The sequence below is a fragment of the Lacerta agilis genome, chromosome 16 (assembly GCF_009819535.1).
Source record: "Lacerta agilis isolate rLacAgi1 chromosome 16, rLacAgi1.pri, whole genome shotgun sequence".
Classification (NCBI taxonomy): Eukaryota; Metazoa; Chordata; class Lepidosauria; order Squamata; family Lacertidae; genus Lacerta; species Lacerta agilis.
The window spans coordinates 20,323,139-20,464,060 of record NC_046327.1 but is presented as its reverse complement, the minus strand read 5'-3'; the positions used below and the strand labels follow the sequence as shown (position 1 = coordinate 20,464,060).

Here is a 140,922-nt window from a genome sequence, read left to right as displayed (position 1 = left end):
TACTTACTGGCACGACTTTCTCCCATGTGCTCTGTGCAGCAACAACTGCAGAGAGGTTTGTTTTCCGTTCCTCTTCATAATCATCTTGTGAGTTGCGTATGAGGTCCCGGTACACAGCTAAACAGTCGTCATAACGTTCCAATCTGTACAACTGGAAGGGAAAATCTGGATTAGCAGCTCAACAGACTAGAAAACAGTCAAAACTAGGTCTGCAAAATAAAATAGCAACCATAATATCTCAGTAATGTTTATACTATACCTGTAATCCAGGCAGGTATAGGATGGGATTCAACTAAGTTGCTGCATGCACAGAATGTAGTCGGGTCGCAAAAACCCTTCTCTTCTCCCTTGCGTCCCCCTAAATCTTCATTGGAGTGTTGGGGAACCCTCATAACAAGTTTAGGGGGCACACAGGGGAAGTCCCATTGTGTGAGTGGGCCTTGTTCTGCACATGCATATCCCACTTTACACTACAATGAAATCCACCCCCAGTTCTTCTTTTTTGAAAAAAAAACTTTTTTGAAAAAGAATAACCACAAACATGCATAGCGTTATGGAAGAAACACTGAACAAAGACCAAGCCCCATCCATGGTGTCCATGTCACTAAGCAACAACTTTCTTCAAGCAGAAAGAGTGAATGTATAATAGTTACCAAGGTCATAAATTCCAAACTGTCACCTCTGATTGTTGAGAAAATCAATGCCAAAAGTTCTAGGCTGAAGAGCAACAACATAGCATGTACCTATAGACCCAGAGTTGTCATGGGAAATACACTGTTCCTCCAATGCATTTTGTCCATCATAAAATATCCCTCTTGATAATTCCCAGAACACTGAGAGGCACTTCACAATTGCTGGAATAAGTTTCCATGCTAAGCCCAGGCAATTCTAGTTTCTACAAGATGTTTCTCTAAAGCATTTTATCACCCCTTAATCCCCAACCAGGAAGATATTGAAAAACAAGTAGAAGTTCAAAAAAAAATTCTTGGCTTTATTATTATTATTATTATTATTATTATTATTATTATTATTATTATTATGTCCAATAGGTTTATACATATGCAGAATGCCCTCATAAATGAAAAAATATTATCACTTGCTTATATTGACATTTCCAGCATTAAAACCTGCTGGTTTTAAAGATCAGTGATCTTTAGGTGAAGTGAAATACCAGTGAAGTATCATATTAAATTCTGGTCTCATAATGTTGTGCGCAATGAAAAATATGTGACTAAGCTGCATTTTCCATTTTGAAATGTCCTCATTTCATAGCACCATCCAAGATGACAAGAAAGATGGCAAAAAGTAAGGACAGGTCTGCTTAATTAACAAGAACTATTATAATCAGTCTTCATTATTCAACACATTATTGGTAGACTGTCAGCATCCATTGCTGCAGGACTATACTGTGGCTGACCCATTTAGGGGATTGCTAACCTGCTTAAAATAGCACACATTTAGATTGAGACAACTCCACCACCACAGCATCTGAAGCCTTATATCCAGTTATTAAAAACAGTAAGAGTTTGCAAAGCAGTAGTTACCACTTGTCCATACAGCTCCTTTAGCTTGTCTGTCTGCTGACTGGCTCCTTGAATGGTCTTCAGAGCATTTTCAATCCTATTCAGCCTGTATTCACAGTAAGCCTTCTCAAATGCTATCAAATCACTGTAACATATAAGCCAGAAGTGGGATGTGATTTCTCATTATCAACTCTTCAAAAAGAAGTTGTGTTTGCTAAGACTCATTACTGAAGAGTGAATCCTATATACACTGACATTATATTGAACCAAACAACACAAGAAAAGGGAACTAATACTTTAGAAATCATAAAGACATATTTTTGGACATGTGTTAAGTTTGTAATTATGTAAACTATTACATAATCACAATATTAATTTTGATTTGCTTAACACGACAAAGAACTGTGTCTGTATTTTGTGCAATGAACACACATTCCTTTTGCACACCGCACTGAATGGGTCTGCTTTTGAAAGTGCTGGCTTACTGACTGATACAATCCTTGTTGGATTGATATTTTTCTTGATATCCCATAAACTGCTTTTATATTAACACTATATTAACATCCTTGCATTGCAGGAGATTAGACCAGAGGGCCCTCAGGTTCCCTTCCAACACTACAATTCTATGATTCCATGACTTGTCTTGTAGCTTCTTTTCCCACAATGCAACTAGGAAACCTTTTTTGATACATACAGACACACAGGACTGAGGTCAGCAATTATGCAGCTGCATGCTGGGACATATTACTGTGCTGCAAAAGAACTTCTAGTGTACCAAGAAATTCATTCAACAATAAAACGCTCTAGTGCACCTAAAGCACGCATTCACACTGGAGGCTGCCTGTTGCATCTCTGCATGGTCTTGCCTCCTCCCAATTAGCTTTCATTGGCGGCAGCCAATTCTGTTGTCTCTCTGTATGGGTGTGATATGTTTACTCTAATATAGAGACTCACCAGTGTTACCCACCTTTAGCAGAGGCTGCAACATGAATTTATTGGGGAATTACCGGCCTTCCAATTACCGGTAGGAAGAATACTCATTACAGTAATGCACACAGAAACCTAACTGGATAACTCCTGTAACATCCGGGAATTTTTACTACCCCACACTCAAAATGTAAACTTTTTTAGCCTACAGGAGAATTAATTTGACTAAGAAGAAAGAAGATTTTCTTGAAACTGTATTTTTCTTTATTTTGTAAATGCTTCCGTTTGCATGTTTTGAAAAACTGACAGAACTCTTGCACCTTCTAAAAGCCATGTTGTTTGATAAGCAGCTAATATTCAACACTCACCTTGTTAATACTTTGGTATGGGTGTTAATCACACTGAGGGCTTCCTTAAAACTTCCGTTTTGGATAAGGCATACCACTTTGCAGTGAAGAGCAGTTGCATCATCCTTGCTTATCTGCAGTACTAGGAAAAGCAAAGGCAATGAATTAAACAATGATAACCCAGGCACTGTTATTTATATCTTGAAAACAACCAGTTTAGATTATCACAGCACTTTTCCAACTGTGGTCCAGGGAACCAAATAATACCAGTCGGAAGCTTATTAAAGGCTCCTTAGTGAGAAGTTTGGTGGGCAAACTTATTATATTCTTCCTTCCTCCTTCCTTGGGAGGTTTTTAAGCAGAGCGTGGATGACCATCTGTCATGGATGCTTTAGCTGAGATTCCTGCCCTGCGGGGGGTTGGAATAGATGACCCTTGGGCTCCTTTACAACTCTACAAGTCTATGATACAACGGTAGAAAGACAGATTGCTAGGGAAGATCATCAGTGAGAGGGCAATGTGAAGCTGCAGGAGGGAATGCTTTGCTGCAAGCCTAAACACACATTCTAGGCATTAAGTCCCACTGAACATAGCAGGACTTATTTCAAAGTGATATGACAGTTTCATAGATTAGCATCCTAACTCAATTCAATATGGCAATTCAATTCTTTAACTTACAGATGCATAACTGCACAACCCACTTCCTATTTACATGCATGGCAGGTTTTTCCCTAGCACATCCCCTGTACAACCATGTAACAATTCAGCAAGCAAAACTTTCCCAAGCATGCAAGTACTGTACAGTGACATGAATGACCACATCATGTATTTCTGCCTGTCACACAACTGTTAAAGCCACAGAGGACTTCAAGGAATAAGTGGCTGCAATCCTAACCTCAATTACCTGGGAGTACGTCCACTGAATTGAACTGCACTGTTACTAATACTCAAGTTACAGCATGCTTTGAAATATTAAAAACACTTCACCTGCATTACTTCACTGCGGTCTTTAGAAGCACCCTATAAACCAGGCCGATATTGTCATTAACCATTTTTAATGTCTGACGTTTCCTTTTGTTTTTAAGATGTGATGGAAGCCGCCCAGAGTGGTTGGGGAAACCCAGCCAGATGGAAGCGGTAAAAGTAATAAAATCATCATCATCATCATCATCATCATCATTCCCATACTGAATCGGGCGACAGTGCTAAAGTTGAAAGACTAGGGGCTTGCCTGGCGCCACCCACGAAAAAAAAGTGAACCAAGCCTTGTCACTCTTGAAGATCCAAACGAGAAGAGAGACATTCTTAAGGCAGCGTCAGCACGAAAGGAGCACGGGAGCACCGCCTGCCGCTGGGTCACAGCTGAGTGTTTCTGGAGTGGCTAAGCGAATGAGCCACCCCTCACCCACGAGCAACTTTGCAAATCTGAGGCAAGCCGTTCTTCCTGCTCTGCAGGGTTGTTGTGAAGGTTCCAGCGAAGCTAATGCACACCAAGCGCTTGGGAACGTGTTTCGAAGCTACCTCCCGCGCAAAGGGATGGGGGTTAACTAAAAAAAAGTTGCAGGCTGCCCGCCACCGCCACCGCGTCTCCCAGAAGGGGCGCCCCAGAGCGCCCACCCTGCAGAGAGAAGGATAAAGGAAGCGACGCCAGGCGCAAATCACCGCCACTCGCCCTGTGCAACTTCCGTCGCCTTCCACTCACTTTTATTGACCGACTTGAGGGCGCGCCCGAAGTCGCCGTTTTGGCCGCAGCGGTTCACTTCGCTCCACAGCGAGGCCACCGAGGCAGCCCCGGCCGAGCCGGCACCACTTCCGCCACCCGCGCCCGCCGCCATCTTGGCAGAGGGAGAGAAGCAACGGAGGGCGGGGGTGCAGGATAGGCCAGGGAAAGTAAGCGCCGACAATGGCCTTCCGACCCGGAAGTGCATCCACGTAGCACTCTAAGCCTTCGTCGTGTACAAAAAAAAAGCGCGCCTCTCTAGGATAACTGCGAGCCTAATGCGCATGCGTCTCCAGGGCCCACGCGCTCGGGCCTCCCAAGCAGGTGTGCAGCGAAGCCGCATGTGCAAGTTGCTGAGACTGGTTTGGCTTAGAATCAGAGTTGGCAGGTGTCCCGAGGGTCATCTAGTCCAACCCGCTGCGGTGTGCGCGTTGTGGCGATACCCACTTATTCCCTACTCGTTTCCTGACACCTAAATCTGGGAGCCTCTCTAGACATAGGCAGAATTCCTTTACCTCAAGAGGTGTTGCTCAAACTTGGGTTTTCAGCAGTTGTTGAACTACAACCCTGAGCACTGGTCCTGCTAGCTAGGGATGATTGGAGTTGTTGTCCAACAACAGCTGGAGACCTAAGTTCATACCCTCCAACATTTCTCCGATGAAAATAGGGATATCCTATTCAATTATTATTATTAATTTTATTATACCCTGCCCATCTGAGTGGGTTGCCCCAGCCATTCTGGGCAGGTTCCAACATATATAAAAACATACTAAAACATTACACATTTTCTATTAAAAAACTTCGCTATACAGGGCTGCTTTCAGATTGCTCTGGGGTCAGACAACTCCATAACCTCTGATTAAAATAGGGATGTCCTAAGGAAATCAAATCAGAAACCGGGGTGGCCTTTGTAAATCCGGGACTGCCCCTGGGACACTTGGATGGTCTGTAAAGTATGAGAAACACTGTGAACGGTCAAGAAAACTCCAGCCTCATCCCCATTTCCTCTCTCAAACTGAAACTTTAAAGCTGGGCTAATCTTGGCCCTAAACTGCTGCATTTTTCCCTTGGTCCACATGCTTCTTTTGTTGTTATAGCAATAAGCAAGAAAGGCAAAGATCCTTTCACCTGCGGCATTACTGCCCTCCAATCTAGTTTTTCCTTTAATGCTCCACAGCCTCCCAACTATCTGCAGATAAGTAATTCGCTGTCTTGTGAATTTCTGGTGAAAAACACAGGAGGGGTCCCCAATGGCAGGTAACGAAGATACCAAGTCACAGGAACTCAAGTTTAACAAAAATAAAAGTGGCATCAATGTAAATCATTTTCACCCCTTTTCTATGAATGGAGAATCTTTTTCCTGTAGTTTCGGTTTACATAGTGACACAAGCTTGTATACATTCAGTGACCTTGGCTTGTATTATTTTTAGCTTATTGTATTATCTGTAGTTCATTATACTATTTTGTATACATTTACATCAATATCACTTTTGCTTTTGCTAATCTGGGTTCCTGCAACGTGTGAATTTGTGGAGGAGACAGAATTTGGAGTGAATTTTTATTTTTTAGATGGGGAGTACACACAGCTCTGTCTGTATGCTCAGCTGATGGCACAAGACTTAAAGAGAGCAAAGCCATAGATCTATTTGACTGTCTGAGCCAATTTCATCAGACCAACTAACGTCTATATATCAGGACTAGATAATTGGCTAGCTGCTCTCCAAGCAAGAAAAACTACTTCACACATTATAGTGAAGCTGGTTTTCTATCCTGTTATTAAGAGAAGATGCTCATTAAAAAGCCAAAACATTCTGGTATTTAATTTTTTTATTGTTTTCTCATCAAAATTTCTTTGTAGAAGGATGGCAATGCTGCTCAGTGCATATTACATGAAGAAAGACATACCTCTCAAATGTCTAACCTGATAACAGGAGACAGCACTATGTCTAAAAATAAGCAAGATCACCACCACAATGCTGTCCACACAATTAATACACAGAAAATACACTACTATTAAATATAATAGAGTTGGCGCCCAACTGAAGAGTAGCCAGTAATTTCACAAAGAAAAGTAACAGTACAACAGGTGAGAAGAGAACTCATTTGCTATAATACATGATTGGAAGGATCACTAAATGAGTTATCTATTTGACAGCTACAACTGTTCCACTGTCAATGTAAAGAGTTTCCAAAGGAATTTCAGGGATTTGAGAGCATAAATATCTGTGTCATGCAGAAGTCTTGCTTCAACATCCTTGAAAGACCTGGAAAAATGTTCAGACATTGAAAACTTGGATTTAAATAACTGGGCACAAGTACTTCACAATCACTTTGTACATGTCCCTCTTAAAAAAAAATGCTATTGAAGTTACAATAGGGATGTAACCGTCAAGATCACCCTCAGACTTAGTTTTGAATTTTAAGTCAGTATCACATAATTTTTAAGAAACAGAACCCATTCATCACCTATGCTTCTGTAGACTGATGCCCTGATAACTACAATCTGTCCATCAACTCCTTTGTTTTATGATGCCAGCACATGAAGGAGAACATGATGCAGCTTCCCTTCCATGGACAGAGTTCTCTCAGAAGAAGGATGCAGCAAAGAGCTTCCATTCAACTCTCTTACTTGCAATGGGGGACCCATACATACTCACTGCCTCGATCTCTATCCAGATGCCCCTCACCCTCCCAAGACCCTGGGGAGGTGAGTGATGCCTAGATGGGTGTGCAGGGGCTCACTGTGGAGCATGCATGTCTATGAACCAGTCAGGGAAAAGAAGAAAGCTCCACTGAGTTGTGCCAGCAGAAAGCTGTATTAAGAGGGGAATGTGTGCAGGTGCCTATATCACTTGGCTAGACTTGGCTAGTTTGCATGACTGCACAGTGTGAGAGCATAGACAGAGACATCTGAGTATCTTACTAACGAGTCACCAGCAAAGCACCACTCCAAAAGAATTGGGTCTACAAAATACGGTTATTTATGGTTAATGGAAAAGACAATTAAGAGGTATGCAACAAATATAAATATTGTATGGTACGTGTAATATACTCTAACAGAACTACAATTATGATTAACATTTATTAATGCATAAACTGGAACATTGACAGGACCACTATAAAACCTTCGTAGTCAAAGATCTGCAAGGTAGCCAAGCTTTGACTGTATATCAATACAATAATTGATCTGTCAGGTAAGTTATTACCTGCAGTGAAAAGTTTCAATCCACATTTGAAAAGCCTTTTATACCATGTATAAAATAAATTAAAAAGGGAAGCAGAAATTCTCCTTTTATACTTTGCAAACATAGTGGGTGCAATCCACTGAGTAGTTCTTCTGTACATGTCATGGTGACAATGAAAGTGAGCTGAACAAGAGCACTGCCATTCATTTCTATGTGGCCTGTGCAGGAGATCTTCTGGCTGAGTTGTGCCCATAATCAGTAGTTCCATGGGTCTTCCTTTTACCTCCCCTTTGGTAAAACATATAAAGAGTTGACTTCATAGATTTTCAAAGTGTATAATACATATAAACAGAAAGATTTCAAAATGGGATTTTTTAAAAGTGGATTTTAAATGTCAGACGTCTTCCACTTCCCATTGAGAAATTAGGTTCCCCCCTCCTCATTTGGAGTGTCAACAATAAAAACTTGCAAAATATTTGTACAATGAGCAGAAACTTCCAAAATAATTAAAAAAATTCCCCTTATTAAAAGCTATCCCCATACCATTGGCATTATCACATTTTCAGCTGTCTATGGAAACAAGCAACCCATTAATCAGTTGCTAAGTGCTTCTCCCTTCAGCTCTTTACACTTCACTTCCAAAATCCCATAACCATGTACACATTTGCTAATAAACAGCACATGCCAGCTATATCTAAGCACTTTCTATTTATTTCAAAAGGGGGTGAGTGTTGAGCACATGCTTCACTCCTACTGAGTTCAATAGGACATGTGAACAATCCTATGCACACTTGCTTGGGAGTAAGCCCTATTGAACTCAGTGGGACTTACTTCAAAAAATACCTGTGCATGATAGGGCTTCAGAAACACTTCCATATGACTGGACTGTGTCCTACGTTTGTTGCCAGTTTGGTTACACGATTGTACATTGTAGCTTAAAAATAATTCATGGTCAAAAGATCAATTTTATATTTAAACGCACTTATGTTCTTCAAAAAAAAAAAAAACAAGGGAAAAAACAGATTTAAACATCACATTTAAGCATTCTGATCCCCACATTAAAGTAAAGCATTAAACTAAAACAGCATCAACAATTAATAACATTTAAATCAAGCAAGACGTTAGAAGTTGAATGTGAAAGGAGAGGAAAAGTGACTACAGAGTATCCTACACCTAGAGTCCCTCTGTGGAAAGAGTACATTCGCTTTATTGCCTGTTCTTGCTGTTGGATGGATGGCCACTGAATGACACAAGATGCCGATAGTTCTCTTTCCAACTCTTTTCACCACTGTTGCCAACTGAAGTCGTCATTGCTGCCAAATACCAAGAAAAACCCTAGGATGGTAGCAAAGATGACTGTGTTTCCTGTGAGGACAAGCGCACAGGCTCCCCAACGAATCTATGGTCGAAGGGGAAAGGAGTGTTACATGGCATATACAAAGAAGCAAACAAACACATACACATTATGCTCGCTATTGAGTTTCAACCAACGTAATTGCTCTGTGAATGGAGCAACTCTTTCCTTTCACAGAGTGATTACATTGGATGCAAGCCACTCATTACATTTATAATATTTGCTTATATGTGGAACCCATAGCTCCTAGGAGCTCAGAGGGTTCCCAGGTGGCCTCCCAAATAGATCCTGTTTAGGGCCAAATCCTATTTGTTTCAACAGTTTTATGTGCCTGATACCATAATCTGGGCTATATATCTGCCAGATGCGCTGACAAATAATCTAGAGTCCTGCCTACAAGCTTTATAAACTACCCAACATCGTTTTACCTGTTCTATGCTTCTCACTTTTTAAACAAACAGAACACCACAGTGAAACACATGCTCAAAAGGAGGAATTACTAACCAGTAGTGCTCTGGCAAACACAATTGGGAGCCCAAATGCTGAGACAACAATGCCCGTCGTAAGAAATATGGCAAGTTCCTTGCAGGCATTACTTGTAGCATCTGTGTCTTCGGCGACTCTTCTTGCTATGCAGTATGGAATTGGAGAAAGGGTGTAGAAGAACAGGACAAAGAGAGGCCAATATTCGCTAGAAGAAAAGAAAGCAAATAACATTTTACAGGTATTCTTCCTCTTGTCCTCAAGAGTATCTTTAGATAAAGTCTGCCTTTACAATACACAACAACACACAATAATACAGCCACACCCAATATATAAGCAATGTAATAATTCACAATAAAGCAAATAAAAGTCATGTGCAAAGATAGCTGGGGAAAATACAAGCCCAACAAAATATCTAACCCAAGGCTTGGTGCCCTTTGGGATAGGAGGGAACATTTTTTAGGGCCAGCTGAGGTACACGGTAAGAAAGCTTAGGCACTACCGATTTACATCAGCCCATGTGAGTTTGATGCTCAGACCTAATATGACAGTTTCTGAAATAATCTCTTAACATTGGTATCTCTACCTTAAGGAGAACCAATTTATTAAGCATAAAATCAACTATTCAACCGTAGTAACAAAATTGATGCATTGAAGAGAGTGGGATAGAAAGTCATACGATTTGTTTCAATTTATAGTTTAGCTGTTACCCAAAGCTATATTGTAGAGCAGATTGAAGCTGTGAAGTCACTCTGTTTATTGCTTTAGGACTCTTTAGAAGAATAAACTTTTTGGATTATAACCTGACAGGCTTTCTATCTCCAAGTCTATACATGATTCCGAGATAAGTCAATGTGGTGCTCTTCAGATATTGTTGGACTCCCAACTCCCATAACTTCCAGCCAGTACAGCAAAAAGGCAGAAATGATGGGATAGTCCAGCAGCGCCTAGAGGTCAAATTGGCTACCCCTGAAATATCCAGTATGGATTATAATGAGCAGAGCACCTTTGTAGCTGCAAATTACAATTAGAATTTCAACACATAGCTAGGAAGGGTCTATGCTCAGTTGGCAGACGTTGGGAAGGGCTATGGCAAAAAACCTGGTTTCATTCTCTGGCATCGCCAGACAGGTCTGGAAGATAGTCTGAAACGCTAAAGAGTCTGCAGTTAATGCTGATGTTACTGAATTAACAGACTAATTGTCTGATTTAACATAATACCATAGCTTGCTTCTTTTTCTGACTCAAAAGTATCAACAAAGGGGTGCTAGTGATTTGCCAGAATTGGTGTTGGTTTTGTTTGCTTATTTAAACCCAATAGCTACGAAGTAAGATAAGAGAGTTAGAAATTAAAAGGAAACTAATATAACAGCAAACAAGAATATGCTTTTGAAAATGCATTACTTGTACTGCGGAAGGGCACAACCAAGCATCAGGAACATTAGTCCAACAGCTCCCCCAAAGGACAGGCTAATCAAAGCTGTAAAGACAGACATAAAACTGTATCAGTCCTCCAAAATATTTGATCAGTTTTTCCCCTCTACTAACAAGAACTATCGCAGAAGGGAGACCAGAGTACTGCTTCTATTTGTCTCAACAGCCTTCTCATTCAGTCACTTTGAATATACCATACAATAACAAAGATGCAACCTCAGCTTGGGGGAAAAATAAGAGGGGGGAAATACAAAATAGTGTAAATGGCCCCCTTTCCAAAAATTACATCTATATAAGCTGTGAACTGCTTTGACAACTTCTGGCAGAATGTTCTTTATGAAAATAATACAAGTAATGCATTATGTGAGATGAAAAACAGTTATATTTACACTTTATAAACTTGATGCTGATAATTGGGGATCTCATGACTGTTCTGTTGTATTTAAGTACTGCTGGTGAGAACCCAATTTTATGCTGGGTTGCTGCTGATTTTATGGAAAGGATGGACATCAGTAAATAAATTACTAAATGAAATTGACTTAACTGTTAAGACTGCAAAAGTGTTAGCATTTACAGGTGAAACTCGAAAAATTAGAATATTGTGGAAAAGTCCATTTATGTAAGCAATTGTTTTCATTAGCTACTGGAGTTTAATATATGAGATAGACTCATGACATGCAAAGCGAGATATGTCAAGCCTTTGCTTGTTATAATTGTGATGACTATGGCATACAGCTGATGAAAATCCCAAAGTTGAAATTGTTAATTTGGGGTTCTCAACAGCTGTAAGCCATAATCATCACAATTATAACAAATAAAGGCTTGACATTTCTTGCTTTGCATGTCATGAGTCTATCTCATATATTAGTTTCACCTTTTAAGTTGAATTACTGAAAGAAATGAACCTTTCCACGATATTCTAATTTTTCGAGTTTCACCTGTATATAGCCTTTTCTGACTGTCCATAGCACTTCACAAAAATTACACCCGTCATTCGTATATCTTTGTAAGGTAGATGAATATTATTTTCTCCATATTTCAGACTGGGACTGACGCGGAGACAAAGTAGCTTACCTAGGTATACCCAGCAAGTTCATGGCAAAAGCAAAATCCTATATACTTACATAAGATTTAAGTCTCATTATTGAACTCAAAAAGGCTTACTTTTGTGTTAATTTATATACCGGTAAGTTTGTGTATTAAGGTATCATCACTTCCCTGCTGTCTGCCCCAGTATCAGTGACCAAATCAGTGACAGTTCTCATAAAGCCACTCCACTTTCTTTTATTCTTGCTTGCAATGTACCAAATCTCCTTCCTATTTACAAAACATAGCCCAGCCTCCCTCCAAGTATGTATGTATATTGCTATTTAAAGGTGTAAGATTAACATTGTAAACCACTTCCATAGCTGTCAACCTTTCCCTTTTTTGCAGGAAATTCCCTTATTATAGCATTGGGAAACAGCAGGGAGGGTTGGCAGCTATGCACTGCAAGATGAGAGACAAATAAGCATGTGTCAAATAGACAGTTATTTAAATGCACAGGAGCCTCATCTTCCTCCTTTGCATCTGGTAACTTTTACTGTAGACTCAATAGGTTGCAAGATCAAGTTTACTGGAATGGATTCAGTGCTTCTCAAACTTGGACCCCCAGCTGTTGTTGTATGCAGCTCCTATGATCCCTAGCTATCACTCCTAGCTAGCAGGTCTGGGATGATGGGAGTTGTAGCCCAACCACAGCTATGGGTCCAAGTCTGAGAAACATTGGTAAACCTATGCGTGTTTCTTAATCAGCAAATTCTTCCAAGCTAAATGGTGCTGAATTCCAGAAGAAGCTGCATAGTCTAATACAACAAGACCATCAAAAAGTCATTTCACAGCTCAGACTCACAAATTCATTGTGGCAGGATCTTTTGTGGAAGAGATCAGGTTCATAGTTTATGCCACAATAAATGTGCAGCTGCTATCTTACACACACTTATTTGGCAGCCCCTGTTTTGCATTGCCTTGAAAGGCACAGAATCACAATGTTTCTTGCATTTTAAGGTACCGCAAAGCTTGGCTGACAAAGTTTAGCCATGCCCATTCCCACGAGTGTGCATCGGGTTGTGGCCCAAAGGTTTGCAGAGCCCAAGATTTCATTTTGCATGACAATGGGGATACATTCGGAGACCTGACAAGAAGGGCAGCAATAATAATAATAATTTTGTGTTTTTTATATTGCATTTTTATGTTGTTAACCTTATTGAGATCTACGCATGAGAAGGACAGTATCCAAATTTAATAATTAACAGTAACATTAAGTTGTCACCCCTTCCCTGTTCTGCCCCAGTACCTGGCTCTGGGGGAAGTGGGGGGAATACTATCTCTGCACAGGCTCTGGAGCTGCATCTCCTACACCCGCTAACTGGAAAAGTTAAAACTCCTAAGAGACGGGCCTTGCTTCCGGCAACAACACTGGGATCGCCTTGTGACCCGGCCCATGCCTAGGGATGTCGGAAACGGACGTGAGGGGTGGGGAGCGTCAAACCCACACAGGCCTCGAAATGTGGGTCCAGGTATTGTGGGGAGCAGAGAAAGAGACAACGAGACACTGTCTCCGTTTGCGCGCTTTTCTAGCCAAGCGGCACATCCTCACAGTCGGGGAAGGCGCACGTTGCCATGGAAACAACGCAGTCCCTCTACCCACCCCCGCCAGAAGACGTCACCGCCAGGGCAGAGAGGCGACGTCCTTTCCCGGGCCCAGCGGCCTGGCACGGAAAACCCCCCGCCCGCCTTTAGCTTGCTCCCAGGCCCTTTCCATGCCACCCCCCGGAACCGCCACAGCGGCGCTACCTTTGATGCCGGCCATGATGCTGCTGTTATTGTCGCGCACGAGCCGCTCCCAGCCAACCACAAAGCGGGAGGAAGACGGCCAGACAAAACCCGGAAGTGAGCGCTCTTTAAGACGAGAGGAGGACTTCGGGCGGGCAGGAGCCGGATGGCACCGTAGACTTAAATGAAAATAAAAAGGGGTAGATGGTAACGCAGGGCGCAACTTCCAGGTTCTGTAGAGCGTTTCGCCTGCTCCTTCCTCCAGGGCGGAAGTAAGACACGTCTATAGGAAACAGGGATTTTAGCGCAAGATGCGATCGGACGGCACCTTGGCTTATCCAACGAAAGCCAGAATGAAAGAGAGAAGGGGAAGGGACTTTTCATTGCAAATCTAAACCAGCTTCAGTTCTGTCTCCTTCTTAAAATATTAACGGAAGACAGTCACTCTCTCCCAAATACAGCCCCATCCACCTTGTAATATAGAGATAAGACAATTGAAGTAGCAGCGTTAATTTTCACGTAAAATAAGAACTGAGCTGGAAACAGCGTGAACTCCTGTCTTTGCAGCTGCCTTTTGTTGTTGGTGGTGTTTGGAGGGGGGATCTTTCTGCCCAATAATACCTACTACACTTTAATATGTAGGCAGCTTTCACTTCTTTCCTGGGGTATTTTTTTTTTTTAATGGCTTCGGCCATGAACCAGGAAGTCGGTCCCCCCGCCGACAATGAAATATGTTACCCGCCTGCTTATATTCTTATTTCTTTGATTGAATGTATTTGGAGGTGGGCAACTCTTGAACCTCATGGGAATTTCTGTTCTCTCATGTATGATTTAGTTGAGATTCCTGCATTGCAAGGGGTTGGACTAGATGACCCTCGGGAACCCTACCAACTCTACAACTTTATGATTGGAAAGGTAGAGATGATACGGAGGGATCTCATAAGAGCAGGGAATGATGCAATCCTGCTGCCGAGACACCAAAAGGGAATGGAAATCCTGCATCCTTTTGTCCTGCCTCCTTTTTATACTGTTTTCCTCCAACCTCATTACTTCACTTCATCACCATTCAGTTGGTCTGTTACCGTAAAAATAAATTCATTCATTCATCACCATTCAACATGCTCATAGGCTGGTTCTTCTTACTAGTGTGGTAGAGTTTAAGCAGCTTTCTGTGAGACCAAGTTAAAGCTGTATAACACTTAACTTAGTAATTTCATAGCTGTGTGTGCAATGGGGTTGCAACAAGATGCAAATGATAAAATCATTTAAATTGTACCATTGTGTTGTAAGAGAAAATCTGCCCTTATTCCCTTATGGGGTACACAAGAGCCCTTGCAAAGTCCTCTGCAGGTTCTCCATTGGTAGGAGTAAAAAACAGAGGCCAACCAGAGAAAACTGAGAAGCAAAGCAGCTAGTAAGCTTGATCTTTATTGAAGCTGTTGCAACAACGGTGTTTTCAGGGAAAAAGACCCAGAACAAAGCAAGCATGCTCTTATAAAGACATTTCAAAATCCCTCCTGGAGTCTAGCCCACCCCCAGAAACATCAATCACGGAAGAGGTGTAACCCAAGCTCATCACCCAGATGCATCACACCTACACCACACAAAAAGACGCTATCTGATGTCTCTTCTCAGTAGCCTGGCCATTCCTTTGAGATGGTAATCTTCTTTAATTCCTGGAACAATTAAATCCCTCACCCCTCCTTCCTTGCAGAAACCCATTTGGTAAACATTTGGTCATTTTGAGAGTCAAAATGGTGTGAGACCTGTCTGCCTCAGACATGTGGCCTGTTTGCTTGGAAAATTAATAACAATTATAATATATATATAAAAGAATTGTAGGTTCTTATAACAAGTGCATGAGCCTGTTTTTGGAAACCACACCATGATTCAATGAAAATCATCAACCCACCAAGTCCAGAAGGCATACAGAGATTCCCTGACCTAGGACATTCGCAACAGTTCTCAACAAATATGTGTGTATAATTATTGTGGGGTTTTTTAAGGTGGCGTGTATGCTCTATAAAGCAATTGGAAGGCATAGTGTGTTGTAAATCAGTACAGATTAATTAATACAATTGAATATGTGGGAGTGGGGAATAAAAGGTCAAATATCCATGGCACTGGAAAAATCATTTTGTTGCAATTACTTAATATAAAGCAGCCAACACCTTTTTACTATAATGTCAAGTAAATGTCGAAGGGAGATGGCGGTGCTCTGGTCTAAACCACTGAGCTTCTTGGGCTTGCTGATCAGAAGGTCAGCGGTTCAAAGCCGTGTGACGGGGTGACAGTCCCAGCTCCTGCCAACCTAGCAGTTTAAAAGCACACCAGTGCAAGTAGATAAATAGGTACCGCTGTGGTGGGAAAGTAAACGGTGTTAACGTGCGCCCTGGTTTCCATCACAGTGTCCCATTCCGCCAGAAGCAGTTTAGTCATGCTGGCCACATGATACAGAAAGCTGTATGTGGACAAACAGTCGGTCTGGAGGAAGGTGAGTGCCACATCCCATAGTTGCCTTTGACGGGACTTAACAGTCCAGGGGTCCTTGACCTTGACCTTTTACTATAATGTCACTACCTATAGATCAAGCTGCTGTTAAAAGGTCACGTCAGGCTCTTTTTTAAAAAAAAAACCTCCACTGTTCCTAACCTTAACTGAATCATACAGTGCATTGCACAGCTGGGTAATATATTGCATCATATATGTCTGTTGTGCTTCCTTCATGGATTTGTGCAAGTACTGTATAGCCCTGCCTGCCTACAACCACATTGTGCTGAATGTCTGTAAGGTGCCACAAGACTCCAGCTTGCTTTCCACCAAACAACCTGGACTATTACTGGGGAGCTTTTCCCGTGTCCAGTCCCGTGTTCCTCAAACTTGGGTCGCCGGCTGTCGATGAACTACAACACCCATCACCCGTCACAATTGGTCCAGCTAGAAAGGGATCGTGGGAGTTGTAGTCCAACAACAGTTGGGGACCCAAGTTTGATCCCTGTGGCATTATTAATCGCCTAAGCGGCCTTTGTTTATTGACACTGACTCACCGGAAGAGACGGTACATTGGTTCCCGACTGCTGCTTGCTTTGCCCCGCCTCCCATAGCAAGCATCGCCAATGAAAGGAGAGGAGCTTCTCCAGCCAGCGAATAGGATTGCCGGGCGACGGGTGGTGGTGGGCGGGCGGAATGACCAATCATCCCATTGCCTTGTCATCCAGTCGCGAAAGGCGGGCGACAAAATCCCGCCCCCCTCCAACTGCGACGCGATTAAAACACCGTTGCGCCGCTATCGAGAAGGTTCGATCCTTGAAAAAGGCAGCAGCGGCGAGCCGGCGAGGGAACCAATCAGAGACGTCGAGATCACCGACGCCACAGCCGCTGAGAGAAGACTCGTCGGCGGACGCGCCGCGATGGCGGTGCCGCTGAGGCTGCCGCTGCTCCTGCCGCTGTTGGTGGTGCTGACGGGGACCGGGCTGGTGTGGGGCTGGGCCCAGCAGGGTAAGGCAAGGCCGGAGCCGCGGGCGTGTGGGGAAGTGGGAAGGAGTGTTGTCGCTTCCCTGTCACCGGCGGCCACAGTATCCTGTCAGAGGCTTCTGTTGTCAGTCTTGACAGGGAAATGGGGCCTCCAGGTTCAGGAGCAGTTTAACTCGGAAACGCCTTCGGTGCGGGAGGGCGGCTCTCCCGGCGCCCTGCTAGCTTGGGAGGTTCCGGGTTTTGACGTTCGTGGGTGGCAGGCAGAAGCGGGACCGGCCACGCCAAAAGGTGTCTCTTCTTGGCACGTCGGGGCGTCCAAAGGTGACAGCCCTTTCCGCCCAAGCGGGCATTTGTAAGCTTTTCGAATTTGATGCCTGAGCTTGGTCGTTTCCCACTTGCCTCCACATCCCCTTTTCCCCCCTGTGACAGGTGGTGGGTGTGGTTGTAAGCCTGAGGCATGGGCTGTGTTGCTTTTGTTGACAAATGCATTGAATTTCAGAGGGCTGAGACCAGGTGCCCTTTTAAAATGTGTTGGAGTAGGGGGTTATTGGGTTGTTCGCGGTTTTTTATTTTTATTATGTATTTTATCTTTTTATATCACAATTTTGTCTTGTGAAACATCTGAGTCCTGTAGGTATGGGGGCAGTATACAAATTTAGTAGTAGTAGTAGTAGTAAATGGCCCAGAGCCCCTTCCAGCTCAACAGTACTATGATTCCATGAATTAATAAATTAATTCATTAGGCTCCGAGGCAGTTTGTCTCTGAATAATGACTGGGGTTTTGTGGGTGTGGGTGGGGTAGGGAAATAAACAGGAGAGCAGTTGCCTTTTTGTAAGAGTTCCAGAATCATCTGACTGGTCGCTAAGTGAATATCTGGTGTGATCCAACAAGTGTCTTTTCCTATTCTCAGTAACTGTGGTGACAACATGGAAACCTTCCTATTCAGCAGCAGTATCTCCGCATACTAATCACTAGTCAGACCAGGGGAAAGCTGTAGCTTTCAAAGGCATCTTATGAATAAGGTAGTGGGCTAATTGGGCCTCAGTGTGAATTTCATGGACTTTGGAATTCAGATCCAATGTGCTGCAGTTTGGTGGGCTTTATTTGCATGTATCTTGGTCAATGCTCGGTAAGTATTAATCAGAGGATGTCAAAGAATCCAGTACAGTGCCAATATAGCCAGTCTAATTTTAACACAGTCCAATCTGGTTCCAATGTAATTCAATGTGATATCAATACAACCAATCTAATTCTCAATGTATTTTTGTAACTCACACATTCTTCCAGATAAAATTTTGTTGCGAGAAATCCAAGCCCTGACACTCTACCCAGGCAAGTTTACAAATTATCGACGGACATCTCCAGTTCCCCAGTTGCACTGTACTGGAGGCTCAGCTGGATGTGCAGCTTACACCCCTGAGGTTGTCCAGTGTTACAACAAAGGCTGGGATGGCTACGATGTACAGGTATAGTTACTTGGGAATCTGTATAAATTAATTAATCCTGGTGTTGGGGTGAGAAAATGCTGTATGTTCCCTTGATAAGGCATACAAAGGAATGTTCCCTTGATAAGGCACACATAAGGCAAAATGGCCAGGACTTAGGGTGATGAGCCATTGATGCTTCCATTTCCAGCCAGATGTAGGAGGTAAAAAACAAAAAGCTAGATTGAGAGAAGCTAACTCCTCTACAAAGTGGGTCCATATTTATTTCAAGTGTTCTGGTGCTATTAAAGGGTACTTCTGTTTGACAGTCTTCCCCAAGCCACTTTGTGAATCCTGTTAAGTGGGTAAAGACAAGCTTCCCTCATTTATGGGACTTTGAAAATACCAGTTTTTAGAAAAACTGAACTGTAATAAAAATTCCCCAAACAAGATTGTTGACCAACCTGCTTCCTCAGCCACAATAATGAATTAGTGGAATATTTTGAAGTCTTCAACAACAAGTAGACTGACGATTCTGATCTGAATGTTAGATGAGTAAACTCCATAAGGATAATTCTTTATTACGTTGCATTCTTTAAAATAATTAGATTTTTAATCCTGGAAGATTGAACTCTTTAGGCTAAAAATACAGTATTTATGGCATATAATAAAGTCAAGTACTGTTTTTGTTTTATTTTTTGTAATCGGACAATGCGTTGTGCCAAGTCATTAGGAAATAGAGAAGTACTGTAGTTCCTTACCAAGGGGATGTGACTTCTAAAGGGCATATTAATTTCTGGCTTAATTATTCTTTATCTCAGACAGGGAAGAAGCTGGCACAGAATGTATGAGATGCATGCTACTTCACTCTGAACAAAAGTTTTGACACTCCCTCTGCCAACTTTTGTTTAAAACTTTAAACAGTAAAAATAATAAAAATGACATGCTGTTTAAATCTTTTGAGGATACATGCATCCTATTAAATTTAAAAATCCCTATGGATATACAAAAAGTATCATATATGCAGTCAAACAGTTGGTGTTGACTGCTACAGAACTGAGAATACATGTTTAAAGTCTTATTACAAGGAATGCGGTCCAAATTTATTAATTGTTTAGTGTTACTTTCTTGTGAAATTCCTTTTGAGAACTTGCTCCTAATCTGCAGGAAACAGAAATGCTGTGTGTGTTACACTATTTTAAAATAACATTACAGTATTGGTGAGATCCACGGTCATGTGAGCGGAAGTCCTCATATGACAGGACTTCTTATTCTCTCCCTGTATGCTCAGTCAGATCTGCTCCATATGGTCATCTAGCGTACATTTAAGGGTCAGGTAGGGGGATTCCACTGATATCTAGTCCACTTGTGGACAGACACAATTTGGTATCTGTAGTTTATTTTATTCTACTTAAAAGGAAGCAAAAATAACAAATTATTTTTCCTTTTTCAGTGGGAGTGTAAAGCACACATGGATATTTCATATCGCTTTGGAAAAATCGAAGTAAGCTGTGAAGGCTACGATTACCCGGATGACCCTTACATATTAAAAGGATCGTGTGGCTTGGAGTACACATTAGAATTAACCAAGGAAGGACAGCAGAAAGCGAATTCCTTTGGTGGGAGTTACTATTCCACAACGTCTCATGATTCATTAGGCTCAGGTGCTGGAGTGATCCTCTTAATATTATTTGTGGGCCTTGTTTACGGCGTCTACAAGCTATTTCTCTGTGATAACCGGCCACAACATGGTTTCTCTGACGGTGATGGCCATCCAGGAACCAATCAGCAGGATTATCGAAGTCCACCTCCACCAGGATTTAAATCAGACTTCTCACCTCCTCCAGGATTTAAATCCCACTTCACAGGTAAAGTTCTCTCTTGCATTGAGAGATCTTGTCCGAAGCTGGACAGTAGTATTGCATTACAGAATTTTGTTCATTTCTTGTTCTCGGTCAGTTCTCGTTCAGGTCTGTAAAAGACATTATTATGTTCTGCAGAACTTCATTAGTTCTTGTGACAGTTCCTTCCATTTTATTCTAAACCAAAAGGGTGGGAAATAGCAATCCCACAAGAGGGTAAGAGGATATGAAATAGAGTATGCCACTCATGTGGGCCTGAGCTCTCATCTTCTACAAATCTGCAATGCAGAAGGAGATCAGCATGGATGCTTCATTGCTTGTAGGTGTGGCTTGCTTTCTGTAGATAATCTTTTCTATACCTTCTTAGTTACTGTCGCTATGTTTATAACTATTTGTGGCAAGATGTAATGCTGGTAGTGATGCAGGTCTATTATGTTGTTGTCACTGTACTGTCTTTCAAATCTCAAGTCAATGAAATGGAGTAGAGTAAGCTCAGAAGGTCTAAGAATGACTATAGGTACATTGCATCTTGGAAATAATAAACACAATGTTTTATTAGCAGATCCTGAGTCAATAAAAAGAAGGCATCATTCAAACTGTAAAGCTTGTTGGTAGTACCTGTTCTGCTAATATTGCAGGTCCCATTGTGCTACAGTAGTAGTAGTAGTAATAGTAATACCCCGTCCACCTGGCTGGGTTGCCCCCAAAACATTAAAAGCAGCTTATTAGGAAGTAACCCCCAGTGGCATCTCCATATCTTACTTTTAAATAAATATATTTGAGATCAGGCTGTTAGAATTTTTAAAAGACCCTTCAGTTTCTAGCAATGGGGACCCAGTGTTTGCTGACGTAGCAGTGATGCTTTTTTATTTGGGGGCACCTCTTGTTAACTGTAGCATCAGGATGATTTGCATGTATGAATTAACATCAGATGAATTGCCTTCATATTACCCGTATTACCCATTGTTAATCTGGAAGCATTATGTAATTGGAGTTATGAGTGTGCATGTGTGAACTGTTAGTGTAGTTCCCCTTCATTCCTTCAGAGTTTTTAAGCAGGCCTTGATTCAGCGTCTGAAATCATTCGAGAGCATGCCTTGATCTTGAGTGACATTCCAAAGCAAATAGCCCTCTTGTAACTTTTCTTAAACATAGCAGCACTGCTTCTGTTTCAAAGATTGTTTAATCTAAATCTATATCATTTTATTTGGATTAAGGTGATGCTGGTGGCTCGTATTCTGGTTCAAATTCAAATTCAGGGCCAGGATTCTGGACTGGGTTAGGTGCTGGAGGGCTACTGGGATACCTGGCAGGCAACCAAAGGTAAGCTCTAAGACTATCTACAGTACCTTGTTTTCTCTTGGCAACAATACTTTCTGGACCTGGTGGGTGATAAATTTACATAAAATGTGTGAGAGGTGAAAGGAATGGCATTCCCAAGGACAAGAAACCAAAGTGAGAGATTGTCTTCTACATACAACAGCCAATAATTTATGTCTTCAATTTTTAAAGTTTTGATTAACCATTCTCTACTTAGGGGAATGACAACAGGAGTGCCTGGCATGCTCTGGTCAGACACGACTAAACGACTGAACATCAACAATAATTAGGCAAATAACTGGAATTTTCTGATGTATAGCTAAAACAATCTTAGCTGCAATCAGTACATTCAAAATCAATTACAAGTCCTAACATCTAGAGTAAAATTAATCCCTGACGTAAGGCCAAAAACTTCCAGAATCTGTTCTCATTCCATTTAGAATATATATCTTCCAGAGACGTATAAAATCTGCAGTATTGATATTGTGTTTCCAGCATTTGACGTGATATGATTTGTAATTTGTTAAGCATGCTACAGTTTCAAAAGGAAAAAATGCTTTAAAGTTCTGAGAAATATTTATCTTGTACTTGAAGTGCTGCATCTCTGTACATAGTGATCCAGCCTGTAGTCACTTGGAGACTTTATTATAGTAGGCATGAAGGAGTTAGGTTTTGTGCACAGTATTCTTCAGGCCCACAGTCTGGAAACTAGATTGGCCACCAGAGAATACAGAAATTGGCTATCCTTGATACAATGCTCTTTTAATTAGGCTCCTTGCTTTGCAGTTGCATAGCATTGCATCATTCAGTGAAGAAATTCCTGCTACCCTGTTTATAGTAAAGCAGCAGCTTCAAGAGAAATGAGGTGTTAAATGGTGGTCTTTGCTTTCAAATAACAGAATATTTCAAATACTAAAAATTCTTAAATTGTGTTTTGCCTGTTGCATATTATCTTTTGTTTTGGGGAGTTCAGAAAAAAACAAAAAGGAGAGGTGTACATTTGAAAATAAATATATAATAATTCAAAGGTCAAGTTACTATAAATCATTTATAAGCTGGTCTTCCTTCTTTCTAACATAAGCTTCTAATATTTGTTTTGCATTCCTGTGGCCTGCCTATTCCAATGTACAACTACAGTAATGTTTCTCCAGTTTCGTTTGTTATGAACAAGCTGCTTTCCATTACCAGATCCAGGTTTAATTCTGTTAATTACTTATTTGCCTCCTCTTAGCTCATTTTACATTCCAGGTTATTCCTCCCCAGACTGTTTTCTTTGGCTCCTTTTGCTTATCAAGCCTCCCTTTTCTCTCCATTTCCCTTTGTGCTTTTCCCCACTTAATTGTTTTGTAGTATAGTTGATTAACTGCTGCTTCAAAAGGAATGAAATTTAAGTAACAGCTTATCAGTGCTCAGTTATCAGTGTAAAACACAGCCAAGATCCCAGCCCATGTAAATCAGAGGAAAAAAGGAAGTTGATGACAAGTCAGTAACCATGTTATTTACATAGAAAAAGAAACAGAAAAAGAGCTAAAATGCAATCCTGTTGTTTTCCGTCTTGCTATTAACAGTGTTTCTGTTAAAACACTGTTAGGACTAACTCTTACCAACATGGCACTATTGTGATCTAATCTGTATATAATACCCCATCTGAATTATACATTTAAAGCAGTATCATATCACTTTAGACAGCCATGGCTTCCCTCAAAGAATCTTGGAAACTGTGGTTTGTTAATGGTGCTGAGAGTTGTTAGGAGACCTGTGAGGGGAATATGGGGGTGCTTTGGGGAAAGCCATGGCTATTTAAACTGTTATGATACTTTGAATTTATAGATGGGGCCTAACTGATAGCGCCTTTTACCAGCATTGGTTGTAGCAGCTTATGCCATAATTGATCCTTGTTTACTAGATTGGTTGGCATCTGTCTGTCTCCGGGGGGGGGGGGGGGGACATTGGAAGAATATGCCTTTGGGGGTGAAGTCACTGTTGGAAGGTGGCTCCTGTGGCTGTAGAGACCATTATGGGAGAGACACGTTTTGTTTGCAGCTGGGGCAGATGAAGGTGTCCAGTTGTGCTGCTGGTTGAAGGCCAATGCAAAATCAAGAAATGCCTTGAGGTTTCTTGACACATTTAGAAATTTAGAAATTAAAGGATGCAAAACATGAGACTGACTCAAAAGCTGTTCTTGATTACTGATATAAATTGTCTTGTCTCAAACCTGCAACTTTTGCTAGATGAGCTATGTTTACAACTTGTGTTTTCAAGACCCATCCTATTCCTGTGCCTGTAATGGGTTTTAATTGTTTTTAATACAAAAATTTAACTGTAACCCGCACTGGGATCCCGATTTTTTTATTGAATAAATAATAGCAACAAGAAATTGAAAGCTACATCCAACATTTTGATTTGAAATAATAAAAAAAAGTTTCCAGTATCTGGATGGATACATCACTTTAAGGCATTACAACAGAGTTCTTGTTAAAATAACCAGTCATGTGTTACTTGTATGGTGCATTTTTATTTTTTTGCCTCAGCTTCCAGAAATATTATGCATTTTATTTATGGTAGATCTATATGCATGCATTTTATTTTGTAAAGTATTAATTTGTGATATGAATGGGTGAGGTTTTAAAAAGCCTTTAGCTATGGTGCAACAATGTTTAATACTTGCTTCTTGAAGCAGCTGACATTCCTTCAATTACCATATTTTTCCGTGTATAACATGACCCCATGTATAAGACTGTATTTTTGGGGACTCCAAATTAAGAACATGGGAGGAAATGCCCAGAGTTGTTGAGCTTTTTTGGGGAGGATTGCCCAGAATTGTTGAACTTTTTTGTGGGGGGGGGGGCAGAAAGGGGGGATTACAGAAAATCGCAAGACCTACGCTGCCACTCGCATGCGTCACAAATGCCTCCTATCCACTGTTGCCTTGCTGGCAGAAGCCACCAATCACCCACCCAATTGCCGCAGTGACAGCCAATCAAGCCCAGCCCTTGCAGCAGCCACCAATAACACGCCCAATAGCTGTGAATGCTCTCTGGCTCCCAGAAGCAACATATAAAACATCCCCCCCCCCACAATGCACTACCCATGTATAAGATGAGCCCCAAATTTCAACAAGATGTTTTAGAGAGCCAGCGTGGTGTAGTGGTTAAGAGTGGTAGACTCGTTATCTGGGGAACCGGGTTCGTGTCTCCGCTCCTCCACATGCAGCTGCTGGGTGACCTTGGGCTAGTCACACTTCTCTGAAGTCTCTCAGCCCCACTCACTTCACAGAGTGTTTGTTGTGGGGGAGGAAGGGAAAGGAGAATGTTAGCCGCTTTGAGACTCCTTCGGGTAGTGAAAAGCGGGATATCAAATCCAAACTCTTCTAATAAAGAAACCTCGTCTTATACAAGTCTCTTCCTTTAAAAAAAGAAAAAGGGGCTTAAGATTCTTATTTATGTGAGTTTGCAGCAATTTGTCTTGGCACTTTCCTGCAACGTTTAGTTATTTTTAGTATTTGCCAAGAACCCATTGAACACAGCCTTCTTGTGTGCTTTTGTACAGACACTTTGTTTCTTAGGTTCTTTGAAAATATTATTTACACTGGCTGTGTGACCTTGGTTTTGCACTGAATCTAAAGGATTTCTGAATATTTGGATGCTGTTGTTTATATCTCTGCAAACTATTGTGGTTCAGCCTTGATTAACATGTTAGAGACTAGATAAAATCCCAAAGCTACTCATGAGAATTACTGTCTTCTGTTAAGATTAACCCTGTTCTGTGCAGGCAACAGGTTCCTCTCTAAGCTGAAGCTAAGTTTGCTTCTTTGGACAGTTTTTCTTAAGAGTTTCACTGGTGGATTTAGGGGTGTTCATCAACTTCCTGTGTTTGAAAATTAACAATAAATTGCTCAGTACCATCCTTGGCAATCTTGTTCTTTGTTAAATTAGAGTGTATTATTTTAATGGAACCATAGGAAAGTTTACTTGTAATTTGTTGCTGTTAGGAACTAGAAAGCTGCTTTATATGTCAGACCCATTGGTTCACCTACCTCTGTATTCTCAACACTGACTGGTAGCATATCTCTAGGGTATGAGGCAGGGTTCTCTCCCAGCCCTATCTCGAGATGCTGGATATAGAATCTGCCACTGTGCTATGGCTCTTCCCAAAATTACTGAATATCCACTTGCATATATAAATGTCTTTTTTCCTAAAGTGACCTTTTTAAAAGAAAGGGGTGGACCCAGGTGGTGCTGTGGGTTAAAAGAGCCTAGGGCTTGCTGATCAGAAGGTCGGCGGTTCGAATCCCTGCAACGGGGTGAACTCCCATTGCTCGGTCCCTGCTCCTGCCAACCTAGCAGTTCAAAATAGGTACCACTCCAGTGGGAAGGTAAATGGCGTTTCCATGCGCTGCTCTGGTTTGCCAGAAGCGGCTTGTCATGCTGGCCACATGACCTGGAAGCTGTACGCCAGCTCCCACGGCCAGTAACGCGAGATGAGCGCCACAACCCCAGAGTCGGACACGACTGGACCCTTTACCTTTTTACTCTGGGTTCACAATGCCTTTGTTGCTGGTGAGGAGTTTCACATTATATGACCTTCCTCTTTAAAACAAAACAAAACAGACTCCTTATAGACTTTTTGCCTGAAAAAGAACGTGAACATGCAATATCTGGGTTTAAGGATTGAAGAAAATATTGGTTTTTAGAAAGTGTAATTCTAGGGTGTTACCTTACAGTGGATGTTTGGAATAATTTTCTATATACTGTATAGCTAACAGACAAAGAATCAGCAGTTCTTTTTTCTTTAGATTAGTTTTGTTTTTGCTTTTTTGATACAAAGGTTAGTATCAAACATCCAATATATTTTTTATTTTCTTTCAAACTTTAATAAAATCTATAGGGGGGAAATAATTTACCTCCCCACTTCTATTCTAGCTTATCTGTTTCTTTAAACATTTATATTAGTACTGCTATTGCATGTGGTGGGGAAATGACATTTGTCACTAAAATAGTTTAATTGAATTCTCCCCACCACAGGTCATCTACGTATCACCCACATTCACCTTACCATAATACGTGGGCTGGTCCAACTGCTCCACCTCCTACATTTGGTGCTTCAAACAGCTCTGCAACGTCTTATTCAGGGACAAAGTCCACCTCAGGTAAGTTATAAGCTATGTTATCTTTATTTTCCTGGTGAACCTCAGGGGCGGTAACTTTAATCACTTCGCTGCAGTCCAGAGAAATTGATTGCATTTAATTCCTGTTTAAATCTTTGGGGGTAGGTAAGTGACAAGTCATCTGCCTCACTTTTAATAGGATTTAGGCTTAGTTTTCACCAAGCTGATAAACCTGTCTGGACTGTACAACATAATGTAGGAGAGGGCACACATAATTTAATACTCTCCCATATTACTTCCTCGTATCTGGCATATAGAAAATTAGTATATTAAAATATGCAAGTAGAACTGCTTTCCACCTAATTTCAAAAGGTCTTGTCTTACGTGTACAATATTTGCTCAAAGGGAGTTCTATTGAACATTGTAATAGATGAGAGAGGATACACACACACACACACACACACACACACAACACATTTATAGTAATGTTTAATTGTTTATTGGTTGTTGTTGTTTTATATATATATATTTATTTATTTATTTATTCCTTGTCTTTTTCTCTGATAGCGACTTAAGGCCTCCTACAGATAAAATAAGAACAGTTGAAAACAAAGGGGGGAATAATTTAAAAACAAGTAAACATTAATAGAATTTATGTATATAATATAAAATTATTTCTTCAATCTGTTCTCAAAAGTATTACCCATTGACTGATCATCTTTCTCTTTCTCTCTCTTAGCTTTTGGAGGCACAAAACGGAGATAAAGTTCCTGATTTGCTTGAGTGTGTGAATAAAAACAACTTTCCAGCAATTTTTAAAAATTCTTTCCGACAATTTTGAAACCTGCTTTAGGCCTGGCTTTGTAAATTTCATCTTTGGATTCAGTTATACATACGTGTATTAAGAGTTTTGAACTTTAATATACAGTTTTAGATTTCAGGAATTGTTTTGGATAATTGCTTAGAATAGAAAAACAAGAAGCGGACACAAATTCATTCTGAAACCATTAAGTCCCAGTGAAAACAATGGTACATTTCTGAGTAAACCATAATTTACAATGGGCAACATTTTTTTTTAAAATAAAAAACCCCAAACCCAAAAATAAAGAGCATGAAGAAATACTATTACAGCAGGTTGAAAGCAGCATGAAGGTGAATCTTCTTAAACTTGTTCCAAAATGTTACAAAAAAATACCCATTTCCCCCGTAAACCATAATCATAGTAAGTATTGTACCAAATTTTCTCAATCCATTCAGATATAGTAAGAGATATGCTTTCCCCCCCCTCCCCAATTTTTAGCTGTTATAATCTTAGCAGCAGTTATAAGGTTAAACTCTATTTCTTGATCATTTTACGGGGGGGGGGGATCTTTTAGATTCATTCCTTCAAATAAAAAGGTTCTGTAGTGGGACAAAAATTTCTTCTTGGTGGTGGGAGTGTCTGTACTTCTTGACAAGCTTGTAACAGAACACCCCCCCCCATCAGTCAACCTTGAAACAAGGCACAGATTTCAAAGTCGCCCTCACTGTAGGGGGGAAGAAGGATAGAGAAGGGTGGGTGAGAGAGGACCTTTCTGGATGGTTACCTTTATGCCTGAGAAGTAAAAAACGGAAGTGAAAGTTGGAGAATTCCAGTTTGCTTTTTTGGGATAATAACATGGAAATAACATTGGGGATAATAACTAGGAAATGGCATATCTACATCGTTGAAAAAAAACTGCTTTAACTTGTTTTTATTTGGTTTTGTGGGGTGGGGGAACACAAGAATAGACATGCATGAGGTTTTAAAAGTAAGTCTTATTTGGGTTGTATTCAACTTAGTCATAGTTTGAGTAGACCCATTGAAATTCAGTGGATTCAGTTGGCTACAACCCATTGAGTTCAGTGGAGCTTGTTTCCAGGTATACATATAATTGTAGACCTTGACCCTAACCAGTTCTGGTTATATACCACTAGTACATAGAAACAGAGAACTGTAGAGTTGGAAGGGGTTCCAAGGGTCATCTAGCCCAACCGCCTGCAATGCAAGAATCGCATTAGTTGTACTCAGTAATATATCATCAAATGACATATCCAGCCAATTCACCTAGATGAGCACCATAATGTGGATTTCATCAACATCAGGTCCTTGTCCTACCCACATGATGCTGACACAAAGCACTACACTAACACTAGGGAACAGAACGAAAGAACAATCTCTCTCTTCCCCCCCCCCCTCTTTCCCGCCAACCGCAAGATGTCTATGACAAAAATGTCTTTCACTAAAGGTAAATGAACTGTGAAAAAGACTTCTGAATGGAAAGTGGAAATGTTAGGTGTACCTTTCCCTGTTTTTCTGTTTGTTTTGTAACACAAAAAATCTTTAATAAAAACTAGTTTTAAAAAATCAGGTCCTTGTGCAGAATACAGCTTCCCTGTAAGTTATCTCCCTTGCTGCATCAGAGGGCTGTCTTTTCATATGGTAGAATTTGGGTGCCATAATAGACTTTGTACATGTGTTCATTTATATCTTCATGCCCTTCATTCTGATGAATATAATTACCGGTATGTTACTAGTTCTTTGTACACAACCTTTTACTCATATTGAGAGTACAGTTGTGACTATTGCCTTGGTTCCCCTTCCTCTCCCGTGGGGGTGAGAAAAACCCAAAATGTTTGCATTGTAAAAATCTACATACTGTATATACTTGAGTATAAGCCTAGTTTTTCAGCACATTTTTTGTGCTGAAAAAGCTGCCCTCGGCTTATACTCGAGTGAGGCGGGCAGTGGGGGCGGCGAGAAAGAAGCCCTTTCTCTCCGCTCGTGCCGCCACCCGCTCTCCCCAGTCAACCATTCCTTAAGAAGTGTACAAGAACGGCGGTTCTTTACTCTCCCCAGGCAGCTTGTTCCATTCCTGAACTGCTCGCATAAATGCAAACTTGGCAAAGGAGGAAGAGGAAGGAGCAGCCCAAAGGGCTGCTTTCGGGCTGCTCATTCCTCCTCCTCCTCCACAGCGGCAAAGGTGAACCGGCTTATACTCGAGTCAATAAGCTTTCCCAGGTTTTTGTAGGAAAATTAGGTGCCTCGGTTTATATTCGGGTCGGCTTATACTCGGGTATATACGGTACCTTGGATTTAAGACTGTCAAAGTAACTGGGATTTCTTCATTTAGTAACTCCTTTAACACTAGAAACAATGGCTAATGGAATAGGTATATGAATTCATAAGGACTGGATTAATTTAATTGAAAAATCCAGTGTCCTGCATTAAGTTGGAAGCCATTCTTTAAAAAAAAACACCACTACTGTATAGATTTGTTAGTTGAGATCTTGTGGATGTTTGTTTATAAACTGCTTTCCTATATGGAAAAGAATAGTATATTGAATGGAGATAGTGGAACTGGCTTGGTTTGCACATAATGTTAAGCCAAAGGTTTGCTTAGTGTGAATGAACAAACATGCAAGTACACAGAACAAAAAAAAAATACAGCTGATTTGCTTCTCCCCTGGTCCTGCTGTTGCAGTACTACCCAGAACTGAGCCATGGTTGGGTTTAGTATTACAGTACTGATTATCTGTGATGCAAGTGGCGCTGTGGGTTAAACCACAGAGCCTAGGGCTTGCTGATCAGAAGGTCAGCAGTTTGATTTTTTTTTTATGAAGAATTTATTAGCATTTTCATAATACAACACACACCCAGACCCACACCTACAAATACAAAACAAATACGAATACATATATTGCCAGGATTCTTCTTCTTGTTTATATACCTAACGAAAAAAAAAATCCTATTTCCAAATCTTGACGTTTGACTTCCCCTGCCTTTTCACCTTCGGTTTTAAGTCCATATTTTACTTTCTTAACCACTTTTGTCTAAAAAAAAAGGAATTTAACTTCAATTAAAGATAACACAATTATCTTAATCATCCTATTATATCATAAATCTTAACAGAATATTCTTATAAAATCTAAACTTATTTCTTCTGTCCTTTATCATGCTGCTTTTAACTTAAAATCCAATATCCCCTTACTTATTCAAGATAAACTTATAATTAACAACCTTCACTCTCCGATTTCAGATACCATAACAGACCATTTAAATTTTACATTTAATACTTCACCCCACACACCCCACTGTCCATTGTCTTTCTCTGTCTTTCGCCGGATCCAATCTTCCAGTTGTCTTCTTTTCCCAAATGTCCACAGATCCAGGCAGCAATCACAACAGACCTTGCATCGAGCGTCAGGATACACATCACATCTTTTCTGGGCTCCTCCGCTTCTTTGTACCATACTTCTTCTTCTTGTAGATATCTTAATTCCATGTCCCTTGCCCCCGAGCTCCCACCTCGGGGTCTGGATATTGTAGATTTTACCGTTCCGGGGCTGCCACCCCCAGAGAACGGTTCCTTTTCCCGGAGTCGCCCAGCCATTTCAGACCATCCTTCAAGCATCCCTTCTAACTCTTTGCCAAGGTTTGCTTCCATTGTGTAAAACTTTTGAAAAGCCTCCTCTGTGGGAAGTAAAAATTTTTTTATTTATAATCCCACTCAAGACTTGCAATTTCCGATTAAGCAGTTCCAGCCTCAAGACAGTAAGCATTTCTTCATCCGTTAGTCCAGAGTTCAAAACAAGTTCAAACACAAAGTCCAGCATTTTGGGGGAGAGGATGAGTGTCAAATTTCAGTTCCTGTTTCTTGCTTCCTTTGCTTCAATTGTTTCCCACATCAGTCCAAATTTTCCATCGCCATTTTTTCTGAAGCCAGAGCGTAAAGACCAAAACTTTAAATGGAGATATTTTCTGCCCACTTAATCCCCAGAGGGAAATCTCAACAGTCTCAGTTTTCAAATTCCAAACACTTTGTATCCATTATTGTAGCAGCAGTCACTTAAACTGGTTATTTTCTTTCTCTCCCGAAGGGAGGGAGGCAGGCTCCCTTTCCTCTTCCCCCCGGATCGTTCCAAAGATATAAAAGTCAGTCAAATACTCACAACCACCGGGTTCTTTCAGATCATTAAAGACAGGTAGAACTTAGACGCTCATCACAGGATTTGTCGCCGCATTTGCATCCCGGTTGGGGCATGTCCCCTATAGCCCGGCTCCGTCGTCCCTTCACCCCCACTCCCCCTTTACAGGGGGAGCGAGGGAAGGGTTCGGAGCCACAATGGGCACAGCCGGGGAGCCCAGGGTGCGGGACGCTCTTCCCGCACCCCACCGGAGCCCCGCTTTGCGGTAGCGGGGCTCCAACCCCCGGGACGGACTGGGTCGCCTCGCAGCCGAGGCAGCCCACGACCTCCCGCAATGGCGTCGCCGCCGGAAGTCCAGAAGGTCAGCAGTTTGAATCCCCGCGATGGGGTGAGCTTCCGTTGCTCCTGCCCACCTAGCAGTTCGAAAGCACATCAAAGTGCAAGTAGATAAATAAATACCGCTCCAGCGGGAAGGTAAACGGCGTTTTTGTGTGCTGCTCTGGTTCACCAGAAGTGGCTTTGTCATGCTGGCCACATGACCCAGAAGCTGTACGCCAGCTCCCTTGGCCAATAAAGCGAGATGAGCGCTGCAACCCCAGAGTCGGACACGACTGGACCTAATGGTCAGGGTTCCCTTTACCTTTACTGATTATCTAGTCCATTGCATTTTTTTCATTGATCAGACATCTAACAGATGTAACAGTAAAGAGAATGGGTTTGGTACTGTGCAGCTATATTGTTGCCATGCTCTCTTTTTCCTGTATGTTTAACTCAGTAAATAAGCACAGTCGACAAATAATAAGCAGGAAATGTTGAAATAAAATGCAGAACTAATGTTAATATGTGCAAAGCTAAAACTGAGTAAAGGAAATAATCCTTTTTTCACTACAGAATTTTGAACATGTGGGGAGAGGGCCTGGAGCTTCATTGAGGAAGCCAGGCCCTCACAGGCTCTCTTTTTCCTTCTGTCCTGTGTATCTTCACGTACTCATGGGGTCCAGACTGGTGGTTACTGACACAGAATGAGACCTTGGGGTTTTAGCAGATACCTCTGTTAAGATGTTGACCCAGGGTGTGGCAGATGTGCAAAAGGTGAATTCCATGCTAGGGTTAATTAGGAAAGGGATTGAAAATAAAACTACCACTATTCTAATGCCTCAGCTGCAAAAAATCATGTACTGTATTCCCCCTATCGGTCTCTACAGCAGGCGCTGTAACTATCCAACGGTTTGACTTCTCCCCAGAAGGTGCACACTCTCATTATCTCATGAGACAGAGGGATGCCAGCCAAACACAATTCTATGAGACCATGCTTGAATTACCTTGTACAGTTCTGGTCTGTCTCCATGAAAGGCAACTTCACAGATATATTCGTATTTACCATGATGAGGCCATTCAAGTTTCTCTTTGCAGTGGCTATGATTTACCTTAGTACCAAAATAGCTGCATCGTTCTACAGTTAGCTTTTGAGCTCCTTTGGAAGGGGTGATATAAATTGAATAAATAGCACTAAGAGTGATGAGAGCTCACTAGCATTATTTCTAACACATCGAAAAAAGGAAGAGAATGCAAGGACTGCCTTTCCCCACTTCTTCCTTGGTCTGGTCTACCTTTAAGCCCTATTCTGGTAAACCAGTCTAGCTGAAACATACAATGGTTTAGATCCTAAGATACTTGAATGGAAGGAAGTTCATTGGGGGAAAGTTTCTTGTCCCCTTCCTGGAGTCACCTGCACATCTGAAGTCTCTGAAATTGTCCTCAATTTGAGCTATTTATTTAAATAGGGATTGTGCAAGAGAACTTTCTTGTGAATTGCGTCTTGTGTTGATTCATATGGGATACTATGTGGATTCTGTGCCTAGGGCACCAGTGTGTTGCCAACCAGCCCTGCCTGTTGCATAATCAAAGTCCCAAGAAACAACAGAGCGTGCCTCCAGGGGTGAAGCCAAACCACTGTTAGCAGCATCAAAGTGACCTCTCTGGGCAAGTGTGTATGGAGGTCCTGGACTGCCCAAACCACAAGACCCCCCTCTCAACCTCACTGATGTGGTCCAGAGGAAAGCAGAGCACCAGCTTGGCTGCAGGAGTTACCAGAAGGAGGCACAGAAGACACCATCCAACCATCTTGGGGACTCCATGCTGGATTTGTGTAGGGTTTACTCCTTAGCCTTTTCTTCTGAAGACATCCCACAAGTCAGTGAAGGGTTAGGATAAGAGTTTTCCTTCTCCTAGATGGGCTACTTTCCGAGGTTGATGAGTCCCACCTGTCCCTCACTTCTCTGTACAACACATGCAGAAAGCGTCTTATTGACCACTGGACCCACTATTGGTCTTGCCTGCGCAATCCACCGGAGCTTGTCTTCGCATGCATCATCGAAATGGCAAGTGCCATCCATACACTGCTGCTGTTGCTGCTCTTGTGAGTGTTTGAGAAGACCGCTCCCTCCTCCGGCCAACTCCATCGGGCCTAGGAGGCGGGGCCTACACTCACCGCCACAGCTTAAGAGGCTCCAGAGAGGCCTCCAGGACACTGCTGCTGTTGATGCTCCTGTGAGTGTTTGGGAAGACTGCTCCCTCCGGCCAACTCCATCAGGCCTACACTCACCACCACATCTTAAGAGGCGCCGAGAAGGGCAGCCTCGGCTCTTGCTCTGTAATGTACTAGTGTTTGTATATTTTTACATTGTGCAATGTAGCCAAAGCAAATTCCAAGTATGTTGGAAAATGTACTTGGCCAATAAATTATTCCATATAGCACCCACATTGATGCAATCAGAGCTCAGTTGGGAACTTGCCTGACAGGATCTCCTGCCTTCCTGAGGCAATAGCCTAAGGGTTGCTTTCATGTGCTATTGTCCCTGGTTCAAATCCTCCTCTTGCCATGAACTCACTACTAGTTGGCCTTGGGAGAGCCAATTTTCTCCCAGCAGCTGCTCCTCATCTACAATATGAGGCTCATGACACTAGACAAGCTTCAAGGGCAGTAAGGAATACTGAAATCTATATTTTCAAAAGTGGATGTTTTCTGTCCCACCACTTCCACCTCGGGAACAAGTTTGGAGATGATCTCTTGGGAGGTCAAACTTGGCATAAGGGTTCCCCAGATGTGAGCAGTGGTCTTTATCCATGTTTGGATGCCAGGTACAATTTTCAATCAATATGGCATACCAAAACATGACTTTGGATTTATTTTACCTAATATTGGGCTTGATGGGTCCAAATTCACAAATTACACTATTCATTTAAAAATCACATTTTTTTTTGTTTCAAAAAATACCCAGGCAGCATTGGGCACTCCTCACTAGTAACATACTGGTATATGAAGCTCTTTGACAATATTTTTAAAAACAAACTAATACATTTGCAACATACATTTCTAGTATTTGACGTCAGTATGCAAGGAATAGCTTGGGAGTGTAAAAGTGAAGTGTGTATCGCAATTTTAAATTCGTAAAATGCCAGAAACAAATAATAATCTGTGCACCTGATTATCAAAACTCATCAAATCTCTCACATGAGGTGACAAGTTCCATACAATGAGACACTTAATATCAGTATCAACATACACTGTGTAAGTCTTAGCACTCTAATAGGCTTAAGATGAAATTATTATACATCCTACCAAGGAACTCAGGACAACACACATGGCTCTCCCCTCCCCCTCTATTTTACCTTCACAACAACCTTGCAACATAGTTTAGGCAAAGAGACAATGATTGGCCCAAGGCCATCTACAGTCATACCTCTGGTTGCGTTTGCTATGGGTTACGAATGCGCCGAACCTTACTTCCAGGTTTCAGCACATGCACAGAAGCACTAAATTGCGCTTTGCGCATGCGCAGATTTGGCGCTTCAGGTTGCGCTCTTTTCATGTTGTGAACGGGCCTCCGAAATGGATCCCATTCGCAACCAGAGGTACCATTGTAGTATCTGTTAGGATCTTCTACACACGAGTAGGACCCTGGCAGAGACATATGCCCAACTGGCATGTTTCATCCCTCCTGGTTGATCGTTCGGGAGCTTCAAAAGCTTTCTTTAGCCTGAACATCACAGCAACTGATGCCAAGAAACATCAGCACACTTACAGATCCGCAGAGTTTGCGCAGTTGCATAACAGAACTCAGCAACTCAGCATTTTGGCTAATCTACTTTTATTTACATATAAACACACACGGAGCACTGCAACATGGCTCCCTCTCTAGCATCAGACAGCAAAGAGAAAGAACAAAGGACAAGTGTCTCCGTCACTTCCCATTCTGTGTAGTCAAAACACACACAGTCATGTCATAGACAAGAATCCCATGACTGCAGATACGGGCAATGAATCTTCAACAGTATCATCCATACCTGAAAGGGGAGGGGAATCTGGATCTGCCTGCTCCAAGACTAAAACTAACCACAACATACTAGCAGCTCCAGCACTTGTTTCCCTGTTGCCACTGAAGATATAACACACTCTTTGGGCATGTGCAATGTGAAAAACCCACCTTGTAAAATTTAAACATTACCACAAATAGTTTTCTTTCTTTTCCCCCACCAGGGCTTTGAAATGCTAATCTTTTCTGAGTCATTCCTTACTTACTCCACTTAAAGTGAAGCCAAACCAGTCAAACCAGGATTCAATTAACCAGATTTTGACAATCAGCAAACACTTCCAAATTGTCAGCTATGAAATCATGCAAATTTCAACACACCCCTAGGTCTACCCTATTCTATATAATCTGTATAAATAAGTCACAGCATTCTGTCACATTCTAGGGTAGGGAGTTCATTTATTATCATTTATTTCTGACAGTTATGTTCCACTTTCCTTCCAAGGTTCCCAAGGTGACATGCATGGTTCTCTTCCTATTTTCTCTGGGAGGAGGAAAACCTGTCATCCCTTTTGAGGGGAAAACCTAGGTAGAAGCAGTGCCCTTCCTGTCCCTTTTTGAAGGCTGAAGTGGGGCAACTACTGGTATATGTTTTGATGCTTTCATATGTGTGTTGTTTCCCGGTCACTCCAAGACCTGGGGAGCAAATATGGGGTAAGGCAGGCTTCCTCAACCTCGACCCTCCAGATCAGGCATGCCCAAACTTCGGCCCTCCAGATGTTTTGGACTACAATTCCCATCATCCCTGTCCACTGGTCCTGCTAGCTAGGGATCATGGGAGTTGTAGGCCAAAACATCTGGAGGGCCGCAGTTTGGGTATGCCTGCTCCAGATGTTTTGAGACTACAATTCCCAGCATCCCTGACCACTGGTCCTGCTAGCTAGGGATCATGGGAGTTGTAGGCCAAAAACATCTGTAGGGCTGAGGATGAGGAAGCCTGGGGTAAGGGCTGTTGTCATGTGGAGTTTCCAGAAGCTTCTGGCAGGCCACCTTTCATTTGATCCAACAGCAGGGCTACTTGCTTGTCTTGGGGTTTGCACAATGAGAGCCTCAACGCAGTGGTGGTGAAAAAGACAAATGTAATGTTTGGGATTGTTAGGAAGAGGATTGAATATAAAACAGCCAGTATCTTAACGCCTTTCCCTTTGCAGAAACTGATAATACTGACATATCTGGAATAGCAATTACAGTTGCTTCAAGTTTCTGCTTGCGAGGAGGCCCTGACCTTAACATTATTATCTACTCCCAGATTGGCAGGTGCTTTGGGGGAGGACTTGCTGTTTATCTTCCTACAGGCAGCGCCTGAGCGTACTGGCCCTCTGCAGCAGACATCACATGCCAAGTGAGGAATTCTGTTGGTTTGCACTAAGGCGGAAAATCTACATGTGCAAAACAAATGTACTGTATGCAAAGCTGCTTGTAAGCCATCCATCTACAGGGTGGAAAGGCAGGATAGGATCTGTCGACTGGCTGGCTGATTCTGCTTGGCTCGCCTTGAAAGGATTTCACAGAGTTGGGAAATGTGCAAAGTAAGTAAGATAGGAAAGAACCAAGGCTGTAAAGCAGGGAGTGGACCAGTGGGCACATGTTTAATTTTGAGAGTACAGTGGGTGCTGCAGCAGGAAGGTAAACGGCATTTCCATGCACTCTGGCACTCATCATGGTGCTCCATGCGCCAGACGCAGTTTAGTCATGCTGGCTACATGACCTGGGAAAGCTGTCTACGGACAAACGCTGGCTCCCTCGGCCTGAAAGCAGAGATGAGTGCCGCACCCCATAGTAAAGTTTGACAGCACTTAACTATCCAGGGGTTCTTTTCCTTTTTCCTTTTCTACCTCTATAATAGAAATGTCAAAGTAGCAGCAATACAAGAACTAGAAAGCCCCCTTCCCCTTGAGAGAACAGGCAATACTCAACAGGCCAAGCAAAACACTTCTCACAGTAATAAACCACAATTCAGGCCACAAAATATCAGTAATGATTTACAAATAAGCCGGTTGGAAGACGTATTTCTTTAGGGCCTTTGAAAAGGCTTGACACATGGGATGACCCATAGCAATCACATGTTGCTAAATAGTCAGCAAAGATATTCTAGTCTCCTTGCCTTACCAGCGTCCTACTTGGTTGAAGTATTCACTTACTATTGTACTTTCAGATGGCACTATTTTGAAAACAGTCTGAGACCCTTTCTCTCTACCAGGATATTCTGTTGCCGATCTGCTACTGGTCCTAAAACAAAGGAATCTCAAAGGGATAGTCATAAGTTTTATTCTGTTCATTTGAGTCTGAATACAGGCAATGGTTTCCTGTCCCACTATGGAAGTTAATTAACTCAGCATTGCTAAGCTTCTAACATTATCATTTGTGTTATCATTTGTGAAAGGACACTATGCTTGTTTTACGTATATCCCAAGCCCCGAATGAATTGCCACTGCTTGCACATGTTGCATTTCATCCCCTCTGAGCTCACAGCTTACAACCGCCCAGCATGTGTAGATGTGAATGAATAACCCTGCAAACTGATAATGCTTCATGCATCCGAAGAATGGAACTTGAACTTATGACATAATAATTTGTTTGTCTTTTAAGGTGCCACAAGACTCTTTGTTGTTAATTAGATTAGTTGCTGTTCAGTGCAAAATGATTTCAGGAGGAAGCTGCTGGGACAAAGAAACAACACTGGACATTCTCCCATGTTTTGAAATGATCAAATGTTGCCAAGTAATTCTTCTGTTATGTAAATTTTGACCTGTCTGTCTATTGGAAAACTCTTAAGCATAATTTCCCAGCACAGATCTATTTATGAGTTTTTCAAAGGAGGATACAACCACTGATTGAATCAAGATAGAACAGTTTTTCTGCCGATTAGCATCAGAGCAGGGTGTGTCATTTTAGGAGGTGAAACTTATTTTTTGCAAATTTCTTCAGTGAAATATATGTTTTTCGGTGTGATAAATTATATTTTTGTGTGTGTGAATGGCAGCATTTCGCTTAGTAATTATGCATTTGATGAAGAAGCATGTAAACTGCTCTTGGAAAACCAAAGAATTTTACTTTCTGAAAATGTCAGAAAATGCTAAATAATACATACATACATACATACATACATATGTAAAAATAATATTACTATATAACTGCAAGTATTTGGCAATTTTTAAAATTATTCCTATGCAATTTTACACACATTTTACTCACCAAGCAAAACAAAATTATAATTTAATTTAATCAAAATAATTTAATCAAAATATATTTTGCATTCCCAAGTCAGGTTACAACTTTTTAGCACAACTTTTTTTGGAATTTGAAAGTATTCCAAAAAAGTTGTGCTAAAAAGTTGTAACATGACTACATGCTTTATTTCCCAAAGCTGTGTTTGCCAAGGTATTTTAAGATTACTGCAGTTTACTGCACTGGCTATGGTGGAAGAGGATCTTAAACCTTCCTATGCCTGTTGATTATGTCTTGGAAATACCCTCCAGGCCAATTCTCTAGATTGACATCTGATTTCAGACCTTGGTGGGGTGGGGTGGGGGTGGAAACCCAGAGAAACACCAGGCTGGGTGTATATTCAGGAATATATGGATTTTCTTGTTTTACAAAGGTATATGCAATGTCTCTCTCGTATTTTTGCATGTAACATTTTTACACATCCGTTTCGTTTGTTGAGACATTAGGAAGAAAAGGGGGGGAGGTGGGCGGGATGGAGAGATGGGGGGGGGGGCGGCGATGTTTCTACTTTACTTAATACAGTAGTACCCCGGGTTACATACGTGATCCGTTCCGGGTGGCGGTACGTAACGCGGACGGGCCTATCACGAACGCACACACCAAAAAAACCCAGAAGAAGCGCGATTTGAGGGCTTCTGCGCATCCGGGGGTTGCGCGCGCTCCGGAAACACTTCCGGGTTGCGGGCGTTTGCAACTCGAACGTCCGCAACACAGGGGCTGCGTAAACCGGGGTACCACTGTATATGTAGGGTTTGGTGTCAATGTCATTTGTGCAGGTTTTCTGTTGTTTGCTTGTGCTCCTTTGGCGGTGAGAGTGGTCGGGGTTGGCATTGCGTGTGATTGTTCATTTGTGGTTGGCTGTGGTGGTCTTTGGTTTCCTGTGTGAGTGGGGTGGATGAGTGTTTTTGATCAGGTTAGCCATATTGATTTGTATGCTGTCGGTAGATTTTTGTCATTATCTTTTTGGGCTGTGTGTGTGATGAAGGGGAACCATACCGGGGTGAAGGCATCTTCTATTTGTCCTCGTGTCAGTTTCAGCTTACTGGTTAGTTTTTCTAGTAGGACTGTTTCCCATACTACTTGGTACCATTGGTCCATGCTTACTCCTGACAGATCTCTCCAGTGTCGGGTTATGAAGTTTCTGGCTGCTGAGAGTAAGTGGGTTATGAGTTCTTCGTTGTGTGAGTGGGCACTGTTGTCTTGGAAGATGTTTAGTAAGACCAGTTCTGGGGTGATTTCTAGCACTTGCTTGGTTATATTACCTATTTCTCGTATGATTGTGTTGGGTCTTGGAACACTTGTGCCTCCTCCACTGGAAAATCCTCATGGCACCCTATAGCCATTGACACACAGAATAAGGCCTAACAGTCTGAGTTGGTTCCCTCAGCAAAAGTAAGCATATTTATTTATTTACATAGAGCTGTGGTTGGTGGGTGGGTAAATCGTGTCTCATTTGCCTATCCAATGGCGTATACACCTTCTCCTGTCCCTGCCAATTACCCAATACAAGTGCCCAAACTATCAGTTTTTGCTGTGCCATGAGGACCTCCAAAAAAGGAAGGGATAAAACATTGTGAAAGTCTGCAGGTCGCTCCCAATCTTCTATACACAGGTAAGCGATACGTTGGAGAACATTATATTTGTCTTAGGCCTTAGTCATAGTTAACTTGTGCAGGACTGTGTACAATGTCTTTTGTGTTCCGTACCAGGAATCATGCTGTTTGTATGCTGTGGCGCTGTGGTCTAAACCACTGAGCCTAGGGCTTGCTGATCGGAGGTCAGCGGTTTGAATCCCCGTGACGGGGCGAGCTCCCATTGCTGGGTCCCAGCTCCTGCCCACCTAGCAGTTCGAAAGCACCTCAAAGTGCAAGTAGATAAATACCTGTAGGTACCGCTCTGGCGGGAAGGTAAACGGTGTTTCCATGCGTTGCTCTGGTTCGCCAGAAGTGGCTTAGTCATGCTGGCCACGTGACCCGGAAGCTGTCTGCGGACAAATGCCAGCTCCCTCGGCCTATACAGCGAGATGAGCACGCAACCCCAGTTGTCTGCAACTGGACCTAACGGTCAGGGGTACCTTTACCTTTAAGCTGTCTCTGAACGTCTTTCCACCAAAATACCTTCTACAAACACGTAACTTTAATCTCTGTAAAATACTGCATTTTGCACAAGCAGTACTGTTGTAGAAGAATTAGGGGTTGGCTTTTGCTGCCCAACTTCCCAAGGAACTCCGAGTCCCCTAAGTCCATGATCAGTCAGAGAAGAATGGATGGAGACAGGATCCAGTGTAAAAGAGGCAGATTTTGCTTTTCTTTTCTTCCGCCCCCACCCCCGCCGCCTTCTTGCAATGAGGTGAGAGGCCCAGAACAAAGTGTGCAGGAACCTTTAAAGACTTTAGACATTGCCCAACCCCTTAGCCAAATACCAGCCTAAGAGCATCATACATACATCACAGAAAGGGGGAACTTCCATGGAAATTTGGAAGTGTGGCTTCTCTCCCCAGTGACGGATAATGTTTATAATGATTGCAATACCTGGGCAGTCTGGCCATTCTTTTGAGATGATAAATAGTTTTGAATCCAAGTCACAGCCATACCCTTTTCATACAGAAAATATGCCCTTAAAATGAAGAAGAGAAGAAGAGGAGGAGTTTGGATTTGATATCCAACATTATCACTACCCAAAGGAGTCTCAAAGTGGCTAACATTCTCCTTTCCCTTCCTCCCCCACAACAAACACTCTGTGAGATGAGTGGGGCTGAGAGACTTCAAAGAAGTGTGACTACTAGCCCAAGGTCACCCAGCAGCTGCATGTGGAGGAGCGGAGACGCGAACCCAGTTCCCTAGATTATGAGTCTACCGCTCTTAACCACTACACCGCATTGGCAGGATTTGAAAGATTTGTAATATCTATTGGAAAAGGTTTTTCTTTTGCAGAGAAAATTGTTAGAGTCATTAGGAGAGCCAAGATGGCTGTTGGGATTGTTCTAAGTGTATTTTTTCTCAGGGAATATTTCCTGAATACTTGTTCAACACTTTTAAGAAATTGGTATTTTAGTGTGGCAGCACCTAAACTTTGAAACTCCCTGCCTAATGACATCAGGCAGGTGCTTTTGCTGTACTCTTTTCGGCACCGGCGCCTCCTTAAAACACTTTTGCTTTTAATTGTTTTTAATTACTTGTTTTTTGGTTTCTTTGCCAATTATTTAAATATTTATTGTAAACCACTTAGAGGTTTATTACAATGAAGCAGTTTATGTATAAATATTGTGAAATAAATAAATAAAATTTAAAATTCGACCTATTTGTTATGCAGAAGGTGCAGCTACATAATTTATTATGGAACATGTAAAATTCTTAGCTGAAATATTATTCAAAAGAAAACATTGTTGACTTTGTGTAACTTGAATACCTGAGTGAGATATGTGAAATCAGGCTGTAGGACTGTAAACAATGTCTTGCTAATCTTGATATAATTTTGATATACTTGTGGATTGTATGCATGTGATTTAGCTGCTGATTGTGAAAGAATGGTTGAGATCAAGAAAAACAATAAAATGCTGTAATTTCTGCTGCCTAAAAGGTCTGGATATTTTAAAAATACAAAAGATATACAGACTAGGTTGCATGTTTTTGTGGTCATTCAAGTAAATTGAAAACTTACATCTCAAACTATAGCAAACAGTCTGGGATCCAAAGAGCTATTATAGATAAGCCTAAGGGCTTGGCTTGCGAGTGCCTGGTGGAATTTGTGACTTTCTTTTTCAAAAGCAGAACCCCTCCCCAGGCCACATAACACACTTTTTGAAGGTACCCTGTTACTTAAACAACAACACCAAGCTTTTGCACTGTCAAGGAAAGCTAGCTATGCACGAACCATTCAGTACCTGCAAAAATATTAGAAAATGTACTCACAGCCTTATGGACTGGTCAAATTATATCCAGCTGAAGAACCCAGCAACTATGCCCCCACCTGCCTCTTCCCATTACAGAAAGTATTCTTCAAAACAACAGCCTGCAGTCTGCATACCTTTAATTTGCAGGGTGGGAGAAAAGTGCCTGAGGGTGTCAACTTCAGGTGGGGTCACAATTTAGCATCTCAACAGATAGCACTTTTGTTCTAAAAATGGGATCTCCAGCTCACATAAATGATTGGGCAACAAGTTCAACAGACCCATACTTCAGTGGATGAAAACAAACCATACTAATTTAAATGTAACTCCCTCACACATGCCAAATTTCTCTGAGCTTCCTTTTAGCATTTCTCAAAAGTATTTACAGAATCCTTGATATACTTTGGCCCACAGCCAAAAACATGCCTGGTTAGTTCAAATAGGTGTATGATTTCTCAACTCAACAGCTCCTCACTGTGTACTCCTCTCCTTTCTCTACTAATTCTTTATAAATTTTCTTTTCCTTCTTAGTCCTGACTCTTTGGTCTGGACCTTTTGCCTCCTTATACCTTTTCTTAACTGAATGGTTGCCGGATCTCAGGATTGGAACTGGTCAGGATTTTAGCCACCTCCTTAGGCTAGGGAAGGCTTCAGTTTAGGGAAAAAGTTACCGGTAAATCCCAAGGAGAAAAGGGCCCAGAGGTTTTCCTTGGGGTCCATTTCCAGCACCCCACATTCTTTTCAGAGTTCCTCACCCACATTCTTTTCAGAGTTTAACCCACTATCCCCCCCCCCACAATCATGTTAGTATTTCTTTATTTCCCTTTCTGTGCTAGGACAGTGACACAGGTGATCTATTAGCTGTGCCCATACTTGGATGGAGATAGCTGGCCAGTTATGCTCCTATAATACAATGTGTTGTATCAAAATTGTCCAAAAGCTGTAGTTGGTTCAAAATAGTGTGATGATATTATTGACTGGGATTGGGGTTTTGGCCATATTGCATCAGTGCTTTGTCAGATGCACTGGCCCCTAGTCCATTAGTGGGCCCAATTATTGGGTCCATTAGTGCTGGTCCTAATCTTTAACAGCTTGGAGCCTGGCTACCTGACAGATAGTCTTTTCTAGCATTTTTGTTGTTGTTGTTTAGTCATTTATTCGTGTCCCACTTTTCGTGACCCCATGGACCAGAGCACGCCAGGCACTCCTGTCTTCCACTGCCTCCTGCAGTTTGGTCAGACTCATGTTGGTAGCTTCGAGAATACTGTCCAACCATCTAGTCCTCTGTCGTCCCCTTCTCCGTGTGCTCTTTCCCAACATCAGGGTCCTTTCCAGGGAGTCTTCTCTTCTCATGAGGTGGCCAAAGTATTGGAGCCTCAGCTTCAGGATCTGTCCTTCCAGTGAGCACTCAGGGCTGATTTCCTTAAGAATGGGTAGGTTTGATCTTCTTGCAGTCCATGGGACTCTCAAGAGTCTCAATCGCTTCTCGGCCTTTTGGCTAAGATCAAGTGTAGTATCTTATCAGTTTAATATCTGATATGTCCTCTATTTGAGGACTATATATTAAATGGATTTTTGGAGCTGGGAGATGGAATAGGGGCTTGCTCCGTCCACTCCATGCATCGACCTGGTATTGCAGTACCTCCAGGAACGGTGCACCAAAAAAAAAAAAAAAAAAAAAAAAAAAAAAAAAAAAAAAAGAGTCTCCTCCAGCACCATAATTCAAAAGCATCAATTCTTCGGCGATCAGCCTTCTTTATGGTCCAGCTCTCACTTCTATACATTACTACTGGGAAAACCATAGCTTTAACTTTGTCGGCAAGGTGATGTCTCTGCTTTTTAAAATGCTGTCTTGGTTTTCTCCCAAGAAGCAGGCGTCTTCTAATTTCGTGACTGCTGTCACCATCTGCAGTGATCATGGAACCCAAAAAAGCAAAATCTCTCACTGCCTCCATTTCTTCCCCTTCTATTTGCCAGGTGATGGGACCAGTGGCCATGATCTTAGTTTTTTTTATGTTGAGCTTCAGACCATATTTTGCGCTCTCCTCTTTCACCCTCATTAAAAGGTTCTTTAATTCCTCCTCACTTTCTGCCATCAAGGTTGTATCATCAACATATATGAGGTTGTTGATATTTCTTCTGGCAATCTTAATTCCGGCTTGGGATTCATCCAGTCCAAACTTTCGCATGATGAATTCTGCATATAAGTTAAATAAGCAGGGAGACAATACTGTATACAGCCTTGTCGTACTCATTTCCCTGTTTTGAACCAATCAGTTATTCCATATCCAGTTCTAACTGTAGCTTGTCCCACATAGAGATTTCTCAGGAGAAAGGTGATCAGGCACTCCCATTTCTTTAAGAACTTTTCTAGCATACATCTATCTAAATCTTGAGATCCTCCTGGCGCCCCAGCAAGTGAAACAAGGCAGGTGTCTACTAGTGAGAGGGCTGTCTCAATGGTGGCATTCCAGGTATGGACTAGCATCCCAAGAGAAGCTCACCTCATGTCTTCTCTATGGCCTTTTCACTCCCAGATGTAGTTCTTTTAATCCACCTGGTCTTTTTAAACAACTTGTGGTTTTAAAATCTGAGGGTGGTATTCAACTAAATTTTACTCAGAGCAGATCCACTGATATTAATGGACCTAACATAAAAGTGTGGTGCTAAAAACACCAAGGTTGCAGGTTTGATCCCCATATGGGACAGCTGCATCATTCTGCATTGCTGCATATTCCTGCATTGCAGGGGGTTGGACTAGATTTTCCTCAGGGTCCCTTCCAACTCTACTTTTCTATGATTCTCTGATAACCATGTTAAATAATCTAATCGGGACTAACTATTTGTAAAACCTAGCTGAATAGTACCCCATTCTCAGTATTTGATTTATTATTATTATTAATTATTAATTATTTATTATTATTATTATTATTATTATTATTATTATTATTATTATTATTATACTGCATTTTATTTTTAGTGAGACTTCCAGATAATGTTATTTTATAGGACAGCCTTTACAAATATAGTAAAGAAAGGTAAGTATAAAATATAGCATATAAGTATGACCATGAGATCCTGATCTGGAAATCAGATGAGAATTTCTAAAAACATACAAATACTTCAAATTCTCACTCCAGAAGTCTGTCCTTGAGCCTAGGCCTTGAGACATCTGGCAATCATATCTAAATCCCAACTTTCATTTCCCCAGTCTCTGCTGTGTTGCTTCCCACACTATTTCTTTCCCTCCTTCCCTCAGCATTTTTGTTTGCCTTGCCCTCCTTTAGGATTTAAGAAGCTGACCCAACGGCATCCAGAAACTCTTGGCTTCAGAAAAAGTTGGTCAGAATTATTTATATCACTTAGCATTTTATCTAGTTCTTTAGAATGTTCTAGGTGATTTTGACATATTTTCTCAATGTATCTTACAACAACCCTATAAGGTAAACCTGCATTATTCTTAAGACAGTACGATGGTTGAAATCAGCCTGGATTGTATACGGTATGTTCATCCAGGGTAGTAACGAAGGACAGGCTTACTGACTCAGTCTTGGGATGCAAAATTATGCACATTTAATCGGCAGTAAGCCATATTAAGCTCAGTGTGACTTCTCAGGTTTACATTGGCTGTCTCACTTGAAGTTGGTGAATGAGGTGCCCATCAACCACGCTCAAGGGAAAGCTACAGAGAGGCAAATATGGAGATGACGCTAATTATGTATTGTTACTAAATTTACATGGGACGGAAGATCCCATTGGTGCAAAGGAGCTGTAGTCTTAACTTTTGTGCAGCACAATCTTAAATACATTTGCTTAGATCCAATGCTATTTTTCTAGAGAGAGGTGCCAGAACTCACCACGAATGCCTCCCTTGTTCTCTTAGAATGGCAATGGCGCCCACCTGAGAGGTTCTGGCTGAAAAAAGCCCTGCTTAGATCCATATTAAACGGAGCTTTCTCCCAGCTCTGCCTGCAAAAAAGATTGCAACAACAGTCTGTGTATTATTTTAACAGAAAGTGAACAGGTTGAATCTTTGGCGGGGAAAGTGCCTTCCATATTGTTGAGGAACAACAGGCTGCCTGAATAATGTGATTTATGGCACATGGTGAGCTTTAGCATGCGCTGAGGTTGGACATTTCTAAGAATCCCCAAACTAGCCTAAGTCTCATCACCTCAACACCACTACTCTTCTTATTTTTACAAGCTGGTCATGATGAGAGAAATTTCCATTTGCAGTTTTCCAAGTTAGAGGGGCTCAGTGAGTGAGAGTCTCTCAAGTTTCTTGAGTCAACAGTGTGTGTTTTTTTGTATGTGTTTATTAAGTAGGTTCTTCTGAGGTGGTAGATAACGAGCCAATGGAGGCCAAAAAAGCAGGAGCTGTGCAACATCTGTGGTAAATCTTGGGTGAGGAGAAGAGGAAGTTCCTTAACCCACACCGCCCCCACCCCACCTCCCCTCGATAAACCTCCTCCAGCTGCCTGTCTGGGTCTAACAAAAAGCGAGGCAACAGTTATCCAAGCAACCTGGCAGAGTCACCAGCTACGGCTGGCTGGTGCTCTTATAGCACAGCCTCCGCCACCACTTCGCCAGGCCTTGCTCGTGAGCCAGACTAAGCGTGACCTGGCCTAACGAGGCGCTGTGGGGAGGGGGAGGGGGAGGGAAAAGAGAGGAGGGGACGCGCCATGAGGAAAGGGGCGGGACCGGGGCAATAACTGCCTAGGGTTGGGCGGGCCTCCTCGCTCGCTCGCCGTGGCTGCCGTTGCCACGCGCGTGGTGAGTGCTGGAATGCGCGCCGCCGCCCGCTCGTCTTCGGCGCTGAGGGGAGGCTCGTCGCCGTCGTCGCCCCCTTGACTCCCGTTGGCCTCGGAGGAGAGGCGGTGAGTTGCCCCGCCGTCGCCGTCGTCGTGTTAGTGGTGCTGGCGGTGGGAGGGAGGAAGGGGAGCGGGAGCAGGAGCGAGCCTGTGGCGCTGTCCAGGGCTGATCTGAGGGCGGCTGCTTGCTGCTGCTGCTGCTGCGCATGGGACGGCGTCGCCGGAGTGGGTGGAGTGAGGGCGGCCGGGCGGGGGGGAAAGCGAGGCAGGCTGGCTGAGGGGCCTCTCAGGAAGGAAGCCGCCGGAGGAGCCCCCCGAGGAACAGCCTCCCCTTTCGCCCTCTCCTCCGCCGCCACGACCAACGGCCGTTAGTCTCCGGTGGCCGGAAGGAAGGCTGGTGCTTGGTGGGAAGGAGCCGCCTTCGTCGCCGTCTCCCGGGCCGAGAGCAGCCGACGAGGCCGCAGCAGCTTCAGCCGCCGCCCTGCGTGGTGGAGCTGGACAGCGATTTCTCGCCCTCCCCCGCCGCTGGGCCTCTTCGCCGTGAGTTGCCGCTTTTGTGCGCGCGGTGACCTTGCGCTCTTCGGTGCGGAGGGATGGATGGGGCAAGGGAAAGGCTCGCGCATTCCCCACCCTCTGCAAGTTGGGGACGGGGTGGGGGCGGGGGCGAATCGGGTGGGCCTCGGGTCACGTTCCCCAGCCACCCACCCCCACCTCCAACCACGTTTTCCTTGGAGGAGGAAAGTACGAAACTTAACTCTCTCAACTACCCCCCCCCCACCGCCAACCTACTGCCGTACTGATTCCTTCCCCCAGCTTCCTTCTCCGCCCCCACCCTCGAAGGGAAGAGTTGAGAGACTCGTGGCGTGTGTCCGTGGGAAGTTGCATATGTATTATTGAGGGGGGCGGTGGGGGAGCTGTGAGGAGAGGTTGCAGAACCTGGCAACAAGATCTCCCCGCACACACGGTTGCATTGCTTATGTCTCGGGAGAGAAAGGAAAAGGCCCCAGCCGTCCTTCTCTTGGGGGCGGGGGAGTGTTGGGGGTGGGGTGGGAGGAAGTTGGGCAAATCTTCGCCCTCGCTCACTTTCTTTCTTTCTTTTATAAAGTTGCTGGAGAGTTGTAACTTTTTTGGGGGGGTGGTGGTTGGGGGACAAGGTTGAAAGAAAGGGAGGCAAAGTGGGTTGACTAGGCGAAGGCAACCCCCTCCTCCCCCCGGCTTCCCGAGCAGCAGCACCGACTTCGGTGAGCTTGTGCGTTGTGCGCTGCAGGCAAGAGTTTTGCAAAGAGAGCTGCTTTGTGCTTCTACTTGGTATTTGAGAAAATGGCCGAATGCCTATTTCTGGAATGCAACAGCAGCAGCGGCAGTCAATGGTGGTTGGGGCTAATGGTACACACAAACATTTGGTAACGGGCTTCTCCCACTGTGAGCTTTTTTCGGCGAATATCTGCGGCCTCAAGTTCCTTTGCATACTTACTTGGGAGTAAAAACTTGGAATTTAATTTCTCAGCAAACGAGCAAGAGGCTTAATAAAAGACCATCGGCATTTGAAAGCTTCCAGACTTTAAAACACTGCTAGTTCTCTTTACTTTCTGCCTTGATACCGAGTTCAACATTGTGTATGTAGGTCATTGAGCTCGTTTGCGTTTAGGCCAAAAACGAGACCAGTATTTTATTTAAATACAATCCCCACCCTGCTGTTGGTTGACTAATTTCAAGACCAAGTAACTTGCCAAACACACTTTGTTGAGGAATGTGTGTGTGTTTGAGCTTTTCTTCAGTACCTTAGTAGAAGAGAAGGGAGCCGAGAAGCCATGGTGTATGCATTTTCAGTTTTCAAAACAAATCCTGAATTGCACAAAAACACACAACACCGACAGCCGTTCCTGTTTTGCTGTGGGGATATATCTTGTCTGTAGGTATTTACTTTGAATTAATTCAAAGAACATGTATGGTTACATGATACCTTACTCCAGGTAGCTTCACTTTTATTTACTTGTGCAGTGTAGGTAATTATATCAGTAGAAGAACAACTCTGAGTAGGTTTTAAGAAGTCTGGCCAGTGGAAAGGTTTTTGAAATGATTTAACTGTTAAGTAGTCCAACAGGAAGTAAGGCCCAAGCCAGGTCTTCAAAGGTCTGTGTTTGAGGACTTTCCTGTGTGTATGATGCTGTGAGGGTTCCGCAATAATGGAACTGTCTTCCAGTTAGCATTTGTATGATCTTTGGTTCTGGCTTTCAGGAAGGCCTTAACAAAATATATTTTTAATATGGCCTTTCCTTCTTTACATTGTGGTAAGAGGACTGCTTAGCTCCTTGCTTGGTTGGGACTTCTGCAGTATTGCATTACAACTAAATGTAATATAAGTGTCTGGTGCTGTGGCCTAGAGGATTTTGGTGTTTAGAAATAAAGTGCATTGGATTAAAGCATATTTAATCTAGACCATCATTGTTTAATTGCTCTTTTTATTCAAATTTAGTGTTGAAAGTTGGTTTTCCGAAGCAAAGGAGCAATGACAACTATTTACCCACTCTCACCCTTCATACCAGGCTTCCTCAACCTCGGCCCTCCAGATGTTTTGAGACTACAATTCCCATTATCCCTGACCACTGGTCCTGGTAGCTAGGGATCATGGGAGTTGTAGGCCAAAAACATCTGGAGGGCCAAGGTTGAGGAAGCCTGCTTTATACAGAATTATTGGACCACGTGCTAGTTGCTAAAGAATTAATAATAATGTTCATTAGTTAATCAACAATTATCTTCCCATGCGACATCTCAAAACAATTAGCACTTTAAATCTATTTTTCCTTTTAATGTTCTGGAAAAGACAAAGCATTGTTTGACTACAACTGTTATCAGTATTCATAAAACCCTGCACATTTAACTAAAATATGCCTAGTTTCAGCTTTTCATTTAAAGATGAGTAGTGTGGCCTTCAGATTTAATGCTTTGGATCCTAGACATGTATTTAAAGTGATAACCAATTAATTATAATTAATAACCTTATTCACACTTGGCTAGGTTACAAGGCTCTCGGTGTTTGCTGTTAAATGAAGCATGCTTGGGTGTAGGTGTGCTTATAGTTGGAGTTTACAGTATTGTGGAATCAGTGCATTCAGATAATTTTTTTGCAGCATCCACATGTCATAAAAATTTTAGTTGTGCTTTTAAAGCATATAATCCTAATTTCATCGCACTGTGGGAAATCTGATAAGAAAAAAATATATATACTGCATATCCTGCTGCATACTAGTCACCACTGGCATAGAAGCTCATTAGCACAGTTTTTGGTAGGAGGTTTTCAAGAGGTTTATCATGTATGGTGACATTTTGTTGGATGGCCACTATCAACATTTGCTCCTCACGTGAGCAAAACCTTGCCATTTTCCCTCTGTGGTCCCCAATACCAAATGAAAAAGACCTATTTCAACCAATTGCTGCATGCTGAAAATGTGCTTTAATTTCAGCAACCCAGTTCAAAGGAGCTGTTCTCTGAAGAGCTCCACACATTAAAATACATGGGCTTTGCACAATACCTCTTTATCATAATTTAAATATTTCATTGCTGCTGCGATTTTTTTTGCAGTCTGGGGAAAGTGTGCTTGTGCTTTTAAGAGTAAAAAGGGACTGTAGGACATTCCAAATTGTTCTGGATACAGACACCTGCCCCCGCCAAATATAATTATTGTGCAAGACATTAGTATTAAAGAAATCCCCAGCTACTTCCAGTGGATCTATTTTAATGTAGTGTGTGTGCAGGTACAGAAATAGGTAGTGAAGGGCACTGGTGTGGACAGCAAGCAGCAGAATAACAGTGTAACTGGAACAAAAACAAATGGTGGAATTTAGCATGGCAATTGTGCACACAGAAAGATTGAATGTAAACAACTCGTTTGAAATATAAAGTCCTTGCCTGGAAGCATGCTAGGAAGGAAGGACACTGACACTTGGCTATAAAATGAAATCATGATGCAATTAAAAGTTTGACTTTGTGGAAAATGTGTCCATATTTGACCACAATTTCTCTTAATCAAGATAAGTATCATAATTAATTTGTCACTGTTATCGGAAGTGTTCTCAGTTTTGGATTATTACATAATAATTTCAAGGCAGACACTTAAACAATCTTTCCCTCCCTTTTTAACAGAACTGTTAATATGGCAATGCAAGTGCTGGGGCAGTCTGGTGGCAGTGGCCTGTTCCCTGGAAATACTAACCTTGGCATGGCTTTGCCAAATGACATGTATGACTTTTCGGAACTTTCCAAAGCTGAGCTAGCAGCTCCACAGCTTATTATGTTGGCAAATGTGGCCCTGACAGGAGAAGTTAATGGCAACTGTTGTGATTACATGGTTGGTGAAGAGAGGCAAATGGCTGAACTGACAACCGTCGGCAATGCCAACTTTTCAGACAGCGACGGAGAAGGAATAGATGAAGCACAGGGCATAGAGAACAACCATAGACGCCTGGAAGATATGGATCTGGGATCCCTTGAAGCTCCTGAGGTTCGTAATGTGGAAATGGCAGAACTGACAGAGCCTTCTGTTCCTCATACTTGCAGCCAAGACAAGGGCTACCCATTGGAGGTGCCAGATACTCCAGAAAGTGCAGATGACAAATGTAAGAGCTTGAAGAACAAACCATTTCGTTGTAAGCCGTGTCAGTATGAGGCAGAGTCAGAGAAGGAGTTTGTCCATCACATTCGGGTACACAGTGCCAAGAGATTCATTGTAGAAGAAAAAGCTGAGAAGCATGGCCAAGTTAAAGAAGCTGCCTCCAGTGCTACAGATGAAGTTGATTTCTCCAAGGGGCCCATTAGATGTGATCGCTGTGGCTACAACACTAACAGGTATGATCACTATCTGGCTCATTTGAAGCATCACAACAAAGCAGGAGAAAATGAGAGGGTCTACAAATGCACCATCTGCACATATACAACTGTCAGTGAATATCACTGGAAGAAGCATTTAAGAAACCATTTCCCACGGAAAGTGTACACATGCTCACAATGCTCCTACTTCTCAGACCGGAAGAACAACTATGTGCAACATATTCGAACTCATACAGGTGAGTGTTGTATCTGTTTCTTAGGTTTGGCTGTTTGCAGTGGACTTGGGTGTGCTGGATTTGAGTGTGTTTGCACTTGTTTGCCATCATGTTATAAATTGTGCTATAAACTAGCACTTTCTGATTTTAAATGATTGGCTTATGTGTACTAGGAGTATTGTGTTATACATTAGAGCTAATGGGTAAAACAATAAAACTAAACACAATTCATTACATCTTTGTGTGGCAGGGGAGGTGATATTTGCTGATTCTCACTGATAGTTTTTAAGGAGAATGAGTGCATTTTGAGAATTACAATTTTTTCCAATCACATTTTAAATAATCACCAATATAATAGATGTTTATATACTGAAAATTAGCTCTAGTAAAGGAACAGTGGTGATTTTTGCTTTTGAAAATACTTTGCCACAGAGTCAGCTAATTTGTTTTTCTCTGCTCAACCTTTTTGTTTTGTTTGTATAAAACCCTCACAAAACATTTGTGTCAAAGTTATTTTTTTGAAGAAATGCAGAACAGGAAAATAACAAAATTGCCAGAAATCACTAAAAGTAGACTTGACTTTTGAAGCTAATTTTAAAATGAAGTCAGAAACAATTTGTTTGACTTAAAAGTGACAGTGGTAGTTGAGCTATTTAAGCTTGTAGCTGTTCTTAGGGCTGAGCTTAAGAGACCTAGTGGTAGTGGAAGATTAGTGCAGTTCCAAAATGATGAGCATCCCTCAAACCTCATATTTTTCTATGAATTCTTTGGCCTTATCCTCATCCCATGCCAATCATTGGGACCAGATATTGGTTGGGGCAGGCCCAGTTTTGCTCACAGAGGTGGCATCCAAATGGCTGTTGGATCCTTCCAGCTGCCTCATTATTTTTGCAACTCTGTGCTCCCCCCCCCCACCCCACCCACCCCTGTTCGGAAAATTCTGTTTGGCAAGTAAGGAAGCTTTGTGGCTGTGCTTCTCCTGCCAAACAGAGGATCGTGCTTAAGTAACCATGAGACTTACTGTGACACAGCAATTTAAGTGCACTTCTAGAATCAGGATATAACAGTTGAATATGAAAGAAAAATAGTGGATAGGGATTTCAATCCAGTATTGGATGTAATTATGTTCTACTGAGGAAGAGAATACAAGCCAGCACAAGTTGCCAGGCTTTGGAATTTCAGCTTCATTATATATATGCAGTGGTGGCCTGCATTCTTTTGCCACTTTTGCTCAGATTTTGCATTAATAGAGCAGAAACAACCACCATGATTCAGGCTTGGATTCTTTTCAAGGTGGCAGACAATATTTTTTTTTTTAACAGAAGGAGTTGTGAGGCTGTAGTTGATTACTTAACATGTTCAGAAACTGAGACCATCATGCTGTTCCTATGCAATGTTACAGATTCATTGGGTGCTGCAGGAAAGCATTCTTCCTCCCCTAACGGTATTCTGCTTGGAAAGGAGAGTGTAGTTTATTGCTTTTGAATCCTATCCTCATCCCTTTATTGCAGAAATTACCAGGTGATACTGTTGCCGTGAATTATCTTCACCTATAGATTTCTGCGTATAAAACCATTGTTAAGGGGCAGAAAAACAGACTAGTCATAATTAGTGGAGACAAAACCTGCAGCGGTGCCAGGAGTGAAAGCCAGGCATGCACATGCTTGAATTATTAGGCAAAAGAAAGTGCTTTAAGTTCAGTATCATATTCTAGTGATCTTAGACTCAAGTGGTGTATAGCCCCTGTTCTCCCATCTAAAAGACTTCAGAATTTCGCTCTAGCTTAGATACATATCCGCCCCAGTAATGCTATGTAGAATGTAACCTTGTACCAGACATAATGTGACAAATAGTTGAGTTATGGATATATGTGCAGAATTCTGTTCCTCATTGTGATCTCTTTTCCTTGTGCTGGCCAGTTTCTACTAAATGAAAAAAAAGTAAGTTGTATTTTTTAAATCATTTGTTGCTGACCCCAAATAAGTGGTAACACTAGATTTGCAACTAAAAGAGTGAAGGGGAGAAGAAAGACACCCCAATACAACTGTGTAGACTTAGGGTCTCCAGTGTGGCACTCACAGGCACTATGGTGTCCTCAGGCACTCTCCTTTGTGCCCATACAGTTCCCCCTTTCCCTCCTACATGTTTTCCGATTTTTTAATTTGAGTTTTGTCTTTTTGTTGTGCTTTTTGGGGGGATTGTTTCATTATTACTTGCCTGCTATTGTTTCTGGTCATACTTGTTTTGTGTATATGTAGGTGTTTTTTCTGGGGAGAAATCTGAACATCAATCCCTTGACTCCAGGTCCTAAAAGGTTAGAGACCCCTGGTATAAACAATAGGGAAAGTCAGTCAGTTTCATTGCTGCTGTTATGAAACTGGTGCATGTCAAAAAGTGTATGTTAGCAAAAGTCTGATAGAAACTGAGTTTTTAGGAAAAAAATTATTAGGCTACCACCTGGTAGTGGGTCCCATAACACCGTCTAGAGGTCATTGAGTTAGAGCATAATCCAGCCAATCTTCAGCACAGTACATTTTAATCTGAAGTATTTGTTTAAGTGTCTCCCATTGAAAATGAGATTTACAGGTGTTTGGCCAAGGTGCCTGGATAGCCTTGGTCAAGAAAGGCCAAACAACTGGCCTCTGACGCAGGAAAGACAAATGGGGAGGAGGGTTGCATGGCTCTGCCAGAAGGTGTTTGACGCTCCTTGAAGCAGTGGTGCCCAAGGGAAAACATTTGGGGAAATGGGGGTGGGGTTACCTGGAGATGAGAGACGGTTGTAGCTACAATTTTTGATTTCTTCACCAAGGTCAGACAATTTCCCTCAAAAATTGTTCATCCCTATAATTTACCTTTTCTTGGACCTCAGGACAAGTCTGAGAGAACACAGTCTCTCTCCCATCCCCTCTGACCTTGCAAAAGGAGTTGAGGGAGAATTGGAATTTTCTGTAATTTGAGCAGCAATGCTGGAAATGGTGGGAGAGAATTTTGCTGCTGCTTATTTTCTGTAAGAGTATGTGGGAGGTTGCAGAGTGTCCTTGTGAGTTCAGGGGCGCTTGCACTTGTTGATGATTGAATTTGTGGATGCCTAGCTAAGAATGTGAGGCAGGAATTCCCTGGTTTAAATCTTGCTTCGGCCAAGAATTACAAGGCAGATTTAGGCAAGCAGCTATTTTTCAGCAACAATATCTGCAATATGGGAATAAAAAAACACCTAGATTGTTTCTAGCGTTGTTGTAAAATTTACAGATATCATGGACAGAAATCACTTCAACCCAAATGCAAACTAAAATAGTCACACACACGCAACACGCACCTTGGTTTCATTTAGTGTTTATGTCATATTTATAGAGCAGGTGAATTACTTTTTAGGTGAAGGATGCTAGTTATTTTAGGGATAATTTATATTTGAGGTATTTGCCAGGTATAGTAGACCGGGAAGGAAGATATTTAAACCAAAATCTTAGTCCGGTTTTAAGATGAAACAACATTTTTATGCCACTTTTCTCTCACCAAATCGTCCAGCTCAGTTATTTTGTGTTCGTGTGTGTGTGTGTGTGTGTGCAGTTCAATCCTCTATGAGCAATTTAAGGATTTTTAATTTGTGTTTATCTGTTTTAATAGGAGAGCGTCCCTATCGGTGTTCCATGTGTCCTTACTCAAGTTCTCAGAAGACTCATTTAACCAGGCACATGCGCACACATTCAGGTTGGTAAAAAGGCAATTCAAGAGAGCCGTGGTGGTTAAGATTGTGGCTATATTCGTTAAATGTCTGATGTGTCAGTGCAGGGATTGGCAGAATGAAATTTGTAGTCTATTTATGACCTCCAAAGGTTTAAGCCTAAAGCAGCCCGTAGGTGAGTTGTTAATTGTGTGCTTACATTGGCTGTGGAAACAGCCATGGCTAGCTGGATGAAATCCCTGCTGTTTCTTTTTTCACTCTGGGCAGTCCCCTGGCTGATAAGAAAGAACTTTGAAAGCCCCCCCCCCCCATATACAGAGTGAACTTCCTTCCCCACTTGTTACCTATGTTTCCAGTATTCATCAAAGCATCATCCATGCAGAAGAGGAAAATAAACCAGCAAGCTCGGGGATATCCAAAGTTTTGCAGTACTATAAAAAAACTTTGACACTCCCCCAAAGGTGGGGAACCCAAATGCATGCCATTGAGAACTGAACAATGGTCATTGAATCACAGAATGCTGATGTTCTGGGAGTGTTAAACAAAAAAAGTGGGGGTTGGGGCAGAATAGAAGAGGGCATTGCTGAATTGGAGCATTCACACTGCAAAACTTTCTTGTGATTGTCACTTGTTTACGTGACTTTTAATGTGTTTCCTGCATTCGTGACAACTTTTGAAGCAGCAATTGAATTTTAACCCCTCCATACATGTAATTTGTGAAGTTGATTGCTGCTGTGCATATTAATGACTGACTTCTGTTTTTATTGTTAGTACACACTCACATTTAATGTTCAAGTAAGAGTTGCTGATCACCCAGTCAGTTTGTATTTTTCTCCTGGAACTACGTATTATGTCTGGGTTGGGGGGATGGAGTGGTAGCACTGCAGAAACATTTTACCTTTTTGAGGAAATAATTGTTTCTGGGTTGAATGGGAGTGGTGTAATATTTGTGTAAGCCTACTATTCATCTATAATTTCCATTTTTCTACACTGCCTTCAGTGGACCAGTTTGGTTTGGATTCCAATTGCTAGTATTACTATAGACTGATCTTTCCTGGTATGTATTTACCATAGATGGAGTATGTGGATTAGTTATTGCTTGCATGTTTGTTTGTTTTTGTTCCTTTCTTTTGGTTTGTTGCTGTCTTTTGTGAATGTGTTAACTGTAAAATCATTTTTTTAAGTTGAGAAATGCAAAAGCATGCGCAACTGTATAAATCTGTAGCTGTGCAAATAAGTTGCTGTTTGTAATTTAATCCCTGGTAATTTCCCTCTTGATTGCTTCAGGTGAGAAGCCGTTTAAATGTGAGCAGTGCAGCTATGTGGCATCAAACCAGCATGAAGTGACTCGGCATGCAAGGCAGGTTCATGATGGCCCCAAACCGTTGGCCTGCCCACATTGTGACTACAAAACTGCTGACCGAAGCAACTTCAAGAAGCATGTTGAACTCCATGTCAGCCCACGGCAGTTCCTTTGCCCAGTCTGTGAGTATGCTGCATCCAAGAAGTGTAATTTGCAGTATCACATCAAATCCAGGCATCCTGACTGCTGTGACATCACAATGGATGTCTCAAAAGTAAGACTACGAACTAAAAAGAATGAAGTGAATACTTCTGAAAACATGGGCGGTGATAATAAGAGCGTGGAACAAGAACAGGCAAAGAAAGAGATGACTGAAAAGAAAAGTGAGAGAACTGTCAAAGAAGAAAACCTGTCAAAAGAAAAGAAACCAACTACCAGTGTTGGTATAGGCCACGTAACAACTCGAAGTCGCAAAACCGTTGCTGAAAGCAAGGAGGCAAATGTGAAAACTGAGAAAATGACAGAGAAATCTGGTAAAACAAAGAAAGCAAAGAGAAAAGCAGATGCCACCCCTGTTCCTTTGACAAAAGATTTTGCAGCAGACACTGATGTTACAGTGAAGAAGAAAAAGAAAACGGAAAAAATGTCCCCTAAATGTCAGGACTCCCAAAAGAGTGAAAACAAAGTAGAAGTCACCAAAAAGCAAAATTCTTGCCTGAAGAAAAACAAGAAAAAGAAATATCTGAGGAGTAAGCCTGGTAAGAACAACAGAAAGCTTGATTGTGAGAAGGTCACAGATGAGGAGCCGTTCTCTAAAGAATCTGTTGCTATACAAGAGGAGGAAAGTAAGGTAACTGATAATGCTTGCAATGAACTCCAGCCTACTGTTATCCTTGATGTTAGAGAGAGCCAGTGTGTTCCTGTGGAGAATATGCAAGATCAAGAGTCACTGACTGCACAGCACAAGGCTATGGATATAGAAATAGAGGTGAAAGAGCAAGAAATGCCCATGGCAGAAGAGGAGACTATTAAAGCAGTTTCTCAGAATGAAATTGAGCTGTCAGTCATTCCTTGTATCAGGTCTGACGACTCAAATACCACCTTTGAAAAAGAGACAGGCGTACTAAAAGATGCTTTACCTGATTTGTCCCAAAATACACAAACCACAGAAACTTGTGAGATGCAGATTGTGACTGATCCTGATCCAATACAAGAAACTGAAGAGATACAACAAATGCGTGAGATAGAAACTGTGAGTGACCCACATCCAGAAGATGTCAATTCTACAAAAGAATTGCAAGCTGAAGACTCAGCAGAAGGTCCTCCACCAATGTTGCCAGAAAAACTGGAGAAGAGCACTAAAGCAGACCTGGTTTCAGCATCGTCCAATGGCACAGTAGTAAATGAAAATCAGGAAATGGAAGAGGATGAAGGCATCCACAGTCACGAGGGCAGTGATATAAGTGACAACATATCAGAAGGCAGTGATGATTCTGGGTTAAATGGTGCTCGGACAGCACAGGAGAAAGATCAGAAACCATCCCAAGAAGTGGCAGAAGCCAAGGCCACAAAGGAGAACTATGTGTGCATATTCTGCGATCGTTCATTTAAAAAGGAAGGTGAATACAGTAAACACCTGAATCGCCATTTAGTAAATGTGTACTATCTTGAGAAAGCAACAAAGGGGCAAGATTAACCAAACTGCAGTTTCATGACAGTTTATTCTAGAGCTTAGGTACCAGTTCTTGTAGAATCTTTGCTTAAGCTCAGTTTGCTTATACTTTTTTAAAGTTGGTTGTGTTTTTCTGACCATTGATGAAATGTTGAACTAATTAATTACTTGTATCTCTTTGATTAGAGAGGGCAAATAGGGTATGCATGCTGTGGCTTGTTAAATTGGCAGAACTCCCTGGGATAGTATTTCTGTTGACTTGAAGCAGAACTATTCACAAGTTAGTAGGTTTAGAAATGTAGCCTTGGGGAACAATCCACCAAGAGTGTCTCCTGCACAAACAATAAAAAAGAAGTGTGCAAGAGCACTGTTATGCTGTTGCAGAGTCCTGTTTGTTTCCATAGGACTTGAGCAGGAGATATTAACAGTTGACTGAGCCCACAGTCTGGGCCTGTCCAGTCATTACATTCCAGGAAGATATTTCAGCCTGGTATGAGACATGTGCTCCTCTCTTTTCCCTTTACTGCTAGGAGAAAGTCAAATGTGAATCAGCATTTATTTGAATGTGGTATCTTCCTGATCACCCTGTTTAGACCCCCTTATTTGACCCTGTTTTATATACACTTGCCACAATGTGGAACTACTTCTCCATAAAATTCCAATTCTACACCATTGCAGTGTAGGTAAGGCCAAGTGTGTGAGTTTTCCCACCCCCTAATGGGAAGAAAACAGTAACTGGTCCTGTCCATGTGGTTCTGATATTCAGAATACTTAGCTGTATGTGAATGGGGGTTTTCTGAAGACAGATTGGGTCTTTAGGGAGGTAATGCCTTCAGTAAACAGCACAACCTGGTTCACTCTTGTCCATCTCCTTGTTCAGAAGAATGAGAGTCTTGGGTGTGAGACCGTCAGGCTCATCCCTGGTTAAGAGTTCCTTGCAATGTGACAGGTGCACAGGCCATCTGTGCTTGTTGAACAAAGTGTTATATAAATAAATTCCTAGAAATTGAAATATTGCTCCAATTGTTTCTAGAAAAATCTGCCTTTTTATTTTCACCTGTTGATAGGATGAATGCTTAAAGAACTCACTGTGGCAGATTATTTGTAAAAAGAGCACTTTCGGAAAAATGTTGAGGTTGGCTAACAGAAAACATAATTGCATGATCATATATTTAATTTGCAAATACATTTCAGGTCCCCCAATCATGATCAGCAAGCCAAAATCTTGGGAGTTCTTTCTACCTTTCTGTTGATTAGTGAATCCATTATTTGTTAAATACTACTTTTCGACAAGGTTCTTATTTCTTCTTGTGCTTTAAGAGATGAAAAAAAATGTTGCACATAATTGTTTTTATTTTTACCTATGCAGTTTAAGCCTTTAGGAGTTTAGTTATTTCTGTGTATATGAACACTTTATATATGCATGTTTGGTTTTTGTTAATGGGCTTCCTTCCCGTAATGTTGACTTGTTCAGGTTTGTTGCTTATTGTGGCCAGTGTTGTTTATCTTGACCACATTTTCTGGTTCTGAGTTTGTGCAGTGTTGTAGCTTTAATTATTTGATTTTGGAACAAATGATACTAAAGGAATGTCATCCCACAGACCACACTAAGAACCAAGTACAGCTCATGGATAACTCCCGTTGTGAAAGGGCAACTTCTCAGTAGATTGTGCCCCCAAGAAGGTTGTTCATACATATCTCTGTACATAAGGTTGGATAATATATTCATATAGTATGCATTTTTATGCAGACAGTACTTTCTGCTGTTTTAGTGCATTTATTATTGCTGGGAGAAACTTTTCACTGCCCTCCATTAAAATGAATAAGGGCTTGCATATGAAATTTCATGGGAAACTTAATTTGTTAATGGATGGTGCTTGTCGATTTCTAAGCCATGGAATAGTCAAATGAGAGCAAAAAATCCATTAAAAGTACACATGAATTTTAAAATTTGCAAGTACTTTTGCCCAGCTCATACTCATTTCAGAGGGTCCTGTGCAAGAGAATTTCCAGGTGGATTGTGCTCCTTATCTGATTGACAAAGAAAATGTTGGCAATTACATAATACATGGAATTTGAAGTGATCAACACTATCAGGAAGATCTTGGAAAGCAACAAATAGGGGAATATGTAGAAATTCCTGGTCCTTATTCCATCAAGTTTTAATTTAAATTAATTACCCTGATACTTTTATACTTGACATAAAAAGGAGTTGAAATGATTGGATTTATTATGAATTTGCAAACACTGGGAGAAAAGTCACAAGTAAAACGAGTGTTTTCAGTAAGGTTTGAGGCATTTGGAATGTGTGAGCAATGAGAAAACTGCAGGTCTTTTGCATCTATCCCCCTTCAGATTTATGTTTTTCCTAAATTTGTAGATATAAATGCCACCTGCAGTCCTGCAAAGCAACATCTATGGAAGCTTGCACTGCCAAAGGGCACATTCTATCCCAGCAGCTTTTGCCAATCTGATGCCTTCCATGCTGTGTACTACCACTCCCATGTGGAGGGCACCAGGTGGGCCAAGGCTGATCTGTGAGGACGTTTCTCCAGGGCAAACCCCATGAATGTATTCTGGCATGGCTCGTTTACTTATTGGGGCTTGTGCAGAAGAACATCCTGCTAAACTGTGCCTCAGAATGGCTATCACAATAGTTTTTTGACCTGCTGCAGAAAGATTAAAGCAAACTATTTTATACTTTTGTCTTGGAGACTGCTAACGCTTGCATTAGTTTAAGCTGTATTTGGTCTCTTTTCCTCCTCCTTTCTGCTAGAACCTTTTGTGGTTCTTTTTCAATATAAGTTGACTGAATACAGGAACCCAATGCTTCTGTGTAGTGGGTGGGTGGGTGGGGGAGTTTTCTAATAGGAGGCCAAAGATCTGAGGGGGGGGGAAAATCCCTTTAGGGCAGAAATAAATTGTGTAACATTGGTTATTGGTGTGTGAATAGCTTGTGTTGAATACTTACCTTGGCTGTGACAATCATTGTCAACTGAGAATCAAGTTGCAACTATATTTATGTTGAACCATTAAACACTGCTGAATTGTCTTCCTAACCAATTAGTTGGAATAGTATTAAACACAACTTTATTGTTGGATGTAAAATATTGTCATTTTGTAAAATACTGTTTTGTAAAAGGTTTGGACAGAGGTTGGAAACTCCAGTACTGTGTATTTTTCTCTCTTTCTGCCTTTTTAAAAAGAGAGGTTTCCACTTTGTAAAAGCCTTTGTGGCCTTAAGCTACATTTTTAATTATTTTTTTAAAAAACCAAGTTGGTTGAAAAGGTAGAGGCAAACAGGTGTCACTAGTAGTAATGACATTAGATGACTTCACATTACAATAAAATGCTGTCATGTTACTCAGAAGATGTTACTAGCAAATGATCAGGAGTAAAACTTTCACGCTAGAAAAGACAGTAGAAGTTGGTACCTGTGTTGGGTAGTGTTTCTGAGATTGAGAGGGCAAAACTGTTAAGTATTAAAATAATATCTTCCAGTGATGTAATTGTTGTGTCTTGAGATACATTGGATATTGTGATTGACTTGAAGTTCCTGTATGTTTTCCCCATATTTTGTTAGACTAGGAGGTACCCATAGCGATTGAACAGTTTCAAGATAAAATTGGTAAAAGATGGAATGTCACTCCTGTCTTAATGTTAGATGTTTCAAGTGGATTAGTGAAATTAGGGTTAAACTACAGAGGATTTACTCTGTTTCTGCCTAAAGTAGATATTTCTTAAATTGAATTTTGAGATTGTCACAGAATTTTGGATACACCTTTCAGCGTCTTCCTTTATTAAAGGGCTTCTCTCAGCAGCAATGCCTGTCATAACACCCCAGCCTGATACATTCTGCATTATCTCATGTTTGACAGTGTGGCTAGTTAGTAGAACCGATAGTGTTTTTGGAAAAGTAGCCTAAAGAATGGATTACTAGGAACTTGGCAACACATCTTAATATTGCTGCTATTTAGGGATTGATTGACCTAAGGGCTGGAACTTTAAATCTTTTCTACAGAACAAACTGACAGGTCAGTTAATACTCATAATGCCTTTGATTTCAGTATGTTGTTTTGCTGATGTATTGTAAGCACAGGTTCATTTAGGTTTATTGAATCTTGATTGTGTAGCTAACAAGCTGAAATACAATATTAATTACATCCAGGTAGTTTAAGAAATAGTTTCACACATGTGTATATATACTTTTTCCTCCCCTAAAAAGCAAATCACACTAGCTAAAGAACTTTTTGTAAGCTGGCACTGAAACATTTTATGTTTGGTTGCACCGTGTTTGAAGCTTTTTACAGTGCAATACTTGTATTATTCTGTCAATTTAAACCAAAGGTAATTTTTTTCATGCTTTCTCTCTACTGTAGTGCATGAAGAGCTTTTATATGTTTGTAATAGATGTAAAATCAGAAAAGATCACATATCCTGGGTTTTTTATTTACCTAAACTATGTACAAGCCTTTGTCCAAAATGTAAGGTGTTAAACTAAATTGCATATTAACCCATGAGTGTATTTTCCTAAGCATAGTTATGTCAATAAACTTTATTAAGGAATATGTGTATCTTTCATCTGTCTTTTCTGAATATTCAGCAAATAATACCATTGGCTATGGAAGGGGTGGATAGAAGTTAAGAGCAGCATATATTGGTTGATCTCTGGGTGATTTGAAATGGATTGACAAGGCTTTCTTGCTCCCAGTTGCTTAACGGTGGCAAGAAAATAACTCCCTAAATAGGGGAGAGGCAGAGGCATGTGGTGAGAGGTAGAGATATGTGGAGGGACTGTGATAACCTGAGTTCAGGTCCAATACTTGATACAAATTCCCGGAATATGAATTAACCAGACCCCAATTGTTGGCTCCTAGAGTTTTAGTAAAAAATTAAGTGGCTCCTACAAACTTCAAAGTTCGTCCTCTCCTGCGCTAAAGGGCCACAGGATGCATGCATAAAAATCTATATTGGCGATGTGAGGGGACCATGGTGATCTTTGGGGCTTTCCCACCCCCTTTGATATTCCACCTGTCAGATAACCAACAGTATTGAAATAGGAGGTGATTTCTGTAGCAGAAATTGTGTCTTGCTATCTATGAAGCAGTAAATTGAATGACAGCTGTGCTAGAGCAATACAAGATGTAATTTCCCCAGCTTCATGGATACTTGAATTATATTTAATTCTATTTTTATTACTGATTTGCCATCCTGAGCTCCTTGGGGCGGAAGGGTGGGAAATGAATTCAGTAGATAGATAAATAAGGGGATATTTCCACATACCCCTATCCTTGAAAGCATTTCTTGATAGACAGCCGGCAATGGACAAGAGTATAGAATGCATATTTAAGAACTTTGCAATCCCGTGATGGTTAAAATAACACCAGTTATAAAGCAGTGGCTGCCAATGTCAGCAGTTGCCTGGCGAAATGCCCCAGTTCAAAATGCAACAAAGTTTTACTAAAATCTGTAAGACTTTTCTTCATTAATATGTTTTGGGTCAGTGCTTCAGGAGCTCTGAAGGTGGTGCCAGATACCTGCAAACACAATCATTTGGTATTCTGTTCAGATTATATCAAGATTAAAACATGTCTCATTTAGCAAATGAAGCTACTTTGTTCTCCTTGTCTCCAGCAAGCTGGTGCCCACAAATAAAATGAAGAAACAAAAGTTTTTGTCTTAAGAAATCTCCCACTGATGAGATGCACATTGAGATCCAATACCAAGCTTGAAAAATAAAGACTGTATTCTATAGTCTGTATAAATTTATGCAGAACAGGGCATATTTGCATAACATACTGGCTTTCTTTAGTGATGAGGAAGGACAAGAAACTGGATTGCATTGAATCTTAGAAATCTTACATGACAATTCTTTCTGATTTTTTAGCAGGCACTACCTGCAATCTTCCAAGCAGATATTCACAACCATAAGAATGATAAACATACATTTTTTTTAAAGGGTGAGATTTGCTGAATTCTGTTGTTCCTGTGGAATTACATTATGAGTCCTCTTGATGTCCTAACATTGTGCAATGTTGAGTTCTGAAAAATCGCAGTACATTCAGTTCAATTACTGCTTTGTCAGACAGAACATACATCCATACTCAGCAGAAAAATCTTATGACTAAATGCATGTGTCAATAATACTGTGTTCCCTTTCCTACAGTCTTCATGGCAAGGTGTTAGTTTTGGATTATGTATCAACAACATTCTCATTTACTGTCATACATATTTCAAAATAATTCAGTAAGTGATGTCCTGACGGGTTTTTTTTTGTGTTTTTTTTTTGCTGTCAATGCTTCACTGCATTAGGACAATGAACCACTATGTAAATGCTTTGATACATACCACTGCAGACCCAGCAACAGCAGTCTGCCTCTTCCTGGTTAAAACCGTATTACTTCTCCACCCTTGCTATTTTTTTTATGTCTAACAACACTCAACCTGTCCCCATAACTCATTGAGAAAGATCGGGTGGGAAGTATTTTTTGATTAATGATCTCAGGCGACTGAATTAAACTGTCGGGTGGGAAGTATTTTTTGATTAATGATCTCAGGCGACTGAATTAAACTGACACTTGTATCTGCTATCAACAAAATGCCCATAATTTATGCTGCAATGGCATAGTTTTGCAGCAGCAAATTGCATTCCCTGTGCATCAAAGTGGAGAGTAAGATCTGCCTGCCGCTTCAAGTGTCCTCAACCACAATATTTTTAGGGGGGAAAGTAATGGTACATGAAGCACCTGTCTCAGTAAATAAGGGCGTTGATTTTAAAAATATTTTAATACTGTAGCCCCCTTTATTTGTTGTTGTGCAGGCTTCATTTACTGAGTGATGCCTAGACTTCCTGGCCTCAAGATATCACTGTTGACACAAGGGCCAGCAAGGCCAGTTACAGGCCCAAAGGCTTTACTCACACAGTGCCCCTTTGCATGCATAACGGGAAGGTACTACTGCCCCAGTTTATGGAGCTTAAACATGGACAGGGTTTTGAATCCTTTGAATGTACAGATGTCCTTGATTTTCTCTTATCTTACCAAGTTTCATAAAGGAATAGGAGTTTAAGAGCTAACATGAAAAGTGGACAACCACAGCTTCCATTCTTTCTCCTGCTTCGCTCATCTATCCATCCTCAAGTGCTCTTGCCCACACATACTGCACTTCATCATTTCAGGAATGGAGAGAAACAGAGCCCTCCCGCACTCTGCTTGCTGCCATCTTCCCTCTGGGAGTACAAGACACTGCTTGACCTTAGTCAGCGAGCCTCCCTCCTGGTGGGAGACCCAGCCTGCTCTGCTTGTTCCATTTCTTTCACCATCAGAGAACAAAGAGATATACAGGCAATTAGGTGCACATGAGATAGCTGGGAAGCCAAGCCCAGTGCTTGACACCTAGAGCATTGTTTTGCAGTACCACTATGCTCTGGTTTGGGTCTCTACTAGTGGCAGGAAAATGTGTATTGGTCACAAAGAAGGGAGGTGATTCATATAAATGATACAACACGTTTAGAACTTTAAATTCTTACTTTTTTTTTTTTTAAACAAAACTTGTTTTACAACAAACAATCTGAAAATAAAGGTATGTTCAATGCAAATAGCACTGTGTCATCCTCGGGTAAATGACCTGTTGGGCGATTTCATTATCTACAGTTTCTTAGATTTTTCCCATCCTTGTTTTCTTATTTACATCTCTCTTTAAATTCGCCACAAGGGGAGGTGGTCTTTTAGTCTCATATGCTGCACTTCGTTGCAGACGACGTCCTTTGATGTGAACAATGTATGGCAACAGAGGTGGTTTACGTACTGTCAGTGCTGTCCCTTCAGGAGTATAGCATTTGAGATGTACTTTGTCATTCAGATGAGCTGTTACTGCAACCCAGCCTGTATAAAAGAAATACCAGAACATGTATATAATCTAAACAAAATGAAATCAGAACATTGGACTTGTTGGGTGAACTCCTTGAACGAGGCAGGACTATGTCAAATTTCTTTTTTCAGTATGAAGACAAAATATATATTTAGATGATACTCTCTCTTTTTTAGGGCCTGTCCAAAAATCTTTACACTCAGTAAAATCAAACAAACTAGATAAGAGATTGAGAAATTGGGAACATGCCCCCCCAGTCTATTACACCAGTGTTTTTCAACCTTTTTTGGGCAAAGGCACACTTGTTTCATGAAAAAAATCACGAGGCACACCACCATTACAAAATGTTAAAAAATTTAACTCTGTGCCTATATTGACTATATATAAAGTAATTCTCTTGAATTTTTCCATTTTTCCCACTGCACACCAGGCAACATCTCACGGCACACTAGTGTGCCGCGGAACAGTGGTTGAAAAACACTGTATTACACTACACTAGCTCTCTGGTTATATTAATCATCGGGACAAAACAAGAAGTACCAGGGCACATAGCTACCCTGCCCAACACAAGAAAACATATGCAGAAGTTACCAGCAGATGAAAGCTTTATATCAGCCACTGCCTCAGTACTGCCAAGCCCTTCCAACATCACATCCTGATGGACAAGTGGCGGGAATTCTTTCATTCGTTCTTCACCTCCCATAGGAACCTTGAATTACAAGCCAGGGATTAAACAGTAAAAAAACGAATAGCTCTTCATTTACATAGTAATGCAATTAGCAAATTATAAAATAAGTGGCAGGTCAAGTCGGGGAAATAAAGCCCAATGGTTGGGGACAAGTTAACCGAGAATAAAGTAGGCTGGCAGCCGAGCAAGCAACAACTACCGTATTTTGGGATTTTATTTTCACTGGTTTTTTAAACCACTTTGATTCGTGAGAAAACTGTTACAAATGAAAAAAGAAAGAGAACACAGGATTTAACAAGAATAGATCAAACAGAACAAAGGTGTAGAAACGAAATCAGTGGGGCTTACTTTTAAGTAGACATTTACAGAACTGCTGTTAGAAAAAGATAAGGAAAACGAAGATGGAGAAAGAAGTGAGATGTGGTTGAAACAGAAAACCGCAAGCTGAACGGCAGAAAGAAGAGAAACAAGAAGTTGAAGATAAAAAGCCAGTGAAAAGAATACTACAATACACCAGATATAAAATAAGACTGATAATCCAAGCAGGACCTGTCAAGTTTTGGAGGAAATCGTTGCTTTAAGATAGTTTTCAGGTTTAGGGGTGCACTCTCTCATGGACAAGCTTCTGTGGCACACATGCCAATGATGAGATTACAAGGCCCCCAAACCAGAGGTTCTTCACTCTTGATTTAAAGTGGTGTCTTGTCAAAATGGGAACATTGCCTGGACTCTGATCCTCAGTGCACTTTTAAGTGTTGATCACAACAGTTTTTTTAAAGTAAAAAACCAGAATGTGTGGTCACACAGCCTCAATTTCTATGGATATTCTGGAATGAAATTATGTGTTCAACTCCATGCAACTGCAGGATTCAGTAGACTTAAAACGACATCGGATGGATTCACCCATTCTACCGGTATTTAATAATCTTTTTATCTCTGTGGGGTCCTCCCCAGTTCCAATTTTGTCTCTTCCCTTAGTATCCTGGACTAATCCCACTGACCACTGTAGACTAAGATGTGTGAAATGCACTTTCTCTTGATTGCTATCAAGCTTCTCTTTGAACTCTTCAAGATGTCTGATGGTGCTTATAAGATTCAGGGTGAACAAAATGAAGTAACTTCACAAAGCTTTGGCTATATTCCAGTTTCTTAGCACTACTTTAGGTATTTCCACCCCAAGTAAGGCATAGATTGTGAAGTACCTTGTTAGAAATTTATATACATTAACAGCAGTAAAATTAAAATCTAATATATATCCAGCTGCTGAGATAGCACATCTTGCAATGAGGCTACCCTATAGTGTGGCTTTAACAGGAAATAATCTTTTTGCAGTAGTGCTCACAGAATGCTATTTAATTCTATTATCTTCTTTGCTGAGATTGGATAGAAGCAAAACAATGTGAAGTATTATTTCTTTCTTGCATAAAGTGGAAGACCACCAAGATACGGAGAACTCATCTGAGACAATGCCGTCATGGTGCTGGCTAAGAGCAGAACAAAGCCTGCCTTGTACTAGGCCTAAGAGGCACAATAATGAATGGCTGTGGAAGGAGAGAGATCACAAGGCATTAGCCCTCATAGATTCTCCAATGGTAGAGACAGTACTGGCTTACCTTCAGTAATGTTTGACCTGCATGTTTTTGATAGACAGCATCTGCTTTTTCTACTGTAGTGATGTGCACAGGCAACAAATTAGAGGCCACAACAGAAAACCAGCAGGACTGGTCTCCCTAAAGAGTAATAAAGCTGAAAATTAATTGTCTGAAATAAATTTTATTAAGTTTAAAAGACCAGTTTCATCAACAAGCTTAAAGCCATCTTTGCTAACAAGAATTCTGCATTCTGTATAGTTGATTGTGATTTAGTGATTGAAGGCTGGACAGACTTGCATTCTTATAAACATTTCCAGATCCACAGTTACTAACAAGGGACTGGAGAAACAGGATTTTCAGTCTGATAATATTCTTTCTATAGTTATTTCACCCTTGCCTTTTAATTTAATATCCAAAGAAAAAACAAAGCCCTTAATATAATGTTTCTAGTTTGGGAAGAGACATCATAAGATTCAGCAAACAAGAAACACAGTGTATTTAATGAACAATTTAGCTTAGCTGTGTTATTTTGGTTTTCTTACAACATGATACTCCAAAACCTAGGAAACATGCACACATACACTTTTTCATATAAAACAGCTGAAGCTTGCTTTCCTTTTGCTCAGTGAAGATGCAGGCAACTTAATCTATTTCAGACATACAGATGAAGTACAGACAGTTGTTAAAGAGCTTGAAAATAATTGCTGAAGAACTGAACAACAGACACCACCTTAATGAATACAGTGGACCCTCCAGATACGAACTTAATTTGTTCTGGGGGTCCATATGTACCCTGAAAAGTCTGCATCTAGAGGCACCGCTTCTGTGCATGCATGCGCGGCGAAACCTGGAAGTATACATTTACGGGTTTGCTGCGTTCGCAACCCAGAAGTTACGTTACCCAAAGGTATCGTAACCCGAGGGTCCACTGTATTCATCCTCCTAACTTGTAAATAACAGAGTAACAGTAAATCTTGATAATATAAACAATGGAAAATCAATCCTTTTGTTAGCCCAGAGGTACTGTCAGAAACTGGATCTCTACCCAAAGGAAAACATTTTTTTGTATTTTTGTGGTGGTGGGGAGTGAAGAGAAGGATCAGAGAGAATACCAGAGGCAGATACTTGAATGGCCCTGAAGAAGGGAGTGGCTATATGACCTGAGGCATTTAGTAAGTAGCTCCCCATCGACCTCTGGTGGTGATGTCTATGAAGCACAAGTTATTTATCACTACTGAGGGAAGAGAAGGAAAAATGCTCATTCAAATTGCCAGCTCTCAATCTGGAACATACCGGTACCTCACACAGCCTATTCTACTGCACTCTATATAACATGCATTACAAATGAGAACTTTAAATCGAGTTCAGAATAGCCTTTGTCTCCTTTACCTGCAAATAATCTATGCGTCCCAAAGCACCTAGAAACAACGTCATCCCAGGCTTAAGCACAAAGGACCTTGGAACAATTGCATAGGTTGGCAAGACCAGCTTGACTTCTTTCTCCTTTAGCAAGTTTAAAACCTAAAACCAAAACATCCATTATATAGATGAAACACATTTTCATTTTTTATTTCTCTTTTGAGATTTATAGGACAGCTTAAAATTATTTCATATGCAGTTGACAGGAAAAGTGATTATATAAATCATGCTTCTCAGGCCATTGATAGCAAGACAGCACTTGTCATCTAAATGCTATTCAGGTGCAGGAATGCATAGCTACTTAAGGCAGAATTAATTAAAAATGTAATACACAATGGTCTTAATCCAAAGAAGCCATGTATATGCATGCTACGGTGATGCAGCTCTCTCCATGCCTGTCAACCTCTTCCTTTTTTTGGGGGGGAAGTCCCTTATTATAGCATTGGGAAACAGCAGGGAGGGTTGACAGCTATGTATATAGCAGTGGGGAACAGCAAGGAGGGTTGACAGCTATGTGCTCTCTCTAAATACTCTACTGGTAGTTCAGTATGTTCAATAAACCTTTAGATTTCATTTATTGAACAGCAGCTTCCAAGAATACCTGGCCAACGGTTTAACGGGTGGAATGTCAGAAATAATTGGGGGGGGGGGGAATGCTAAAATTCAGGCCAAGTCCCTGAATTTATGTGAAACAGCTCTTTGGATATCTACTTGCTCAATTTATTTCACTAGCTTGAGTAAATTCTGCAAAAGATCACCAGCAACATATTTTGCAGATACCCCAGCTCTCCAGCTAAAAACAGCAAAGCAAAGCATAGAATCATAGAACTGTAGAGTTGGAAGGGGTCCCCAGGAGTGACTTAACTTACACAACCATCTTTAACAATCCCTGGAGTGTCATAAAACCAGCGAGCATCTTTCACTTCATTGTATGTGAGTTCAACTTTCTCAGTAGCAGTTACAGGTGGAACAGAAGGTTCTTCCTCCATACCAAAAGACAATGCTTCAGCATCAAACTCAATTTCACAATTTTTTTTCAGCTTTTTTGGTATTTGAAATGTTCTCCCAATTCTTCCTACATCAAAAGAAAGAAGGAAAGAAAAAACAAATTATATTGCTTTTCTTCAGTTAGTAGTTTTTGTCCCTTACAAACTTCTCATGATCCAGCTTTCTGGAGGCAGCAGTATCTTAACTGAGTTTCAACATGTGGAGCTAAGGCTACTGTTTCAGATTAAATTCTGGAATGATATGCTGATATGAACTATGTATTTGACCACTGTACATAACCCCTTCTTTGCATCCCCTCTGCATTTACAATTTTTCAAAAGGTCATAGGATCATATAATTTGTATCCTGATTTTCTGGCACATGCTTAATTATATTTGTATGATTGTTTCATTTATTCAATTCTGTAATTTTCTGGGAATACAATAAAAGCATTTATTACAAAAGAAAACATTTGTGAGCCACTCAAGAGTATGACTGATGTTGGTTATCACCTTTAGAGTTAAGATCTCACTCTGAAAATACTTACTACAGTGGACAATCACCTTTTAGCCTGTCCTCTGGTGATTAAACTAAAGAAATGAGCCAGTCTTCTTACCGTATCCTCTTTTAAAGTGTAAATGATCTCTCTCACTTGACTAATCTGTACTCTACTATGTTCAATGGGGTAAGCATTATAGAATTACAATCTTAGTTTTGGATATTATATAAATTATATAACACCTAGATATTATAAGATATTATATATGTTCAATGGGGTAAACATGTATAGAATTACAATCTTAGTCCTAGATATTATATAAATTAAAACAAGTACAGTTGGGGTGATAGGCAACACTAGTCATACTTAGGACTCATGCACACTTCCTCTTGTCCCATTGCTTTCCTCCAGGGAAAACTGCTCTTTAGCACTTAAATCAGCTGCATAGTTCTCAGAAAGTAATCACCTATTAAGTAGCCTTGCTTTTTGAGGATCGCAAGCTGCTTTTGCTCATCTTCACTGAGGTCTTCTTCCAATTTCTCTGCATCTGCCTTTAGTCTTGCTTCCCTCCTGAATATTCTGTAAGGTGTAGGATTAATAATTGGAAATTTCAGGAGATTCAAGGTTGTTCCTAGAAAAAACAACAACAGAGAATTAAGATTTTAGGTAAGTATAAGCAATGCTAATATGGAACCCAAACTATTATGGGACATCCAAAGCTCTTGCAGTCAACCAGAAAGCTGTGGAGAGACACTTTAAATACAGTAATAAGAAATGCAGAAAACAGATTGCAAAAACTTCTGCCATCTGCTATTTCTTTACATTTTGACAACCCATCTTCTCAAGAGCTGGTATTTTTATGTTGTGAACTACCCTGTGATCTTAGAATGAAGGGTGGTATACAAATTTAATAAATAATACTAGTAAATAACAGAACTGGCATAATGTAATGGCTAAAAGGTCAGATCAGAGGCAAGAGGTTCCCAGTTCAAACCTCACCTCAATTCATACCCTTATGAAGTAGCCTGGCTTTAGGCATATTATTGTAACTCAGACTCATTCCCCAATATATTTATGACATTGGCTTGCTACTATTTGTTTTAAATCTATACTTTTTCTCACATTAAGTCTTGTGGCAGCGTATCTCAATATTAAAATCAAAACATTAAAATACTGGAAGAAAATACAACTGAAAAATTAGGGAAGAATTTAGATACTGGGATCAAGCACCAGCAAAGGCCTCAAAGCACAAATGTTTACCAAAGATGCCTAAGCATTGTAAAATGGCATGCTCATACAGTCTTGCTAATTCAAGGTTTGGCTTAAGAGTGTCGGGCAAATACAGATCTCAAGTGCTATATAAAAATATTCAATGTTATCTAATTTGTTCATGTCAGATCCTCATAGCCCATGCACTCCAATGCTTCAGTCTTCCTCCAGTCCACATGATAGTTGACTTATGTGACTGGTTTCGGAAGAGTAGCTGTGTTTCTCATTCTTGTTATGAGTTATGACAACTTTTTAAAAACTCATAAAAAGTCTAGTGTGACACGATTTTTTGTTAATATAAGAGTTTAGTACAGCTCATCAACAACCACTTGATTTGCTGGTGTTTAAGGTGTCATATGGCTGTGTGACAAGTGTAACAGGCATGGACAGCTCCCAGCCATATGTATGTTTGGAACAAGGAACAGGTATTGCCTTTTTATCATCTCCAGTATTTCTGGAAGAGCACCACAGCATTACATTACTCAACCATAAATAATGTTCCTATGTGGGCTTCCTCAGGTTGGCCTAAAAAAGTAAAAGTGCTTCCTCTGACCTGACCTGGCCAAGGGGATATTGTTGCCCTATTGATCACATCAGAGGCTCTAGACTTGCAGTAATCCGAGTGCAGAAGGGCATTGAAGAGGGTAGACTTCCCAGTATTCGTGCCTCCCACCAGGTACACATCCCCGTTGAACTTCCAGGAGCGCTGCAACTTGGAGATCAGTTCTTCCACCCCATAGCCGGTCTTGGCACTAATGAGGTGCACATCAACCACACGCTGCTGTTTCTGCGTCGTCGTCGGGCTGGGCTTCCCCAGGTCCACGAGACCAGCGCCAGCGCAGATCTCCAGCAGGCGCTCTCGGAGACGGCTCAGGTACCGGGGCGAGTCGCCGGGCAACAGGTCCACCTTGTTCCCTAGTACGAAGAGGTGCGCCTGGCTGCCCACCAGCTCGGGCAAGTCAGGCAGGATGGAGTCGGGCAGGTCCAGCACATCCACCATGCAGAGCACCAGAGGTGGGCGGCCGTGGCGAGGAGGGCTGCGCAGGGCTGCGCTCACCACGCGGCGGTACTCCTCCCGGGGCATCTGCACCTGCAGCGCCTGCTGGTGATGCACCAGCATCCAGCAGCGCTGGCACACAGCTCCCTCCAGCCCCTGCTGTCGGTGGGTCGCCCCTTGCCCATCCTTCCCTTCCCCGCCCTCTTCCTCTTCTCGCAGCAGGCTCTGGTATTTCTCACTGGGAAGGTACCCGGGCACCGCGGGGTCCCGGCAATGCAGCTCCGCACCGCAGCCCGAGCAGCTCACTCCGCTCAACGGCACGGAAGGGTCCGGATGGCCCCTGGGCCGGTGGGCCTCCCGGGACGGCTTCGTACGGCGCGACAGAGGCGGCCGGCTTGCGTCGCCGCTCTCAGGCTGTTCCGGCTCCGGGCTCCCCTCAGGCTCCCGCTGCGAGTTTCCCGCCTTCGGCAGCCGCGGCTCTTCCTCAGGGACGTACTCGAGAAAGACGAACTGCTCTTCCTGCTCCTCATGCTGAGCGGCCGCCGCCGCCGCCACCACCGCTCCACTGCGCCTGTGGGGCTCCTCCGAGCTCGGGTAGGCGGGGAAGCCGCGGGTCGCGGCGCGACAACGCAGCGCTCCTCCGCCGCCCCATGGAGGCCGCCGCCAAAGCTGAGGGAAAGCCAGCAGCGCGGCCCGCCTCAAGCCGTTCATCGCCCGTTCAATGGACACGGGGAGGCCGGGGAAGGCAAGCGGCGCGTGAGGGAGAAGGAAGCGAGCACGCAGGCCAGAGCGGCTCTGGGCTCGCGGTCCTCCAGGCGCCGCGCCCTCTGTCGGGGGACAGTTGACGTTTCAAATTGAGTGCCCGCCGTCGGAGGGGGGGCGGGGGACCGTCCCCTCTTCCATATACAGTAAGGTTTTTTTGTATGTTTTTTTTACCGCCCTTCATTCGAAGATCTCACGGCAGCTCACAGCCTATGCATTTATAAAACAAAATGTTAAATGAAAAGGACCCTTTATCTGAGATTCCTGCATTGCAGGCGGGTTGGACTTGATGACCCTTGTGATTTCTCTGAAAAGCCTATGGGGCCCTCTGCGCAGGCGCAAAACCTCGTCAGAGACCCAGCATCTCTTCTTTATAGGGGGCGGGGGGAAGAGAGGGTGGGAGGGGTTAGCAGATTGCGCGCGCAAGCAGAAGTGACGTTTTGGAGACCGAAAGGAAGTGGCCGCGCGCCGGGGGTGGGGGGGTCGGAATGTGAGCTTGTGCGCAGGCGCAGTCCTAAGCAAGTGCTCCTGTTCCTCGGCTGCGTTTCATTCTTTTTACAGAAAGGAGAGCGCGCGCTGCTTGGGTCTCGCCTTCCTCCCCCTCAGTTTCCTGCATTTTGGTTTAGTGACCTGCCGTGAGTCGCCTTCGCCAAGATGTATGACGCGGATGAAGGTGAGGTCCCACATAAGGAAAGCAGACCGGGTGGGGGGGTCTTCTGTCTATGGAGTGTTTGGGGTTTCTTGGGGGAGGGCGGGGAGTCTTTCTTAGTTCTGAAAGGTAATCCCAGCTGTGACTCTAGAGCAGGCACGTCCAACAGGTAGATCGTGATCTACCAGTAGATCACTGGACGTCTTATGGTAGATCACTGGTAGATCACTGACTCCCCCCAAAGAAGCTCAGCAACTTTGGCTCCCCTAAAAAAGCTCAACATCTTTGACCTGAACCCCCCAAAAGGGGGTAGATCACTGCCAGTTTTTAACTCTGTGTAGATCGCAGTCTCTTGGGAGTTGGCCACCCCTGCTCTAGAGGAAAAAAATCATGGCTTATGACATCTCTTCAGCCTACGTAATAATAATGTGGGTTTTTTGAGGGATTATCCGTTAAGAAGACTCCAGCTGAATCAGTCCAAAAGTTCATATGGACTAGCATCTTGTTCTTGGGGTGGCTAGCCAGATGTTTGTGGGAAGCTGGCTAGCAGAACCTGCGTGCCACTTGAAAGTTCTAGTGGAAGTAGAACTTGCCATGAACCACTTGCAGAATTGCAGGCAGATCTCTGCCCCCCCCCCCGACACACACACCTGTTGTGCAGGAGGGATGCCAGAGTAAACCCTTAGACCAGGTTCAGTCTCCCTAAGGCTCACATAGCAGGACTGGAGTTGGGGTTTATCAGGGAGTTGGATATAAGCACTTTTCAGAAATGAGCCATTTGATGAAAACTCTTAAAAGGAACTACGTACTATGTATTTCGTGAAAATATTTGTTTTGCAGATATGCAATATGATGAGGATGATGATGAAATCACTCCAGACTTGTGGCAGGAAGCATGCTGGATTGTGATCAGGTAACTTTCCAAATGGAAAATACAATGGTTCTGATTTAGCCAAAGTTGAAACATTTTTATAGTCTCACTGAATTTCAAAAGAAGAATATGGCATACATGTTAAGATTTATTTTATTGTGTTCTCTGAAAAATCACTTTATTGCTAAACCTAGTGTTAAAGGCTAGACTTTCACTGTATACGTGATATGAATGCTCCCGAATCTCCTGATTTTCAGCATATGTATGATCACTTTTTTCATTCACTTCCTTCAATCTTTATTCTACTATTTTTTTCCCTACCAAGTGTTTGCTAAGTGCAGCTGTGCCTAAATCTCTTGAGCCTTATCTACAAGTAAGATGCCACTGAATGCTTGCTGCATTGTATGAATGGGCAAGAGCCACTTGCCAGTCCCACAGATGTTGCTTAATTGTTAGTGTAATTGTCTTCAGGTGGCCTCATTCCTTTCATCTTTTGGTTTGTTCTGCCAGAAGCAGCTAAAAAGTAAAAGCTCATTCTTCCCATAGATCAGTAACTGAACATGGAACAAATACTATGCATGCAGAAGGTCTCAGATTCAATCCCTCACATTTCTGGTTAAAGCAGTATTGGGAAAGACCTATGCTTTAGACCTTGGAAAGCTGCTGCCAGTCAGAATATACAGTACTGGGCTAGATGATGCAGTATAAGATCACTTTCCCCAGCATAACCTCCTTATACTACAGATTTTTAATGAAGATCCTCCCCTCTTACCTCCAGTCCAAAGGGACATAAAACATTCTGTCCTATAGCGGGTATTCAGTCAGGAAATGTATCTAATTGTTCTAGAAGAATTAAAGGTAAGAGAACTTGAATTTTCATACAAATGATAATTAAAGATTTAATTTATTATCAGTTAATCATTTATGTTATTTGATTAAAACCCGTCAGCAGATTTTTAAATTAATACTAGTTGCTTAAACTTTTTAGATGGTATGATACACACGGGAATCTAAAAATGAAGGCAATCTGCTTTATACTGCAGAGTTCTTGGTTTTGATCTTATACAGATTCAGTCAACTAAATTGTTCATTCTCACAAATTACCTTCCAAAGTTCCTATTTTGATGAAAAAGGCCTGGTCCGACAGCAGCTAGATTCCTTTGATGAATTCATTCAGATGTCTGTGCAGAGAATTGTTGAAGATGCACCACCAATTGATCTACAAGCAGAAGCTCAACATGCTACAGGAGAAGTGGAAGAGCCAGTAAGAGCCAGTCTTATCATGTTAATTTTAATAATAATAATAATAATAATAATAATAATAATAATTCAAGTAAGGTGTAAATCAGGCAATCCAAATCCTGTCCTATGAAAGTTGTCACTTCTCATTGTATAGAATTTCTAAATGAAGGCTTGTGTTACTTTCAGCCACGCTACCTTTTGAAATTTGAGCAAATTTATCTCTCCAAGCCTACACATTGGGAAAGAGATGGTGCCCCATCACCCATGATGCCAAATGAAGCCAGGCTGCGAAACCTTACGTAAGCAATTTCTACTTCTGTTATTAGTGACGATATATGGTGAAACCTCAGTTGTAGCAATGTCTGAAATACAGTAGCACACACACACAAAAAATCCTGAGCTAAATTTGTAGAGCTATTTCTAGTTCAAATTCCCAACTACTTGGCAAAAAAACCCTCATGTTTCTTTAATATTTAATTATAATTTAATTTTTTTTCCTGTTGAAACATGGCAATTTCTCTTTCAAAGGTATTCTGCTCCGTTGTATGTGGACATAACTAAGACAGTTATTAAGGAAGGAGAGGACCAGTTGCAGACGCAGCATCAGAAAACTTTCATAGGCAAAATTCCTATCATGCTGCGATCCACCTACTGCTTATTAAATGGCTTAACAGATCGTGATCTTTGTGAGCTGAATGAATGTCCCCTTGACCCTGGTGGCTATTTCATTATTAATGGATCAGAAAAGGTAAGAACTAGGAATTCACATGAAAAAACGACTTGCGCAGAAAATTCCATGCATTTGGTACACGGTAGCTTCACCCCATCTTCCCCTTTGCTCACCAACCCCATCTACCTCCTGCCAATATTATCCCCATGTTACACCTCACCAAACCTACGCCTCTCTCCTTAGAGCTGTTCCTTTGTGGCTCACCTGAGCTGCCCATCCCAGATTCCTTCCTCTGCTGCCCTTCTCTTCACCCTCCAATGCTGCTGCAGTGGTCCAGCAGCTTTCAGAAGGCGGTTGTCATGGTGTAGTTCACAGCACCACCTGTCAGCGGTCAAATGAACTGCTGCATGTCGACAACCTTACCCTTTTATTATATGTAAGAAATGTCAAGAATGAAGTCCCATAGGCCTCCTTTCTTGTAATCTAATGGTTGATTGTAATCTAATGGGATTGATTTTGTTTACCTTTGGGGGCACGGTGACTGCTTCATTGCTGAATAGAGAGAGCTCAGGTCTCCTTGAAATAAATAAATAAAAATTGTCCAGTAGCACCTTAGAGACCAACTAAGTTTGTTCTGGGTATAAGCTTTCGTGTGCATGCACACTTCTTCAGATACCTGAAGAAGGGTATCTGAAGAAGTGTGCATGCACATGAAAGCTTATACCCAGAACAAATTTAGTTGGTCTCTAAGGTGCTACTGGACTATTTTTTATTTCATCTGCATCAGACCAACACGGCTACCTACCTGAATCCAGGTCTCCTTGTTCCAATATCATGTGTTACATTTGCTTTATCATAATTCCTTCCGCTAGTCTCCAGCTCAGAGATCTCTTAAGGCATGTGTGCCATATCTTAGATGAAGAACAATGATAGCCAACATTAATGTTACAAAAGTGGACTCTAAAACGAGCTACGTCTTTGTGCTTGCTCATTCCCCAAACAGGTTCTGATTGCTCAAGAGAAGATGGCTACAAATACCGTATATGTGTTTGCAAAGAAAGATTCCAAATACGCCTACACCGGAGAGTGCAGGTCTTGCCTGGAAAATTCTTCTCGGCCCACAAGTACGATATGGGTCAGCATGCTGGCCAGAGGCGGCCAGGTAAGCAATTTGGCTTAAATCTTGGGATTGATAGAGGGTAAGAAGTCTGCTTAATGGCTGTGGTTCTGAAAGTGGAGCCCATTAAGAAGACATAAGCAACTGTCAAGCAAATTACAAATGCTCTTATGACTCACTCCTATCCTCTGTTGTGTTTGGCAAGGCAGTGGGTTTCTCTCCTGTTTCTCCACCCCCCCCCCCTCGCCAGTTAGTTTAAGACTAGCAATAGTTTAATACTAGAAACCAGTGGCCATCTGAAACTCTGTTTATTTTTGGCAGCTAAATGTTCTGACCATCCGTGAATTGTACATATACACCTACAGTCTTGCATTACTCTGTACCTCTTCCATCCTCCCCCTTCCCACCTTAATGGTGAACTTTCGTTTGCACAATGGAAAGGAGACGAGTGGTGGAGTTCCTCCCCAGAATTAGGGAAACAGGAATGAGAATTTGAGTTTGCATTTTGATCTGCAGATCAATCCTAGTCATGTTTACTTGGAATTAAGCAGCATTTAAATTGCAGGGGTTTGCCAAATAAATATGGTTAGGATCTGAGAGGCCCATTGATTTTAACAAGAAAAAATGTTATTGAACTTAATCTGTCCCAAAGTACTTTGTATTTACAGCCCAATGTGTGTCAATTTTTTTAAATAATTGTTTTGTAATCCTGGAATTTTGGCTCCTTTCTCGTGTGTGTGTGTGTGTATGTTTGTGTGTGTGTTTATTTATTTATTTTTCAATGCCTTATCATAAACTGCTTTAAAAATCATTCCAAAAGCAGTTTGCTATGCAGCATAAGGGTCTGTTAAATAATCATGTCCAAAATCCCATCGGGCTTACAGAACTAGTTGCAGGGTTCTTTAACTGTGGGCTTTTCAAGTTATTGAGTCACCTGTTCATAGTTCTGAAGGATCAATTAGAAATGATTTAACCTTAGTATTGCAGCAATGGTTTGTGCCATTGGAGTAAAGAAGTTTTTGAAATGTATCCTGTTCTGGATAGTATGGGCTTTAACCTTTGCTGAAAACAATATATTTGAAATGAATAAACTAATAAACATTTGCTCTTTGAAGACAAATGCCTTGAAAATCTGTTTCCTATATCTAGGGTGCAAAGAAGAGTGCCATAGGTCAACGTATTGTGGCAACTTTGCCCTACATCAAGCAGGAAGTTCCCATTATTATCGTTTTCCGTGCACTAGGTTTTGTGTCTGACAGAGATATACTGGAACATATAATTTATGACTTTGAAGATCCTGAGATGATGGAAATGGTAATATCTTGATTTTTTTATATTGATCTGTGACATAGAGCAACACGTATATTCAGAAACCTTATGTTATGAAACCCAGCATGCAAAATTGGTCGCACTCAGTTTTACTTTTACCAACTAATTCTTTAAAGTCTGCTTGCCAGTACAGTCGTTCCTTGGAAGTAGAATGGAATCCATTCCAGAAGTCCGTTCGACTTCCAAAATGTTCGAAAACCAAAGCGTGGCTTCTGATTGGCTGCAGGAAGCTCCTGCAGCCAACCGGAAGACGCGGAAGCCCCGTTGGACATTTGGCCTCCAAAAGAACGTTCGAAAACCAGAATACTCACTTCCGAGTTTCGATCGTTCAGGAACCGATTTGTTTGGGAGCCAAGGCGTTCGAGATCCAAGGTACGACTGTATGTAACATGTAACTCTAACACTGACTTCAGGAAGCTCTTCAACCCTGACAACACCATCTTTTATATATATATATATGATAGGTTAAGCCTTCACTGGATGAAGCGTTCGTCATACAGGAACAGAATGTCGCGCTGAACTTCATTGGCTCAAGAGGTGCAAAGCCAGGCGTCACCAAGGAGAAAAGAATCAAGTATGCAAAAGAAGTTTTGCAGAAAGAGATGCTTCCGCATGTCGGTGTCAGTGACTTCTGTGAAACCAAAAAAGCTTACTTTCTTGGGTATGTGAATATGCATAATCTGCCTGCGGGAACTTATTTGCACATGATTTAGATGAGGATTAAAAAATGAAGACAGAAGCCTGTAGCAATATTCTTGATTAAAATAGTAAACCAGCATAATAAATAATAATAAATATTTATTATAATAAATAATAAAATCAAATATTTTAGGAAATATTTACAAGTGCATCTTTCTCAAACGTCTTAGGTATATAATGTGTTGATAACTCCTCAAAGTGATGTAATTTAAAAATAGCTTAATGTCCTCTTTATGTCCCAGAAATCTGAATGCCCAACTCCTGTTAAATAACCTGCATATTTTGTTAGGTACATGGTTCATAGGCTTCTGCTGGCAGCTTTAGGGAGAAGGGAGCTGGATGACAGAGATCACTATGGCAACAAGCGGCTTGACCTTGCAGGCCCCTTGCTCGCTTTCCTGTTCAGAGGGTGAGTGCAACAAGTTCTTATTGTTATTTATCACTGATAATGTATGTTCAAAGGTTTTTCCAAAATGTTTTATGGGGAAAGCTGGTCCCGTCTCGCTACAACTGATTTTTTTTCTGAATTCTTTTTCAACAGAATGTTTAAGAACCTGCTGAAAGAAGTTAGAATATATGCACAAAAATTTATTGACAGAGGGAAAGATTTTAACTTGGAACTGGCCATTAAAACCAGGATTATATCGGATGGCTTGAAATACTCATTAGCTACAGGGAACTGGGGAGACCAGAAGAAAGCTCACCAGGCCAGAGCTGGAGTATCTCAAGTAAGTGTTCAATCAATCTCACGAGGCTGTGGGTGTTGCAGGTAAACATGCCATTCACATCTGAACCCTTCTTAACTTGATCAGATTATTTTGGGGGGTCTCACTGAAATCTGCCTTGTTTGACTTTTTTTGGTCCTCCTTCGCTCTTGGCCTTAAGGAATCAAAGTGAAACAGTTGGAAGGTCATATGGGGCATTGACCTGAGAGGGAAAGTTCTGTTTTCTGCAAGAGAGCAGTTGTGGGTGGCTGTGGGTTGTGAGCAAAGGCAATATGACATTTTGGGCATGAGAGCTAAGAAAAAGGTTGAGGATAGCAAGGGAGCCGATCTCACTCTTCCACTGTTCTCCTTCTAGATCCACGCTTCCTTTACTGTAGCATCAAATGCTCCCTGGCTGCTCGCCAGGTCTGAATTGAACTCTTAGTAAATTGCCATGCTGGAGTCACGCTAAATATTGTAACTGAATGTTCATTAACTGTATGATAACTCGGGTGGTTAGAGCATGGTGCTGATAACGCCAAGGTTGCAGGTTCAGTCCCCATACAGGACAGCTGCACATTTCTGCATTGCAGGGGGTTGGACAAGATGATCCTCAGGGTCCCTTCCAACTCTATGATTCTATGTAACTTTCAATTTAAGTAACTGGATATTTAGCCCTTGGCAGTATTGATATGTGGTATATTCCTGGATCTCATGAGGAAGCCTAAAAATGTCCTCTTGTTGCACCTCTTGAAGGTATTGAACCGTCTCACCTTTGCATCTACACTTTCCCACTTGCGTCGTTTGAATTCCCCTATTGGCAGAGATGGCAAACTAGCAAAGCCCAGACAACTGCACAACACCTTGTGGGGAATGGTTTGTCCTGCCGAAACACCAGAGGTAATGCGGAGATAGGATTGAAAACAAAGCATTCAGTGTGCCCATGTGCTTCAGTGTTTTTCATCTATGTCTTTCTTTGCAAATGCAGTTGGTTTCATTTATAGACTTCCTAAAGAAATTTGATAAAGGCGGTGGTTTAGGGGAAAGTGATTTAGGAAACCCTTCTTCTCATAAGCTTATTAGGCTCCCAGTATGTTTAAAGAACAATTCAAAGTGTTGGTGCTGACCTTTAAAGCTCTAAACAGCCTTGGCCTGAAGGAGTGTCTCCACCCCCATCGTCAAGCCCAGACACTGAGATCCGGCACAGAGGGCCTTCTGGGGGTTCCCTCACTGCGAGGTTGCAAGGAAACCAGGCAGAGGCCTTCTCGGCAGTGGCACCCACCCTGTGTAAAGCCCTCCCATCAGATGTCAAAGAGATAAACAACTGCACGAATTTTAGAAGTTTTTAATGTTTGATGTTTTATAGTATTATTTTTTATATGTGTTGGAAGCCGCCCAGAGTGTCTGGGGAAACCCAGCCAGATAGGCGGGGTACAAATATAACAACAACACATGCTTTTTCACTCAGAAGGTCTCTGCTGCACCCTCTGTTATCTCCAGGTAGGGTTGTGAAAGTCCCCTGAGTGTCCTATGTTCAGTCTTCTCTTGCAATTGCACAGTGGAGTGCTAGGCAGGTTTGAGAGCTATCCTTAGTTTATACATGCCTCAGAATACTGTGGCTCTTTGGGGAGACCTGGGTGCTGCAGAATTTCTCAGCGGAAAGGGTTGATGTGAACATGTCCATAAAGAAAGTTTTCGATTCAGTACTTTTGCGCCTTAGGAATTTCATGAAATCTGCACATGGTCTTAAAGAGATGCCGATGTAAAAAATAACCGACTCCATGTGTCCTTAGGGTCATGCTGTGGGGCTTGTGAAGAACCTAGCCCTAATGGCATATATCTCTGTGGGGTCTCAGCCATCCCCAATTCTGGAATTTTTAGAAGAATGGAGTATGGAAAACCTAGAAGAAATCTCTCCAGCAGCTATTGCAGAGTAAGTGTGAAAACAATGTTTCTGTATTGATAACTTCCACATGGTTCAGTCTAGTACAGGGGTCGGCAAGGTTTACTGGCCATGGCCTGGATCACTCCCATGGAGATCCTCTGTGGGCCAGACTGACACAGCGAGACGCCAGAAATCACTTCTGCGTATGTCCGCGCAGCCAGAAATTGCTTCTGTGCATGCCCAGATGCCGAAAATCGCGCCTGCGCAGAAGCAATTTCCGGTGTCTGGATATGTGCAGATGCGATTTCTGGTATCTGTGCATGTGCAGACATGATTTCCGGCACCACTCGGCAAGTACCTGTGCTGCACTGCGCCGGTTTAACGCAGTGGGAACTTGCCGAGCAGGCAGCTTTCGTTCGCAGGGGCGGCTTGTGGGCCGGTAAAACGGTCTTCGTGGGCCACATCCACCCCATGGGCCACACGTTGCCAACCCCTGGTCTAGGACAATATTCTCAAAACCCTTTTCTTCTTTTCTGAAGCGCTACAAAAATCTTTGTGAATGGCTGTTGGGTTGGGATACACAAGGACCCGGAGCAGCTTATGAACACACTAAGGAAACTGCGGCGTCAGATGGACATCATTGTGTCGGAGGTAGATATTGGGTCATAATATTGCTCTACCAAGTGGAATGCAGTAACTGGAATATTCGTTGACTTGCTGCTATATTTCAGGTAGAAATTGTTAATAGGGTTGGATTTGGCTTGCTGAATCCGTTTAAAATGCAGAATGGCCAGTTCAAGCACTCCCTTTTGCATGTAATAAATCATTTCTCCACAACTTGGTACCTTCCAGATCTTTTTCACTGCAGTTCCCATCATCTCTGATCATTGGTTGAGCTGCCTGGGGCTGATGGGAGTTGTAGTTTAAAACATCTTTGAAGTATCAGGTTGGCACAGGCTATGATAAACATTTGCCAGTAAGACATGTCATTTGGCCAGTCTCTCTTCTACCATTGTTTCTGAGCGTTACGCTTTCTCGTATAGGTGTCCATGATCAGGGATATCAGGGAACGGGAAATTCGCATTTACACCGATGCTGGCAGGATTTGCCGCCCACTTCTAATCGTGGAAAAGCAAAAGCTGCTGCTGAAGAAGAGGCATATCGACCAGCTGAAAGAGCGTGAATATAACAACTACAGGTAGGAAACTTCGCATGGTGCTTCTGTTCCCATTGCATTTCTCTTAAGGGACGGTGTGCATATCTCATGTTTTTCCACCAGCATTTGTGAAATGGTGCTGTTCATGGTAGAGGAGGCAATATGCTGTAGCACACCAGATGAAAAGATTATTTGCCAGCGAACATCCATTACCGAATCAGTGCTTCTGGCTGAGTCGATTGTGTGTTACAGCATCATGTGTAAATGGGCAAAACGCCTTCAAAATTGCACCAACTCTGCTCATCTATTCCAAGTTATTAGAGGCTGAAGGTGCTGAAAGATTTGCAGTTGCATTAATGAAAATAGGATAGCTCTGTTGGGTGGAGCATGGTGCTGATAATGCCGAGGTTTGCAAGTTTGATCCCTGTATGGGACGGCTGCATATTCCCCCTGAATTGCAGGGGGCTGGAGTAGATGAGCCTCAGGGTCTTTTCCAACTCTAGGATTCTAAGTTCACCAGTTGCAAATGGACAACACCTGTTTGATATAAAATCAGATACTTGGACCTAAAATAATCGAGGTCTTTTTTTAAGCTGGCAGGATCTGGTGGCCAGTGGTGTAGTAGAATACATAGATACCCTAGAAGAGGAGACTGTCATGCTGGCAATGACTCCAGATGACTTGCAGGAAAAAGGCGTTGCCTACTGTTCAACCTACACCCACTGTGAGATTCACCCATCCATGATCCTAGGAGTCTGTGCATCGATTATCCCGTTTCCAGATCACAACCAGGTTTGTAGAATTTGTTATAAGGTAGACAATAAAAAGTGTTATAACTGGACCATGGCAGAATATGTAAGGTCTGCTTGTGCAAATATTTTTTTAAAACGTGCAATGATGTTTTCCATCTTAATTATCTTCTTTTACCTCATAGTCTCCTAGGAACACATACCAGTCTGCTATGGGGAAACAGGCTATGGGTGTTTACATTACCAACTTCCATGTCCGTATGGATACCCTTGCCCATGTCCTATATTATCCTCAGAAACCCCTTGTGACAACCCGCTCTATGGAATACCTGCGATTCAGAGAGTTGCCGGCAGGTATGTTTACAAGGTCCTCTTCTGAACCTTCTTTGCACTGCTTCTGAAATTTAGTACAGTACTCGGAACCCTGATCATGGGGAGGGACACTTTGAGAGGTAAGGCAGCCCCATGGCCCCTACCTAAGTGGGGCCAAAGCAATTTGGCAGTGATGGAGCCCGACTGTACAAACTGTCCCTGCTGCAGCAGGAAGATCTGCCTTGGCTGGTGCAAGTGGAAAGTCCTTTGCGAACTGTGTTGCAAAGAGGTGGTGGTTTTTCTCCTTCCCAGTTTCTCAACATGTTTCCGATATTTTCACGTCAGTTCGCTCTGACATGAAAACTACACTTCCACCTACAGTCGGAACGCATTGTAAAATGACTGCGGGGGGGGGGGGGGGCTGTTCCCTAGGTGTGGGGTGTGCATTTATTATACCCAATACACATGTTGGGTCAGAGTGCTCTCTGGCCATGCGGCTATTGTGTAGCTATGAAGCCAACTGATATCAGTGCTCCTTAGGAGCATTCTTCAAGATAATTTTTCTTGTTCAAGCCCATCCTTTTGAGCATTAGTTTTTGCTTGTACAAGCATTAGTTTTTGCTTTTACTTTCCTTATTGCATCCCACCAAGGAGCCACTGGTGGTTTTCCAGCTTTTCAGCAAATGCTAGGTATTTCTAGAATTCCAACTGTACCCTGTTTAGCCAGACCAGAAATACGGATTATTAGGCTCACAGTGGACCACCTCCTAAGAAGAGCACAGGCATAATTGTTTGTTCACTTGCTCTGGATGTAGTGAGCAGAAAGCAGTTGCAGATGGGCAGGAGGAACATTTGAGTGGCCGCTACAAACAAAATATTTTGCTTGAAATGCCTGCACCTCATCAAAATGAGGTTCCTGTTACATAACAGCATTGCCAGGATTCACCACAAGGAGTCACTAGAGAGGTTTAAGAAATCACTTCCACATAGCTGCCATGTGCTTGTATTTTGTATTGACATTCTTGGTTTCTGGGCACATGATAATAGAAAAGCCAAGTGATTACATATAGCAATACAAGACGGAGAAGGAGTGATGTGTGATGACCCAGTCGTGCTCTTGAATCTCTCCTGCAGGCATCAACTCTATTGTGGCCATAGCTTCATATACTGGATATAACCAAGAGGACTCTGTCATCATGAACCGTTCGGCAGTCGATAGAGGCTTCTTCAGGTCTGACCTACTTGACTTTACACCTTCTGTGTGGCAGTCCTTTAGGACAGTGTTTTTCAACCACTGTTCCGCGGCACACTAGTGTGCCGCGAGATGTTGCCTGGTGTGCCGTGGGAAAAATTGAAAAATTACTTTATATATAGTCAATATAGGCACAGAGTTAATTTTTTTAACATTTTCTAACATTTTCTAATGGTGGTGTGCCTCGTGATTTTTTTCATGAAACAAGTGTGCCTTTGCCCAAAAAAGGTTGAAAAACACTGCTTTAGGATAAATACCTCAAGGATCACCTCTCCCCATATAAACCATCCCAGACCCTGTGATCATCATCTGAGGCCCTTCTTTGTGTGCTTCCTCCATGCGAGGTCTGGAGGGTGGCGTCATGAGAACAGGCCCTCTCTGCTGTGGCTCCCCATTTGCGGAATGCTCACCTGGCGGCTTCGTTATATATTCTTAGGTGTCAGGCAAAAATGTTCCTCTTCAACCAGGCCTTCGGCTGATTAATATTCTGTAGCCTTTTAAATGTGTCTGTGAGAAGTGTGTGTGTGTGTGATTGTTTTGTTCTTTCATTTTACTTGCTTGCTTGCTTTTATCCTGAATTGTATCCTGTGAACCGCCCTGAAATCATACCACGAAGGGTGATAATATAAATCTAATTAATTAATTCTCAAGTGGCGCTCTGCAGTTTCATGCATGGAAAGTGTAATTGCAGTAGGACAGTGGCTTTCAGACTTCACACCTCTAGAGGACAGTTTTTGAATGGATCTGCCAAGGACCACCTGCTGCTCCTGGGAGGCAGTCTTGGGACATGTGGGATGCTGACCGGGTTTGTTAGGACTCTTTATCGCTCAGCAGAGGTTAGAGTGCGCCTCAGAAGATAGTGGTCAGCTCTCCCCTGGAAATCCGCAGTGGCATGCATGCTGTCTGTCATGAACACTAGTCTGTTTCTATGGCTTTCCCCTCATATATACTTAAAAGGAAGCCCAGAGTGTTCCAGATCACAGGTCAAAAACCACTGAGGTAGGCAGAAGGTTGAAAACACATGAAGTTGTCGCATTGACTTTCTTGATGTGTCATGCAGGCGGTATTGTGTGAGGGAGGACTGCTGCTTGGCTGAATGTTTTTAATGATGGAGGCGTGCATCAAAAATGTGCTTGGTACTTCATGGGGAGGAGAGCTCATTTTCCCAGTGCAGGAGGCCTTTGCAATTCTCAGCAGGGAAATGGCTCTTGTGCCATCGCAGGTGCACCCTTACTTAAATCAGTAAGTTCTTTGGAGGTCACTTGTCAGCAGCTGGTTTTCTTGTTCTTTGAGAAGGCTGCAAGGGATGGTAGGCTTTTATTGCAACCTCTGCTCCCCCCCCCCCCGACCTAAAAATACATTTTGCTTTCCACACCTTTCGTCTCTAATTGACTCTGCGGTGGATTTAGCCAAGGAGCTTCTAGTTGCTGACTCTTAATAGGACTACTTCAGCTGTTTTCCTCAGTATTGCACCCCTTTCTTGGCTGAGGCACACACTGGAGTGTTTCTGAAACACACTGGAGTATGTTTGAAACATTGCCTGAATTGGAAGAGTGGTCTTGGGTTTGGAATTGAGGCCTTTTTTCCTTTCCCCCTCTTCAGATCTGTATTCTATCGTTCTTACAAAGAGCAAGAGTCCAAGAAAGGATTTGACCAAGAGGAAGTGTTTGAGAAACCTACTCGTGAAACGTGTCAAGGTAAGAATAAACAGAAGCAGCCCAGCAGGGCTTCTTGAGAACCAGGCCAACAGGTTGCTGCTCAAAACTTTGAGTCTTCTGTGCCCTTATAAATAAAAAACAATGCAGCTTTCCCTTATGCTCTCGCACATTCTCTTGCAGGGAAAGAAACTACTGGGGTGTTGTTGTTTTGTATGTTATCCCTTGTAACCACAACTAGATTAGATTTTAAACTTACTAACCTGGGTTCATATTGCACTGGTGTGATTGGCAATGCAAATACACTTCATATGGATTAAATGCTTCCTAGGGATGGTTCCTTTGAGATTACAAATTTGTGTGAAACAGATTAGCGCCCCCCTGCCACCCTTTTCAGCTTAAATGTCAAAATTTTAACTTAGCCCAACTTACCCCATTAACCTAGCTGTTCAGCAGCAAAACTAAATAACGAACAATGACAGCGCTGGAAGTGATAGCCCCCCATTAGTATGCCTGGTTCTTTTCCTTGCATGTTTTTAATGTTTTGTTTTATTGTGTTTTTAATATTCTGTTGGGAGCTGCGCAGTGTGGCTGGGGAAACCCAGCCAGATGGGTAGGGTATAAATAATAGATGATTATTACCATATATATTATATAATTATATATTATTATTATAATATTATTGTTACGCATCTGGCTTTGCTGGATCGTGGCCTCAAAGGACGAAGCTGAACTCAAGGGCCACCCAGTCACCTTAAGAACATGTGGTGGTCTTCAGTACAACCACATTTAGGAATTGCGCTATGGCCTTACTTGAAATTGCAAAGAACCAAGGTCAGCCATGCGCTGTGTGTGATTTAGTCAACCAGCTGTATATTTTTCCAGTGCAGGAAGCCAGGAATGGGGTGGGGGTAGTGCTTTTCTTCTTCAGGGGGTACTCTTTTTGTGGTTAGAATGTGTGGCACTTGCTGTAACAACTTCATGGTGAGTATTGGCACTTATTTTGTGTTAAAAAAAGACACCAAAAAAAAGCACCGGGTTGGGGGATGATTTTGTAAGCCCTTGATGTGCTGGTAAAATAGGTAGGTTGTAAGTTGTGCATTTATTTCCCTGAGGGATGAGGCACGCCATCTATGACAAACTGGACGACGATGGCTTGATTGCACCCGGCGTGCGCGTCTCAGGAGATGACGTCATCATCGGCAAGACAGTAACTTTGCCCGAGAACGAAGACGAGCTGGACAGCACCAACCGCCGTTACACCAAGAGAGACTGCAGCACTTTCTTGCGCACGAGCGAAACGGGCATTGTGGATCAGGTCATGGTTACCTTGAACCAGGAGGGATACAAGTTTTGTAAAATTAGGGTAAGCGTAGGAGTTATGCGTGATTATTTACTAACGATAACGCTATAATTCTGGAGTAACCGGCTGTCCTCTTTATCTCTAGGTGCGCTCTGTGAGAATCCCACAAATTGGAGATAAGTTTGCCAGCAGGCATGGGCAGAAAGGTACCTGTGGTATCCAGTACAGACAAGAGGTAAAAGGCTCCTCTGTTTTTGTTTTTGTTTTTTTGACGCAAGGGAGAAACTTGCTTAGAAATCTGTATTTGAAGCTATTGTCATTATTTTGATTTATTACCTGCCTTTCACCCTAAAGTTGTAGGGCAAGTCATAACAATTTAAAATACAGCAGTTTAAATCAAATTACAATTACAAGAGTAGGGCAGGTCCTAAAAATACACACTGCAAGCTTCAAAGGCCGTGGTGGAGACGTACTGTATTTTTCTGTGTATAATAAGATGTTTTTTGCTATTTAAAAAAAAATTAGGCCAAAATTGGAGGTCGTCTTATACACAGAAAAATATGGTATGTTGAGTGAGTGAGTGAGTGATTGGCAGCAGCGACCCCCCCTAAAGAAAAACAATTCAAGGGCGATCTCCCCCCCCCCAAAAGCTTAACAACCTCCCAAAAAAACCTCAACAACTTCTTAAAATTAATTTTGGGTTCAAAAAAATAGGGGTCATCTTATACACGGGGGCGTCTTATACACTGAAAATACAGTATGTCTTTGGTTTTCAGAAACTGTTATTAATGAAGGTATCAGACACACCTCTGTACAAAGGGAGTTCTGCAACTCAGGGGCTGCCTCAGGGTATGCTTTGTCCCGAGCTTCTGAGGGGGGTGGAACTACCAAGAGGACTCCTGCTGATCTTAATGTATCATAATTTCAAAATGTTGGTCTTCAACCTGAGAAGGTCACTCATCTAGGAGAAGGAAAACTCTCCTCCTAAATCTCTACTGCCCTCTGGGATATGTTTGGGAGGAAAAAAAATAGCTAAGGAGTAAACTCTACACACATCCAGAGTGGAGTACCTAGGATGGTTGGTTGTCACCTTGTATGCCTCCTTTTTGCAACTCTTGCAGCCAAGCTGGTGCCAAACGTATTGCTCTGCTTTCCTTTGGACCACATCAGTGAGGCCGAGATGGAGGTCTTGTAATCTAGGCAGCCCAGGATCTCCAGACACGGTGCCCAGGCTTGCACCGTGGGGAAGTCACTTTGGTGCTGCTAATGCAGTGGTTTGACATCACCCACAGAGGCACATTCCATTGTCTCTTGAGACAGACAGATGCCAACAATTATGGTGTTCAACAAGCAGCCAGAAGCTTGACCAATCAAGTTCTTTGTGAGCCTCTCTGGGGAAAGCGTTCTGTAACCGTGGCAGTACAGAGAAGGCCCTACACAGATCAAACATTCCTTTGGGGGCAGGGATGTTTGTACGAAAGGAGGCAGTGCAGCAAGGACATTAGGCCTTGGCCATTTAGGGGCTTTAAAGTGTATGTAACTGGCTCTTAAAAATACACAGGAAGCCTGTGCAGCTGAAAAAAAGATAATTTAATTTGCTTCCTGTAGCAAGTCACTGTCAAAGGTGTTGGCCAGCAGAATACTGAGCTAGATAAAAAAACTTCTGGACCATGTTCAAGGGCAACCCCATGTAGAGTGTTACTTAAAATAAAAACTTGGTGTCATAAAACAGAATTGTCAGCACACAGCTGGACAGCAGCGGAAATTCAGAACAGATCGAAAGCCTGGTGGAACAAAACCATTTTTGCAGCTTGCCTGGTGCACTGTACAAAAAAGCAGCTGATTCACAGCAAGTAAAATGTGCATTCACCAGGATTATATACAGTCATACCTTGGTTCTCGAACACAATCCATTTCGGAAGTCCGTTCAACTTTTGAAAACCAAGATGTAGCTTCCAATTGGCTGCAGGAGCTTCCTGCACTCAATCGGAAACCGCAGAAGCTGCGTCGGACGTTCAGCTTCCAAAAACGTTTGCAAACCGGAACACTCACTTGCGGGTTTGCGGTGTTCGGGAGCCAAAATGTTAAAAGTCGCAAGGCATTAGAGATCCAAGGTACGACTGTATACATATATAAAACGTTTACAGAAAGGAGCTTTAAATGGCATTTTCCTTTCCTGCCTAGGACATGCCTTTCACCTGCGAAGGTATCACCCCCGATATAATCATCAATCCTCATGCCATCCCTTCACGTATGACCATTGGTCACTTGATTGAATGTCTGCAAGGGAAGGTAAGAACTGGGGAATATTGAAGTGACGTGAAAAGTCACAAAAAAGCGACAGGGCGGGCTGTTTGCAGGCTTTTTCGATGGTGTTTCAAATATGTGAGATTTCGCTTGAAACAAGCAGTGCCTTGGAACATAACCCCTGCATAAATTGGGAGCTGCTCGTACTCTTTGTTAAACTACTTACCCCCCCCCTTTTTAGGTATCAGCAAATAAAGGAGAAATTGGTGACGCCACACCTTTCAATGATGCAGTCAACGTACAGAAGATTTCTAACTTGCTGTCTGACTATGGCTACCATCTGAGAGGAAATGAGGTACGTCATGGTCTTGAGTGGCAACAGGAGCTCAACCATGCTGCCGCGTTGCCTATGATTTGGTGTTCACCGAGTCTCGCTCTTTCCCTCCAGGTTTTGTACAATGGCTTCACTGGCCGCAAAATCACATCGCAGATCTTTATCGGCCCTACTTACTACCAGCGGTTGAAACACATGGTAGATGACAAAATCCATTCCCGTGCAAGGGGGCCGATTCAGATCCTTAATAGGCAGCCTATGGAAGGTCGATCTCGGTAAGAAATAGATGTGCGCCTTAATGATGTTGTCTGGAGCGATGAAGGGTCTGTTTGTAGTTCTTGCCTTTCAAAAAATCATCATCTGAAGAGGGAGATGGGCTCAGATGTCTAGAATGAAATGACAGGCCATTTTCTCAGTTGCCTGTGCTGTAAGCACGAATCCCTCGCGGGTGGCCAGACTCCTGTCTAAAATGTAAGAGGGCTTGTTCTTTCACACAATCAAATTACATTGGTAGAGGTGGGCTTGTAAAAAAATACCGGTATTTGTGGGTTAGTCATTTTTGTGGACTGACTTGTAAGTCTTTGGAAAGGGAGTTGCATAGGTTCACCCTCTTGTCTGTTGGCTGGTTATTGTCGCCTTCTGTGGGCACAAAACATTTGCATATAAATCTTAAATTGGTTTGTATGTAAAGCAGCCTATTACCTTTACTTACTTTATGCTATTTTTCCCCCTATGTGAAAGTTAACACAAACACTGTGTCAAGAACAGCTGAATTCTGCAACCTTTAAATTAAGTATAGTGCATTCTTTTAATTCTTCAGTTTTTGCAACTTTGCATAATATATTCTTCTACTCACAGGAGAAGCCAATGAGATCCAAAGGGCACAGAAACTCCATCCCTCACCTCTGGAAATCTCACTTAGCAATGCTTTTAGTTTCTGAAAATTTTCCTGAGCTTTGCCCACAGATTTGTCAAGCTTATATTCACTACATAAGGGCTGGAACATTGCTTTGAAAACAGAGGTGTTCAGGGAACTGGGTTCTCTGAACTTCCTACAATCCAGAATCTTAGCATTGCTGAAAGTCCCTTTGATTTTCCCCCTGTGCGGTTTCCTGCATAGACGACATTCATACATAGCACAGATAGCCTGAGAAAATCCCAACATTTTTTTTTTAGCATCTTCTATAAAAAAAATTGTCCTCCAGAAAGTTGGGTTTGGTTATTTTTGGCAGTCCACTTAGATTCTGCTCCAGTAGTTTATTGTATTTAGGGCAGTGTGGGTATAACTTAGCCTTCTGGCTTAGAAAAATGTGGAATTAAACAAGCTTGTTTCTCACTCCCCCCCCCCCCCAAGTGATGGTGGCCTTCGTTTTGGAGAAATGGAGAGAGACTGTCAGATTGCTCACGGCGCAGCACAGTTCTTACGAGAGAGATTGTTTGAGGCATCAGACCCGTATCAGGTTCATGTGTGCAACCTGTGCGGCTTAATGGCAATAGCAAACACCAGGACGCACACCTACGAGTGCAGGGGCTGCCGTAATAAGACACAGGTATGTGGAAAGATACCCGTTTCTCTCTCACCCTCTTAGAGTTCGCATACAGCACTGCTTAATCCTTTCTCATCCTTTTGGATCCCACCTTCAGGCCTTCTGCCATTTCGAAACCCTCTGCAAAATCTGTTGCTTCCGTCAAAACCTTCACTGTTTGTTTTGTGCTGTCTGCAAACCCCTTATTCACTACATTGTTCCACACGATTGCCTTACATCTGGGTTTAATAAGGATCGTGGGAAACCCAGGGTAGCATAGCAGTGCAGAGAATGTGTTGCGATTCCACTGTGTGTAGGATACTCGTCGCCTAAGGTACTAGGTTAGATTTTAGAACTTAACTTGGACCTTTCCTTGTTTTGAGATGGCATTCTGTCCAATTGGGTGGGTTTGTTTAGTTCAGGGGTGGGAAACTTTTGGCCCTCCAGATGTTGGGCTCCCGATTGTAGTTGGTTCCCAACTGGCAACTGTAGCCCTACATCATCTGGAGGGTCACAGCTTCCCTACACTTGGCTGCTGGTACCCAACTCTGCATCACATCAAATTAAAGCAAGGCAATGCAGATGTTGTATCGGTGTATCAGTAGTGTGCTGGGTGAGGGCCAATCCATTGAAGCTCAGCTGAGACGCGATAGAAATTACGAGAGCAGGATGTGGTGTTCAGCCTCTTCTAGATAGGGTTGCATTCCCCTAAGGCAGGCATGTCCAACATGTCGATCGCAGGATTTTGGTCAATCAATTGAGAAAAGCCCGGTGCACTCCGACTGGCTCCTCAGATCTGTCTAAACTAATATAAAAATATAGTTTGACTTTTCCCACTTGTTTAGTTACTTGTCCATCTAGTAACTATTTGGATCTGTCATGATGATATCCAAACATAACTACTGTATCTGAAATAAAGATCCCTTTATATGTTTATTTCATAAACTTAAATGAGGGGTGGGAAAAGGGAAGGCTTCCTGAAGAATGACAGTGGGAGGGTGTGGTGGATCACTGACAGTTTTTGATGCTGCATAGTGGCCTACTTGAAGTTGGACATGCCTCCCCTAAGGGATCAGGGTTTGCAGCCGGTGGTTGCTGACAGAACCAGCACTCTCTGGAGGTCCAAGTGGAATCTGTAGCATGCATTGCCTTATATCTGCTAAGCCTGGGGCGGTAGCTGCAGCCCTTCCTGGACAGACAGAACCTGGCCACTGCTCCTTAATGAGCTCCATATTAGACGCCCACAGCATGTTGCTGTATGTGATCCAGATGCAATTCAAAGGACTTGGGAGCCTCATACCTGAAGGACTGTCCTCTGCCACCTGTGCCTGCCCATCGGAGATATCGCCCCACTCTTGAAATTAGCTTCCACACCCAGTCACCACCCCTTGTCTCATATGTGGCACAATGTACATAGATTGCCTTCCTAAGGGATGCTTGCTTGGTGCTGCTGACTCTGTCATTCCAGCACCAGGCAAACACTTTTAAAAAATTTGCCCGTGCTTTCCAGCATGTCGCTGAAGCTGGTTTTATCAGTTCTTTTGAGGATTTAGCACCCCATTTCTGTTGCTTTTTTCAGATTTCAAATCGAGTTCTGCTGCATTTGTTCCTTTAATTATTGTGAGAGCTGCCCTGGGAGTTTTAGGGAGGTTGGTGCATAAATATACTGGAAAATAAAATTTTTGCTAATATTTGCCAACCCCTTTTTTCAGATATCTTTGGTGAGAATGCCATACGCGTGCAAACTCCTTTTCCAGGAACTGATGTCGATGAGTATTGCACCTCGAATGATGAGTGTGTAGCCTTCAAAGAGATCTCCCTTCTCCTAGGCGCTGAGTGATTTTTACCCTTCTGAATTTTTTGAGTCGCATGCTTTCTTTAAATGTTTTTAAAATTCAGAAACCTATTTCATGGCTGAGGATTTTCAGACTGTTTAGTGTGTGAGCTCATTTTTTTTGTAAATAGAAATAAAAGCTTTTCAGACATGTATCCATTGTAAAATACTTTATTGATACTTTGGCAAAAAAAAAATACAAGGGATGAATAACTATAGAGGTGGCATGAAGGGGAAATAAACACAGCAGTTTTCCAGGAGATTAACATAAACCTGGCATAGATGAGATAGCCTCTACTACTTCATGTGCAATATAGAATCTTCAGATCTCACAGTTCAGCACTATCTCCTGCAAATAAATAAATACAGTAGGGTTATGTTTCCTTTGAAATACACGTGAGACAACTGAGAAGTTCTGTGAATTCCCTTTAAGCAAAAAAAAACACCCCAAAACATATTGGGAAGCTTTTACAGATATTTCTTAAAGCAGTAATAGATAAACAAGGTATTTAGGCTGCATGTACAAAGGCATGATTTCTTGACCTGACCTGAACCCATTTGCAAGCAATACTGAATGTTGGGGAAGCGAATGCTCAAGCATATGTCTCTATTCCAGGCTCCTGCCAGCTCCTTTTACAATGTCCTGCAGGACTATAATCACCAAGGCAAGTGGGAACTATTAATCCATCTCCCTTGCTTTGCTAAGCTGGCCAGGAAAGAAAAGAAACAGCTCCAGACATGAGTGGGAGCCTGTTTCACCTCCTTGATACATTCTTTGCATTGTGTCAATTAAAAAAAACACACCCTTATTTTCAGTTGTCTTGACATTTAAGAAGACCCATTGAAACTCGAGTCAGATTCTCTGAATTCTTGTAGGAAATGTTAAAACATGACTGTACACGATGTGCTACTAAAGTCAACAGGCTCACTTTTTTATAGTCAGTCACATGTTGACTTTTCATATTGGCCCCAATGCAGTAAAGTGCTCTCTCTCACACACAAAAAAACTCCCTACCTTTTTTTAAAAAATATTTATTTTATTACACATTAAAAAAATACATATTACATATAACTCCCTACCATTTTTTGTGGGTATTTCATGTAAAGAATTAACCACAGTAATTCTTGAAGAAGCTGTTGCCTCTCCTTTGGAATTCAGTGCATGGCACTCATATTCTCCAGCATCATCCTTGCTCAAAGGGGATATCTGTTGAAACAGAACCATGATAATTGGCTGCAACCTGGATACTTGGTTAACCTGAGCCCCAAATCCATTGCAAGACAGTTTTCCAGATGAACAATTGGAACAACTTCAGTTTTTGTTGCAGTTAGTGGAAAGCATTTGGATATCTCTCTTACACACACACACACACACACACACACACTTAACCAAGTAAATAAGTAATTGTGGGCATGGGAATGTTTTAAAATGAGGGGATCTGCATATGCCTCACATCTTTCTTGAAAAGATGTCTAGCAAGACCCTGGAAACAGTTCTGACAACTGTTCATCTCTTGATGGAAAACATGTGTGCTCAAATTTATTTTTTATGGTATGGATCCAAAAGTGCCCCATGGGGGCATGCTGGGCATTTCTCTTTGTGCAAGGGTGATTCTCCCACCCCACCAAGCGCATCATCCTGACTCACACACAGCTTTGGCAAGAAGGCATGGGGGGGGGAGTCTCAGTGGATGCATGCCTATTGTTCTTTGGATCCAGGCCATAACTTGTGGCCCAGCTTTCTGCTCTCCAGGCTTTTAATGCAATCAGTATATAATGCACATTGAATCTGCAATCAGCAGCAAATTATTTACTTGGAACAGCAGGCGTCCCAAATAAATGGCAGGTTCTACCTTCTGAAAGCCCCTAGCAGAGCTGGCTCAATGGGTCTCCAATAGTGCCACCATACGAAGGAACACCCTGCTCCTAACTTAAAAGTTGTCAGACCCACCTTGGAAGGGAAATACACCCAGAGTTAGGCCTCACCTGAAATATCACACACCCCTTACTCATTTTATTTAACAAATTTTATGCTGCTCATTCGTAAAAAAAAACCTCAAGTGGTTTCTCCATTTGAATGAAGTTGAGCAAGATGCCAGAGGCCAAACTCCACTCAAAAGGTCAAGAGGAAAAGCGATCTTCAAACTTCCCATCCTATTATTATTATTCCACCCATCTGACTGGGTTGCCCCAGCCACTCTGGGTGGCTCCCAACAACAACAGTAAAAACACAGCACAACATCTCACACTAGAAACCTCCCTGAAGAGGGCTGCCTTCAGGCATCTTCTATAAGTTTTGTGTTCTTTATTTCCTTGACATCTGGTGGGAGGGCGTTCCACAGGGTGGGTGCCACTACCGAGAAGGCCCTTTGCCTGGTTCCTTGTAACCTCCCTTCTTGCAGTGAGGGAACAGTCAGAAAACCCTCGGAGGAAGACCTCAGTGTCCAGGCTGAACAATGGAGGTGGAGACGCTTCTTCAGGTATACTGAGCTGAAGCCGTTTAGGGCTTTAAAGGTCAAAACCAACACTTTGAATTGTTCTTGGAAATGTACTGGGAGCCAATGTAGATCTTTTAGGACCGGTGTTATATGGTCCCGGCGGCCACTCCCAGTCACCAGTCTAGCTGCCGCATTCTGCATTAGTTGCAGTTTCCGAGTCACCTTCAAAGGTAGCCCCACGTAGAGCGCATTGCTGTAGTCAAAGCGGGAGATAACCAGAAAATGTATCTTCCAAGGTTCACTTTCATGCTGTATACCAGATGTTCAGAACCATTTTCTGCCAAAGAGCTCTGCTCCCTTGTGGTAGGTGGGGGGCCAGAGACACAGGCAGGTGGGGCAGTGGGAGCCTGCCCTTATACGTTCAAAATTCAGAGGTTTGTTATACAGTGGTACCTTGGTTGTCAAACTCAATCCATTCCGGGAGTCCATTCGACTCCCAGAACTGTTCGAAAACCAAGGCACGGCTTCCGATTGGCTACAGGAGCTTCCAGCACTCAATCGGAAGCCGCAGAAGCCGTGTCAGAAGTTTGGCTTCCAAGAAACACTCACAAACCGGAAGACTTACTTCCGGGTTTGCGGCGTTCGGGAGCCAATTTGTTCAGGAGCCAAGCTGTTTGACAACCAAGGTACCACTGTATTTGGGGGTGGCTAACCTGTGGCTTCCCATATGTTGCTGGACTACAACTCCCCTGTCACTTTTGATGACTGGAGTACAACAACATTTGGATGGCCCCAGATTAGCAACCCCTGTGCTACAAGCAAGTAGGCAAATATTCCATGGTCATGTGGGCTTTCAGCAGGCCTAGAAAGGCGCAACCTCATCCAAGCGCTAGACATAGCCCCAAGGTGCCACGATCTGTCCCAGCCCTCAGTCTGAACTGCCTCTTTCTTCCATGAAAGACACTGCCACTCTGTCAAAATGCTAGTAGTAATCAGAGGGAGACCCCCTTAAAATTAATGGGCCTAAGTTTGTCATGTCTAGTAATGTCAGTGGGGGGGACGAACGATGGATACAACCCACTCTGGTTATTTCAACTGAAAAGAGAGCAGGCACTTACCAATACCCAACCAGTCACTTCATGTTTCTCAGGACCACCACGAGTCTGGATGGCTAAGTTGTCCCGATCTCCTGGAAGAAGCTCCATTCTTTGGACGCCATATTGGCCTTTTATTATCTGCCAGATGAGGGGAAAGTCTTGGAGTTAAATTAAAAGTTCCTCCGCTCCAACTGCCTCTGGACTGTCCCAATACTTTCATTTCCCAGAGTTTAAGATGGTTGGAAGTTTTACACATTTGGAGGAAATATAATTCTATGGGAGGAATTCAGCATTGCGATTAAGGCCACAGCTCTGTCAGGCCATGCATATTGCCTTGCCAAATGGAAAAAACCTCTCCCTCTCCTCCTTTACGCACTGTTCTGGGGGTGCTCCTGACCCCCCATTTTTGGCACGGAGGCCCATTGTGCAAGTGAGGGGCTTCTGCTGGCAGAACCAATTAGTTGATTCCCACCCATGGCTAGGAGCCGTGAACAGGGTAGAGCTACTAGACAAAAGCACTCCTGGCCATGGCTATGACCTGAGCATTCAGGAGCACAGCTGGACCCAAAGCAAGTTCCCAGGGTTTAAACCTGGTTCTTCAAGGGCTAGTGCTGCTGCGCCATCCCAAAGGGACAGAATCCCTAATCATGCCTAAAGGTATCTCGGAAACCTGGGAGGTTGGACAGGAATTGGGAACTGAGAGCCTCCAGACACAAAGCGCAGACTCTTAGCCATCTCAGAGAAACCAAGAACGCTTTTGTTCTCTAGTTTGAGCTCTCCTGCCTGATGCTTAGTCCTCCTCTCTAACACCTGCATGACTGCAGACAGCAGCATGGGCGGAAGATCGAGAGAGCACTTGCAAAGTATCTCAGTGTTTCCAAAGTCCCCAGAATATGCCTGAGCTCAGAAGGAGGCATTCCTTAGTACTTGTGCCTCTTCCCTGCAGAGGCCCTAATATGGTAAAGTGCAACAGAGCTGGCTGGTTTTAGAAGGATAAACAGGAACGAAACCCAGAGCTTGCACAGAAACTAACTGGGGAGAAAAGGTGCTGGAAAGCAAGGCACGGGGGGGCGGGGGGGGGGGGGCGGAATCTATTCTACTTATCCACAAACTGCACAATCTCTTTTGGTCACAGAGTCGGTAGCTTCGTCTTTGCAAGTAACTGTTGTTAAAAACTTCCCCCTCAAATATTTTATTAGTTTTTGTTATAGCAAAATACAAATAAAAAAAAGCTCCCCTTTCAGTAATCTCAATTATGCTTGCAGAGCTCCGAGGGAGTGTTTGACTTGGCAGTGCATTTGGATTTTCCCTCCTCCAAGCCTCATTCTTGTTTTGTCATGTTCTGTCCTAATCCCTTCCGTTTATGAATCTGGAATGCCTTTATGGTCACCTTTCTCAGTGGTTTAATTGCTCAAAACAATACCTTTCCAATTGTCTGAATTCCCCTGTCCTCCTCCTGTATCCCTCCGCGTGTCAGAATTACCTATCTAGGTTAGCACACACAAAGTGCTCTTGCAGAGGACACAACCTGCCAGGGCTTTCCATGTGACAACACCCAATGGAATGAATCAATGGGAGCTGGGGGCAGGACATATCGGTGGTGCTCTTCTGTAGACCTTGGGAGAACTTAGCAGCGGTCTGGCACAGCACTGCATTTATTTCAGCGGATCATTTTCAAAATTAACATCAAATGTCACTGACCTTGTTCCAAGTAAGCACTGGGGTTGGAACGCCAATGACCTCACAACTCAGGTAAATCTGGGCCCCCGTCACATTCCAGATGTCTTTTGGGGGTGTCACAATGGACGGTCCTTGAAACAAGAGAAAGTCAGGCAATGCAGGCAGGAATTAATAGGACGAAGTACAGTCGTAGCTTGGAAGTTGAACGGAATCCGTTCCGGAAGCCCATTCGACTTCCAAAACGTTTGGAAACCAAAGTGTGGCTTCTGATTGGCTGCAGGAAGCTCCTGCAGCCAATCGGAAGCCGCAGAAGCCCCGTCGGACGGACGGCTTCCAAAAATAGTTTGCAAACCAGAACACTCATTTCCAGGTTTGCGGCGTTCGGGAGCCAAAACGTTCGAGAACAAAGCTGTTCGAAAACCAAGGTACGACTGTACTGTCACAAATTCTTTAAAAATTAGTAAGTAAACAATATGTCATCTGGCTAAACTTGAGCCGTATTGTTTCATTACTGATCAGCCAAAATGGTTGTGGAACTCCCTCCCCACAAAGGTGCGCCTGGCACAGGGAGTGGCAGGCCATGCACTGATTGGAAATGAAGCAGCAGGACAACCCCAAAACCTTTGCAAGTGTAAACGTTATTGAATGTGGGGTCAGAAAAGAACCACCAGGAGCCCAAATCATCATGAATGCACAAGAAAAAGGATATCTGGAGGGGCCCACTGGCTTACAATAAAAATACGGCACACACATCTAGCCAAACAGGAGGTGAGGGGGGGGGAGGTCCTTTGCATAGATCAAAATTAAGAGGAGCACCATAGTCATAGAATAGCAGAGCGGGAAGGGACCGAGAGGATCATCTAGTCCAACCCTCTCTCAGGTGGCCGATTGCCCTGGGTTGGCCAGACAGTATCCAGCTCCTTGAAGGAACTGCTGCTTGTCCAGTTTCAAGGGTCAACCTCATCCAAGCAGAGGAGATGGGAGAGCAAAGAGGGACAGCTGTTTCCTGTTTGCGAGCACCGCTGTGTCACTGATGTAATCGGCAGTACAGTCTGCCTCTGCACGATCACTCTTTGTGCAAGGGGTGGCTTTCAGAAATGTCAACAAGACATAGAAGTTGCTTTCCCTTCCCCCCATAAATAAATAAATAAATAAATAAATAAATAAATAAATAAATAAATAAATGGCAATATCTCCCTAAGGAGATTTTAAGGTCGCCCCCCCCCCCAGTAAGGGAGATTATTTTCCCCTCCTAAACTACTGTATTACTCCTAATGGATAAACATTGCCCAAGTATTTCAAGCGAAAAATCTAACCGAGTCCTAGGAGAAGGAAAGGGGGTGGAGGGAGCTTTTCACAGTGCTCCAAAGTTTTTAGATCGCAGGCTAGAATCACGATCTTCTTTCTTTGGCTAGGCAGAGCTGGCTGGGTTGTGACCCTTTGTTCTATTTCCCTCGCAGTTGGAGAGGAAGTGGGTCCCTGGGGGTGTGTAACTGCCATGGGAAGAGACAGACCTTCGTACTCAAGTCAGCTACAGCAATCTTCACGAGGAAGCGCTGCCAATCCAAGGCATCCAAAAACCGTGATGTCAAGACAGCAGCTGAGTGAAAGATATTGCTATACATTTGCGGTGTGTGCGCGTGCAGACCTCCTAAACCAGGCATGTCCAAACTTGGCCCTCCAGCTGTTTTGGAACTACAACTCCCATCATCCCTAGCTAACAGGACCAATGGTCAGGGATGATGGGAATTGTAGTCCCAAAACAGCTGGAGGGCCAAGTTTGGCCATGCCTGTCCTAAACCCTAGGGATTAATAAATAGTAGAATTCTGATGATTTGGGATGTGAAGGGAGAGAGACAAGCTGCAGAGGAATTCCTGGGCTAGCCTATGCAAAAGGACCTGGCCAAGCTAGGGCCATCAAGAAATAATACAGTACAGGGCCATTGGTAATGCAAGAGAATTGAATTCCCCTCTTGTCCTCAGGTGTGAACAGAGACTGGGGATTGGGAAGGCTGCCAGGGTAACTGGGTGTGAGGTGACAGGAAAAGAGAGTTTTGAGCAAGGGTTGCTGGGAGGAAGAAGAAGAAGGAAGGAAGGAGGATTGGGATCCATCTTGGGCACACTGGCTGGGAGAGATGCCTTGGACTCCAGTAATAATAATAATAGTAATAATATTTTTTTTTGTACCCCGCCCATCTGGCTGGGTCTCCTCAGCCACTCTGGGCGGCTTCCATCAAACATTAAAATACATTTAAAATATCACGGATTAAAAACTTCTCTAAACAGGGCTGCCTTCAGGTATTTTCTGAATGTCAGGTAGTTGTTTATTCACTTGACCTCTGCTGGGAGGGTGTTCCACAGGGTGGGTGACACTACCGAGAAGGCCCTCTGCCTGGTTCCCTGTAGCTTTGCTTCTTGCAGTGAGGGAACCAACAGAAGGCCCTCGGCGCTGGATCTGAGTGTCCGGGCTGAATGATGGGGGTGGAGACGCTCCTTCAGGTATACAGGACCGAGGCCGTTTAGGGCTTTAAAGGTCAGCACCAACACTTTGAATTGTGCTCGGAAACGTACTGGGAGCCAATGTAGATCTCTCAGGACCGGTGTTATGTGGTCCCGGCGGCCACTCCCAGTCACCAGTCTAGCTGCCGCGTTCTGGATTAATTGCAGTTTCTGGGTCACCTTCAAAGGTAGCCCCACATAGAGCGCATTGCAGTAGTCCAAGCAGGAGATAACCAGAGCATGTACCACTCTGGCGAGACAGTCTGCGGGCAGGTAGGGTCTCAGCCTGCGTACCAGATGGAGCTGGTAGAGAGCCGCCCTGGACACAGAATTGACCTGCGCCTCCATGGACAGCTGTGAGTCCAAAATGACTCCCAGGCTGCGCACCTGGTCCTTCAGGGGCACAGTTACCCCATTCAGGACCAGGGAGTCCCCCACACCCGCCCGCCCCCTGTCTTGTCAGTGCTGCAATTCTGTGGGGGAACAAGCCCCACTTGAGATGACCATGCCGTAAGATCTGGACTCCCTCCACGCAGACTGAAGGTGTAAATAGGTGAATAAACCACATTTCTTAAAGCTACAACAGTCTCCGCCGTGTCTCAATTCTCCAAAGGAACACAGACCCTGGGTGAGCGCCTGGAACCCCATGGGCTCTTGCCCCCGCTCGGAAGAGAGAGGGGGGAGGCACGCAACTTTTGTAACAAGACCTTTATCCCTGTTGCCTTGTATGATCACAAGGAAAGCCCACGATCCACTGGACAGCCTTCCCAAGGCAGAAAGGAATTTAGACCTGAAGGGACCCTCTGGGAAATACAAATATGCAGTCAAAAGTCTGGGAAACACAGAAATTCTCAGGATTCTACAATGGAAATACCAGTAAGTGGCTTTTGCACAACGAACACTGAACCTTCTCTCCCTCCCTCCACCCCCACCCCAATTTCTTGTGCTCTTTCTAACCAGCCTGTAATCAACAATTCAGCCATTGATCTTCATGCAACACATACTAGGAGCTTCTTCTTCTTCTTCTTTTTTTTCTCTGCTGATGACGATGGACAAATACCAGTATGATAGTTTGCTAAACTGGGCCTGCAGCTATGAAGGCCAATGCTAGCATGAGCCAAGACACAAATAGGTAGCCAGTGAAGATTGTTGTGAGCCTAAAGTTTGAGCCTGACAAAAGTCTACTTATGTTTATGTATTTTATGTTATTAGTAAAATAATTAGTAGAGGGGAACCCCTTAGTCAGTTCCTGTACTGCCTAGGGCAACATGGGATGTATAGATTAGTACGCCTTTCTACAGAATTGCAAATAAATATACAGACTTTGGAGATGGCAACATATGAATGGCTGCAAAAATCAGTGCTGGATTTACGTATAAGCTAAACAAGCTATAAAAAGGTAAAGGTACCCTTGACCGTTAGGTCCAGTCACGGACGACTCTAGGGTTGCAGTGCTCATCTCGCTCTATAGGCCAAGGGAGCCAGCGTTTGTCCGCAGACAGCTTCCGGGTCATGTGGCCAGCATGACAAAGCCGCTTTCTGACGAACCAGAGCAGCGCACGGAAACACTGATTACCTTCCCGCTGGAGCGGTCCCTATTTATCTACTTGCACTTTGACGTGCTTTCGAACTGCTAGGTGGGCAGGAGCAGGGACTGAACAATGGGAGCTCACCCTGTCGCCAGGATTCGAACTGCCGACCTTCTGATCGGCAAGCCCTAGGCTCAGTGGTTTAGACCACAGTGCCACCCGTTTTTATGGGGGGGGGGTAAACAAGCTATAGCTTACCCCAAAAAAAGTTAAGGAAAAAAAACCTAGATGTACATTTCCAAAATATGATAAAAAACAAATAAAAGAAAACCTACATACAGCAACAGTGTTTTGTGTTGTGTAGGCTCCTATGATGTAAATAATGGGCCCCACCTGCTAGCCTGCTCCCTAAAATATCACTGGTTTGCTCATTTCTATATACAGTGGTACCTTGGTTCTCAAACTTAATCTGTTCCGGAAGTCTGTTCTAAAACCAAAGTGTTCCAAAACTGAGGTGCGCTTCCCCATAGAAAGTAATGCAAAATGGATTAATCCGTTCCAGACTTTTAGGGCCCCGTTACCTTCAGTAGCTTAGGGCCTCGTCAAACCTAAATCCAGCCCTGGCCAAAATGAACAGTATGTAATGAAGGCTGGATACTTCGTTAGAATTTTTTTTTTTTAACAATGCAAACACCATTATGTGGGCCGATCACCCCATGCGTCAAAAAGCAATATTGTCATCTCCATGGGACAGGAAATGCCAATTATAGTTTGCGTTTCTATGGAACAGTTTCATACACTGCAGGATGTCAGTGGCGCACTTGCATCCTGTTGTACGCAGTGTCACAACTTTTGAAAGGCTACACTGTTCTACAGACGCGGTCCACTCCCTTGCAGGACATAAGAAACGCAGACAGAAACTCTTTGGCTCCTCTGACATCTGGCTTGTAAGTCTGGCTGCCTGTGCCTGACAAGTGAGCCTCTCACATCAATGTTTCCTCATCTGGACTGCACCTTCCAGGAGAGCAGGGGCCAGCAAACTTTTTCAGCCATGGGCCGGTCCACTGTCCCTCAGACCTTGTGGGCGGCTGGACTATATTTTGAAAAAAACATATGAACGAATTCCTATGCCCCACAAATAACCCAGAGATGCATTTAAAATAAAAGCACACATTCTACTCATGTAAAAACACGCTGATTCCTGGACCGTCCGCGGGCTGCATTTAGAAGGCAATTGGGCCGCATCCAGCCCCCGGGCCTTAGTTTGGGGACCCCTGAGCTATAGTCTGCCTTTGAATAGGTTACCTCCATTCTCTCAAGCACAGGTTCCATTTGGGACAATGCCTCCTGAAACAGGTCAATACCAGCAAGCAAAGGCTCAACGAACTCTGGTCCCCACTGCAATCCTATACCAACGGCACTGTTTTTAAACTCATTCATTTCCGTTTTTCAACTCTGATGCTTAACTGCTACCCCAGATAACATTCAGCATCTACCATTTCTGCTTCCAGAGGCTGAAACAGCCCACCAAATATCCACTTTCTCTTTTAATGGCTCCCTTAATGCCAAGACAAAAGAGCACACAACTGCCCTGTGTTCTTCCTTCTCCCATTGTTTCCTTCATTATTGTTTAAAATTACTCCCAGGTTGCAAGTTTCAATGGCAAGACAAATGCAAATAAATTTTGAATCTTCACGAATTGAAAGCTAGTTGTGAAAGACTGATCCAAAATTATTTTATTGATTGTTTTCTTTAAACGTCTTTATGGTCAAAAACTGCCTTCCACTTTGGAGGATTTTTGCTGCTCCCGGCAAAAAATTAGCTTGTTTAAAGTCTCCTCACAATTGAGTTCAGTAATCGCAAGTGTGATAGGTCCCTCATTGGGTGAGTTTTCCCATGGGATTAATTCAGGAAGGGAAAGTAGAAAAAGGAGGAAAGTCATTTAAAGACACAGTAGTCAAGAGAATCAATCGTGTTTTTTTAATCGATTTTTTAAACCGACTGTGTTTAAAAAACAACAACGGTGGCAATTTGCACATTCTAAACATTTTATTAAGTGAAGCTTCTAACCATCTCAAAAAAAAACCCCAATATCAATTTAGAAATCAAATTTCTTGAATAGCTGGTAGAGCCCTAGTGCCGTGTGCAAGCAATAACACGTGATAATGAAAAGGGCGTGCATCTTGAACAAAGTTTTGCAGCTATAATTGGCCCAGTGCAAAACCAAAGTTTCTGTGCTTGCAATTTTGCCACACCCAGGATGTTGAACGGACGTTGCTAGGAATCACTAGCAGGTGCTGCAAACCTTCTTATTTAGTTCTAGGAACTTCTTCCTAGGAGTCCTTCGCTGCAGATTTCCAGAAGGAGTGGTGAGAAGCATTTGATCCGCTGAAGTCAGAGAGACAGTTCCCAGCTTGCTTATTCTACAAGCGATCCAGCCCGTGGGAACTCTTGATAGTTTTCATTCCAGAATCACGGCCGCCTACTGCAGCACGCAGAGCTATCATGTGAACCACGGATAACAAGCAGCAGGATTAATATGCAGGGCCTCGTTGCTGTCAAGTTGTGTTATGGCACCTGGGAGGTCGAGGCAATCAAAAACGCGCTTCTCATGTTTGGCGTTTCCCAGGGGGAGAAATCTCTTCATCTGCAACTGATTATAAAGTAGTTTGTCTGAAAATAATGTCAGCTAGATTTACAGTGACTTGACAGGAGTTCTTCCTCGTATACCTTTTTTTTTAAAAAAAATAATAATACTGTGCCGGATGTTTCATCACAACAAAAATGCATTAAACGATTAAAAGAAAGAATCATAACTCCCACAAGGAGCCTGTGTAACGGGCATCGTTCCAAAGGACTTGGTTCAGCAAAGGTCACATGCAGGCTTTCCAGAAAATATTTGGAATTAAAGCACATGTTTATTCGGAATTAAAGCACATGTTTAGAGGATTACTGGAACTGAAGCCCTGTTGCCCTGAGTGACCAGACATTCACAGCATTGTGAAACATGGGGGGGGGGGGGTCTTCTCAAAGGTTATATATTTTCTCCACCCCTCCATCATTAGGCTAACACCACAGAGTTTCATGTGAGAAGTTAGGGAAGAAGTAGATGGAGTTGGGGGGGGATCAGAAATGGGCAACCAAGATGCAGTGTCTCCCCTATGAAGAAAGATAGCAGCATTTGAGATTTTATAGTTTAGAGAAAAGGTGAGTTAGAGGTGATGTGATAGAAGTTTAAAAAATTATGCATGGCATGATGAAAGTAGATGGAGATACATTTTTCTCCCTCTCTCATAAGATTCCCAAGGCCAATTTCCACTTCTTCCCTCCAACCTCCAGAGCCCCATCCTACCTCAGGGGCATAGGAAGGGTGTGGGGGGGCGGGGCGGACTGCACCGAGTGCCCTCACTGAGAGGGGTGTCATTCAGCGATCCGCCCGCCCGCAACTCCCAAGCCTACCCTGCGTCAGCAAGGGGTGGAGCTGCACTGCTTTGCCGTCGGCATTCCCCCTTCGTTTTGACAGCTTGGGGGAGGCTTGGGAGTCGCGGGCGGGCGGCACACCGAAAGTCTGCCATGGGCAGCTCACTCCGCCCCCGGCTGCAGGGTACATGTGCCACTCGGGGCACCCGAGTGGCTATCCCGCACCTGGGAGGACACCATCCACTCCACGACCCCCTCGGGAGCGCTGCTGCCCTACCCCATTCCTGATATCCTAGAAGCTCCCAGGTCCAGGCCATTGTTTTGGATTTTTTAGATTTTCCTGCCTATTAGTTTAGGAAGTGAAGACAGGGCCACCCAAAAATGAAGCAGTGGTTTCTGCATCCTTAATCAAGTCCCAAGGTGCGCATAAAGCACTATCTTGTTTTTGGGTGGCCCAGTATGTCTTCCAAATTGATAAACACTTGATCACTTGCGTTCACTATTAGTATATGTTATGTTTATATGTGTATGGGGGGGGAAGTAAACAGAGAGAGGTGCTGTGATCCAGACTTCTTTGGTAAAAGTATACACTGCACTCAGTGGTCCAACCAAGTGCTATAAAAACCGTATCTAGAAACAGCTGTGTAGTTAAAATGTTTAACTATGCTTCCCTCAAAGTCACTGCATTTTTTTCGCCTCAGAAAAGAAAATAGGTGCAGCTCTTCACATTAACATTCCTAGCCGCTATTTGGGAGGTAGCTAGAAGTTGCTGGGACGTTTCTGGCTAGGAGTTCACTATTTCTGAGTGCTCTGCAGATTCTTCTTGGGTGAGTTAGCACTGACTATATGCTTACTTGCTCCCCACATTCTCACCCTACATAAGCAGGTACTCCAGAAACTCCAAGAAGTCTCTCGTAGTCACTAGGAAGCTGATCCAGGAGTTCAGATTACCAAGGGAAACGGAAAGTCTTTCGTAAGGTCCCTTGACACATACCTAGAAAAATCTCAAGCACCTGATCTCATAAGCCCCAGACAATCAAAAGGTTCTGCTGCCAGCACGGTACTGATGTTTCTTCAACAGGCCCTAACAAGTAACAGATCTCCATGTTCAGACAACAGTACAGGACTGATATCAGGGGATAAAATGTGCAACTTCTCTGCTTACATCCTATGTGTTTTGCTTCCTCTGAGCCCTTTCCTCCAAGCCTTACAGGACATCTCTAGCCTGTGTGGTCCTGCCTCCCTACATTATTTTGATCTCAATGTTCCCAGGCCACGCATGAGACTGAGCACAGCAAAACAACCAGCAAGTCTTTCATTTCAATTAGCCGCCATTGGAAAAGCTTAAATTTCATTTTCCAGAATAACAGTGGCTCACCGGGACGAGGATACTGAAAGCCCTCCCATATGGACAGAGGTTGCCCTCCTCAAAAGACGAGAGAGGGAGAAGAAGTCATGCCCTAAGGAGGGCAAGCCTGGTACATTCCCAGACTTATTAACTATAAAAACTGGCACAGTTCCATTGTCATGACAGCAGGGTAAAGAATAAAACCTCCCCAATGGAAATAACGAGGATATTATGCAAGGATGGGTACACTTTAAGCCAGCATGAAAATATTCACCTTCCAGCTTCAGAAACAGTTTGCCTCAAGCAGAATGTGGATTGTGATAATGCTCTCTGTTAAATGACAACAACTGCCCACAGGGAATCAACCAGTCTAGCGAGTCACAAGTTCCTCAAACCTGGACTAAACATTGAGGCCACTCCTGGTAAAAGCATCTCCCTCAAACACTGGTTTCTGAGAGCTCAGTGGCATATTCCCAGCATGAAAGTTTCAAAAAAAAATTCATAGTTTGACAAGCAACTTATAAAGCAAGCAAGTAATCTCTCACAAAAAGAGGGCCTGTGCAGTCCCATTTGCCACACTTCCTGTGGAAAACATGCACAGCGACAGAAGTTCCAAAATATCTTTTTAACCGGGCCCTTGAAAGGAGACCTTTGCCTGACCCTCTGGGCTTTCACTGCACACAAATGTCTAACCTGCCATGAACTGTAGATAGTTCTTTCCACTGCAGAGGATCAGAATAAATGGTCATTGAGATAAATGCTATCCTTCCAAGGGTGAAATATCCACATGCACACTATTTTTTGTGTATTAGTCAAATGTGGAAAAAAGGATAATCAACCAAAGTTGCCAAAAACAGAAAAACAAAACAGGTTTGGGAATAAACTGCTAGAACAGTGAAGAACAATGTGTCTTGGGGACACATTGCATGGGTTGGCTGGCAACCCCGACCAACGTGCAACTGCACATCACTCACACATGGTTTGAGAATTATTGCGATAACATCTCACACGAGATGTCTCTTCTCCAGTCTTCAGAGGGTAGCTGGAAGTGGAGAGGCAAAAAAAGCTCCTCCTTTTCTTCCACTCTGCAGTTTTAATCTGAAATCTTAGGCACAGTACTGCACCCAGAGATCAGAAACTGCTCGCGCTAATGAAATTCCCTGTCACAAAATGGGAGTTTTGAACATGGCGAAGCCACAGGTGGCAGCTAGCCAAAACTTCTTCCTTCTCTGGGCCAAGAGCCCAGCATCCTTCGGTCCACAGATAAGCACAGCCTCAAAGCAAGCCCATTAGCATATATCAAAGCAAGGAAACATAAACATCTATGAGCTCCTTCTTGCAACCAACGGCCAATTATTTTAGGGGTTATCTTGACTACCAACATGGCGCCTGCAGGCCTTCCAGAACATTTCACTTCAACACACCTTCCTCAGCTATAAAGACCACAGAGAAGCCTATAGCAGTGACCAGAGAATAAATGACCTCTAGGAGGAGAGCAGAGAAAAGAAACACAATGGCAACAACACAACCGGATGTCTTCATCTGCCCCAGGTCCAAAACATCTCTGTCCTGCACTAGTCTCCACAACCAGAGCAGGTGCTGCAACCTTCCAACAGCTTGACCTCACGCCCAAAGGCACACTCCTCCATTGTCTCCTGTGACAGATGGATGCCAACAAGCTCCCCCCGTCACGCCCTGTTTTCTATAGTCAGCTTCACCACAAATTAATGGTCCTCTCCGAACAATTGCATTTAAGTCCCATTCCTAAGCAAACTTTCTTGGAGGGAAGCAGTGCCATTCTAAATATATTTACACAGAAGAAAGCACCTCTAATTTCAATGCAGCTTGTTTGTCAATAAGTCTATTTATGACTCTCCTCCATGGATCACTGCCTTGTCGTGACGAAGGGGCCTGAATAACTCGGAGAAGCTATGAGCTATGCCGTGCAGGGCCACCCAAGATGGACAGGTCATAGTGGAGAGTTTTGACTAAACGTGATCCACCTGGATCACCCTGCCAAGAAAATTCCATGGACAAAACCAACAGGCATACCTGTATAAAAGTTATGACGCTGGAAAATGAGCCCCTCAGGTAAGAAGGCGTCCAACCCAGTAGTGATGTATGGAAGTGAGAACTGGACCATAAAGAAGGCTGATTGCAGAAGAATTGATGCTTTTGAATTATGGTGCTGAAGGAGACTCTTGAGAGTCCCATGGACAGCAAGAAGATCAAAGCTATCCATTCTGAAGGAAATCAGCCCTGAGTGCTCACTGGAAGGACAGATCCTGAAGCTGAGGCTCCAGTACTTTGGCCACCTCATGAGAAGAGAAGACTCCCTGGAAAAGACCCTGATGTTGGGAAAGATGGAGGGCACAAGGAGAAGGGGACGCCAGAGGATGAGTTGGTTGGACAGTGTTCTCGAAGCGACTAACTTGAGTTTGACCAATCTGTGGGATGCAGTGGAAGACAGGAGTGCCTGGCGTGCTCTGGTCCATGGGGTCACGAAGAGTCGGACACGACTAAACGACTGAACAACAACAGCAACAAATATTTATGACTGTAAACAAAGAGCCAGGATTCATGTCACAACTTGTAAGAGTGTTGCTTAGGATTGCAACCACTGAAAACCCCTCCCATTGTGTATGGGGCTGAGCAAGTTAGACTAAATTAATAGAAGGTAGGGGGAAATTGGAAGACATCACCAGGGAGAAACAGTGAAAGGTCTCCAGATTCTCAACCACAAATTAATCAGTAGTTTATTTATTTAGCAAGATTTATATACCAAAAAAATATCTAAAGCATCTTACATATTATAGTGTAAAATATTAGAAAGAATAAACACTGACTTTAAAACCGTAGACATTTATCAAAATATAGATAAAGTCAACAGTTTTAAGAACATACAAACAAAACAAAACTACATGCTTTGGTAGGCTTGCCTAAACAAAGAAGTTTTTAGCAGGCATATAAAGCAGTAAGTGCAACATAGGTACTTGCCTAATATTACCGGTTATTGGATGGGAGTGACAGAGATTAGATGCTGCCACACTAAAAAATATTGATTTCTTGCAAGCGTGGAATGAATGTAATAAAGCACTTGTAAAAGTGCCGGATCCCCAGATCTAATTGATCAAGTGGCCACATGTGAGACGAGCCTTCAGTAAATCAGTTCCAGTAAATTGGTTCGGTGCTGATGATATTCGCCCAAGGAGTCTAAAAAGAACTCAACTATTACTTGTATATAATCTGCCTCCTTAACACAGAAATGGGTAAATGGAAAACCAGACATTTTAAAGACTCCCAAACAAGTCCTGGGAACAGCAAGGCAGGCAGGCTGAACTCAGGAGGGGAAAACAGAAAAGACTATATACATATATGAAGATAAACCAGAGGTGTCAGGTCAGGTTCTGCCTTAGGGAAAGAGCGCAACTTACCGTAATTCAGGCTGGTTTGTATTCCCGCAGGCTCTACTGTATTGTCTTTCTATTCTGAAAATTTGGCAGCGCTTAACCTCCAGATATTATGAATGCTTTGCTAGCAGAACTGCTTTTCCTTTGCTGTTAGCCTCATTAGCACCAAGTCATGGGAAGAACATCAGCTATTTTGGCATTTTAAAACTAGGACAGCTGGAATTCAAGGACGGACAAAAAGAAGTGCTCTTTCGCACAACACATAATTCAGTCAGGGAATTTACTGCCACACGAAGCGGCGAAGGCCACAAGCTTAAAGGGCTTTGAAAAAGGATTAGATAAATTTATGGTGAATGGGCCTGTCCATGACCATTAATCACAACAGCTGAATCAAACGTCCATGTTCAAAGGCAGTATATCTCCAACTCGGCAGGGGAAATGTTGCAAGAATTAGTCATGCAATAATTTCTACACAACACATTCTAATGCATAAGCCTTGCTCAGGGTGGCTTCCAACAGTTAAGAGTAACATAATCAAACAATAATGCCAAATATACCGTAGTAGAGACAGGTAAAACAATCTCCCGTTTTTAATTGACTGTCTTATTTTAATGGCACTGTTTTAGTGCATATTTTAATTATGGATATTGTGTGATTTGGTTTTTATACTTTGTAAACTGCTTAGGGGCCTATTTTGGCATTAAGCGGTATAGCCCTGTCTCTCGTAGGTACCAGCAGTCTCTCCACCCACCGGTGGGGAGAAACAGCAAAGGCCTTTCCTCCCCTTTTCTTAGGGAGCAGACAGGATCAAAGAGAAGGGCAGTTTATGACCTTCCAGGGGTCACATTCAGGCCCTCCAGGTCTCTCTATCTGGCCCTTGAGACTTCCTGCAGGCCACACACCCCTCAAGTTGTTTTTGCCTATCTGGAATGTGCTCTTCAGCTCTGATGATGACTCTCCCTTGCCTGGAAGGAGAAGGGCGTGCAAGTCTACTATACAAAGGTAAAACTTAATAACCTATGCAGTAGTTTGAATCGCGTCTGGAAGTGACCTGCCAACCTGTGCAGAACCTACGCAAGTTAGGTATAATAATACGGCCCGATGGGTGTGCACCTTCTAACCTTCTGGTAGCCACATGCCAGACCCTCCAAGTGTCCTTATTTTCCAGGGACAGTCCCGGATTTACAGAAGCTGTCCCGGCTCCTGATTTGATCCCATAATGTCTTACTTTTCCTTAGGACGTCTCTATTTTCATTGGAGAAATGTTGGAGGGTACGGGAGTTATGCAACCCCTGAGCCAAGGAGATAAGTAACTATATACCGGTAACCTTTAGAAGACATCTGAAGGCAGCCCTGTATACGGAAGGTTTTTTTAAAAATGTTTAATGTTTTATTGTGTTTTTATATATGTTGGAAGCTGCCCAGAGCGGCTGGGGCAACCCAGTCAGATGGGCGGAGTATAAGTAGTAGTAGTGATAATAATAATAATAATAATAATAATAATAATAATAATGTTTAGTCGTTTAGTCGTGTTCGACTCTTCATGACCCCATGGACCAGAGCACGCCAGGCACTCCTGTCTTCCACTGCCTCCCGCAGTTTGGTCAGACTCATGTTGGTAGCTTCGAGAACACGAATAATAATAATAATATTGAATACGACGTCCTATTTTCATTGGAGAAATGTTGGAGGGTATAATATGCTAGACCAATTGAAGCATCTGGTGACTCTGCAAACTTAGCTCCCTGAACAGCGCATGGCAATAAGCCAATCGAAATGTAACTGAGGCATGTATCGCCACAGCCAGGTTGGTCTTGAAGCCTCCCCACACACCCCGCTCTGCCTCCTTTACCCAGATCCATTTATCCCCACTTCCTCCCATCTATGGCCATACTCTGCTTTAAAGAAGCAGACCTGACGCCGCGTTACTTTATAAAGGAAGGGAGCTGCAGCTTCCCCGCAGAGCCAAGCAACTGCAGCCCATCACCGAGAAACTAAGAGCAGGGCTCCTTTCCAAGGCTCCCACACAGGCCGCCCTCAGACCGAGCCCGCCCTCCGAAAACAAACAAATCGAGTGCTCTCCCCCCTGACAGCGTTCTGGGAAAAACAGCTTGGCAGAGTATGGCGCCTGCACTTTGCATGTGAACGTAGCTGCTGACTTCCACCTCTGCCCTGAGGGCTGGAGAAGCAGTGGTGGCTGGTGGGTTTAAACGCAGGCCTGGCCATAGAAAAAGGGGGTGGTCCATTCCTATACGCCAGGGGTGGCCAACTCCCAAGAGACTGCGATCTACTCACAGAGTTAAAAACCGGCTGTGATCTACCCCCTTTTGGGGGGTTCAGGTCAAAGTTGTCAGGCTTTTTTTAGGAAGGAAGAAGGCCCATTTGGGGGGGGGGGGTTGGGTCAAAGTTGTTGAGTTTTTTCAGGAAGGAGGTAAAATGTTGAGCTTTTTAAAGGGGAGCCACAGTTGTTCAGATTCTTTGCCAATGATCTACCAGTGATCTACCACAGATGTCCAGTGATCTACCAATAGATCACGATCTACCTGTTGGAAATGCCTGCTATTATACACAACATAAATAAAAGGGTGTAGAGGCAAGGAGTACAAAAGCAATACACATAGCGACTTCCGGCGGCGACGCAATCGCCAGGTGGTCGAGGGCTGCTTCGGGTCCGAGGCGCCCTGTCCATCCCGGGGGTTAGGAGCCCCGCTACCGCAAAGCGGGGCTCCGGTTGGGGTGCGGGAAGAGCGTCCCGCACCCTGGGCTCCCCGGCAGCGCCCGCGGAGGCTCCGAACCCTTCCCTCGCTCCCCCTGTAAAGGGGGAGTGGGGGTGAAGGGACAACGGAGCCGGGCTTCGGGGACATGCCCCAACCGGGATGCAAATGCGGCGACAAAGCCCGCGGTGAGCGTCTAAGTTCTACCTTTGAAGAATGGAGCTAAAGGAACCCGGTGGTCGTGAGTAAAGAATCAGATTAGAAATCGTGCTTTTGGAACGATCCGGGGGGAAGGAGAAAGGCAGCCTGCCTCCCTCCCTTCGAGCTTAAGAATCTAACCAATTTGAGTGATTACTGCTACAGAACTGGCTACAATGTATTTAAAATTGACACATGAGACTGGCAAACTCCTTTTTTGGGAAGCTAACTAGAGGAAAATATCTCCATTTAAAGTTGCGGTATTTGCGCTCCAGCTTAGGAAAATGGCGACGAACAAAGAGGGGAGTAGAAATATAACACCCACTTCCTCCTCCTCTGCCAGTATGCTGGGTATCGTCCTTGAACTGGTATTGAACTCTGGACTAACGGATGAACAGAGACTCACTGCCTTGAAGGTGGAACTGCTTTATAGAAAAGTCAAAGTCTTGTGTGGGGGTCTGAAATGGAACCAATTGCCCACAGAGGAGGCTTTTAAAACTTTTGACACTTTGGAAGAAAGCCTTGCCAAGGAGCTGAGAGGGTGGATGGAAAGATGGAGAGAAATGAGTGAGCCACTTCGGAGAAGAAATTCGCTTTTTGGGGGTGGCAGCCCCAAGGCGACGTCAAGATTTCTTATATCCAGTCCCCGAGGTGTGAGCTCGGGGGCCAGGGACAGAGAATTAAGGTATTTACAAGAAGAAAAGGAATGTTACAAAGAACCGAAGAAGCTGAGAGATGATGAGATGGACACCTCTGAACTCGTGGCAAGGAGAGGTTTGGACTGTGCCTGGATCTGTGGACGTTTGGAGAGGGAAGCTACATGGAAGTTCAGTGCTGATGCCACCAGGAGAAGAATAATGGACAGAGGGGGTGTGGGGTGAAGCATTAAGTAAAACTTAAAGTAGCCTGATATGGTAAATTGAAATCGGAGGGTGAATACTGTCAACAATATTTTGTTATACTCTTTATTCGAACATGAAAGGAGATATTTCAAGTTTTTATGTTATTAGCAGCAATCTTAAGGATAGAAGAGATAGATTTGATGCGAATGATTTGTGAAGATCTGTGAGGTGGAGTATAAGTAAAGTGAATTTAAGTGGATTAAGTTTATGGATTAAGAGGAGTAAGATTAAGATGTAGATTAAGATAAGAAATCGATAAGAATAAATGAAGAAGAATTATGACGAGGTATCATTATGACGATGCATTCTTAGTAAAATGTTGAAGATATAATTGAATGTAACTATATAATTGAATTTAATTTCTTTTTTCTTTTTTCAGGAGAAATGGTTATAAAATAGATTAAGGATATAAATTCGAAGGTGAAAAGGCAGGGGAAGTCAATGGTCAAGATATGGAAATAGAAATTTTTTTTTTTCTTTTAGAAAGATGCAATAAGAAAACTTGACATTGTTTGTATTTGTTTTATTTGTCTTGCATTTGTTTAATTGTAGGTGTGGGTGTGGGTATATGTTGTTATAGAAAAATGCCAATAAATTCTTATAAAAAAAAACAAAAGCAATACACATAGCACCTCTCTTCACGAGCACCTGTCTGCCTTTGCCTTCTGAATCAGCAACCAGGTAAGCCACCCTTTGAATTTCCAATCATATTAATAATAATAAGCACATCACCCTGGGGCATCATGGGAAAATAAACTGGTACCAGCTGGGGCCCAGTGGTGAATGGCAGTCACCGGATTATTTTTAAGGGGAGCCCACAACAGCAGACCCTGCAGAAGTAACAACGAACTTATTCCCAGGTATGTTTATAGGATTACACCCTGATTCAAAGACATGAAATTCAGTGGGTGACCCCGGGCAAGTCATTTCCCCTTCCCTTTTGCCTGGAGTTCATTGCTGGAAGTGCAACACACCTTCATAATCACAACAGACGCTTACTATTCTTACCCACCCAGCTCAATGGGGCTTATTTGCAGATACTATAGTGTAGCTAACCATAATAGCCCAAACCTATTCATGTTTCTTCAGAAATAAACCCTACCAAGTTCAGAGGGGTTGAGTTTTAAAATTAAAGACTTCACACTTGGGATGTGTGTCTTTCACCAAAATGGGACAGCTTTAAAAGAGGACTAGGCAAATTCATGGAAGGTACCTGGCTGTCGTCAGGGTTGGAGGCAGTATGCCTGCGATTGCCAGTTAGAATCACAGAATTGTAGAGTTGGAAGGGACCCCAAGGGTCATCTAGTCCAACCCCCTGCAATGCACGTAACTCAACTAAAGCATCCATGTTAGATGGCCATACAACCTCTAGTTGTAGCATAGGAGCCAACTCCGACTCCGACTGCTAGGGGCTGAGGTCCTTTTGCCCCCCCAATAAAATATTTGAGGGGGCCGCCCCTCCCCCAAATTGATGGTATTATTGTTATTGTTGTTGTTGTTAATAATAATAATAATAATAATAATAATAATAATAATAATAATAATATACTGCCCTATACCTGGGCGGTTCACAAATTTTTAGTTATGAGATGTTTTTAATTTTTTAAAATAACAATAATTAAAGTTTAAATTGCCATCCAGCATTACCCAAGCCCTGAAATTTTATTTTGAAAGCTGACTAATCAACAGGTTCTCTCACCTACCATTTACATGTCCTGGGAGTCTACTGAGCAAACCCTCCAGACCCATGTTTAGTTCCATATCATTGGCTGCAGTATTCATGCCTTGTGGGGGATAAAGCCCATCCGTGTGTAAGTGAAAGTGCCATTCAAATGGTTTGTGTGCGCATTTTATGATTAAGCGAGGCTGGGCTTACCTGCCCCACAATGTTTTATTCAACTTGGGTTGGCACCTTTGATTTGCTGGGAATCACAGGTCCTGCTGGGGGGCTTCTTACAGGCATCTGGCTGGCCGGAGCGAACTGGGATGCGGGACTAAATGGTCCGTTGATCGGATCCACCCAAAGCTGTTCCCCACCCGCTTCTTCCCAAGCCATGGGCGTAGCCGTGGGGTGCAGCTGCCCCCCAATCGTAAGTAAATAAAAAGTAACCAGCTGCATTGCAAAAAACCTCTGTTCTGCCCCCTAACATAAAGGCTGCTCCCCCCCAAAAAAATCTTGGCCAGGCCCATGTCCCAAGCTCCCTTTTCCCGCCCCGTTGCAAGCGGCGCCCCCTACCTTGCTCGCAAGGCCCCTTGCTGCGCTGCTCGACGGGGCGCCCGCCACGGCTCTGGGCGCGCAAGCTGGCCGCCCGCAGCTGGCAACCGCTGGGGTAGGTGAGGCCGTCGCTGCCGCACACCGGGTAGCGGCTCTTGCAGGCGCACACGCCCGGCTGGCCCTTGCGCCGACGGCGGCACTCCAGGCCGGTGGCGCAGCGGCCCCAGCCGACGGCGGGCACCGACGGCAGCCCGGCGCCGCACGCCTCGCCCTCGCCGCGCGCGCACTGCCAGCAGCAGCCGCAGCCGTCGCGGACCTTGCCCAGAGGGCAGCCCCGGGCCGGCAGCGGCGGGCACTCGGACGACGGGGCGCACGGCGGGCAGCCGGCGGAGGGCGAGGGCTCGCCAAGGGACGCGGAGCAGCAACAGCAGCAGAAGGCCAGCAGGAGGAGGCAAGGCGGCGCGGACCAGAGACGCGACATCGCGGGCAGGACTCGACGGGACGCTGCTACTGCTGTTGTTGTTATTCCTGCTCGGAGCTGGCGCTGGGAATAATCGCTGGGAGAAAAAGCCTGGCTTGGAAACTCCACCCCCTGATCCCCTTCCGCCCGCCCGCCTGGATTGGTTTGATTTGTGTTGTTATGTTCGGCGTGAGACGGGATGCCAGTAGGTTCAGGAGCTACCAAAGGCTAGCCTAGGCTAGACTTCACTTAGCACATTGCTGCTGCTGCTTCTTCGGCGATCACTCATAGCCGAGTAAGATTGTCTTCCATAAACACGGTTTTAACAAGGAGTTTGTAAATGACTGTGGAGGCCAATTCTGGATCCACGGTCCTTCTATAGTGGGGACATTGGTTTCCGGGCGGGAGTTTATCACGGTGAGGGTTTGCCAAAAGTGCCTTCCTCTTAGCACGTTTCTCCCTTGTGTCCTGAGTTCGAGTGTCTTCAAAGCCCATGACGCCTTTGGTAAAGGCTGTTCTCCAACTGGAGTGCTCGCAGGCAAGTGTTTCCCAATTGTTGGTGTTTATACTACATTTTTAAAGATTTGCCTTTAAACCTCTTTTGTTGACCACCAGCATTATGCTTTCCATTTTAAAGTTCGGAATAGAGTATTTGCTTTGGAAGTCCATAATCAGGCATCCGCACAACATCCAGCGAAGTTGATGTTGAAGAATAAATGCTTCAGCACTGGTGATCTTTGCTTCTTCCAGTACTCTGGTACTGTACAGTATTAGTTTGCCTGTCTTCCCAAGTGATGTGTAATTTTTTTTTGAGACACCGTTGATGGAATCTTTCGAGGAGTCGGAGATGGCGTTTATAAGTGTTCCATGTTTCACAAGCGTACAGTAAAATTGGTAGTACAATAGCTTTGTAAACAAGCATTTTGGTTTCCCCCCGAGAATGTCCCGGTCCTCAAACACTCTGCATTTCAATCAGGAGAAAGCCGCACTTGCAGAGCTCAGGCGATGCTGGATTTCGGCATCAATGTCGGCCCTTGTGGAAAGATAACTGCACAGGTAGGAGAAGTGATCAACATTTTTGCCTGTGGCATCCACTGCCACATGATGTCCAGTTCTGGGCACCACAATTTAAAGAGGATATTGCCAAGCTGGAATGTGTGCAGAGGAGGGTGACCAAGATGATCACGGTTGTGGAAAGCAAGCCTGATGAGGAACGGTTGAGGGAGTTGGGGATGTTTAGCCTGGAAAAGAGGAGTCTAAGAGGAGATAGGATAGATAGCCATCTTCAAATATCTGAAGAGCTGGAACATGGAAGATGGAGCAAGTTTGTTTTCTGTTGCTCTGGAGGGTAGGATTTGAACCAGTGGCTTCAAGTTACAAGAAAGGAGATTCCGACTAAACATCAGGAAGAACTTTCTTACATTAAGAGCTGTTGGGAGTTGGGCGTCTGGGGGACTTTCCTTCTTTGGAGGTTTTTAAACAGAGGTTGGGTGTCCACCTGCCATGGATGCTTCAGTTGAGATTCCTACATTGTAGGGGGTTGGACTGGATGACCCCTGGGATCCCTTCCAACTCTATGTAAGTGCCGGTCGCTGGCTTAGATGGCAGTGAGCTATGCTTTTATGTCTTCTTTTTTTAACGTTTGTTGCCTTGGGAAGGCAGCATATCGGTGCTTTAAATAAGTAGTTAATTAAACAACAGCTAAATAGAGCCTCCATGTTCAGGAACAGCATCTATTTCAGTGTCAGATGTGGTTTGTTTGTGACCTTTCCAGAGGCATCCAGGTTGCCAGTTGTGGCAAAAAGGGTGTTAAGACTTTATTCTGAGCCAGCGGAGATCTTGCGTTTTTAAATCCTGCAGCAGCTCGAGGAAAGTTCTGTTCCCCACTGCAAGCTTTACAGAAGTGCCTTGGGGCATGTGCAGAGTGCCTCCCCGTCATCACCGAATAATGATTGCTATCGCATATATTAGGCAGCGTTTTTGTTCCGCTCCTGTAAGAGGAATGAATATATTTATCCTCTCCAGTTTCCTCAGGTAAGGAGGAAGTTTTTTTCAGTGCGGGAAAAGGAGTGATCAGGGGATAGATGAATAGTAGTAATGAAAAACCAGTGAGATAATGCTCCTGAGCATGTGCAAAGGGCCTCAGGCATGCCCAGGGGTGCCAACTTGAATAAAATATGGGGGGGCGTGGTGTAAGTCCCGCCCCACATATTTGATCACATGATACGGTGCGCACACACCATTTGAATGACAATGGGGGGGGGTGAGTCCAATCACCTCAAATATTTTATGGGGGGGCTAAATACCCCTCAGCCCCTAGGAGTTGGCTCTTATGGGCATGCTGCAGTTCACCCAGCCACGATTCAAACCTGCAATCTTATTTTTCATTTCATTTAATTTAAACCCTCACGCCAGTCCCTGCAGTCTAATATTGAGGGGGCTGAAGACACCTCCGTCCCTTAGAGTTGGCACACCTGCTTCAGGTGGAAATATTCTGCTAGATATCTGACAAAGCCATTTTTCCAGCACTCAAGGCATGCACGTTCATTCTGGGGTACATGGGGTTGAGCTCCCCACATTTCTTTGGAAATTCCCTCGCTAATCTGTGAACAGTGTTCCTCTCCTGTACTTAAAGCTGTTGCAATGCAATTTGACCCAACAGCGCCGCCTACTGGCCAGCCTGAAATACAACATCTTGCAATTCCAGAGAGGACAGCCCTGTTAGTCTCTTGCTAAAAAAAAACCACCACGAACACCAGGGAGGAAGCCTGTCTTGGTGGTAAAGCAAACGTGCACACAAAGCATGGCAGAGCATATGCTTAGTGCATTGAACCCTATGCCTTTCCGGGTAGACCAGTTTGCAATCCTGGAGAACAGCTGCATATGAATGCAGAAGTTATTGGGCAAGATCAGGTGTGGGGAACCTTTGACCCTCCAGATCTTGCTGTAAATCCCTCCCAACATTTCCTATAAATCATTATTAGACTATAAGCTATATACAATAAAAATGTATGTATGTAGGTGCTGGACCCCTCTAATCCCTGGATCCAGAATGTGTTAGCATTTAATCAAGCCTTCTCATGCCTGGATCCAGCAAGGGTGAAGAGCTAATCAAGACAGGTTAGCTTCCTGTTGAGGTGATCACCTGGGTATTAAGAGAACAAAGGAAAATTGGATCTGTGCTAAATGCCAAATGGGTGGAGCCCCTACTTCAACTCTTAGAAAGTTTGAAATATAGAGTTGAGTTTTGCTGTGGTGTAACCAAGAAACAAGCAGAGAAAGAGACTGTCCCAGATCTCTTCTTACATCAAAGGCTGTGGCTATGCGAGAAACAACACCCTTTCAGGGTGTCGATGTTGTGAATCCCTCCATCGTAGGCTCAGGTTGTATATATGTGCAAATAAACCATATATCACAGACACCATAGCCTCTAAACGGCGTTTCCATGCGCTGCTCTGGTTTGCCAGAAGCGGCTTAGTCATGCTGGCCACATGACCCGGAAGCTGTACGCCGGCTCCCTCGGCCAATAAAGTGATATGAGTGCCACAACCCCAGAGTTGAAACAAAATAGAAAATTATTTCCAGTAGCACCTTAGAGACCAACTGAGTTTGTTCTTGGTATGAGCTTTCGTGTGCATGCACACTTCTTCAGAGTTGTCCGCGACTGGACCTAATGGTCAGGGGTTCCTTTACCTTTACCTAAATATCGTACAGACACCAGGCTCCACTGTGCCTTATTCCAAAGGAAACATGAGCCCTGGGTTAAGCTCCTAGCATCTCGCACTGCTCAGAGATCGGAGTGGTGTGCAACATATGGAACCACTGCAAAACTGCCTACGCCACCTATAAACAGGTAAAAGTTAAAACACACACCCCAGTTAAATGAAAATGACCACCCAAGTTATTTAACCTTGGCCACTGAAAGCCAGCTGAGAGGGGAAAGTTTTACAGAGTTCATCCAAAATATTCACAGTTCCTCTAGAAAACACCATCACCATTCCAATGAGTCTGTGCTGGAATTTAGTGGACCTTTGGAAAATTCCTGACTCCGCCCGCTTCTCCTTTCCTTCTGCTAGATGGCATCATAAACTCTCCTTTTCTGTGACACTCCCAACTTTCTCAATACACAGTGCCTGGTGTGTTTTTTTTTTAAATTAAAAAATGTACTGCTTTGATTAGGTTATCAAGATAAAAGTGATCTGTTTACCAGAGCATTAAATCACGTAGCGGTGGATTATTTAAAGTATATTGGTTCATTAGGCATGCATTACCTTTAACATTTGGCAAGACTGAATTGTAGCCAGGTGGTGTCCCTTTGCAAAATGGCAAAGATCTGGGTACCTGCCCAGCCAAAACATAAAAGGGTGATGCAAGGGACATTTTGCTCTAGCAAAAGGAGTCAGATATACGCACATTAGTATCTTTTGGGGTGAGAGCATTTAGTGAAGATTGAAATAGAGAGACCTGGAATAACTATGAGTTTCAAGTTGTTGGTAGGAGCCAAGTCCTGTGACAGGAAGCCACATAAATTAACCTCAAGCCAGGTCCACTTACCGGTATATTCAAGAAGGTATGAAGTTGCCATAGTCCACATGTGGCAAACTACAACCCCTCCCCCATCTTCTGCAGCCAACATGGCCGATGATTAGGAGTAATGGGAGTTGTAGTCCAAAACGAATGCAGGTTAAATTCCCAATCTGATTGGCGGCAGCTCTTCAGAAGCCAAGGGAGTCTTTTCTAGCTTCACAACATGGGAGAGATTGTAGCTCAGAGTGAGAAAGCGAGATAGAGAGCACATTTTTTTGCACATAGGTAAAGGTAAAGGGATCCCTGACCATTAGGTCCAGTCGCGGACGACTCTGGGGTTGCGGCGCTCATCTTGCTTTATTGGCCGAGGGAGCCAGCGTACAGCTTCCGGGTCATGTGGCCAGCATGACTAAGCCGCTTCTGGCGAACCAGCACAGCACACAGAAACGCCGTTTACCTTCCCACCAGAGCGGTACCGATTTATCTACTTGCACTTTAACGTGCTTTCGAATTGCTAGGTGGGCAGGAGCAGGGACCGAGCAATGAGAGCTCACCCCGTCACAGGGATTCGAACTGCCGACCTTCTGATCGGCAAGCCCTGCGCTCTGTGATTTAACCCACAGTGCCACCCAGGAGGTCCAAATTTCAGCCCTTCAATCTTAAAAGGAGCTCACGTAGCAGGAATGAGAAGGACCCCAGGGTCAGAAGGGACAATACTAGGCTTAGGGCAAGTATCGGGAACATTTGACCCTTCAGATGCTCCCATCAGCCCCAGTGAGCATGGCCAATAGGGATAAGGGAGTTGTAGTTCAGCAACAGCTGGGGAGCCACAGGTCCCCCACCTCTGGCTCAGAGACTAGCAGTGTAGCTTCATATATATGTAGGTCTTTAAACTGTAGATACCAGAGGTATTATGCACACACTCCACATGCAAACTATGATTTGTCCCACATCCACTGGAAGGTGGATTTGAACCCCTGCCCCAAGCTCAGGCAGAACCCAAGGGCGATTATCATAATTAAACCACTGTGCCACACATTTGGAGCCTAGAACTGGCGTCCGTTAATTACTGTGGCTTGGGAATCCCTTGGTTGCGTGCCAGCCAGAGAAACAAGGAATAATCCATCACCTGATCCAAAATAACTGACCTTTGAACAAGCTGTCCTGCCAGAGGACCAATGACCCTGCTTTAATTTGATTTTAATGAACTGTTTGTACCTGCTGCAACACCTGAAACCATTGTCCGTCATGTCAGGGAGCATCTCAGGATTATAGACCATTTGCCAGGTGAGCAGATGGAAATAAGACGCAGCGATGCGAAGAGACTACCGTCCAGAAATGATGCAATTAAACAGATGCTTAATGTCAGAGGGTGTTGCTGCAACCATTGTGTGAGATGCATATATAAAGAAATTGAATTGATGCAGAGAGCTAGAGAAACTCCCGCTCCCCTTCAAGATGCCCAGGATTCTGTTCCTAGCGTCTTTTCTGCTCTTAGTTGCAGGTAAGTCTGTAGAATTAGTGGCGCTTCAGGGACTAGATGGCTGGTTCATGCAGACCTTGTTCAGCACTTGAAGATAACACATGTAGCTAGCACATTCTTGTTTAATGGCAAGTAATGGTAAGCATGTATGGAAGGGCTATCGCAGGTCTAAGACCACTGGTCAAAAATCTGTATCTCACCTCAATCACAAGGCTTTTAAGTGGAGGAGATTTATAGATTCAGCAGATAATTTTCAAGGGATATGGCAATCACAGGTAGAACAAATGTGAGCGGGATGCGGATGGCGCTGTGGTCTAAACCACTGAGCCTCATGGGCTTGCCGACCAGAAGGTCGGCAGTTCAAATCCACACAACAGGGTGAGCTCCCGTTGCTCTATCCCAGTTTCTGCCAACCTAGCAGTTTGAAAGCATACCAGTGCAAGTAGATAAATAGGTACCGCTGCGGCGGGAAGGTAAATGGTGTTTCCGTGCTCTCTGGTTTCCATCACGATGTTCCGTTGCACCAGAAGCGGTTTAGTCATGCTGGCCACATGACCCAGAAAGCTGTCTGTGGACAAATTCCGGCTCCCTCGGCCTGAAAGCGAGATGAGCACCGCAACCCCAGTCACCTTTGACTGGACTTAACCATCCAGGGGTCCTTTACCTTTTTTACACAGATGTGTATGCAAGCAAGGGGGTGCCCAACTGGGTCTCTGACCTGGGTGAAATAAAGCCTAGTTTTGCCCTTGCCTAATGATCCTTTTGGGACCCAGGTGGCGCTGTGGGTTAAACCACAGAGTCCCTAGGGCTTGCTGATCAGAAGGTCGGCGGTTCGAATCCCTGCCACGGGGTGAGCTCCCGTTACTCGGTCCCAGCTCCTGCCCACCTAGCAGTTCGAAAGCACATAAAAGTGCAAGTAGATAAATAGGGACCGCTCCAGCGGGAAGGTAAACGGCGTTTCCGTGCGCTGCTCTGGTTCGCCAGAAGCGGCTTTGTCATGCTGGCCACATGACCCGGAAGCTGTCTGTGGACAAACGCCGGCTCCCTTGGCCTATAGAGCGAGATGAGCGCCGCAACCCCAGAGTCGGACACGACTGGACCTGATGGTCAGAGGTCCCTTTACCTTTAATGATCCTTTTATCTTTGAACTAAGCATGCCACTCAGAGTGAAAGCTTTGTTCTTTAAAAAAAAAAAATGCATCCTGCGTTTGGCAGGGCAGGGTGGTGAGAGAGCATGACAGCTGCCTCCCCTTCCCCCCAGAATAGAGCAGCTGCATCAATATACAATGACTACATCCAGGCTAGCACAGGTAAAGCAGTGGTGATATAAGATGCGATTTCCTTCATTTTGCAGGTGTATATCCTGACTTGCTACCACAGGATAAGGAAGAAGACTTGCAAGGAGGTAATACAAAATTCTACAATTTACGCACAGGGACACACAGGGACACACAGTCCGCTTACTCCCCTGGCCAATGGATGTGACCAGGGGGCTCCCCTTTGAGCTCCATAGGCCCAGGTCAGCTGGCAACTGAAGCAGCTTCTTAGTTGGAAGCAGGGTAGAGAGAGAAGCAACCTCCCTCCAGCTGCTGCTTCTCTGGCTGGTAGAAGGTGATAAAAAAAGGGAAGAATATTGTGCTGCTCCAATAAGCTGGATGACTTATAAAAAAAAACCCAAACAAACCAATTTTAATGTCAGCATGATTACCAAAAACGAACAGCAATGGGGGAAAAAAACCAAATCTTTGCACAAAGATTGTGGAGAGGTTATAGGGCACATTGCATCAAGAGATCATTACCCCACATATTCCAGTGTTTCCCCCTTCTTGCAATAAATCCAAATTTGGGAGGATTTTTTTTTATTCTTTTGGATACCTAGAATTTTTTGTTCTTAAAATTCTGCATATGATTTAATTGTCTCCCACTGATAATACTTCTTTGCCGGTGTTCAGCCTGCTTTAAATGCAATTTTACTTTTTAGCAGAGGAAGCAGGTAAGCAGAGATGGGAGCCGTGGGCTCAAGACCCCCCTCTCCCCCCCAAAAAAAATATGGACACTGGAGCAACACTTTCTGCTGCCCATATGCCCATAGCTAGAAGTACCTCAAAATCAAACTGGCTAGAACTACATACAGTACGTGAAATTTCAGGATTAGGCTGAGCTACACTCTTGACTAGATGACTCTCATGGTCCCTCCCAACTCTACACATTTATGACTCTATGATTGCACTGGAAAAAAAACCTGAGGAGCTTTTACCCTCCTTGATGTTGCCAGGTACGTGGCATTGCTTCTGGGAGATCTGGATCAGGGCCCTTTTTGGGATGGACTTCTGTACCCGCCTCTTGCTGACAATGCTCAAAGTTTCTCACATTGCATCACAGATACCAGATGCTCCCAGCATCTCCTTAAAGAAAGCAAGGAGGACAAAACATTTCAATGCAGATCTTAAATGCTTTATTGCCGTACAAGATTGTGGCTTCTGTTCTAGTTAACAAGTCAAGTGCTCCATGGATGAAAGAGAGAGAGTAAGAGAGGGGCTGTGACTCTAGAGGTGAAATTGGGTTCTCAATGCTGTTCAAAACGGGACTCAAGGTCAGTGGAAAGAATTAGACAAAAGGTGGAGGTCGCCAGCTAACAGAGGTTGCGGTTATACCTGAGCATGCGCCACAGGCAAACACTCTCGTCTGTGAAACCCTCCTCGGCACCCGCTCGACTCAGTACATCTCCTGGGAGGAAAGGGGACTTGGGCATGCAGAGTGGCAGCCAGAGGTACTGTCGGGCCAGGGGGCTCAGGGTGGGGAGCTGCTCAGTTTGCGCCTCCCACCACTGAGGCAGGGAGACATTTGCAGGAGCCGCCTGCGCCAGGCGTTGGTAGCGGAACCACTCCACCTCTGCCACCTCTGCCAGCCCAGGGATCACCTGCTCCTGCTGCAGCTGGCTCCAGCCCACAGCGCCCACCTGCTTGGGGTCAAGGGCCCGGACGGCCTTCAACGTGGGCACTGCGGGGTGGGAGCTGAGCAAGTGCTCCAGGCGGGCGAGGCTGCAAGCCAGGACCTCGCGGAACTGCGATGCGAGACGAGGCTGGCACAGGGCTAGCTGGTTCCTGGTGTTTGGCCCAAACCCCGTGTCCAAGTGGTAGGAGAAGGCAATGCGCAAGGCCTCCAGCTCGCCATAGGCCCGGTGCGCTAATGGCTCCCCCACCTTGTGCAGGAACTGCACCGTGCTCAGGAGGACTGCCCCGTGCTCCGCTGCAAAGGTGGCCTCTGCCACCAACTCCTCACTGCCTGACCCAAGGAGCGCCTGCAGTTTGGCCATGGCGGCACCCTCTTCTTCATCGGCTGCCACGAACTCCATCAGGATGGGGAGATGTTCTGCGATGACAACAGCCCTCTCCAGCCAGGCCTCTGGCCCAGTCCACCTACTGGGAACGGGCAGGGAGAGTGCCAGGCCGCGCTCTCTCAGGAACAGCTCGTAACGGTGGCGCAGGGCAGCCTGCCGCCCGAATGTGTCCTCCAGGAGGTGCAGCACAGAAACCAGCCTTTCCAACTTATCTGGCCACAGCTCCATCACTAGCTCCAGCTGGTGCACCAGGCAGGGGATGTGAAGGGCAGTGGGCAACACCGTGCCCAGAATCCCGTTGGCAGCAAAGGCTTGGATCATGTGGGCATTCCCAGAAGTGACCACAGCCAGCACCCTGTGGAACAAGACATGCCCTTCGCTCAAAACGCCCGCAACAGCCCGGGCCACCAAATGGTGGCTCAGCTGCTCCAAGAACTCCACACCGAGGAGCAGCGGAGACTGCCCAGGCCTGTCGAGAGGCAGGACGGAGATGCCAAGGATGGCCCGCCCGTCCCCTGTCGTCGCCTCATGAAGGAAGACAAAAGTATCGCGGTGGTGGAGAACCTGCCGGAGACCTGACTTATGGTGCCGCCGCAAGGCCGGGAGAACGCTGCGGTGGAGCTGGCCCACGGATGGGAGCGAGCGCCTCACGCCCAGCGGGCGCATGATGAGAGCCTCAAAGAAGCCTGCCTCAGAAAGCGGGATGCCTGTGTGGGCCAAGGCCTGCACCAGAGAGAGCAGGATTGGGTCTGGTTCGGGGACGGATTCCGAGCGGCGGCACCAAGCTTGTCCCTCAGGGCGGAGGGAGGAGGCCGAGGCCTGTTTGCGAAGCAGGGGACCCCTGGTGGAACCGGCATCCGAGCGGCGGCGGCTGGAAGGACCGTGGGCCGGTGACGATGACTCAGAGTTCAGGGAGGAACGCAGGCCAGGGGCCTGGGTGGGCTTCCTCGATGGAGTTGCCATGGCTCAGCTGTGGAAGAAGGAAGAAGGATGTCAAGAGAGGGAAAAGACGTTTGTTGTACCTGGAGCAAAACTCTTTAACACTGGGCAGAGACATACCATACACATCACTTCCCCCAAAGACTACTGGGAACAGGGGGGCCAACTTGGACAAAATATTGAGGAGCCCCCCAAGACATGGCACACAAATATCATTTGAATTGCAGTGTCCATCAACTTTGTGTGCCCCTTCCGGCCCCCTCAAATATTTTATTGGGGGGTGGGCAGCAAAGGGACCTCAGCTCCTAGGAGTTGGCTCCAATGCCTGGGAACTGGAGTTTAAGGGTGCTGGGAAGTGCAGCTCTGTGAGGGGTGGGTGGGAAGCAAGGACACTTATAGGGAAGTTGTGTTTTTAAAAAGTTTATTAATTTTTTAATGGTAAGATAGAACCACCAAAATAGAAGCTGTAGAACACCCAAGTGGATAATAACTATGTTGGTGTCAAGCCAGTATAACAAGTCATGTGTGTTCAATGTGCTTATGTTGTGGGTCTGCCCACTGCTTGTGGTTGCAGGACCCCCGCACACACCCATTTTCACCCAGTCAAGAAATAGCAGCAAGAACATACTAACACACTATATTTCACAGCTCACCTGCCAACACACCCAGGTCTCACCAGCCCATCCCTATAAATGCAGTGCTGCATAGCACAACTGTTTACAAGTGTGCAAATCTTTGCCTTAACACACTGCATCTCTATCAGGAAAAGCACCGGCTGCTAAACTTCTGAACAACAGCAAGCATGGAACAGCAACAAATCAGGAACTCGGAGTCTCTGAAACAGTTTTCTTCCCCAAGTAGGGTTGCCATTTTGTTAAAGAGGAGGGAGAGCTTCTAGCTTTTAGCAGCTAGGACGCAGCAGGTGGAGGTTTTCTAAGCTTGCAGTACTGGAAAGTGTTTCTCCTGCTTATTTCTGCTGGGTCCTACAGGAGTGGGAGGCACAGAACAACTGGCCATTAAGAGGCAACAATGGGGCAAATGTTTGCTCATTGTGCAGGCTTCTTACTTCTACATCCACACTGGCCCTAGGACACACCATACATTGAAAGCCCTCTTATACCCCTTTAAATAGTCCCGGCTCCCCCCAGAGATTTCTAGGAGCTGTAGTCTGTTAAGGGTGCTGGGAATAGTAGCTCTGCAAGTGGGCTAGGGACCAGCTCTCTCTCAGCACCCTTAAACTACAGTTTCCAGGATTCTTCAGCGGAGGGACAGACCAGAACTGTTTATATATAAAGTGGAGAGGGCTTTAAAAGTTTGGTGCAGACATGAGGGTCTTTCACCACATCCTCGAGTCGACCCAGTTCATCTACTTCATGCTACCCAACAGTACAGCAAGCCCTACGAGAGAAAGCTATTTACACATTAAAGCCATTCTCTCATAGCACATTATGCCCACCTACACTTCACCCACCAACCCCAGACTCGCTTAACTGTACAACACAGCTCCAAAACAAAGGCAAGGCTCTAGAGAAACAAGTATCTACCTTTCTCTCTCCCTTCCCAAACCAAGCCCAGAACCTTTATTCCTCATCTACAGTAAACATAGGAAGGCACATAGTTGCTAGCTACCTACCCACTCCTCCTGTACAACAGCATGTAAGTGTGTCTCCCTGAGAGCCACCCTTGCTCTCTGCCTCTTTTATGACCCCAGCCATGTCTGGCTCCACCCATCCACTTAGGACTCACCTGTTCCACCTGGGAATGAGGCAGGGCTTCACCTGATCAGCCAAAACAGGCACAGGCAGTGGTGTTGCTAGACTTGTGCGACACACACACAAGTGTATAAAAGAGAAAGGAGGCAGTTGCTGTATTTGGAAGTAGCCAGAGATTCATTTCTGCTTCATTCATTCTATGAACTATAACACCAAACCTGGGCTGATTTTGTGTGTGTGTCTCCCAAACTGGCAGTGCTGCATCTGACAAGTTGATCTCTGGAGGGTGTTCGGAAAGAGTGTGTGTTTGTGTGTCATCCCTGGAAAGTGTGCATAGGGAATACTCGGTGCTTTTTTCTGGGGGGACGCATACTCCTAAACATTTTGTGAATCTAAGTTTGGCCTCATTGAGGGGCAGTATTTCAATATGAGAAGAAAATGAGAGTACCCCTAAACATTTATTTATTTATTTATTTTTGAGGAAAAAAGCACTGGGGTTACTAACTTCTTTTGGGAAGAGGTTTTGCACCTTTAACAGTAGAAATTTAACAGGTAAAGCATTTTCTGGTATCAAGGTACAGTCATAGGAAAAGCTTTGCTGGGGGAAGTTAATCAGGTAGTTTACTTGCCAAGGAAAAACAAAACAAAACTGGAAGCCTTATGCGTGGCTAGGAAGGCATTTGGATTAGAAAACTTAAAAATATATATTCAGGGAGACAAGTAAGCATTTTAACAGGTGCATCAAATGTAGACGATTTACCATCAGTGCACCTCTATACTAGAGAAAACATCACCTGTTGATTTATGCCTATTTTGCAGCTGTTAACAGGCACACGGCCGCTGCTTCTTAAAAAGAAAAGGTGGCCGTTCTCACTGTGAGATAAAATACAGCATCTATTTCACTTTAAGGTGACAACAATGTTTAGAATCCAAACCGAGCTGGGCTTTCTCTAGTTCCTTGGGATGCTGTGCTGTGGGACAATTGAGATTTTTCTGCCATTGAGTATCTCCCTGGTTTGACTTAAATGTTTATTTCACTAATAATTTCCCTCTTTGTTGGGAGGATAGGGACTGTGACAGTGGGACCAAGGATCTTTATCAGGAAATTCTCAGCTCTATCACCAAACCACAAAGCCCAGGATACCTTGGGAGAAGCCATGGCAATTAAATTAATACTAAGACCAGATTGTAGCCCATGGGGAGGCAAACTAAGGCCCGGGGGCTGGATCCAGCCCAATCGCCTAATCTTCCTCTAAAGTAGGCCATTTTTTTTATCCGGCCCCTGTGGCAGTTTATTTATTGGAGTCAAATCCTTTAAAAAGCTCAACAAGTTCAATCCTTTAAAAAGCACAACAACTTTGGTCGTCCCTCACACATATTCACTTCATCAAATCTGGCCCTCTTTGAAAAAAGTTTGGGCACCCCCGCTAAAGACAATTCAGTGTTTCATGTTCCTGAAAAGACTATTCCAGATTCATCTGCTTAACCTCATAGAATACCATTTTATTTCCTCCAGAGGGTAATGAGCCTGCAAAACCCACACCGCCTGTAATCGTAGTTACTGGAGTGATAAGTGGTGAGTCCCACACATTTCTTCTAAATCATGTAATGTCATTGATAAAAGGAATGGGCAGCAGTGAGGAATGGCTTAGACTTAGAGCGCTCCTGGGTCACAAACCACCGTGTGGTCCACGAGCCTCACTTTTAGTGGTCCAGGGATTGCCTGTAAAAATACAATAAAAATCATACAGCATGTTACAGTTGCTGCAACAGGCAGAAAGACAGGAACCCTGTTACCTCTTTGCAGCCTGGCTGCGGAAGGAACTGGGTGTGGGGAGTTTGAGTGGACAAACGTCAGGAAGGAAAACTATTAAAAACCCATCTCTTGGCCTTTCTCAGCCTCAATTAAAGCTTCCAAGGCTGCTTTTCCTTGTTGTTGTTTTTTAAATTGAGAGACTGACTCAAGTAATGCCTAGGTTGGTCCAGACACACAAACTAGACAAGATCTGTGATGGGAGTTGCCATATTTTTCTTCACATTTTGGCAAATAACAGCTGTGGAGGGTGGGGGAAGAGGGAGGGGGCGTGACTCCAGGGCTGGTCACCAGGGCTGGGCTGGGTTGGGTTGATTCTTCCTCCCATTACCATTTTCTCAGTAGAAAAATGGCCTCCCCGCTCAGCTAATATTTGCTTTGTTCCTTTAGATGGAAATGTTGCGACCACAATGGGAGATGTTGCGACCACAGTGGGAGATGTTGAGACCACAACTCCAGCACCAACACCTGGTGAGCATCTTTTTGACAGTTTCATTTCATTTCTGCTTTCTATATTACTATACCCAAGGCAGTGAGTATATGAGCTGAAGAAACAATAAAATATACAACAAAGATTGCACACCTTATAACAATCTGATCCAATACAAAAAAGCCACAATAAAAAATATATCAGTAAAACAAACAACTGATACCAAATATAGTAATATATTCAGTGATCCACTGGAATTTAATAGTACTGTACACAATTAAAATTAAATACCAGCAAATAATAATTAAACAAATCTACTGTCAACAGTTACAATAAATGTTTACTAAACTTGGATCAATAAAAATAACAGCAAGTCACAATGCATAAAAGCTGCAGATGCACCACTAGTTGAAAACACCCACCCACCATTTATATCCTACAAGGGAATGTCCAGGGTTCTCCTCTCCCCGTTTTATACTCATGGCAACCCTGGGAGGTAGATTAGGCTGAGAGACAGTGACTGGCCCACGGTCACCCAGTGTGTCTCATGGCTGACGGGTGATGTGAACCCTGGCCTCTTATTTCCTAGTCCAACACTCTAACCATTACACTACACAGGTGTATTTTACCAGCGTATAATTTTATTTCTCTATAGCATTACTCATGCACCACTCTTTTGGATGAAGTTCATGAAGACATGCAAACACAGAGAATGCAATTATCTGAAATAACCAAAGCCAACAAAGGCGGCCACTTTCACAATGATTTACAATGCCAGTTTATCACAATCTGCAGAGGCGAGGTAAAATATTAAGCAGAGTGCTATATTCTGTAACATTTCTTTGTAGAAAAAGACCTCGACTCAGATTTCCAGATAAAGACACCCTGCATCTGTAGAGTTTTCCATCTTTCAGCTCTCTGCTTGTTATTGTTGCTTTAACAAATAAAACTTCCTTCTTTTATTTCTTCATCCCAATACACACCTTTATCTAGCACCTTCCTCTGAATGGCTTGTCTCTTTCCAAGCTTTGTTGCCTAGCACATACAAGAAAGATCTTGAGATATCGCTCAGCCATTAGCTCGCCATGAGAAAACACCAACCATCTATCTTAAGCCATTATCTGTTCATCTTCTTAACAAAAGGAATGACCTTCCAGTTGTAACACACACATATTTGTTGAACAGGGTGTATTACCGGGGCAGGGAAGCCGGGATCGTGTCCAAACCCAAATTTCCAGCCTCTTCACCATAAGAAACCGCATCATCATGGGCACCATGACCACGGCCCACCTCCGAAAGGCAAGAAATTCAAGAAGCCAAAGCATGATTCCTCTTCTGAGGAGTCTTTCCCCTCAGAATGGAAACCCAAGTTCCATTCCTCTTCCGAGGAGTTTGGACCCTCAGAACGAAGGCAGAGAAACGGTGGTCACCATCACCATGGAAAGAAGGGACTTCGGAGTCTCTGCAAGACTCCACCATGTGGGGAAGATGGAGATTGCCCAGATGATCTGAAGTGCTGCCTTATTTCCCGCTGTGGGAGGAGGTGTGTGAGACCCTTACCCATGCTACCAGGAGGAAACCTTGGGGAATAAGTGTCTTAAACTCTGATGCTTGTTCCAAAGCTCCATCTTTGGTAAGTAGCGTCCTGCATTGCTCTTTCTGCTCTAGTTCCATGTCCACCATGTAGCTTCTGTCCAAACTGGCAGCCATGATGTGCCTCACCCAGTGCCGGATTTACGTATAAGCTAAACAAGCTATAGCTTAGGGCCCCACTCTCTTGGGCCCCCCAAAAAAATTTAAAGGAAAAACAACAACTGCATGTACATTTCCAAAATATGAGATAAAAAACAAATAAAATAAAACCTACATACAGTGGTACCTCGGGTTACGTATCTGATCCATTCCGGGGTGCCATTCGCACCCCGAAAAGTCCGCAACCCGAGCAGTGATATCGCACATGCGCGGAAGCGTGATATCGCACTTCTGCGCATGCATGAGCTGCGCAGAACGCTTCTGTGCGTGCATGGCAAAACCCGGAAGTAAACATTCGGAACCTGCGCTGTTCGCAACCCACAGCGAACGCAACACGAGGTACAACTGTATAGGAACAGTGCTGTGTATTGTGTAGGCTCCTATGTTGAAAGCCTGCTAGCCTGCTCCCTAAAATATCACAGGTTTGCTCATTTCTATATACCGTACCGTATAGGGTGCCTACATTCTGCATGGACTGGTCCAGAAATTACCATATAGCATATATTCAACACAAAAAACAGCGACAATTTGTTGTTGACAAAGGACAGCTGGACATCTCAAGGCCCCCATTACCTTCAGTAGCTTAGGGCCTCATCAAACCTAAATCCAGCCTAATCCCACCCGTTGAAAATAATATATATTAATACTCTGTTATCGTAGTGCGGTGGTACCTTGGTTCTCACACTTAATCCTTTCCAGATGTCCATTCCAAAACCAAAGCGTTTCAAAACTAACGTGCGCTTTCCCATATAAAGTAATGCAAAACGGATTAATCCTTTCCAGACTGTTAAAAACAACGCCCAAAACAGCAATTTAACATGAATTTTACAATCTAACGAGACCATTGATCCATAAAATAAATACGACAGTATTGTAGATGATAAAAACTAAAATTAATTCTTTTTCTTACCTGCACTGATGGTAGGCATTATTTGGATGGGGGTCTTTTATCCATTTCCGCAGTAACACTGTCAACCAATCAATCAGTAGCTGAACTGGGTTCCACACAGTCACAAAAACAAATTAACTGAAAAAGCCTCAAAAACACAAAATCAATAGCAAAAAGAAAAGCGCCGAACTTAATGCATTCCAGAAGTCCGTTTGACTTCTGAAATGTTCAAAAACCAAGGCACAGCTTCTGATTGGCGCAGGTGCCCCCAGAAACAATAGCCGACAGCCGCATCGGGTGTTCAGTTTCTGAAAAACGTTTGAAAACCGGAACACTTACTTCTGGGTTTTCAGCGTTTGGGAACCAAGGCATTTGAGAACCAAGTTACCACTGTATTCTGCATTCCCCACCTACCATTCCTGAAACAGCCCATGAAGTGGAGTGGGAGGTGGGGAAGTGTGTTTTGACCATTTGGGCATATAAGCAGTATAGAAGTTAATACAGTGGTACCTCAGGTTAAGATCTTAATTCGTTCTGGAGGTCCTTTCTTAACCTGAAACTGTTCTTAACCTGAGGTACCACTTTAGCTAATGGGGCCTCCCGCTGCCACCACACCGCCGCTGCACGATTTCTGTTCTCATCCTGAAGCAAAGTTCTTAACCCGAGGTACTATTTCTGGGTTAGTAGAGTCTGTAACCTGAAGCGTCTGTAACCTGTAGCGTCTGTAACCTGAGGTACCACTGTAAATAGTAATGATAATTCTAGTTGACGAAAAGGTGGGAGACCAGCTTTTGCACCACTTGTGTCTCCTGCTTGGCCCAGAGAGAGGCTCCATTCTCCAAGAACTTGCTTGCTAACTCTTTGAACACCAGGTGGAGCCCCCAACCAACTCCACTTAAACAGCCTGTTTCTTTTCTCCTCCCTCAGAACTCGAATAGACGTCACAGCAGGACTAACAACCACATGTGGGACCGGCTGAATAAATTCTGTGCCCTTTCAGGCTTAATTGGTTTCCTCAAAAAGCAAAACAAAAAAAAGATTAAAAAATACAGATTAAAAATAAAAGCATTAGCAACTGACTTTCAAGCCGTGTATGCTCATCTGTGCCAAGTGAATTCATCTGATATTTGCATGAAAGCTCAGGCCCTCAGGGCACCTCAATGATACAGTCAAACCTCTTCTTATGGTTCGCCTCCGCTCACGTCCATTTCAGCCAACGTTTGCAGCAAACCCGCAAGTAACCAGCGGGTTTGCCGCCATTCGCACATGTGCAGAAGTGGGCAATTGCATCGCCCGCGCCTGCACACAACGGTGCCTCTCCCAGCGACCCGTTTCAACTTCCAGACGGGCCTCTGGAATGGATTGTGGTTGTGAGTAGAGGTTCCACTGTACTGTGAAAAACATGAATCATAACACAAGCAGCATGGGAAGGTGGATTGGACACTATCAGATAGCAATGGCGGAGCGTTTCTTGCTGGTGCCCAGGGTGGTATGTGTGCTTTACCATGGGGGCTGTGCACACTGCTAGAGTGACCCCGCCTACTAGAGCCAAGAGAGGCCATGCAGTGGGGAGCCTGGCTGTCCAACTCCTTTGAAGGGCACACACAAAAGTGGCTCGGGGCTGGCAGGGCACATGCCTTTTGTGTCCTCCTGAAGGCTATGTACACACTAGCAGCTTGAAACACAGAGAGGTTGGTTCCCCTTGCTGCGATCCGAGTCACATTCTTATGTTGCTGTATACACCAGAAAAGTGGGTGGGGATGACTTCACCTGATGCTCATTACCCAATTGTTTTTCTTACGCATGCAAACACCGCCACCCCCCAGCTCCTATTCACCGGAGCTGTCGTCAAGAGTATGTGCAGTGACTGTCTGAAATGTACACATCTCAGCTTAACTGTAGCTTCTGTTTTCAAACCGGACGGAAGCTGGTTTGAGGGGGAGCACATCAAACAGAAATATTTCTCAAGAAACTACAAGATACCTATGGATTGTAACTAATGCCATGTGCCCATGGCTTCAAACATCAGTGGTGGGAGCGCACTGGAGCCAGAGTAAACGGGAATGTGGCGTTGTTGCTGGCATTCGTCGGTCACCAGAGACAATGGAGTGCACTTTTGGGGGTGACATCAAACTGCCACAATAGCAGCACCCTGGGGTGCAAATTTGGGCAGCGTGTATGGCAGTCCTGGGCAGTCAGACAAGACCCCTGACTCAGCCTTGCTGATGTGGTCCAAAGGAAAGCAGAGTGATACGGTTGGCATCTGCTTAGCTGCAGGAATTGCCGGAAGGAGGCATACAAAGCGCTGCCCAACCATCTTAGGGACTCCACTCTGGTTTTGTGTAGGTTTACTCCTCATAGTTTTATTTCTCCTAGGTATGCAACCTTTCCAAGCTCCATCTGCCCCATACCCTTTACAGCACATGCTAACACTGCCTTCCTCTCCACTGGACCCACTATTGAATCCACTGGAGCCTGCAGGGGAAATCCCTAACTCACTCAGGGGTTGAGACCCATCGGCTACCCTCATCTGATTAGCTGTACAGTCAAAGCCGTTCCCAGGGTGTGGCTGCTGTCCCACGCCAACA

General features: G+C 43.5%; 9 protein-coding genes and 1 non-coding gene across 13 annotated transcripts in view; 5 read left to right on the top strand and 5 right to left on the bottom strand.

Annotated features, from left to right (window-relative positions):
• SRP72 (signal recognition particle 72) overlaps positions 1-4,654 on the bottom strand; it is a 26,175-nt gene extending 21,521 nt beyond the window's left edge. Inside the window, exons 1-4 of the mRNA XM_033172959.1 lie at positions 4,500-4,654; positions 2,819-2,939; positions 1,545-1,668; positions 8-151 (exon numbers count right to left, since the gene is read on the bottom strand). Coding sequence (XP_033028850.1) covers positions 8-151; positions 1,545-1,668; positions 2,819-2,939; positions 4,500-4,632 — 522 coding nt within the window. The 5' untranslated portion in view covers positions 4,633-4,654. The remainder of the gene's footprint in view (positions 1-7; positions 152-1,544; positions 1,669-2,818; positions 2,940-4,499) is intronic.
• A 1,678-nt stretch (positions 4,655-6,332) lies between these two features.
• Positions 6,333-13,927, bottom strand: LEPROTL1 (leptin receptor overlapping transcript like 1). The gene is made up of 4 exons (XM_033172972.1): positions 13,809-13,927; positions 10,944-11,019; positions 9,561-9,747; positions 6,333-9,101 (listed from the first exon to the last, which is right to left on the bottom strand). The coding sequence occupies exons 1-4, from the start codon at positions 13,822-13,824 to the stop codon at positions 8,985-8,987; spliced, it is 396 nt and encodes a 131-aa protein (XP_033028863.1). The 5' UTR covers positions 13,825-13,927; the 3' UTR covers positions 6,333-8,984.
• A 3,049-nt stretch (positions 13,928-16,976) lies between these two features.
• On the top strand, positions 16,977-27,791 carry SARAF (store-operated calcium entry associated regulatory factor). Its single transcript, XM_033173341.1, has 6 exons — positions 16,977-17,285; positions 18,550-18,728; positions 20,140-20,554; positions 21,766-21,871; positions 26,893-27,017; positions 27,715-27,791. The coding sequence occupies exons 1-6, from the start codon at positions 17,198-17,200 to the stop codon at positions 27,738-27,740; spliced, it is 939 nt and encodes a 312-aa protein (XP_033029232.1). The 5' UTR covers positions 16,977-17,197; the 3' UTR covers positions 27,741-27,791.
• Positions 27,792-44,890: 17,099 nt separating this feature from the next.
• LOC117061346 lies at positions 44,891-45,076 on the top strand. Its single transcript, XR_004428079.1, has one exon. It is a non-coding gene; the product is annotated as a U2 spliceosomal RNA (small nuclear RNA).
• A 3,059-nt stretch (positions 45,077-48,135) lies between these two features.
• On the top strand, positions 48,136-61,873 carry REST (RE1 silencing transcription factor). 2 transcript variants are annotated; one of them, XM_033173556.1, is made up of 4 exons: positions 48,136-48,289; positions 52,368-53,287; positions 56,891-56,974; positions 58,236-61,873. In XM_033173556.1, exons 2-4 carry the CDS (start codon positions 52,378-52,380, stop codon positions 59,945-59,947), a joined length of 2,706 nt encoding a protein of 901 aa, XP_033029447.1. In that variant the 5' UTR covers positions 48,136-48,289; positions 52,368-52,377; the 3' UTR covers positions 59,948-61,873. The 2 variants fall into 2 exon arrangements, with proteins under 2 accessions (XP_033029447.1, XP_033029448.1); XM_033173557.1 differs by lacking the exon at positions 48,136-48,289 and adding an exon at positions 48,556-48,763.
• A 5,633-nt stretch (positions 61,874-67,506) lies between these two features.
• Positions 67,507-75,969, bottom strand: NOA1 (nitric oxide associated 1). The gene is made up of 7 exons (XM_033173190.1): positions 74,805-75,969; positions 73,444-73,608; positions 72,361-72,566; positions 71,462-71,593; positions 70,094-70,210; positions 68,384-68,501; positions 67,507-67,806 (listed from the first exon to the last, which is right to left on the bottom strand). Exons 1-7 carry the CDS (start codon positions 75,952-75,954, stop codon positions 67,580-67,582), a joined length of 2,115 nt encoding a protein of 704 aa, XP_033029081.1. The 5' UTR covers positions 75,955-75,969; the 3' UTR covers positions 67,507-67,579.
• A 601-nt stretch (positions 75,970-76,570) lies between these two features.
• POLR2B (RNA polymerase II subunit B) lies at positions 76,571-97,694 on the top strand. Its single transcript, XM_033172694.1, has 25 exons — positions 76,571-76,678; positions 77,495-77,567; positions 78,639-78,789; positions 78,954-79,066; positions 79,296-79,515; positions 80,441-80,599; positions 81,704-81,868; positions 82,348-82,544; positions 82,872-82,991; positions 83,124-83,310; positions 84,043-84,186; positions 85,080-85,219; positions 85,711-85,822; positions 86,215-86,369; positions 86,921-87,119; positions 87,262-87,430; positions 88,523-88,619; positions 90,243-90,337; positions 91,411-91,661; positions 91,744-91,833; positions 93,783-93,890; positions 94,087-94,200; positions 94,294-94,454; positions 95,534-95,729; positions 97,418-97,694. The coding sequence occupies exons 1-25, from the start codon at positions 76,660-76,662 to the stop codon at positions 97,505-97,507; spliced, it is 3,525 nt and encodes a 1,174-aa protein (XP_033028585.1). The 5' UTR covers positions 76,571-76,659; the 3' UTR covers positions 97,508-97,694.
• Positions 97,695-121,536, bottom strand: IGFBP7 (insulin like growth factor binding protein 7). 2 transcript variants are annotated; one of them, XM_033172696.1, is made up of 5 exons: positions 121,011-121,536; positions 102,776-102,885; positions 101,096-101,212; positions 98,622-98,746; positions 97,695-97,891 (listed from the first exon to the last, which is right to left on the bottom strand). In XM_033172696.1, exons 1-5 carry the CDS (start codon positions 121,468-121,470, stop codon positions 97,882-97,884), a joined length of 822 nt encoding a protein of 273 aa, XP_033028587.1. In that variant the 5' UTR covers positions 121,471-121,536; the 3' UTR covers positions 97,695-97,881. The 2 variants fall into 2 exon arrangements, with proteins under 2 accessions (XP_033028587.1, XP_033028586.1); XM_033172695.1 differs by having other exon boundaries at positions 97,695-97,888; positions 98,620-98,746; positions 121,011-121,535.
• A 5,842-nt stretch (positions 121,537-127,378) lies between these two features.
• On the top strand, positions 127,379-139,362 carry LOC117061060. Of its 2 annotated transcripts, XM_033173734.1 has the most exons (6): positions 127,379-127,480; positions 128,814-128,864; positions 134,967-135,026; positions 135,654-135,734; positions 136,879-137,326; positions 139,262-139,362. In XM_033173734.1, exons 1-5 carry the CDS (start codon positions 127,435-127,437, stop codon positions 137,283-137,285), a joined length of 645 nt encoding a protein of 214 aa, XP_033029625.1. In that variant the 5' UTR covers positions 127,379-127,434; the 3' UTR covers positions 137,286-137,326; positions 139,262-139,362. The 2 variants fall into 2 exon arrangements, with proteins under 2 accessions (XP_033029625.1, XP_033029626.1); XM_033173735.1 differs by lacking the exon at positions 134,967-135,026.
• On the bottom strand, positions 130,013-133,412 carry LOC117061059. The gene is made up of 2 exons (XM_033173733.1): positions 133,372-133,412; positions 130,013-131,769 (listed from the first exon to the last, which is right to left on the bottom strand). Exon 2 carries the CDS (start codon positions 131,760-131,762, stop codon positions 130,092-130,094), a length of 1,671 nt encoding a protein of 556 aa, XP_033029624.1. The 5' UTR covers positions 131,763-131,769; positions 133,372-133,412; the 3' UTR covers positions 130,013-130,091.
• Positions 139,363-140,922: the final 1,560 nt, after the last annotated feature.

Bases quoted from the DNA above. Each gene is read 5' to 3' on its own strand.
- REST (XM_033173556.1), top strand. From the start codon at position 52,378: ATGGCAATGCAAGTGCTGGGGCAGTCTGGTGGCAGTGGCCTGTTCCCT. The intron at 53,288-56,890 runs GTGAGTGTTGTA...CTGTTTTAATAG, and splicing joins ACATATTCGAACTCATACAG to GAGAGCGTCCCTATCGGTGT. The intron at 56,975-58,235 runs GTTGGTAAAAAG...TGATTGCTTCAG, and splicing joins GCACATGCGCACACATTCAG to GTGAGAAGCCGTTTAAATGT.
- POLR2B (XM_033172694.1), top strand. The intron at 85,220-85,710 runs GTAAGTGTGAAA...TCTTTTCTGAAG, and splicing joins TCTCCAGCAGCTATTGCAGA to CGCTACAAAAATCTTTGTGA. The intron at 87,431-88,522 runs GTATGTTTACAA...TCTCTCCTGCAG, and splicing joins ATTCAGAGAGTTGCCGGCAG to GCATCAACTCTATTGTGGCC.
- LOC117061059 (XM_033173733.1), bottom strand. From the start codon at position 131,762: ATGGCAACTCCATCGAGGAAGCCCACCCAGGCCCCTGGCCTGCGTTCC.
- SARAF (XM_033173341.1), top strand. From the start codon at position 17,198: ATGGCGGTGCCGCTGAGGCTGCCGCTGCTCCTGCCGCTGTTGGTGGTG. The intron at 20,555-21,765 runs GTAAAGTTCTCT...ATTTGGATTAAG, and splicing joins ATTTAAATCCCACTTCACAG to GTGATGCTGGTGGCTCGTAT. The intron at 21,872-26,892 runs GTAAGCTCTAAG...TCCCCACCACAG, and splicing joins TACCTGGCAGGCAACCAAAG to GTCATCTACGTATCACCCAC.
- IGFBP7 (XM_033172695.1), bottom strand. From the start codon at position 121,470: ATGTCGCGTCTCTGGTCCGCGCCGCCTTGCCTCCTCCTGCTGGCCTTC. The intron at 102,886-121,010 runs GTAGGGGGCGCC...TCTTGTTTCAAG, and splicing joins CAAGGGGCCTTGCGAGCAAG to GACCGTCCATTGTGACACCC. The intron at 98,747-101,095 runs GTAAGTGCCTGC...CTGTTTCAACAG, and splicing joins AAGTGACTGGTTGGGTATTG to ATATCCCCTTTGAGCAAGGA.
- NOA1 (XM_033173190.1), bottom strand. From the start codon at position 75,954: ATGAACGGCTTGAGGCGGGCCGCGCTGCTGGCTTTCCCTCAGCTTTGG. The intron at 73,609-74,804 runs GTCAGGTCAGAG...TGTTTTTTCTAG, and splicing joins AACAATATCCCCTTGGCCAG to GAACAACCTTGAATCTCCTG. The intron at 67,807-68,383 runs GTAACTTCTGCA...TCTTTTATACAG, and splicing joins TATAAAGCTTTCATCTGCTG to GCTGGGTTGCAGTAACAGCT.
- LOC117061060 (XM_033173734.1), top strand. From the start codon at position 127,435: ATGCCCAGGATTCTGTTCCTAGCGTCTTTTCTGCTCTTAGTTGCAG. The intron at 128,865-134,966 runs GTAATACAAAAT...TATTTCCTCCAG, and splicing joins GGAAGAAGACTTGCAAGGAG to AGGGTAATGAGCCTGCAAAA. The intron at 135,027-135,653 runs GTGAGTCCCACA...TTGTTCCTTTAG, and splicing joins AGTTACTGGAGTGATAAGTG to ATGGAAATGTTGCGACCACA.
- LEPROTL1 (XM_033172972.1), bottom strand. The intron at 9,748-10,943 runs GTAATGCATTTT...CTTTTCTTCTAG, and splicing joins TGTGCCCTTCCGCAGTACAA to CGAATATTGGCCTCTCTTTG. The intron at 9,102-9,560 runs GTTAGTAATTCC...CTTCGACCATAG, and splicing joins TGTTTGCCAGAGCACTACTG to ATTCGTTGGGGAGCCTGTGC.